Below are 119,512 nucleotides of genomic sequence, written 5' to 3'. Positions count from 1 at the left end.
GAATCCACCTGCAATGTGGGAGACCTGGGTTCAATCCCTGAATTGAGAAGATCCCCTGCATGGCAACCCACTCCAGTATTCTTGCCTGGAGAATCCCCATGGACAGAGGATCCTGACAGGCTACAGTTCATGGGGTTGCAAAGAATCGGACACAACTGAGCGACTAAGCGCAGCACAAGAAGTAGTTCATGACTATTTATTTGATTTATGAACAAAAAATATGTTTTTCTCTGGGTTTTTAGCCACCAGTTTTGGGCTATTTGTTACTTATTTCTTTAGTAACAATTACATTTTTGAGTTATTGATGATCCCTCTGGCTAGAAAATGACTTCCTTAAACTGAAAAGTCTGCCTTCCATTTGGTAAATATTTTAAGCTTAATTTTTTACTCTGGGAAACTGAAGAAGTTAATTTTTTGGTACGTGAATATGTGATCAAATTAACAGCAAAGTCAGGCTTTTGAGGGATTGATACTCTTAGCTACTATATACGAAAAGTATATTAAAATTAAATCTGACATTACCAATGGTGAACTTCTCTGTTAATATCCTGAGGAAAGTTCATTTCCCTTAGTTTGAAAGTATCTGCCAATGTTAAGGAATATTTTGTCTCTAATTTGATCAAAGCACCCATAACCTGTACAGCCAAGGAGTCAAAGAGAAGGCCAAGACTTTAAGAGTAATGGAACATACAATCAGAAGTATTCCAGTGGATTGTGAACAAATAAATCAGAGGGTAAGAATACTAACGTATGCTTTTCCTGAAAGAGTTACCTTTAGTGGGTACTGAGGTCCTCTTCAGTTCAGTTCAGTCACTCAGTCGTATCCGACTCTATGTGACCCCGTGAATTGCAGCACACCAGGCCTCCCTGTCCATCACTAACTCCCAGAGTTCGCCCAAACTCATGTCCATCGAGTCGGTGATGCCATCCAGCCATCTCATCCTCTGTCGTCGCCTTCTCCTCCTGCCCCCAATCCCTCCCAGCATCAGAGTCTTTTCCAATGAGTCAGCTCTTCGCATGAGGTGGCCAAAGTATTGGAGTTTCAGCTTCAGCATCAGTCCTTCCAAAGAACACCCAGGACAGATCTCCTTTAGAACGGACTGGTTGGATCTCCTTGCAGTCCAAGGGACTCTCAAGAGTCTTCTCCAACACCACAGTTCAAAAGCATCAATTCTTCGGCACTCAGCTTTCTTCACAGTTCAACTCTCACACCCATACATGACCACTGGAAAAGCCATAGCCTTGACTAGACGGATCTTTGTTGGCAAAGTAATGTCTCTACTTTTGAATATGCTATATAGATTGGTCATAACTTTTCTTCCAAGGAGTAAGCGTCTTTTAATTTCATGGCTGCAGTCACCATCTGCAGTAATTTTGGAGCCCCCAAAAATAAAGTCTGACACTATTTCCACTGTTTCTCCATCTATTTCCCATGAAGTGATGGGACCGGATGCCATGATCTTCGTTTTCTGAATGTTGAGCTTTAAGCCAACTTTTTCACTCTGTTTCACTTTCATCAAGAGGCTTTTTAGTTCTTCACTTTCTGCCATAAGGGTGGTGTCATCTGCATATCTGAGGTTATTGATATTTCTCCTGGCAATCTTGATTCCAGCTTGTGCTTCTTCCAGCCCAGCGTTTCTCATGATGTACTCTGCATAGAAGTTAAATAAGCAGGGTGACGATATACAGCCTTGACGTACTCCTTTTCCTATTTGGAACCAGTCTGTTATTCCATGTCCAGTTCTAACTGTTGCTTCCTGACCTGCACATAGGTTTCTCAAGAGGCAGGTCAGGTGGTCTACTATTCCCATCTCTCAGTAAGGTTTATTACAAAGTTCAGTATCTCACTAGTCACGGAGAAAGGAAACTAGATGTAAGGACCTGAATATGTGAGTTTAATTGGCCAGGCTTGTGCTTAGTCGGTCAGTTGAGTCCTACTCTCTTGCGCCAGGCTACGCAAACCAAAAGACCCTTCAGAACCAGGCCAGTACCCCAGGATTTAGTTCTCTTGTTGGGGAAGAATCTATGCCTATCTCAAAGGGTGGGTGAGCTGATAAAGTGACTCATAAATTCTGAAAACATCACAAAAGCATCTACAGACAACAGAGGGAAATTTTCTATAGATATTTAATTTATAAGCATTTTCCCTGCTATATGTTTTCTATTAACCTTTTATTATTGAGGATAGAACTGGGAACTAAAAGCTCTATCACTCAATGTAGTTACATTCTGGTGCTAACATTCTGTGGAGGAATAATGCAGAGTAAGGGAACAGATTATCAAGAATGATTTTTTTTTTAGTATGGAAATTGTTTCTGAGTTAGGGAAACACACACAAAGTTGTGAAAACTAGATGTAAGCTCACTGACTTAAAGGTTGCTTTTCAATTGACCTAATTCATGCATGCTCAAAAGGGGCAGGTATTATAAACTGCATCTGAACAAAAATCACATCTAGCCAGTTTTTGTGGGAGGGGAAGAGCACTGACTAATTTTGCTGAGCCATTTTGTCCTTTCATAAACAGGAAACTGTTCTAGATCTATTTCTTTGATCTCTACAATTGCTTAGGACTTATTTCAAATTCAGGATCACATTTCACTTACAAATTTTAAAATAGAGATGTAATTTATGTAACATAGAACTTACTATCTTAAAGTGCAGGATCATATTTCACTTAAAAATTTAAAAACAAATGTAATTTATGTAACATAAAATTTACTATCTTAAAGTACATAATTAAGTAATTTTTAGTATATTCACTATGTTGTGCATCCTTATTAATTCCAGAACATTTTCATCATGCCCAAAAGAAAGTGTCTCTGTTAGCAGTCAGCTCTAATCTCCGTTTTTCCCAATCCTGACGGGGGAAAGATTGAGGGCAGGAGAAGGGGGTGACGGAGGATGAGATGGTTGGATGGCATCACTGACTAAATGGACATGAGTTTGAGCTAACTCAGGGAGACAGTGAAGAATAGGGAAGCTTGATGTGCTGCAGTTCATGGGTCGCAGAGAGTCAGAGACGAATGAGCGACTGAACAACCACCATCCCCTGGCAACCACTAACCTCTTTCTCTCTGTGGAATTGCCTGTTTTTGACATTTCATGTATCCTTTAGCATATGACTTCTTTCCTTAGGTTGTTTTCAAGATTCATTCATGTAGCCTAAAACAGTATTTCATTCTTTTTTGTGACTGAGTAATAATCCACCGTGTGGATATATCACAACTATGTTTAGCCATTCATGTGTCAATGGACATTTGTAATGTTTCTTTTTGCTGTTATGAATAACTATGCTATGGAATGCTATAAACATCTGTGTACAAGTTTTTATGTGAGTATGTTTTCAGTTCTCTTGGTTATATGCTTAAGAATGGAATTTCTGATTCACGTGGTAATTCTATGTTTACCTTTTGAAGAGACTGAAAAACCATTTTCCACGGCCACTGCACCATTTTACATTCCCACCAGCAGTTACAGTGGGTTCCAGTTATTTCCATTTCCAACAACACTTGTTATTGTCTGTCTTCTTACTTTAGCCATCCTAGTGAATGTGAAGTGGTATCTCACTGTGGTTTTGAGTTACATTTTTCTAATGAATGATGATTTTTTTTCATGTGTCTATTGGACATTTATTTATGTTCTTTGGAGAAATGTCTGTTCAAACCCTTTGCCCATTTAAAATTGAGCTGTGTTTTCAGTGTTGTAAGAGCTCTTTATATATTCCAGATATAAGTCCCTTATTACATATATGACTTGAAAATATTTTCTCCAATTCTATGTTGCCTTTTTACTTCCTTGATGGTGTCCTTTGCATTGCTGAAGTTTTTTCTTCTGATGAAATTCTATTTATTTTCTTCTTTTGGTGGTTTGTGCTTTAGTTATTGTATCTAGGAAACCACTGCCTAATTCAATATCACACAGATTTATACCCATCTTTCCTTCTAAGAATTTTATTGTTTTAGTTATTACCTTTATGTCTTGGGTCCATTTTGAATTAATTTTGTACATGGTGTGAGGTACAGGTCCAACTTCATTCTTTTGCATGTGGATATCAAGTTATCTCAGCACCATTTGTTGAAAAAAACTATCTTTAATTTATTGAGTTATCTTAACACCCTTGTTAAAAACCAGTTGACCATAGAAGTTTGAGTTTGTTTATGGACTCTTGATTCTATTCCATTGGTTTGTATCCTTATGCCAAGACCACACTTGTTTACTGTAGCTTTGCAGTAAATTTTGAACTTGGAAAGCGTCAGTCTACCAGCTTTGTTCTTTTTCAATACTGTTTTGGCTACCAGGGGGGTCCCCCTTGAGTTTGAACATAAATTTAGGGACAGCTTATCCATTTCTGCAAAAAAGGCCTGTTGTAATTTTGATAGGAAGTACATTGAATTAGTTGCCGTATGTGGAAAGTATTGAGATCTTAACAAGTTTTCCAATCCATAAACATGGTCTGTCTTTCATTTATTTAGGTCTTCTTCAGTGTCTTTCAACCATGTTTTGTAGTTTTCAGTGTGCAAGTCTTACCCTTCTTTGGCTAAATTTATTCCTAAATATTTTATCCTTTTTGATGTTATTGTAAGTGAGCTTGTTTTCTTTATTTCAGTTTCAGAGTTTTCATTGATGGTGTGTAGAAATATGACTAATTTTATTATATTGATCACACTTTGTGGCGAATAGTAAATGTGGGTTAGAAACACATGAATCAAGGAACTTAGGTAATGTTCACCCATAAACTGACTTAATGAGCAGAAATCCAACTTGTTATTGTTGTTGATGATAACTTTTTAGCTGATTATTTTAAGATTATTCCTTCAAGTATTACTTCCGTTTTTCTTACTGCTAGGTGAGGAGCGAGTGGTAACAGCAAAGAGCACAGGCAGGTAATTTGGCATTTGCTGTCTGTAATCTCAGTTCTTTCACATGTATTTTTCCTATTTAAGTAAAACACCAAAGGAACGATCCTCAACACCTTGTCTCTCTGCATCATGAGGATACATTCTGTATCCTCAGTGCTGTATATTGTAAAGATTAAGGGTGATGCAGAGAAAGCTAATTTATTCAACTGATTTCTATGTTCTAGGTCTTATGCTAAGTGCTAAATGATAAAGAAAACTCAAGGATCAAACCTGAGTCTCCTGTGTCTCCTGCATTGCAAGCGGATTCTTTAACCACTGAGCCATTGGGGAAGCCCAAAGAAAACATAGTTTGATAAATCACAAATCCATCCACCAAGGAGCACATAGTCTGCTGAGTAAAGACAGTAATATTTTGATCATTTGAATGTGTAAAGGAGCATGACACTGTAGTGACATATAAGTGAGTTAAAGGCCAAGTTTCTATTTTAATGGGGCTCACAATCTAAAGGAGAATATAATAGCTCTGGTAAAAAAAATATATAGAGGGCACAATGGGAATATGGACAAAGGGCTTTTAACTTTCAAGGGTGACGGAAGGCGACCCTAAGAAGGTGCCTGTTGTGTGTGGACAAATTGGCTTTTAGAAGGTATAAGAACAAGAGGAATAGCATTTTAGACCAAGAAACCTTATTGCAAAGGCTAAGACATGATCGTATACTCAGGGAACTGTAAGTAGATAAGTAATTGTCCTAGTATATTGGAGACTCCAAATAAGGGTCTGCTGAGTGACTGAATTTAGCACTGGATGTAAGAGATGGCTGGAGCTGAGGATAGGAAGGTGGCTGAGATCACTAAAGGACCATACCAAAGAACTGAAAGGCTATGGAAAGCCTGTTGCATTTATTCTGTGCAATTTACACAGCAATTGGACTGGTTTAATTTGCTGCCCCAAATCTTTTTTCTTTAGACACAGTACAGATGATGTACAAAATACCAGAAGAGAGTTTAAAACCCATGTAGTTCAATTCAGTCACTTAGCCATGTCCGACTCTTTGTGACTCCATGAACCGCAGCATGCCAGGCCTCCCTGTCCATCACCAACTCCCGGAGACCACTCAAACCCATGTCCATTGTGTTGGTGATGCCATCCAACCATCTCATCCTCTGTCGTCCCCTTCTCCTCCTGCCCTCAAATTTTCCCAGCATCAGGGTCTTTTCCAATGAGTCAGCTCTCCACATCAGGTGGCCAAAGTATTGGAGTTTCAGCTTCAACATCAGTCCCTCCAATGAACACCTAGAACTGATTTCCTTTAGGATGGACTGGTTGTATCTCCTTGCAGTCCAAGGGACTCTCAAGAGTCTTCTCCAACACCACAGTTCAAAAGCATCAATTCCTTGGCACTCAGCTTTCTTTATAGTCCAACTTTCACATCCATCCATGACTACTGGAAAAATCATAGCCTTGACTAGACGGACCTTTGTTGGCGAAGTAATGTCTCTGCTTTTTAATATGCTATCTAGGTTGGTCATAACTTTCCCTCCAAGGAGCAAGTGTCTTTTAATTTCATGGCTGCAATCACCATCTGCAGTGAGTGTAGAACTAATTATTTGCAAATAACTAATAGGTGATATTTATGTCTATATTTATATATTACATTGATTTCAAGCAAAGCTCCTGAGGAAAATACTTTTTTGGGGGGGGTCTAGTGTGAGAGAGGGTATTTTAAAAATTATATGTGAAGTATAAAATAGCCTTTCATGACACAATTCCATATTCATGTAGGTCATTTTTCAAGTTAGTGACATTTGACTTCATATAAATAGTACACTATAAATAACACCACAGTAAGGGCAAGGGAAAAAGGTAGCTGAGTCAAAATACTATCAAAGCCATATTAACATTTCAGTTTTGTAGTGGGTAGTGTGAAGGTGGAATGAGAAAGTTTAGCCTTTAGTGCTTTGATTTATTTAATTCTCCTGGAAAAGGTATTTTTTAAAAGTATTAATCAGGAGTAGTTCTACTCACAATCTTAATGTTACTGTGGGATGATTCATGATCAGACAATTAAACTAGCTGAATTAAAAACAATAAAATGACAACCTTTCCCTCTTCTCGCTTGGCATTAATTTTTTCTTGAAGAAATGTAATTTTAATTTTTTCAATGTGATAGTGATATGGTTTGAGTCATATAATTACAAGGTTCATACAAGAAACAGAAGGCCCTGTTTCATTGGCCATCACTCTGATGCCCACTTCCCAAAGGAGACGGCTGTCCTGCTATTTCACTCCATGTTTCTGAAGAGCATCCTTCTACCGCCATGTCTTAGTTGTTCCAGCCAATGTTTTAGCCATTTTATGCCATTTCCTAATTTCCCCATGTACATATATTGCTCAGTGTTTACTGCATATATTTTAACCCCTTTTTATACATTGTCCACCGCATCCCATGTTCTATCAGTCAAGAGAGGTTAGTTATGCTGCATTAACAAATTACCACAAAAACCTCGGTGGCCTACAACAATAAAGGGTAACTTCTCATGTACCCTGCATGTCAGCAGCAGGCCAGCTGCAGTTCATGCTAGAGTGTCAGCACCTGGGACTCTGACTGCCAGAGACAGCCTCTAACAAGTGTCTACCTTGTGGCAGGCCTAAAGATGGGGCTCCAATGCTTCTGCCCAGAAGTGACACATTCACCTGTGACCCCATTTCCTTAGCCACCATGATTCACACTGCCAGGTCTGACATCAGTGGGCAGGGAAGTATAATTCTCCTCCAGGGAAGTAACATTAGGTATTTTCAAACAGTCATACAGTCCACCACACTTGTTTTGTTTTCCCTGGAATTTATAGTCCCTTCTTTCTTGGGTTGCTTAGTTTTCTCTAGATGTATCACCATTTCATCTATGTTCCACCAGAGTTGTGAAACGTAAGGTTCAAACCCATTAGGAAACTGATCATGTTGTGTGTGGGGTTTCGGTTGCCACTGCTTTGTTTTTTCTCTTGGAGACATCCCTCCTGGAGCCCTCCATTCTCTGTGTCAGAGCAGATGGTTTGCGCTCCAGGTCGGCTCCACAGTTGTCATCCTCGAACTTCCCTTCACCTTTATCTCAGGGATTCTCCCTACTTTCTCCTTTGTTGGTGCTTCTGGTTCAGAGGAAATCCAGGTAGGTTTTCTTGGTTTATACCCTTATTTTGATGAGGTACCTCTCTGTCGGGCTTCTCAGGTGGTGCCAGTGGTAAAGAACCCTACAGCCACTGCAGGGGACATAAGAGATGCGGGTTTGATCCTTGTGCTGGGAACATCCCTTAGAGGAGGGCAAGGCAACCCATTCCAATATTCTTGCCTGGAGAATCCCATGGACAGAGGAGTACAGTCCATAGGGTCACAAAGAGTGGGACATGACTAAAGCAACTTGGCACACACCTCTCTCTAGTAGATTCCTGAGCACACGCAACGGATATTTTTGCTTTGACATCTTTTCCTGCTCCCTGCATTGGTTCTATTTCCTTTCTTTTCTTTTTTCTTCTTTCCTTTTTTCTCTGCCTCTCTGCCTTTTTCTATTTTTCTTTCTTTCTCCTGTTTGTTCATTTCAGGCTCTTTCATGTAAAGAGGTGTCTTCAAATAGCTGGAGATCCTTGCTCCATCCATGTTTAAGAACGAGATGATTAAAAGTTGATGACAGTCTTTTCGGGTGGGACTAGGATTTGTCTGCTATCGGGCTTCACTGTAAAGAGGTGAACAGCCACATTCTCCATTCTCAATTATCAGTATTTGTGTGCCTTTTCTTGTGTCTTGTTGGTTTTCCACCCAGAGGAATCTTCTAATTCCCTGACAGGATCACAGCATGAATCTGAATTTGGAAAAGAAACTGGTGGGGGTAGGGTGATGGGAATATGTCTCCTAATTCAATATGCACAACTTCGTTTAATTCTGCTTTTCTAAGGAGTGAGTCACCCCTGCCCTCAGCTCTGCCTGTTATCCAGAGGAGCTCTGAGTCAAACCTTCCAGAAAGCAAACTTCCTGAATGCAGAGTTGAGGCAGCAGGGAGTGGAGATGGGGACTGGGGGTAAGAAGGATCCCACTGTTCTTCACAATAATACATAATACAAAACTTTCATAATACAGTCTCATTTTCAGGCCCAGTCTACTGCTTTCAGAGGTGGGGGCAGCTCTAGTTTCAGAGCCTTTCCAGGGTCTGGGATGTGAAAAGTTTCACCCTGGCTGGCTCAAACCCCTCCCAAAAGCTTAGGTACTAAATTTCTCAGTTTGGGTAAACTAGTTATCACTCATCTATCTCTTTCCATGTTCCTAAGTTTGTTGACATCCTTCTTCAGCAGGGATCTCTTTTCCTGTTTGCTATGTCTTTATGGGTTTATACCTTAAAAAAAAAATCCCTTCTCTTTCATTTTAATGAGAAAAGAAAAATGTGTAATAATGAACCACGTTTAACTGGAAGTCTCCTTACCATTAACATCATAGATGTAATGAACATCTTTTCTAAGTAAGAAAAGTCCAAGTATGACTATCAGTTCAGTTCAGTCGCTCAGTCGTGTCTGACTCTTTGTGACCCCATGAATTGCAGCACGCCAGGCCTCCCTGTCCATCACCAACTCCCGGAGTTCACTCAGACTCACATCCATTGAGTCAGTGATGCCATCCAGCCATCTCATCCTCTGTCGTCCCCTTCTCCTCCTGCCCCCAATCCCTCCCAGCATCAGAGTCTTTTCCAATGAGTCAACTCTTCTCATGAGGTGGCCAAAGTCCTGGAGTTTCAGCTTTAGCATCATTCCTTCGAAAGAAATCCCAGGGCTGATATCCTTCAGAATGGACTGGTTGTATCTCCTTGCAGTCCAAGGGACTCTCAAGAGTCTTCTCCAACACCACAGTTCAAAAGCATCAATTCTTTGGTGCTCAGCCTTGTTCACAGTCCAACTCTCACATCCATACATGACCACAGGAAAAACCATAGCCTTGACTAGATGGACCTTAGTTGGCAAAATAATGTCTCTGCTTTTGAATATGCTATCTAGGTTGCTCATAACTTTTCTTCCAAGGAGTAAGCGTCTTTTAATTTCATGGCTGCAGTCACCATCTGCAGTGATTTTGGAGCCCCCAAAAATAAAGTCTGACACTGTTTCCACTGTTTCCCCATCTATTTCCCATGAAGTGATGGGACCAGATGCCATGATCTTCATTTTCTGAATGTTGAGCTTTAAGCCAACTTTTTCGCTCTCCTCTTTCACTATTATCAAGAGGCTTTTTAGTGCCTCTTCACTTCCTGCCATAAGGGTGGTGTCATCTGCATATCTGAGGTTATTGATATTTCTCCTGGCAATCTTGATTCCAGCTTGTGTTTCTTCCAGTCCAGCGTTTCTCATGATGTACTCTGCATAGAAGTTAAATAAGCAGGGTGACAATGTACAGCCTTGACGTACTCCTGTTCCTATTTGGAACCAGTCTGTTGTTCCATGTCCAGTTCTAACTGTTGCTTTCTGACCTGCATACAGATTTCTCAAGAGGCAGGTCAGGTGGTCTGGTATTTCAGTATGACTATAGGCAGTTCTATAAAACTTAGATATAAGTATAATAATACACCTAAATTTTATTGAATGCTTAATATGTGCTAAATGGCCCTTTTTTAAAAAAAAAGTTTTGCCTGTGCTGTACAGCATGCAGGATCCTAGTTCCCTAATCAGGGATCACATCTGTGCCCCCTGCATTGGAAGCATGGAGTCTTAACCACTAGACCACCAGGGAAATCCCTAAACCATCTTTTAAATGCTTATTTGTAATATATATATATATATATATATATGTGTATGTATATATTTTATCTTCACAATAACCCTGAGATGGATTCTGTGATTCAACACCTAGCAGTCTGACTCCAGTGCACCTACGCTATACAATGTGGTGCATCATGTCTAAACTACAGGAAATCTTATTTTCAACTTGTCAGGTCTCTAGTCAATCCATACTTATTGGTAACTTAAGCTATAGCTGAGGTTTTTCTCACAGACGTTGAGTATTTACAGCATATTATTTGTTGTGGCCAGACTAGCATCACTTTTGAAGTGTCTATTTGAAGATATATGTTGGAGGTAGAAGAGAGTAATTTATGACAAATTCTAAAGCAGAGTCATTTAAACTGGGAATCCTGGCATGTGCTTGTTTTATAATACAGACAGATGGGCCTTTCCTATTAAAGAAAGCAGTTACCGTCTGTAATCTAAGGGGTCAAAGAGAAGCAATTACAAATCCCACATTAGTAACACAACACTAAAACACTTGGGTAAATGAAACATAACTGCCAGAGTTTAATATCTTAAAGCACTGATAGCCTTGAACACCCTAACTCAGAGAATTCAGCTCTTCAATCTTTGTAGATTTTAGGACAAGGTATATCTTTCAAATCCTTACTGCCTCTCAATTCCTTGACCTCTCTTGGAATGATCTTTGCCCTCTGCATCTCAGGTACCCACTCTTATGGTCATTCCCTATACCTTGTCATTACTTCTAATTTTAATTTCAAGCCAGCTACTCTCCAACCCATCTCTTCTTTTTTTCAGGTCGTTCTCTAAGGTACCTAAACTCCAGCAATTATTCAACACATTCCACTCACTCTCCCACCTTTTCACAGTTCCCCATGGCTCTCAGTTCTCCACCTTTCCGTCTCAAATCCTTCCTTCTTACCATGTCTGAAATCGGAATGGCTCCTTTGCATCTACCTTCAACTACCCTTTGCCCATTTCTCCCCATCATACTTGCCTGACCAAATCTCAGGCCTGGGTAATCAGATTGCCTACTCAGTGCCTGCACATGAGCAACCGAATCTGGCTGGAGAAAAATGTGCAATCATACTGACATATTTCATGACTGTAGCCCACCAGGCTCCTCTGTCCATGGAATTCTCCAGGCAAGAATACTGGATTGGTAGCCATTCCCTTCTCCAGGGTATCTTCCTGACCCAGGGATCAACCCTGGGTCTCCTGCACCATAGGCAGATTCTTTACTGTCTAAGTCACCTGGGAAGGTCTCGCTATACTGACTGATCTCATTACAAATTCATGTGGGCCCTTAGTAGTGCCTGAAACCTTACCATGCTTCTCTCAATTCCCTTCTTCTTCATCTCTACACCTTCTTTCTTACTGTCTGCCCAATCCCAGGGTCTTGTAGTCATTTGCATAATCTAGCTGGCAGGAAGGAAAAAAACAAATGAAGGAGGCATAGTGGCCTGGAAGTAGCCCACATCATCTCTGCTCACATTCCAGTAGCAATAACTTCACATTTGACCATACCCAACTGAGAGAAGGAAATGGCAACCTACTCCAGTATTCTTGCCTGGAGAACCCCATGGACGGGGGAGTCCACGGGGTCGCAAAGAGTCGGACACGACTGAGCGACTTCACTTCACTCACAACTGAAAGAAAGTCTGAGAAAAACGTCTCTGTGCCCAGGAAGAATGAGAGAATACACTGTGATGAACAAATGGCAGTCCCCTAAAATGATGTTGTTTCTTATTTCACTGAGAAAATAGAAGCAACTAGAAAAGAATGTCTGCTTTGTCCAGCTATCAGATCCACAAGCCTACTTCAGGATGTCCCATACATATGGAGACTGGAGGGATTATATTTCCAGGCTGTTCCCAAAGGGGCAGTGTCTAAGCTTTCAGTGAGAACAACATGGTCATAATGACTACATCACCTAATCACAAATTCAAACATACCTTCTTTCCTGGTGCTTTTTTGACCTCTGTGGTTTTGGATGTTGGGATCAACACTCCTTCCTAACCCTGTCTTTGTGAAACTCCAATGTATCTTGCTTTGGTGATTCTGTGTTACTCTGGTTCTCCTCCCACTTCCTCCTCTCTTTCTTCGTTGACTTCTCTATCTAGATGAAATCCCTTCTTTATTTGTTGGCTTTTCTCGTCTAGGTCTGAGCTTCTTAAACTTCAAGGTGATACAATCACTTGGGGTTCTTGTTAAATCAAAGACCCGATTCAGCAGGTCTGAGATTCCACCTTTCCAACAAACCTCCTGGTGATGCCAGTGCTGCTGGGCCATTGACCACAAGGTTCTAAAGATGATGTTCTCCAAGATTCTGTCCTTTGTTCTCTTCTCTCACAGTGTTATCACTGCTAGGCTGAACTTTCCAAACTATCTTCTAGTTCAACCCTCTTTCCCTTACTTCAAAAAATTACGTCCAACTTCTTAGTTGTCTACTTCTATTTGACTGACTCCACAACCTTTCAGACCTTTAAATGCCCAAGTCTAAACTGATCTCTCAAAAAGTAGTTCCTGTTCCTACTGATAATTGTCTTTTTTCTATCTTCTATAATTATCTCCAAACACAAACCCTCCAATATCTTTTATTTTTCTCTTCCTCCTTCATGCATGTTATGCTATCCCCTCTTACTGGAAAACCAATGAATCAATTGTCAAATTCTGTAGATTCTGTTCCACATTACCTTTTAGCCAAGCTCTTTTAAAATTTCTCCTGCCTTTACCTTTTAGTCCAGATTTATCAATACCTTTTACCTGGCCTATTGCAAGTTTATCTGACCATTTTCCCACCTCTAATTTCTGTATCCAGTTACAGAGAGGTGAAAGAAAAGCAAAGCTTTTAAACCTCCAATCTTTTATTATTTTGTATTGGGGTATAGCCGATTAACAATGTTGTGATACTTTCAGGTGAACAAGGAAGGGATTCAGCCATATATATGTACATGTATCCACTCTTTCCCAAACCCCGCTCCCCTCCAGGCTGTCACATAACATTAAGTAGAGTTTCATGTGCTACACAGTAGGTCCCTGCTGTAAACCTCCAATCTTTTAAACCACAAAAACTAAGTAATGTTTTAAAGACAAATTCTTACACTTAGCATTCCAGGCCCCATTCTCCTCGCTGTCTGCCACTTCTCAACATGCCCTAGAATGTTACCATTTGCTTTTTCTTAACATGACTTTCACTGATTCACCTTCACATATGTTCTCATGCTATCTCTTCTTGTTGTAAAACCATCCCTATCTCCTTCAAGGTCAATCCCAAATGCCTTTTCCTCCTTACTGCCTTTCTTTCCTCATTCCCAGAGAGGTCTGAGCAGTTCCCTGATATTCTGCAGTACTCTGTATTTTTCTCGTGGCACCTATCATGATTTATCTTTTAGTATAACTGTTTTATCCCTTATTCTGAAGGCAAGGATAACATCTTCAACTTCCCTCTGTAATTCTGCAGCGTCTTACCTATGGGGGCGTCTACTATTAGTTGAAATCAAAGTGATTTAGGAAGATAACGTGTGCCACGGTAAGCAGCAGAGAATACGAAGTCAGGACAGTTGGGTTCCTGCTATGCCATTTATTAGACGTGAGGCTTTGGCTAAGTCGCTTAACTTGGCTTGGACAACGGGAATCCTACTACTTGATGGAACACTAAGGGAGATAACTCTACAGAGAACTAACTAATCCATGTTCGTTATTTTCCTTGCAGAGAGCTGATGCAGCCTTTCTATTCAAATCTTGTTTGCAGGACCATCCCTACTTAACCGACCGGAGGTCGGGCCCCCGAAAGGCTGGGAATTCGGGCCCCCATGTTCCCCGGGCCTCCTTCCACGGCAGGGCTCTCAGTTCTCCGCGATGCAGGTGAAGCCGCCGACCTGCGGGGGAGCGGCCTGGAGTCCTATTCTCTCGGGAGACCTCCCTCCTTCCCACTCACTCCGGGAAAACTCTCCCCTTCCCGGTAACCCAGAAGACCGCGGCGCCGCCGCCTACGTGAGACGTTTGGACCCTGCCCGGCCCCCGTAGCTCCCCGTCTCCAGCAGGTGGTTCTGGTCCTTTCCCCCAACTCTGGGCGCTCACGTCACCGGAGAACCTCTACCCACGCGCCAGCGCCGCAACCAACCGAGAAAATAAACAAACCCCAGCGCGCGGCGGCGGGCGCGCCAGGCCCCTCCCCTGCTCCGCCCCGCGGCTCTCACGCCGCCCCCTCAGCCGGGACTTCCCTCCCGCCCTCGGCTCACGGCCGCGCTCTCTCCGCCCCTCACCGCGGCCCGCAGACGCGCTCCCTGCCGCCGTCCGCCCGGCGCGACGCCCCGGGGCCCGTTAGTGCTCGGCGCCCGCTCGCGGGGCCGCCGCGCGACCCCTGCTCGGTGCGAGCCCGCCCCTGCCCCCGACACTTGACCCAGCGCAGTCCCAACGCCCAGTGCGGCCGCCCCGGGAGCCGCGGAGCGGCGGTGGCGGCGGCGGGGGGAGGAGGGAGAGGAGGACCGGGCCGGCGGCGGGGGAGGCCCGGTGAGTACGCGAAGGGCGGGCCGCCTCACGGGGGGTCAGCTCCGGCGTCCCTGAGGCAGTGGTGGCGGCCCGGCCGCGCCGCTCCGGGCGCCTCGGCTCGGCAGTTGGGGACTCGGCTTGAGGCGACGGGCCCCGCTGGCCGGAGCCACTGGGCAGAGTGCGCGGGAGGGCCGCTCCTCAGGAAGGCCCTAGGCGCCCAGCTCGGGGGCGGCGGAGAGAGACCCGCGCCGACCCCAGGCCCGGGCGCACCGGCGGTGCCTGCGCCTCCCGAGACCCCGCGGGGGCCGGGCCAGGGGGCGACCGCGGTCGCGGGGCCGCCGAGTGACAGGTGCCGCCGCCCCCTCCCCGCCGCGGGCATCGCTCTCCCTCCCGGGAAGCCAGGCGCTCAGAAATTTCTGGAGCAACAACCCGACTCGCTGTTTTTCTCCGTTGCAGGTTTTGAAACCGCTTCTTTGCCAGAGTTCGGTCTCTCCCAGCCCTGTTTCTTTCTCGTTTGTACTTTGCGAGAGTAAGTTTGGGAACATCGGTTAACAGCCTATGGGTGAAATTTGGCTTTCGTTCATGCATGAGGTATAGTAAATTACTTCTTGAATAAAGTGCTCCTCCGTCTCCCGCTAGCTATTGAAAAAAGAGAAGAGTTTTGAATTTTTTTTTTTTTTTTTGCAGTTACTGTTTGTAATAAGCAGTCTTCCAGAAATTTTGTCATCTCTAACTCTTAGGGGTCTTGGTCGATATTGAACAGTAAATGGCTTATTAAATTGTGTTTTCTCTCCAACTTCTTTTAGATTTTTCATTTTTAACTTTACCTAGAGTCTCCAACTGAGTAAGTGCTATGGCTTTCCTTAGAAGCAGTAATGAGAAAAATCGTCTTTCCTCTACTGGACAGCCACGGAAATATTCTCTACACTTTTCATTATTGTCTGCTTCTTTACATAGTAAACGTGCTTGTAAGTGTAACCTGAATCGTCAGTTTAATAAATTCGACTTGCCAGCTATACGAATATTAAACTTCGTGGCAATTAAAAATATAAAAAATCTATAGAAATACAGAATTTTTTTTTTTCTCAAGAAGTTCATAACACATAAGCTCGCATTAGTCAGATCCTGATTTACGGAAGATGATGTCCTATTTGTTAACAACAAACTTAGCTGTAAGACATCAATCAGGTGGCTTCACTTTGTAAAGAGTGAAGAATTCAGAAGTTGAGCAGGAAGAGATCATTGGGACTAATGAAACTACGTGTGCTTTATTCATGGGAGAATCCCTTAGTTCCTCAGTACCTGCGTGGACTTTTTGCTTAGGTGTTTCAATCCACAGAAATTAGATGCTTAAGGTTAGAGATGGGAGACAGTATTGAACTATGAAGGAAAGAAATGTCTGTTTGTATTAAGTTCGTTGAAAGCATAGTTTGGGTATGTTCCTGGCACTTACTGGTCGTGAACCTTAGTTTATAAGACGCCAAAATGAAAGATATTGTGTAGTTGCCTTATTTGAGGAACAGAACATGAAAAAAATACAATAAAAAATTTTCACCAGATATTAAGTCACTCATACTCAGTGCCATTTCATTTTATGGCTTTTGTTTTTTAAAATCTAAGCTACTTTTCAATGAGACCACACTGTATTCATTTCTTTTTTCACCAGGCTTACTGGTTGGTTATGTTAGTGGAAGATCACTATCGTTTTTATAAAAAGGATATCTTTGGTTGTTCTTGATTGAGGAACGTATACATATATCAGTTTTGAAGTGCCCTAATTATGGTTCCCTGGACTGAAGGATGGCTACTGCTACCATCTTTCTTGACCCTAGAATGATCATAGTCAAGAAGAATAATATCATAGTGGCACTTCTCAGAACTTTGGTAGAGGAACCCAAGAGGCTCAGCCGTTTATAAAACCTGCTTCTTGAAGTTTAGGCTATTCATTTAAAAAACGTATTTACTTAAGCTCCTGGTGTATTCTAGTTCTTTTAAATTAATGCTTTAAAACCAGTTCTGTTTCCTGAATAAATATACCTTCTAAACAAAATTAGTTGTGATGATGAGTTAGTAGAATGGCACTTGCAACTTTGAACTGCTAATAACCACTATTAACTCACATTTGCATTTTGGGAATTGAGGATTATCTCTAGTGCACTTTGCATTTTGCTACATTCTATTTTAGAGCAGGTCTTTGAATGTGTAGATACCTGTGTACTTGGGGAATGTAAATATTTTTTAAAAAACCAAATTCAATAAACATATCTTTTGTGTGCCAGGTCCTGTGATTTTGTTGGGGATGGAAAGAAGAGGCCCTTGCCTTTCAGGATGTTGAAATCAGAATTATAAAGAGCTGGGCACAATAAACATAATTTTAATTAAATCTATCCAGTAATAAATGTAAATATAAAGTACAGAAATATTGCAGAGGAGGAAACGATTAAACAGGCAGGTTAGAAGAAGCATTTTAGAGATGCTAGCACCTGAGCAAGAGTTTGAGGAACAAATACTGGGTAGGCCAAAAAGTTCCTTTAGGTTTTTCTGTAAGATCTTATGGAAAAACCACAGAAAAAAACTTTGTGGCTAACCCAATACAGGTTGTAAGTGGAAGAGATATAGAACATTTTAGGCAAAATTCATAGCAAAAAGCTATAAACAAGTAAAATTAAATGTGTGGTCAGGAAGTTTTAAATAGTTTTGTTGTTGTTGTTTATTTATTTTTGGCTATGCTAGGTCTTCATTGTTGTGCACAGGCTTTCTCTGGTTTGGTGAGCGGGGGCTGCTCTCTAGTTGCAGTTCACAGGCTTCTCATTGTGGTGGCTTCTTTTGTCGTGGAGCAGGGGCTCTAGGTGCTCCAGCTCAGTAGTTGTGGTGCACTGGCTTAGCTGCTATATGGCATGTGCAGTCTTCCCAGACCAGGGATTGAACCCGTGTGTCCTGTGTTGGCAGACAGATTCTTATCTACTGTGCCACCAAGGAAGTCCTAAGTAATTGTTTTGGTGGAATACAATGTCTGAGGAAGGACAGTTGCTTTTGAAAATCCTAATTCTAGATAATCCTAATATTAGAATTTGAAAATTCTAATATTAATAATAAGTAATTTTTTTCTAGTACTGAGTATAAAGTGGAGACTTCCCTGTCATTTGATATTACTGCAATTTCAAGTATAGAGGAATAGTTTTTACTAATGGTGTTCATTAAGAAAGTATAAAATATTGCACTTCATGTGATGAGTTGCCTGCATGTTTATATTTGTAAACTTATTGTGCATTTGTTTTCAAGTTATCTTGTGAACTTTTGTCTTCCTTCAACTATTTAAATTAGCCTTGACATTATTTTTAAAAGAAAACTTAATAGGAAGAGGGATAAACAGAAAATGATATTATATTTCTGGACCAAAAAAACTGATTTGTGTAGTATTTTAGTAATGTGTAACTGTTTAACATAGAACACCAGCCATTACATTCATAGACTGACCAATGTAGGTAACTTAGTGCATGTGTACTGTATTTTTGTTTTGTGTACTTTAATTATCTCCATGTTATTTAAGTGTATGTATATAAATATCTGAGCATTTGATTACGTAGATTTTAAAGACCATGTGACAGAGAAAGAACGGGAAAATGGTGGAGGGAGAAGAGCTCCTTTTGCATCTGTTTACCTAAGTGTCTCTTTGATATGACTGTAGGTGGAGATGCAGACGTGTAGGACACAAGACCGCTAACCCTACCCTCACAAGAGTATTGACCCTAGCCCTTTCCCTGAAATAGTGTCTTTAAAAGTCTAATGTTTTTGTGGTCTGCTTATTTGTCTCTTTTTCTCTTTAAGATTTTTAAAAAGTAGTTTCAAATGAGTTCCTGGATTATATGACATGATTTTTTTTTTTTGTAAATTCAGAAAAATTTGTTAATGAAGGCAGTGTTCTCTTAAAAACATAATCAGTCTTTAACAATTGCTTTCTGTCATTTGTCTTCTCAGTCACTAACATAAGGGACCTGAGGCATGTCATTGTTAATTCTGACCTGTAGTTGCCCTTTCTAAGTTTTGACACAGGGCAGAAAAATCAATATTGCATTGATTATATTATGTTTTCCTGTTTGAATTTGGGTATAGATAGCCATTTTCCCTTTTCAAGATGAGATTTTTTTTTTTCTTATAGAAAGTCACTGTAGACTATTTGGGAAAATAATGAAAACTATAGAAAGGAAGATAGGCATCATGGGTAGCCCCATGCATCTCATGGCGCCCCACTCCAGTACTTTTGCCTGGAAAATCCCATGGACAGAGGAGCCTGGTAGGCTGCAGTCCATGGGGTCGCTAAGAGTTGGACACGACTGAGCGACTTCTCTTTCTCTTTTCACTTTCATGCATTGGAGAAGGAAATGGCAACCCACTCCAATGTTCTTGCCTGGATGATCCCAGGGACGGGGGAGCTTGGTGGGCTGCTGTCTGTGGGGTCGCACAGAGTCAGACATGACTGAAGTGACTTAGCAAACAACTAACATGTTTACAAACTGGGGATTATTTTTATTTCCTTCTTTCATTTAAAGTTTACATTTCACCCCTCTTCCCACTTGTGAAGTATTGGTTAGTGTATGTTATATACATTTTTGATATATGGATTCCTCTCATGACTAATGAGGGAGTTGATGTGTTGTCTGTTTATCACTTTTGTTTTTAAAGTAGAACATATGATACAGTTGATGAGCCCTTCCAGTTGTCCCGTCTCTCTACTCCTCAGCTGCTAAGTAGAGCTATTTTTTGTCTTTAATTTTACGATTATATAAAGTCTAGTACAGGTAGCTACCACTCTTCTCTTATCCCACCTGTAGCCCCTGACCAAACAAGGGATCATTGCAGGTGAACATTTCCCCCTTTCTATCTACCTTTCATTAGTTAAGCACATGGGTTGCTAAGGTGTAGCATAGGTAGCTGCCTAATCAGAATAAGTTATTTTGAGTGTTTATCACTGATTCTTAGTTAACACGATGTATTCTAATGCTTTCTTTTCACTTTTATTATTTCTTCTCATTTATTCAGGAAACATTTGTTGCTTGTCACGTGTGTCCACTATTTAAGACATAGTCACTACTGTGATTCTTGGGTTTCAGGTAGATTGGTGTTTTCCTCATGTAGTGTGTTAGATAAAATCTTTAGGTCTTTGACTCTTTTCAGTGGCTCAACCGCAAATTCCCAGGGCCAAAAACTTTTTTCTTTTCATTTCAAAGAAAAACAATTTCTGTGAGCTTGTAAGAGATGTTTAGAATGTCTGTGAACATTTCACTCATGCAGGACAATCCAGAAATGAAATTCAGTTTTGGTATCAGTCCTAAATTGAAGAGGAAGTGTACTTGTGTAAGCTATTAGTGATGATAAGGTTAGATAATATTGCAGTGACAACCTGAAAACCTCAGCAGCTTAAAGCAGCAAAGTTGCTTTCCTACTCAAGCTACATATCCATTACAGGTTAGTAAGGAGATTTTTTTTCACTGTAGTTTCAGACTCCATCAGACTTGACTGATGGAGACTTCATCTCAGCATATGCTTCTGCAGTAACAGAAGCAGAGAAAAAACATGGCTCACCATGCTCTGGCTTTTAAAGCTTACATTTCACTGGGAAGTCACATTGGCCATGTCTGCATTCAACATGAGAGTGATACATAATTCTTTTTCAGGGAGGGGCAGTGAATATTTTTGAATAGCTATCATATGCAATTTATAGTTGCAAGAGTTAAAATTAAATACGGTAGTTGTAGAACAACTGTGTAGGATTAGTGAACCTAAAATGGGTCAGAACTACTAAAACTTAACAGGATTTTAACATGGCATGTTGAAGTGGAAGCAGAATTAATGTTTTCTATAATATTTTTGAGTCTGAAAATTTCTTTTCATTTTGTAGTATTTTTCTCCCTTTTAATAACTTACAAAGCCTTAATTCTCATGTTTGTGGGAAAGAGTTAAGCCTAAAAATATGTCTTAATTTTGTTGGTGTAATGTCATCTCTGTATGTTGTGGTATTTTATCTTAATTCATTTATTTCTGGGCATAGGAACAATAGGTATTAACATGATATTATAATAAAAATACTTTGGTTTTGTAACTATTAGATGGCATCTTCAAATATCAGCTCTTCTTTTGATTTTCCCTTTTCTTTTGATTTTTTTGTTTAACAAAAAACTGAAAAATTTCTAAATAATTTCTCGATTGTTAGGTTAAGATAAAACATTGAATATATGCTTGTCATTTTTGTTTCCTCCTGGGGGGTGAAAACATGATAACCATAGTGTGTGGTTAGCTTTCAAAATGTACCTTAATGATCCTTACCTCCTGGTATTCACACTTTTAAACAGTCTCCTTCTGCAATGAATAAGTAGGATGTCCTGGGTAAGCAGTAGGATATTGTGGAAATAACAGTAGTCGTTTAGGTGTGAGCACTGTGGCTCAAGGCAGACATGATAAAACTATAAAGAATAAGGAATAAATAACACACAAATCAGGATAATAAATTATCTTTGAACAGGTTGGGTGTTAGGGGGATGCTATTGGGGAGACCCATATGGTAGGTTAACATTTCATTAATCTCAGTACTGGTTACTTGAAGTGTTCCTTTAGTTTTTTTAAACTTAATATTTTATTCAGTTATATATTCAATACATTTCAAAGTAAAACATTTATGAATTTCACAATTAAGAAAATCTGTTTATTTTGAACTGAGAGTACTTAAGCCTTCTAGTAGTTACAAGGCTTCTTAGAAATTTCAGAATGTAAGCAAATCTAATTTCTGGTCCTGACTTTGACAGTAAGTTGCAGAATGGCTTAACCAGTCTAAGTACCAGTTGTCTCATCTGTAAAGCCAAAGGATTTGGGTTAGATATTACTAGAGGACCTTTTTTAAAAAAAATTTTGTTGTCTAGTTGATTTACAGTGTTGTGTTTCTAGTGTAAATAAAATGACTCAATTTTATATATATATATATTCTTTTATTAGAGGACCTTTGATATCATAAGTTTAAAAATTTCTTTAAAAGCTGAAAGGTACCAATAAGGGATTAATTTCTAAAATACATAAAGAGCTAATACAGCTTGATATCAAAAAGGCAACCCAATCAGAAAATAGGCAGAAGACCTAAATGGACATTTCTTCAAAGACAACATACAGGTGGCCTACAGGCACATGAAAAGATGTGCCTAGTTATTAGGGAAATGCAGACCAAAACTGCAATGAGGTATCATTTCACACCAGTCAGAATGACTGTCATCTAAAAAAAAATCTACAAATAATAAATGCTGGAGAAGGTGTGGAGAAAAAGAACACTTTTATGCTGTTGGTGGGAATAGGAATTGGTGCAGCCACGGTGGAGAACAGTACGGAGGCTCCTTAAAAAACTAAAAACAGAGTTACTACTATATGATCCAGCAATCCCAACCTGGGCATTTATCCAGAGAAAACTTTAATTCAGAAAGATATGTGTACCCCAGTGTTAATTTGTTGTTGTGTTCAGTTGCTGAGTCATGTCTGATTGTTTGCAACCCCATGGACTGCAGCAATCCAGGCTCCTTTGTCTTCCACTGTCTCGCAGAGTTTGCTCAAACTCATGACCATTGGGTCAGTCCATTGATGCTAACTCATGTCCATTGCTGCTATCTAACCATATCATCCTCTGCTACCCCTTTCCTCTTTTGCCTTCAGTCTTTCCCAGCATCAGGGTCTTTCCAGTGAGTCAGCTCTTCACATCAGGTGGCCAGAGTATCGGAGTTTCAGGTTCAGCAGGAGTCCTTCAAAAGAATATTCAGGGGTGGCATCCTTTAGGATTGACTGATTTGATCTCCTTGCTGTCCAAGGGACTCTCAAGAGTCTTCTCCAACACCACAGTTCAAAAGCATCAATTCTTCGGCACTCAGCTTTCTTCACAGTCCAACTCTCACATCCATACATGACCACTGGAAAAACCATAGCCTTGACTAGACGGACCTTTGTTGGCAAAGTAATGTCTCTGCTTTTCAATATGCTATCTAGGTTGGTCATAACTTTTCTTCCAAGGAGTAAGTGTCTTTTAATTTCACACAGTTAAAGGCTTTAGTGTAGTCAGTGAAGCAAAAGCAGATGTTTTCCTGGAATTCTCTGGCATTTTCTATGATCCATCGGATGTTGGCAATTTGATCTCTGGTTCCTCTGCCTTTTCTAAATCCAGCTTGAACATCTGAAAGTTCATGGTTCACGTATTGCTAAAGCCTGGCTTGGAGAATTTTGAGCATTACTTTGCTAGCATATGAAATGAGTGCAATTGTGCGGTAGTTTGAACATTCTTTGGCACTGCCTTTCTTTGGGATTGGAATGAAAACTGACCTTTTCCAGTCCTGGCCACTGCTGAATTTTCCAAATTTGGTGGCGTAATTGAGTGCAGCACTTTCACAGCATCATCTTTTAGGATTTGAAAAAGCTCAGGTGGAATTCCAACACCTCCACTAGCTTTGTTCGTAGTGGTGCTTTCTAAGGCCCACTTGACTTCACACTCCAAAATGTCTGGCTCTGGGTGAGTGATCACACCGTTGTGGTTATCTGGCTTATGAAGATCTTTTTTGTATAGTTCTTCTGTGTATTCTTGCCACTTCTTTTTAATATCTTCTGTTTCTGGTAGGTCCATACTATTTCTGTCCTTTATTGTGGCCATCTTGGCATGAAATGTTCCCTTGGTATATTCAGTTTTCTGGAAGCGAAAGAAGGAATTTTCTTGATATCTCTAGTCTTTCCCTTCTATCGTTTTCCTCTGTTTCTTTGCATTGTTCACTTAGGAAGGCCTTCTTACCTTTCCTTGCTGTTCTCTGTAACTCTGCATTCATTTGGATATCTTCCCCTTCCTCCCTTGCTTTTTGCTTCTCTTCTTTCCTGAGTCATTTGTAAGGCCTCCTGAGACAACCACCCTGCCTTCTTACGCTTCTTTTTGTTTGGGATGGTTTTGGGTCACGGCCTACTGAACCTCTGTCCATTGTTCTTCAGTCACTGTCTCTACCAGATCTAATCCCTTAAATCTATTCATCACCTCCATTGTGTCGTTATAAGGGATTTGATTTAGGTCATACCTGAATGGCCTGGTGGTTTTCCCTACTTGCTTCATTTTAAGCCTGAAATTTGATCTGAGCCACAGCCAGCTCCAGGTCTTGTTTTCACTGACTGTATAGAGCTTCTCCATCTTTGGCTGCAAAGAAAACGTATTCAGTCTGTTTTCATTATTATCTATCTGATGATGTCCATGTGAAGAGAAATCCCTTGGGTTGGAAAAGGGGGGTTGCTGTGACCAGCATCTTCTCTTAACAAAACTCTGTTGGCCTTTGTCCTGCTTCATTTTGTACTCCAAGACCAAACTTGATTGTTATTCCGGATATCTGTTGACTTCCTACTTTTGTCTTCTGATCCCAATGATGAAAAGGACATCTTTCATCTTTTTTGGTATTAATTCTAGAAGATCTTATAGTCTTCATAGAACTGGTCAACTTCAACTTCTTTGGCATCAGTGGTTGGGGAATAGACTTGTATTACTGTAATGTTGATAGAATGGGTGAGGGGAAGGTTAAATTAGTTTGGGATTAACATATTAACACTTTGATATATAAAACAGGTAAACAACAAGCACCTACTGTAACTGGGTGGCTTCATGGATTACAGCTTTATCATGGCATACTGGCTTGCATAACTCAGTGAAGCTATAAGCCATGCTGTTTTCATAGCAGCGTTGTTTACAAGTTGAATATAATTCCCTCTGCTATACAGTAGGTGCTTGTTGTTTACCTGTTTTATATATCATAGGGTGAATATGTGTGGTTTGCCTTGGAAATGATTTGCGATCACTCTGTTGTTTATCAGGTTGCACCCAAGTACCGCATTTCAGATTCTTTTGTTGACGAGGGATACTCTTCCTCTTGAGAAACCCATATGCAGGTCAGGAAGCAACAATTAGAACTGGACATGGAACAACAGACTGGTTCCAAATAGGAAAAGGAGTACGTCAAGGCCGTATATTGTCACCCTGCTTATTTAATTTCTCTGCAGAGTACATCATGAGAAACGCTGGGCTGGAAGAAGCACAAGCTGGAATCAAGATTGCCAGGAGAAATCTCAATCACCTCAGATATGCAGATGACACCACCCTTATGGCAGAAAGAGAAGAGGAACTAAAAAGCCTCTTGATGAAAGTGAAAGAGGAGAGCAAAAAAGTTGGCTGAAAGCTCAACATTCAGAAAACGAAGATCATGGCATCTGGTCCCATCCCTTCATGGCAAATAGATGGAGAAACAGTGGAAACAGTGTCAGACTTTATTTTTCTGGGCTCCAAAATCACTGCAGATGGTGACTGCAGCCATGAAATTAAAAGATGCTTACTCCTTAGAAGGAAAGTTACGACCAACCTAGATAGCATATTCAAAAGCAGAGACATTACTTTGCCAACAAAGGTCTGTCTAGTCAAGGCTATGGTTTTTCCAGTGGTCGTGTATGGATGTGAGAGTTGGACTGTGAAGAAAGTTGAGTGCCGAAGAATTGATGCTTTTGAACTGTGGTGTTGGAGAAGACTCTTGAGAGTCCCTTGGACTGCAAGGAGATCAGCCCTGGGATTTCTTTGGAAGGAATGATGCTAAAGCTGAAACTCCAATACTTTGGCCACCTCATGCAAAAAGTTCTCATTGAAAAAGACTGATGCTGGGAGGGATTGGGGGCAGGAGGAGAAGGGGACGACAGAGGATGAGATGGCTGGTTGGCATCACCGACTCGATGGATGTGAGTTTGAATGAACTCTGGGATTTGGTGATGGACAGGGAGGCCTGGTGTACTGCGATTCATGGGGTCGCAAAGAGTCGGACACGACTGAGTGACTGAACTGAACTGAAGGGATTCTTGCCCACAGTAGTGGATGTAGTGGTTATCCGAATTTTATTTGCCCATTCCCGTCCATTTTAGTTCACTGATTTCCTAAGATGTCGATGTTCACTCTTGCCATCTCCTGCTTGACCATGCCCAATTTACCTTGATTCATGGACCTAACATTCCAGGTTCCTATGCAGTGTTGTTCTTTACAATGTCAGACTTTACTTTCATCACCAGATACATCCACACCTGAGCATTGTTTCCGCTTTGACCCAGCTGCTTCATTCTTTCTGGAGCTGTTAGTAATTGCCCTCCACTCTTCCCCAGTAGTGTACTGGGCACCTTCTGGCCTGCGGGGCTCATCTTCTGGTGTCATATATTTTTGCCTTTTCATACTGTTCATGGGCTTCTTGAATCAGTAATGATTTGCCATATCCTCTTCCAGTGGACCGCATTTTGTCAGAACTTTTCACTATGACCCTTCCATCTTGGGTAGCCCTGCACAGCATGGCTCATAGCTTCATTGAGTTATGCAAGCCACTACACCATGACAAAGCTGTAATCCATGAAGGCACCCAGTTTTCATAGCAGCATTGTTTACAGATTGAATATAGTTCCCTCTGCTATACAGTAGGTGCTTGTTGTTTACCTGTTTTATATATCATAGTGTGACAATGTTAATCCCAAACTAATTTAAACTTCCCCTCACCCCTTCTATCACCTGTGGTAAGAATGAGTTCGTTTTCTATGTCTGTGAGTCTATTTCTGTTTTGTAAAGAAATTCATTTGTATTATTTTTTTAGTTTCCAGATATAAGTGATATTATATGATAGTTGTCTTTGTCATATTTACTTCATGTAATGGGATCATATGTAGGTTCATGTTGTTACAGTGGCATTATTTCATTCTCTTTTATGGATGAGTATTATTCCATTGTGTTTGTATATCACAAACAGATGACTTGGATTACGGTGCAGAAGTTAAAGCGTCTGCCTGCAATGTGGGAGACCTGGGTTCGATCCCTGGGTCAGGAAGATCCTCTGGAGGAGGAAATAGCAACCCACTTCAGTATTCTTGCCTGGAGAATCCCATGGACAGAGGAGCTTGGTGGGCTACAGTCAACGGGTTGCAAAGAGTCGGACAGGACTGAGTGACTTCACCTTCACCACCATGCACACACATACATCTTCTTTATCCATTCATCTGTTGATGGACGTTTAGGTTGTTTCCATGTCTTGGCTATTGTTAATAGTGCTGCTGTGAACATTGGGCACTGTTTACAATATTTCCCAGGCAAGAAAACTGGAGTGGGTTGCCATTTCCTTCTCCAGGGGATCTTCCTGACATGGGGATTGGACCAGCATCTCCTGCATTGGCAGGTGGATTCTTTAGCACTGAGCCACTAGGAAGCTCCATAAATTTTATATATATATATATATTTATTTATTTATTTAAATAATTGAGCATAAATATATACATGTATATAAATAACTGAATCATTTCCCTGTATGCTTGAAACTAGCACAGCATTGTGAATTAGCTACAATCAAAGAAAAAAAACTGAAAGGGTGCACTGAGATTAGTTAACTAAAAGATAACGGTAGAAGGTGATTTTGAATAGTTTCCTTTGGTTGAGAGAATTTAAGTTCTCTTTTTTAAACTATTGAGAGAACACATTTTATTTTTGCATGTATAATTATAAAAATAATATATGCTATTATTTTTGTTATAATATGTTTTAATATATATAATTTATATATTTATATATTACATAGTTTTAATTTTACATATATAATTTATATATATATATAATAATTTTTGTTGTAATAGTCTTGCTTTAGGGACATTTACATAGAAGAAACTTTTATGAACTTAATCAGTGTAGTGACTATTTCCAGTATTATTCTGTCTATTGTGAAGAGCCACATTTCTGTCTGGGATGATTTTCGCTGTAACTTAGAGAACCTCCTTCAGTAATTCTTGATGTGTGGTTCTGTTGGTTATGAATATTTTCAGGCTTTGCATGTGTCGTGGTGCTGTTGGTTTAATTGCTAAGTAGTGTCTGACTGACTCTTGCCACCCGTGGACTGTAGCCTGCCAGGCTCCTCGGTCCATGGGATTTCCCAGGCAAGATACTGGAGTGGGTTGCCATTTCCTTTCTCCAGGGTAAGCTCTCTATTTTGCCGTCACTCTAGAATCAAACTTAAGGCAGAATTTTTATATGATAAGAATGTTCTTCCTTTCCTACTCCTTTTTCCCTGTGTTCGAAGTTGAGGATAAGCATGTAGTAGGACCAGTGGTGGGAGAAGGAAATGGCACCTCACTCCAGTACTCTTGCCGGAGAATCTTGTGGCTGGAGGAATGTGGTGGGCTGCAGTCCATGGGGTCGCTAAGGGTCTTACACAACTGGGCGACTTCACTTTCACTTTTCACTTTCATGCATTGGAGAAGGAAATGGCAACCCACTCCAGTGTCCTTTCCTGGAGAATCTCAGGGACAGGGGAGCCTGGTGGGCTGCCGTGTATGGGGTCGCACAGAGTCGGACACGACTGAAGCGATTTAGCAGCAGCAGCAGGACCAGTGATCTCTAGTGCAGTGAAAAATGATATACGTACTTTTTCATTGTATTAACAAACTGTATTGATTTAGGATGTTCTCCATAAATATATGTACGTATTATGGCAGACTTAGGATGTACTTCATAGATATATGGTGGCATATTTAAAAGAAAGAGGTAAGTCACTAATTTGGGGGAACTGTATGGAAAAATGAATATGAAGGTGGTAGCCTTGTAATAATTGTGAAATCTCAGTATATAATTTTTTGTTTTATATTATACAATTTTATGTTGTTAAGTTTAAAAAGTATGTTATTGCCAGTAGGACTGTGGGTATGAATCCAAATGTTACTAAATCTAGTATCAGGAGAAGTGTGTGTATATTTCTGTTTGTTCTGAAATCTAAAACAGATTTTACTGTGTTTACTCATCTACCTCCTTTCTCCCTTCCCACAGGAATTATTCTTGACAGAAGTATTTTGAAAGGAAATCTTTACAATGGCCTCAGCAGTACTTAGTTCTGTCCCCACTACTGCCTCTCGTTTTGCGTTGTTGCAAGTGGATAGTGGCAGTGGTTCTGATTCTGAGCCTGGAAAAGGCAAAGGTCGAAATACTGGAAAGTCTCAAACAAATAAATCAACTACAAATGAGAAAAAAAGAGAGAAAAGAAGAAAAAAGAAGGAACAGCAGCAGAGTGAAGCAAATGAGGTAGCAATTGTAATTATTTCATGTCTGCTTTCGCAGTAGATTGTAAGCATGAAGAGGACAGTTACTATCTTGTTAATCCATGTATCCACAGTTTCTGGTCCATAGGTACTTGGTAATTATTACTATAATGTATATATAAATATATGAATTTGTATGTATTTGAAGTCTAATGTAATGAACATATTGAACACCTTTTTTTTCCTGGTCTATGGAAGCTTATGTGCTCATTCCAGAAAGTTCCTGAAAAACACAGGAAGTCTTTAAATGAAACAAAGATCATTTGTGAATATAAAATAAAAAATATATAAAAAAACATCAATTGTGAATATAAAATAAAAATATTCTCTAGGGACTATAACTAGAGATATAACAAATTAATATTTTGGTATGTGTTTTCTGTACACATATATATGTTTTTTGGATATATAGACATGTACACACATATCTACATTCATATTTAACTTAAATGAAAATTAATTATATAATAGACTTTTATAACTGGCTTTTTAAAAATTAGCATGAACAGTTTTCCATGTGAGTAAATAAAAATCAACATTATTTTAAGTGAGTCCACATTATTTAAAAGTATGTGGCTTTGTCACAGTTTACTTAATCAGACTATTGTGATAAACATTTAGGTTTCCCCTTTTTTTTACTATTATAGATAATAATCCTATGACTAGCCTTGAAATGCATACATTTTTATGCGTTTGTCATCTGTTTCTTTTTTTTTTGTCATCTGTTTCTTAAGAGTAGTAAGTACATGGCAGATCCTTCTCCCCTAAATACTCCTAGCATGAGTTATATGACCAACATGTAATGTGCCCATTTATTTTTAAAAGTAATACTGAAAAACGACTCTAGCCTGTGTTTATCTTTTAATAGAGCCGAAGGTATGTAAGGACCTTTCTCTTATCACTGAATAAGAGAAGTAGTAAAAGTGTTTTTTTCCCTCTCTATATTCATTTTATAATATACCAAGACTGTGAAAAAGCCTTTTCAATTTGTTAATTTCCATCACCATTGCTTTCTGAGTACCTCTTTAAAATTTTGCCACACAGGGTCACTTTTTTAAAAGACATTTTTCTCACTATATAACCTTTCAGAAGTCCAGTCTTACAGAACTTTTGATTGCCTACCATTTTCTTTTTGGAATTAAAGATGATTTGGGGGAACAGAAAATAAGGTAATAGTGGGGTTTACATTGCATTACTGAGAATGAGCCTGAGGATCCTCCCTTCCCACTTGTGTAGCTATAGTTCTGTCAGTCTATTTTCAGTAATAAATCAGCACTGAACCTGCCATGGCTTCATCTCTAGCAGCATCTCCTCTACTCTGGCTTTCCCACAGCAGAAACCACCTGCTTAAAGCAGTATTTGTATCTCATCACTCCCTCCAGCAGATTAGTCTGTTGATTATCAGTCAAATTGTTGATCCTTGATTTAAAGTCTCTTTATTGGTTTCTTAGGACTTCTGTAACAAAATGCCACAAGCTGGGTGACTTAAAACAACAGAAATGTATTCTCTTAACAGTTCTAGAGGCTGGAAGTTCCAACCATGGTGTTAACAGGACCAGGCTCTTTCTGAGTAGAATCCTTCCTTTCCTCTCTCCTCTTCCTAGCTTCTTACGGTAGCTGTCATCCTCAGTGTTCCTTGGCTTCATATATCTTTGTACCTTTCATTCACTAGGGCCCAGCCTTAATTCAGTTTAACCTTAACGGGATTATATTTGCAAAGATCCTTTTTCTAAATGAGGTCATATTCATAGACAGCAAGAGTTAGGCCTACAACATATTTTTTGAGGGAATACAATTTAATCCATAATAGCCTCTTAGTACTTTTCTCCCTGTTTCAACCGCTCTGTCTCAGATGATTCTTACTGTTGGGAGTGGCTTGGCCAGTACAGTTTTAATTCATTATGTTACTTTGTGGGCTAGGCCCTGTATTTTTTGAAAAACTTATCCATTGCTTTTATTGGAAAAATCTAGCTTTCACAAAGCTATTAGATCACAAGTTTTGTTTTTGTTTTTTTCCCTTTTAGAGATACAGAGGAAACTGCTACAGTCTTTACAATATAAGCGGAACAAAATGAGCATCTGTTCTCACTGGAACTTTTTACCTTGCAAACATTGTTAGGGTAGACGCTAATGTCTGCTGCATTGGAAGCTCATTATTCTACATTAAATGTAAACAGCAGACATCTGTAATGAGATAATCATGGGGCATGAATGTTTGAACTGCTCTGTCTCTTGTCATATTTTTAAAGTTCCTCGAACTTAATAATGTAGAGCAATCTGTATCACCTAAGACAGACCTTTTTGGTTTGTCCTCTTTCCCCACTGGACTGTTGTAACCAATTAAAGTATTTTCCTAAGCATATATTGCTAGTTGTAGGCTCTGTATTTTTCAGGACTAGCAAAGTAGTTGCTAGAGTTCCTCAAGCTATCTTCTTTCACTGTTTAAACTTTTAATTTATAAGTCATTAAAGTTTAATCTTACTGAACTTTATTGTTTTGTATTTTAAGAGCACACTTGTTATCCTGTTCTCTATTCCTATAAACCCTTTAGTAAACCAGGATCATTAAATTGGTTCAAATGGTGGTATAAGAGTATAATCCATTTTTACTTACTAATCATTTCATCTAGAAATCCATCAAAATTTTCACAAATGCTGGTGAAATTCTACAAAGATTACAAAAGTTCACATAGTGACTTTGTGAGTTAGCATAATGAGTATTTAGAAGTATAAAAATATTTCTTAACTTCCAAAAAAATCATTAGTATCCCAGTATTGGTAAACTGAATTTAATATATATTTTTTGTTTTTTTCCATAGCTCAGGAATCTTGCTTTTAAGAAAATTCCGCAGAAATCCTCCCATGCCATTTGTAATGCTCAACATGAGCTTTCATTACCAAACCCAGTACAGAAGGATTCACGAGAAGAAAATTGGCAAGAGTGGAGACAAAGAGATGAGCAGGTACAGCTAAGTAAATTAAGTTGTTTTGCTTTAGTTTTCAGTGAATTTTTGCATTTTTTAGATAGCAGTGCATCCAACCGTGACACTACTGTTCTGAGGAGCATTTTATATTGGATTAACTCACATGTGTATGCTACTTTTAATAAGAGGTTCTGGTTTTTATCTAACTAGGAAAGCAGATAGACACATTTATTATTTTGTTAGTTTCAAACAGTTATTTTCTGAGTTTTTACTTCATCTGCCTTTTTACAAATGAGGTAGAGACAGGGAAGATAGAAAAACAGGATTAAATTATTTAAAGAAAATCATATTTGTACGACCAATACTAACTAGAAATACTCAGTGACAGTTTTGTTTAAAGAAGAAAGACTTTGAGGGGAAACTTTTCCTTTTCAGTCTTGTTGTAAAATAGTTTGTGACATTTCTTTTTTTAAACCTATTTATGCAGTGTTTTCTTCTTTTATGCCTCTATTAAATAAATGTCATTAATAAGCAAATCAAAGAGATAATTTAATAAAACCAATCAGCTTCTTTTTGTGTTTATGGTATTCAGGAAAATGACATACTAAATTTGGAATGTACTCTAGGAGATGCTGTATGTATGAAAAATGAACAGTTATTTTCTTATCTGTTAAACTGTCATTTGATCTGTTGGAAATAAATATTATTTTAGCAGATGTTTGGCTTAATGGAGTGGCTATACCTATTGTGCTTGAGTTTCAGTTTTAAAAGAATTAAACTATACTAAACCATGCTCTTAACATAAGCTATGTTAATTATAACATTTTCTATAGAAATTTGTAGTGCCTCAGGCTCATCATTACAAGCATTTGTTATTACACTGGAGCTGGGCAAAAATGATATTTCAAGGTACTGGTAAACTGGATAAATCGTCTTATTTTAGGGGGATTATTTGATTCTTTTTTTCCTTTTGCAGCATTCATTATGACATTTTATTCTGGTTTACAAGTATTATTAATGATACACTTGCTTAGATAGTAATAGAATTTGCCACTTCACCATAGAGAATTTCTCCCAGTGGCCCAAGGGGCACTGGGAAGTTAATAAAGGAAAACTGCTCAATTCTGCATCAAAATAAATTCCATGTAATATGGGAACTTAAGAACAGATATTTATTGACTTTTTTCCTGCCCCCATTGATTACCGCCAAAATGACCAGGTAATTAGGAGAAAGAAATAGTTAACTTGGCCCTAACCCTATCTAAAAATGTCATCCAAGGCTGAGGAACTTGGAGGAATTTCTACTAGATATACTATTGATGGGTCACTTAGGAAAACCTGGTACCTTATTTGGAAGTCTGACTTGTAGGAAAATAATCAAAGTTCTGGGAAGTAGCGTAGTTCTTGGGATAATTACACTGATAAGTAAAGAGATAAGGCAGGCTCTGGAACTGATAGACAGTATACCACTTGGAATCTATTTTACTATGTGGAATAATAGATTTTAAAAATAGGGACCAGACTGACTGTAGTAGGCAGAAGGCATGCAGTTGTGGTGGGTATTCTTCACACAGGGCAACAGCACTGTGAGAAACTCCATGTATGTCTTTACAACAAATGGTTTTGGGGAAACTGGATATCCACTGCCAAAAGAATGACATTTAAACTGAGCCGACTGAAAAGCTGGATATAGAAATCTTGTCTGTTATATGACTATTTATTTTAAATACAGAAGAGTAATACCAAGAAAAAGTTTCCTACTCTTAAATCGTCAAAGTGATAACATAAATTTACATCAACTAAGCCTCAGCATAAAATCTGAGAGCTGCATTAAACAGCAACAAGATAGACAGTAAAGAAGCATCCATTACATCTGCTTAGGAGCAAGCACTGAATCTTAGTTAATCTCATGTCAACAGAAGAAAAGTTTCTGCCACATAAAAGGAGAACATTGTATTTAATGTCCAAAGTGAAAGTGTAGTTTGAAAAAAATTAGTTACAGGGAACAGAAATTTATTTTAGACAGCACTTATTTTTTGTTTTAATAAAAACCAAGGAGCTAGAACATTTTACAAAAGTCAAGGTGGCAGTTAACGTTATGTGGATTACAGTCCATAGAGCCCCACAGTCTGACACGACTGAAGTGACTTAGCATACACAGTTCTGATTCCAGTGTTACCTTTTTAAAATTTTACATCATGGGTCAAAAATAATAGAAAAATCTCTTCTAATGGATGTTGAATGAAAAATAGATCAGATTCTGTGTATTTCTTTCTCCTGTTGTATTGATTCAGACCCCACATATCACTGGTTTTGTCCAACTCTGAAGTGAAATGTCTGCTAGCATGTGCATAGCTAATTTTTCTCACATTGTATCCTCTAGTCCACCTGATAAAGGCGTTTTGCCAATAGCTTGTTCTCTTTTTCGTTTGTGAGAGTGATATTTCTCATTAACCTTGTGGCTAGTAAAAGTCTCTTGGTGATAGTTTGACTTGCACCCGATTTCACTATAAAGAGTGCTCTTTGTGTGTTTTTTTTTTACTTTTTCTTTAGCAACAAAATTCATCACTTTTGTTCTCCAAAGCATTACTTGGTACTTGTTTTGGAAAAACTCATACAGGTCACTGCACTTTGAAAGTGAAATAAAAACTATATCTTTAGGTCACTGGTCTGACCATATTTTATAGCAGAAAACTAGGAACAGATAGACTGATGGTTCAGTAAATTGAAATGTCAAGTATTTGGTCTTTGTTGTCATTCAGTCACTAAGTTGTGTCTGACTCTTTGCAACCCCATGGACTTTAATATGCCAGGCTTCCCTGTCCTTCACTATCGCCCAGTTTGCACAAACTCATGTTCATCCACCGTCTCATCCTCTGTTGCCCTCTTCTCCTTATGCTGTCAGTCTTCCTCAGCATCAGGGTCTTTTCCAGTGAGTTGGCCTTTCACATCAGTGGCCAAAGCATTGGAGCTTCAGCTTCAGCATCTGTCCTTCCAGTGAATATTGAGGGTTGATTTCCTTTAGGATTGACTGGTTTGATCTCTGTGCTGACCAAGGGACTCTCAAGAGTCTTCTCCAGCAGCACAGTTCAAAAGCATCAATTCTTTGGTGCTCAGCCTTCTTTATGATCCAATTCTCACATCCATACATGACTACTAGAAAAACCATAGCTTTGACTATATGAACTTTTGTCGGGAAAGTGATGTCTCTCTTTTTAATATGCTGTCTAGGTTTGTCATAGCATTTCTTCCAAGGAGCAAATGTCTTTTCATTTCGTGGCTGCAGTCACCATCTGCAGTGATTTTGGCACTCAAGGAAATAAAATCTGTCACTGTTTCTATGTTTTACCTATCTGTTTGCCTTGAAGTGATGGGACTGGATGCCAGGGTCTTAGTTTTTTGAACGTTAAGTTTAAAGCCAGCCTTTTCACTCTTTCACCTTCATCAAGAGGCTCTTAATTTTGGTATTTTAATTTTCTATTATTTTCCTTTTTAGCTGCTTATATGATACCACTTTTGTCCTGACACATACAGATTTATATTCTGTATACACTGTATTAGAGTCCTGTTCATTTTTTAAATTAATGCTGTTTTTATAAGTTGTATTATTTACTACTTTCATTGCTACGTTTAATCCTTCCATGAATCAGTGAACTATTTTTATTACTTTGGTATATAATTAAAGCACTCAACTTAGTAAATGTAAACAGCACTCAGAAGATATGAAGGTGTGTTAGCTGACTTGAATGGAACATGATCATTAGTATGAACACATAGTTTTTGCAGAATATTGACAACTTTTAAAATTATAACATTCCTTATTTTTGACAAAGGAGGCAAGAATATACAATGGAGTAAAGACAATCTCTTTAACAAGTGGTGCTGGGAAAACTGGTCAACCACTTGTAAAAGAATGAAACTAGAACACTTTCTAACACCACACACAAAAATAAACTCAAAATGGATTAAAGATCTAAATGTAAGACCAGAAACTATAAAACTCCTAGAGGAGAACATAGGCAAAACAGAGGCAAAACTCTCTGACATAAATCACAGCAGGATCCTCTATGATCCACCCCCCAGAATTCTGGAAATAAAAGCAAAAATAAACAAATGGGATCTAATTAAAATTAAAAGCTTCTGCACAACAAAGGAAAATATAAGCAAGGTGAAAAGACAGCCTTCTGAATGGGAGAAAATAATAGCAAATGAAGCAACTGACAAACAACTAATCTCAAAAATATACAAGCAACTTATGCAGCTCAATTCCAGAAAAATAAATGACCCAATCAAAAAATGGGCCAAAGAACTAAATAGACATTTCTCCAAAGAAGACATATGGATGGCTAACAAACACATGAAGAGATGCTCAACATCACTCATTATTAGAGAAATGCAAATCAAAACCACAATGAGGTACCACTTCACACCAGTCAGAATGGCTGTGATCCAAAAATCTGCAAGCAATAAATGCTGGAGAGGGTGTGGAGAAAAGGGAACCCTCCTACACTGTTGGTGGGAATGCAAACTAGTACAGCCACTATAGAGAACAGTGTGGAGATTCCTTAAAAAATTGCAAATAGAACTGCCTTATGACCCAGCAATCCCACGGCTGGGCATACACACCGAGGAAACCAGAATTGAAAGAGACACATGTACCCCGATGTTCATCGCAGCACTGTTTATAATAGCTAGGACATGGAAACAAGCTAGATGTCCACCAGCAGATGAATGGATAAGAAAGCTGTGGTACATACACACAATGGAGTATTACTCAGCCATTAAAAAGAATACATTTGAATCAGTTCTAATGAGGTGGATGAAACTGGAGCCGATTATATAGAGTGAAGAAAGCCAGAAAGAAAAACACCAATACAGTATACTAACACATATATATGGAATTTAGAAAGATGGCAATGATCACCCTGTATGCAAGACAGCAAAAGAGACACAGATGTGTATAACGGACTTTTGGACTCAGAGGGAGAGGGAGAGGGTGGGATGATTTGGGAGAATGGCATTGAGACATGTATACTATCATGTAAGAAATGAATTGCCAGTCTGTGTCTGATGCAGGATACAGGATGCTTGGGGCTGGTGCACGGGGATGACCCAGAGAGATGTTATGGGGAGGGAGGTGGGAGGGGGTTCATGTTTGGGATCGCATGTACACCCGTGGTGGATTCATGTCAATCTATGACAAAACCAATACAGTATTGTAAAGTAAAGGAAAAATAAAAAATTTAAAAATAAATAAACATTAAAAAATAAAATCATAACGTTCAATAAGATTATTTGAAGTTTTCTGGGAAATAATTCTGCTTTCTACATTTTGAAAATCATTGAGTTAGAATAGCAGAGGGCACTACTGCTACTGTGGCTAAACACTTGGTTGCAAGTGTTAAATGTTCTCAGAATTATGTCCTGTGTTCTGCAATGACCCTGTTCCCATGATGCCTATGAGAACTGGAAATTAACTCTTCATTTGGGATTTGTTTTGCTTGGATTTAAAGTGGGTAAAATATTTATGGTACTTTGATTTGCAAATTTTTAAAAATGTCCTAAAATATTTACTGTCCTCATTTTTCATCAGTTTTTCATACTCTTTAACTGATCATAAACCCTTGAGCCTATAGGTTTATTTAAATTAAAAAAAAGTGTTTTACTACTGGATAGGGATAGGAGGCATGAAGGAAGCCAAGAGGAAGGGAGTCTGAAGTACTCCATCTTGGACACATGTAAGTATCTTCTCCAATCCTGTAGGCATTTTAGGGTCGTTTCCTCTTTTTCTTCCTTCCATCCTCTTCCCATGGGTACAAAGAAAATGATGAGCAGCTCTCAACTTGCAAACTTACATATAAGGTACTTTTTAAGAATCATCAGTATCTGTCTTTCAGGCCCAAACGTTTTTCCCCTCTCAGTTCTACCTCTACATGTACTGATAATTAATTACATTGAAGACTACATTTATAGCAGTCTTATGATTAATTCTCTGATTTAGACAACTTTAGGGAATTAGGAATCATGTTTTCTTTGTTTTTCCTGATATTGTAGCTTTGTGCTTCCTTTCTCCCTGTTATCAGTCCTTGTTCTAAAACTTGGTCACTCTTTGCTGAGAAATGGTGTTCTTTGTTTCCTGCATTGCTGTGGTCAGGTCCAGGTTTCCGTGTGCTGGGACTGCAGTAGTTTAGCCAGACCTGTTGATTCTAAGTTCTCATTCTCCTAATATGCCAGTTTATTTCTTTAAAATCACTTTTATCAGTGTTCCTCTTTCATCTGTCCCGAATCCCTAGTTTTTAGGGAGTGTCTGGAACCCAATTTTACCTACCTAAGCAATCTTATTTTCTACTGTTCTCCAGCATAGAGAAGAGGAATTCTAATTTACTGTGTGCAACTCTTGTGCAAGGTAGGCACTGTACTAGGTACTTTACATATATTATAGCTTTAAATTTTTAAAAGTACTCTGCAAGGTAGGTGTTTCAGTTTTCTTTTTATGTATAAATAAACTTGAGATTCCTGAGAAGGCAATGTCAGCCCTCTCCAGTACTCTTGCCTGGAAAATCCCATGGATGGAGGAGCCTGGTAGGCTGCAGTCCATGGGTCGCTAGGAGTCGGACACGACTGAGCGACTTCCCTTTCACTTTTCACTTTCATGCATTGGAGAAGGAAATGGCAACCCACTCCAGTGTTCTTGCCTGGAGAGTCCCAGGGACGAGGGAGCCTGGTGGGCTGCCATTTATGGGGTCGCACAGAATCAGACACTACTGAAGTGACTTAGCGGCAGCAGCACCAAACTTGAAATTCACAGAACGTAACTTGCCCCATGTCACAATTAGCATGGGTAGAAGAGAAATTTAAATCATCCACCTGTGTGATCTCTCAAAGCCTGTGTTTTTTCACATTCCTCTTGTATTTCATAGAATTCATCTTTTGTCATGTATCCCATGATGTGTCTGTTCTTAATATCATACTTTTGTTCACATGACTCTTTCCTCCTAAAATACTTTCATTCCTTTTCCACCTATCCAAATGATATCTATCCTTTAAGGACCAACTTAATAGTTTCTTTTGTGTATGCTTCTTTGTTCTTGTTTACCTTTTTTTCTCAACTTTTGTAGAACTTTTAATATCTTATTCTGTTCTCTGTGTGTCATATGCGTAAGTTTTCTGTTCCCAACTGGGGTAGAAATGCTTTGAGGGCAAAAGCCAAATTTATGTTTCTTTAAGGCCTACAGGCAAAGCATATAGAAGGTTCTCTATGAATCCTTATAAACTGATTGATCATATAGTGACATTTTATAAGTGTTTTGTAGTTTTCATAAAGCTAAGTTGAAATTTAAATGATTTTATCCTAATTGTATTTCCTTGTATACTAGTTTTTGTTAATACTTAAAAGGTAAATGTAAGCTCTAAACTTTGTTATATTTAGAATCAAATGTTGGGGAGAGCCATATTTTTTACTTTTAAAAGTTCCATTTCATTCATTTTTATCATGCTCTTAGAATCAGCTACCTATATACTCAAGTTATATGAGATAATATGAAAAAGAATAATGACATCTTGCAAGACTCCCACCTTCATCACCTCTTCTCTTGCCCAGGGATTTATTTTTGGAATATTAGTCAGAATATGTGACATATTGGAAATAATCTTAAATGCCTTTTCTGTAAATTTTAAATGTCATTAATACGGATTAATAGCATGGTGGTAAATTGAAACAACTTTGCTCAGAATAAGTTTAAATAGTTTTGTTACTTTTTCTATGGAGTTACTTTTGCTATGCTCTAATTATATTGAAATATTTTGTACTCTGTTTGCTTTGTGTTTTGGTGGAAAGATTGATATAAATTTCCTTTTTGTGTGTGATACTAACATGAATCCATGTCATTAACATGGAGGTAAGACTGCTAGGAGAAAAATCAACAACTTCAGATACGCAGGTGATACCACTCTAATGGCAGAAAGTGAAGAGGAAGTAAATAGCCTCTTGATGAAGGTGAAAGAGGAGAGTGAAAAATCTGGCTTAAAACTCAACATTCAAAAAACTAAGATCATAGCATCCAGTCCCATCACTTCATGACAAATAGAAGGGGGAAAAATGGAAACAGTGACAGGTTTTATTTTCTCGAGGTCCAAAATCACTGCCGACGGTGACTGCAGCCATGAAATGAAACGATACTTGCTCCTTGGAAGAAAAGCTATGACAAACCTAGACAGCACATTAAAAAGCAGAGACATCACTTTGCCGACAAAGGTCTGCATAATCAAAGCTATGGTTTTTCCAGTAGTCATGTAAGGGTGTGAGAGTTGGATCACAAAGAAGGCTGAGTGCCTAAGATTTGATGCTTTCAAACTGTAGTGCTGTAGAAGACGCTTTTGAGAATCCCTTGGACAGCACAGAGATCAAACCGGTCAATCTTAAAGGTAGTCAACCTTGAATATTCACTGAAGGACTGATACTGAAGCTGATGAAACTCCAGTAATTTGGCCACTGATGTGAAGAGCCAACTGCATTGGAAAAGACCCTGATGCTGGGAAAGACTGAAGGCAGGAGAAGAGGGCAACAGAATGAAATAGTTGGATGGCATCACCGACTCAATGAATATGAGTTTGAACAAACTCTGGGAAATGGTGAAGAACAAGGAAGCCTGGCATCCTGCAATTCATGGGGTCACAATGAGTTGGACATGGCTTAGTGACTGGACAACTGTAACAACAATATGAATCCAATTTCTTTTTACCTTTAAACTGTATATTCTTTAAATACACATTTATATAATAAAGTATAAAAAGTTAACCTTTAAGAAAGATTACTTTTTCCTGATCACTATTCATTTGGATTGAAGTAATTCTTCAGTTCTTTCAGTTATTCCTTAGAAAAGTATGTACAATTCACTTGGGAATTAACAAGAATTTCTGTATGCCCTTATTTATGATTTTAATTCTAATTGTACTTTTCTCTGAGTTAGATCAATTTTTTGTGATTAACCTAGTTTTCTCTCTCTTTTTGTTGTCTTAGTATAGGGTTGGATTTATGATTTATCAGGTCCTGATGTCCAGTGTTAACATTTTTCTAATTTTCAAGGCATCCCTTTGAAACAGATTACTCTTTTTAGAAACTGATTTCTGTTTTAGTTCAGTTTTTTTTAAATTGTTAAGCAGCAGAAACAATTCTGAGTAACTTTGGCAAAAAATAATTTGGTAAGTGATACTAATTAACAGATTTGAATTAAAAACTAAACAATGAGACCTTGGGAAAGAGGAAAACTAAGAAATTCTGGGGTGCTCTTAGGCATGAACTAGGAGAGCTAGTATACTCACTTTTAGAGGCTATAATCTGCTGATTGAACCCTGCTTACTTTGTGTTTGTTCTCAAAATTTAATTTCCAAGAGAACAAAAAATAGCTTGGTCCTTTGCTCCCATCCTGTTGGTGGTTGCAATGGCAGCTGGGGTGTTTGTGGGTATGCTAGCAAGTGGTATAAAGAATCAGGTGGTGACTGTCTTGCCAGAATCCTAGGACACTGGATTGAAGTGTTATTCAAAGGAATGAAGGAAGGTATTGTGGACAAGATTAAAAGCAATGCCCACTGAAGTTATGTTTTTATTATATGGTATGAATAAGTTGACACATACATGTAAACAAATCCAGGATAGTTTACTGTTGTCATATTGCAGCTATCCTATATTGAGCTGCATACTTTACTTCCAAAGGTAGACAACCCAAAGTCTTATTGAGCTACGGTACCAGTTCTGTTGGGCAGTTAGGAAAAGTAAGTCTTAAAGACTAATTTGATTGGAGGTGGCAGGAGCTGGATTGTCAGAGGTTAAGGTGAGACTGAGTGATGAGAGAGAGGAACCAAAAGATACAGATCACAAAGAATCATTTTACTGTAGTAGTATTAGATGACTTTAAAGGTAGACCAGTCATACAAAAGGAATAAAAAGAAAACAGTAAAAAGATGCACTGTAAATTTTCTGTAACATCAGGCATATGCCAAAACAATTGGTCACCTTATTTAAAGGTTCTGTACCTGCAAATTAGTCTAACTTAAGGATATGGTATGTTTTATAATGCTTATGGAGTTTTTAGTATTCTTATTTGTTTTTAGTAACATTATATTTTCTGTCTCCAAAACTAGATACTATCTTTGACATCTGTTATAGTGTCAATTTCTTTGTAGGATTTTTTTTATTAGAGTAAAAAGATTGTGTTATACAACAGATAATTGGCAGTGAGGAAGTAAAAATATCAAAATTGTAAGTTTTTGCTTTGGTATCATCTATAAAACATGGAGTTCTCTACTTTGGTATGGATAGATAACTTTGGAGAACCCAGCTGTTTTTTAAGTATTTGTTTTCTTATTCTGTATATATTATCATGGTTATTTCACTGGTGGCGTATAATGCTATATCTGTTTATTGTGAAACTTTTTACTTTTAGCTGACATCTGAAATGTTTGAAGCAGATCTTGAGAAGGCATTGTTGCTGAGTAAATTGGAATATGAAGAACACAAAAAGGTATTTACACATTTATTGATTTAGATATTTTAAGTCGTCAAAAGTTTGAACCAGCCTTCCTGAATTTTGTATAAAAGTTCTCCTTTAAAGTCTGTTGTAAAAATCCATCCTTGTATCAAAGTATTAACAAAGTTTTTATGAGATTCTCCTCAAGTTTTGAGATATACCACAAACATGTGGTGTCTGGTGATTTGGAATGTTTAGTTAAGAAATTTCTCCACCCACAATGAAAGGGAGAGAGGAAATGAATAGCAGATGATTTATTTTAACTTATTTTAAATGAACATAGAAAATAGTTAAGATTTAAAAATTTGAGTAACTGTATACAGGGGCATCCATTAAAAGACCCTCTACTGAAGATATACTGTAGTTAAAGTAAATGAGAGGACGTTTCTGATAATTTGACCTTGTGAATTTAGCATTTATCACTAAGCTTTAATATTAGGCTATGTGTTGAAATGCATTATATAGCTTGTAACTGTAGGGATATTTAAGCAAAAAGTAGCATTTGTTTCTATTTTCTGTATTTAAATTGAGCATTTATATTATCTTCATATTGTTTAACATTTTAGTCTTTTGCATACATTGGTAATTTTTTTTTGGTCTGTAAAATTTATTCAACTTGTGGTTACTTAGTGGTTGATCATAAATAGCCTTTGGGCTTAAGGGCCTTTAGACTATATCACTGTACAGTAACTCCTTCACTCAACGTGAAGGGTGTAGAGAAGTGAACATTTACAGTAGATGATTTTGCTATTTATTTGTAGCTCAAGGGAAGAGGATGAAAGTTGCCAATGGACTTGGTACACTGTATATGTTAGTTTCATTTTTCATGTCCCTATTTGTATTATCTGGAATAATCAAGAATAACTGTAATCCTTACTGTTATTTGTTCATTTAGACAGAAAGCTGGCAATTACAAAAGTGGATTCAGCTAGCTTTACTATGATTTAATCATTTAAATGAACTTTCAGATTACACTGGAAAAATCCTCCTGACTTGCTCGGTTCGAAGATAAAATTTATCAAATAGAATATTATCTTACAGTGATGATTTGTTGTTAAATATATATCTACATTCTGAAGCTAAAAGGATTAGCCATACCTTTAGAGGAGGAGTAGAGTAGATGGTATTGGTAAAATGTGCTCCCAGCCAGTTTTTTTGAGGCAGTCATAGGCTGGTACCTAAAAGCGCAGGTTATATCAGACTATAATGATTCTCAGAGAATGGTCAAACTCCTTTTCTATGTGATGGCTGCTGCTGCTGCTACTTCGTTGCTTCAGTTGTGTCCAGCTCTGTGCTGCCCTATGGACTACAGCCTGTGGACAGGCTTCTCTGTCCATGCGATTCTCTAGGAAAGAATACTGGAGTGGGTTGCCATACCTTCCTCCAGGGGATCTTCCTGACCCAGGGATCAAACCCGGGTCTCCTACATTGCTGGCACATTCTTTACTGCTGAGCCACGAGGGAAGCCCTATGCAGTGGCCACTGCTGCTGCTGCTGCTAAGTCGCTTCAGTCGTGTCCGACTCTGTGCGACCCCATAGATGGCAGCCCACCTAGTTTGATGTAATTACACTGATGTAGATATTAAGTCAGTATTCCAATAAAATAACTATGATTATTTTAGCCTAAAGGTTTTCGTAATAGCTAAAGTGTGGGATGGCATTTTCTATCCTGTCACTCACTCACCAAATATTTTTTTGAATAGTCAAAAATTGCTAGGCATGCAGTACAAAAATAGAGACATGGTCCAAGCTATTGAATTTAGTAGGAGTGAAGTGAGAGACATACATATAATTGTAGTTTATAGTATTGAGAGATTTTATGTTTTCATTGCAGTGGGAATTCAGTAAAATAGAACTTTCTGTGCTTTTGATGGGGGTGGATTTTAGGAAAGGATTCTTTTTTTGTTTGATAAATCTGAAGTGTTACAGTATGTAAATATGAGATGTATAGTGTGTTAGTTTGATATATTTGTATATTGTAGTATGATTACCAGTGAAGTGATATTTATCATATGATAGTGTTGTAATATATAGTATTATTGATTTTTATTCATTATACTGTGCATTGGATCTCTGTGGTTTATTTATTTATTTATTTTTAATCTTTAATTCTTACATGCGTTCCCAAACTGGGGGGTTCATGTGTGGTTTATTTATTACTCATTATAAGTTTGTATACTTAAACGCTGTTGGTCTCATCTTACCATCCCTTGGTAACTACTTTTACTCTTTTTTAATAGGTTTGACTTTATTTTTTTTTAAAAGATTCATCATATAAGTGATATCATTCAGTACTTCTCTTTGTCTAACTTATTTCACTGAGCATAATGTTATCAAGGTCTATCCATATTGTGACAGGATATCTTAGGATGGCAGGCTATCTTAGGAAAAGGTTTTTAAAGAGGAGTCTTACTTGATGTATTAAAAGTTCATCAGTAGGCAAGAGAAAGGCATTCTCAAGGAAGGAGAGGTGAGTATATATCTTGTATGTATACATGTGAAAGAGTAGCATTTTAAAAAACTGTAATTTAGTACCTAGAGTTGCTGGAGATACTGCCTCCAGAATAGACTATAAACATTGTATGCAGATGTAGGAGATTGACTTTTATACATTTGTTGGGAGAGAGCTGTTGAATATTTTTAACTTTTAGATTTCAGGTTTTCATTTTAGAAACTCATGCTATAACAGTGTAGAAGATGAGTGGTGGGGCTAAAATTAGAGAGTATTGTAATGTCGAGTTAAAGAAGGCAAGGGAAATGACAAAGTATGAAGTCCATGGGGTTGCAACGAGTCAGACATGACTGAGTGACTGAACTGAACTGAACTTCCCTGCTGGGGATGAATAAAAGAGAATCGATTTAAGAGCTCTTTAGGAGATAAGCTCAACAAGACCTAGTAACTAATTTGCACGTAAAACATAAAGGAAGAATAGGCAAGGATCACTGACGTTTCTAGCCTAGACAGTGTAATGATGGTAACATTAAATAAAGTACTCACTAGGAGTTCAACATGCTTAGTTTGCAGATGTTTATTGAACATTCCATGTGAGTTGTCTGTACATACACAAGTCATCAGATAGAACTTTAAATTTTGAATTTGAGGAACAACAGGTATAAAGGATATGAAGATAGATTAAGAATGGACTAATGGTGAACAGCAGCTGCATTTTAAAGAACATAGTTGGGAAAAGAGAAACCAGTGAAGGAGAAATAAGCATAGTCAGAAGTATATTGAGGAAACCAAGAGATGCTTTAAAAAAAAAGTCTTTGGATTTGGCTTTGAAAAAGAAAACTGAAAGTGTGAGTTGCTCAGTTGTGTCTGACTCTGCCACCCCATGGACAGACCCCATAGCCTCTGTCCATAGAATTCTCCAGGCAAGAATACTAGAGTGGATTGCCATTCCCTTCTCCAGGAGATCTTCCCAACCCAGAGATTGAACCTGAGTCTCCCGCATTGCAGGCAGATTCTTTACCATCTGAGCCACCAGCAGGCTGACTTTAATTTTAGTGTCAGAGACTAGCAGAAACCAGATTTCAGTTTGTTTGAGAAAGGAAATTGACCCTAGATTATTGTGTTAACTTTTGTCCTAAAATGAAGAAGAGGATTAGCAACTCAAGAGTTATAGATCAAGGTATAAGCTTTTAATTTTTATTTTAGTGTTTAATAGGCAAAAGATTAAGTATATCCGTAAACAGGTAACTTTTTATACAGTTTGGCTAGCCTCTGTTTTGATTTTTTTATTTGCCTCTTTAAAAATATGACTTTAAGAAACATATTGCATATTGGTGAATTGATTTTACTGGTGTAAACCAAGCTTAATTATTGTTGGTAATTTTTTTTAGGAATATGAAAATGCTGAAAATGCATCGACTCAGTCAAAGGTTATGAATAAAAAAGACAAAAGAAAGACTCATCAGGGAAAAGACAAACCTCTCACAATATCACTAAAAGAGTTTCAATCTGAAGGTAATATATGTACAAAATCTATTAAGCCAGAGAAACTATTCTGAGTCTTTGTATACTTAAGTTTAAGTACCTTTCTAATTTTTAAACTAAGATTGTTTCATTAATATGTTACTTAGAATGTAAAACATGTAAACCTGCTTGGAAATAAACTATTTGGGGGTTAAGGTGATTTAAAGACAGTCATTAAAACCTCATAAGGTTTCAGTAAGAATTTATCTTTCTGTATTTCTGAATTTGCCCCTTTTCTAAAATTCACTGAAAATAAAAATTGATATTTATAGTTTTGAGTCATCTTGAAACATATTATTGTCCTTACACATAAAATAATTTGACTTACACTAAACCAGAAATAGGAGGCTTCCCAGGTGGTGCAGTGGAAAAGAATCTGCCTGCCAGTGCAGGAGACATAGAAGACATGGGTTCGATCCCTGGGTTGGAAGGATCCTCTGGAGAAGGAAATGATAACCCACTCCTGTAATCTTGCCTAGAGAATCCCAGGGTCAGAAGAGCCTGATAAACTACAGTCCATGGGGTTGCAAAACAGTTAGACATGACTTAACAACTAAATAACAACAAGCCATGCTTACACCAATCAAAACAGTTGCTGAGCAGATAAACAGCAAGGTCCAACTGTATTGCAGGGAATTATATTCAAAGGAAAATAAGAGTAGTTGCTGACCAAATGAACAGCTGTTTGTTCATTGATCTTGAAGTCAATTTGCCTCTTATGAATTTAAACTTAATACACTGGTCATCCCTTGGACTGTAGCCCACCAGGCTCCTCTGTCCATGGAATTCTGCAGGCAGAGAATACTGGAGTGGCTTGCTATTCCCTTCTCCAAGGGATCTTCCCAACCTGGGGATCAAACCCAGATCTCCTGCATTAGAGGCAGATTCTTTACCATCTAAGCCACCAGGGAAACCATCAGTGAGGATTAGTAAGACCATAACAGTAATATATATAAAAAAAAAAACTTCACTGTTTTTAGAAACAAGCCTGTCTGTGAGTTCAGTTCAGTCGTGCAGTCGTGTCCAACTCTTGGCGACCACATGAACCGCAGCACACCAGGCCTCCCTGTGCATCACCAACTCCCGGAGTACACCCAAACCCATGTCCATCAAGTCGGTGATGCCATCCAACCATCTGATCCTCTGTCATCCCCTCCTCCTCCTGCCCTCAATCTTTCCCAGCATCAGGGTCTTTTCAAATGAGTCAGCTCTTCGCATCAGGTGGCCAAAGTATTGGAGTTTCAGCTTCATCAGTCCCTCCAGTGAATACCCAGGACTGATATCCTTTAGGTTGGACTGGTTAGATTTCCTTGTAGTCCGTGAAGTTAGAAATAAATTTAGAGGATTGCATTGTTTACATTTAAGGATGAGGAAAGTTTTTCCTGTAGCTGACTTTTCTGATTAAGTCACTTTGTTTTGGGGTTAAAAGAACAGATACATGTTAAATTTCCAATTTTAGTAAGAGTGATTTTATATAAGAGTTATGTCATTATAAACTAGGCAAAGATATGAAAAGAATGTTTTTAAAAACTTTATTTATCATATGTTTAAACACTATGTAAATTTATTAGGTGAGTTGAGAATGACGTTAGTATGATATTGTTAAAGGCTGGCTGCACAACTATTTCAAAACATGATAAACACTATCATCGTTCTTCCCTGGGTTTCTGGCTTCACGTTGAATACTAAGTAGAACATGCAAGAATGACTGAGTAGCCTATCAGGATTTGGTAGTTTGACCTGAAACACAATTTTGACATTTACTGGTTTTATGGACTCTATTCTGATCAGTGGATGCTTTAGAGAATTGGACCCAGCTTTTAGATTTGCAAATGGATTTCTCATAAGAAACTATGCTGTTAAATTATTTTTAGTCTTTGAGAATGGAAAGTTTCTACTGTGCCTGAGAAATATTGTTAAATATTAGATACCTTGATCATCTCCAATTTAAATAAGAACACTTGCTACCTATTAGTTTCAGCCTTTTGTCTATGTGGATTCCCTGTGTCTTCCTTGTAATCATTTCCCAGAAATACCATGTTGTCACTAAGTCAGTGGTTTGTTTAATTTTGATATAGTTGTGTCAACATAAATATACATTAATTTTTAGGATTTTTTTCATAGTATTATCACTATAATATGTGGTTTTAAAATTTAAAAAAAACCTAGCTAATAGTTTTACAGGACACAAATTACTATTCTACCTTTTATCCCACAAAGGCAGTGGTCTGTACAATCTTTACCTTGTGATTTGATTTTAGACATGTTTACCTCTCTTCACGTGCTCCCCCCAAAAATATAGTTATGTGAAACAACAAATCTAAAATATATGAAATTCAAATGTTTAGAATTTAATAATACCCCTTGGTATGGGTGGCATTTAGTGGGATATGAATCCTTAAGCTGAACAAATTAGTAATTATATGGTAAATTTTAACATCTTATCCCTAGAAAAGTAAATCTGATGTGAGTCCCAGACAACCCCCAAATGACTTCTGTAACTCTTATTGTTGTTGTTCAATCGCTAAGTTATATCCAACTCTTTTGCGACTCCATGGACTGTAGCCCACCAGGCTTCTCTGTCCATGGAATTTCCCAGGCAAAAATATTGGAGTGAGTTGCCATCTCCTTCTCAAGGGGATCTTCTTGATTCAGGGATGTAGGCGGATTCTTTACTGCTGAGCCACCAGGGAAGCCTGGTGTAACTCTTATAATTTTGAAATTCTTTTCAATAACTTAGTTTAAATATTTTGCACATATTGAAATATTTTATATGTTAATGTACTTCAGTGAAGTCTCACTATTTTTTTTTTGTTGTTTACAGATCACATTAGTAAAAAGACTGAGGTAAGTGTTATTGTAACCATCTTTATTCTAGAAAACATTTGTTGGTTTTAAGAGTAGTGCTTTAGTGTTTATAAGTTTTTTTGAGATATAGCCATTTAAAGGATAGCCCACGTTTGTCATGAATAATTAAACTCAATCCTTTGTCTTGCAGTTAAAATGATATAAAGTACAGTAGAATAAAAAATACTATTTGCATGAAATACAGTATCATTTGACTTTAGCATCCTAATTATTGTGTGTCTAAAGGTTACCACATGAAAAAAAAAATAAAGGTTACCACATGTAAGTTTAAAATTTTAGGGAAAAGTGGTATAATACTTGAAACTTTATTAAAAAAAAATCCTGAAACCATGACTCAGAATATTTTGGAGTTATAGAAATTGTGAGGTAAGCTGTGATTTTATTGTTTATACCTATGGATAAGATTAACCTGGTCATATATTTCTCTTATCATTTGCCATTAGAGGGTAGTGCAACCTACACATACTTTTCTAGTGTTACTGGTTACTTTTTCCTGTTAAGACTAATACAGTCTCTATAAACCTTTTAGCATTGGCAGATACTTCTATAAAATACCTTCTAATATTGAGGAAGATACTAATAAAATGTTAAGGGTTCTTTGGCTTCTTTAGGTAATAATCTAAGGTTTCATTATTTTTGTGTCATGTATGTTTTCTTGTTAGTAATTCCATTAATTGATTTTTTTAATAGTCAGATGTTCCTTGATTTCACTGTAGAATACATACATAGTTTTGACTATTTTTGTTTGTTTCAGATGTTTTCTTGACAGGTCAGGGAAATGAAATCCTTTCTAAGAAAACCATATCTATATAACTCTAACTATATTAGTAATATAATCCTCAGCTGTGTACTCAAACACAAAACTCATTTATCGTTAAAACAGATGATTGAAATTCTTTTAAAGTTGTTTACAAGCCACTATCACTGTTTTTAGATTAAAATTTAAATGACTGCAAATATAGACTGAATATTATATATTAGAAGATCCTGTGAAGAAGGGAATGGCTACCCACTCCAGAATTCTTGCTTGGAGAATTCCATGAACAGTGGGCTACAGTCCATGGGATCGCAAAGGGTCGGACACGACTGAGTGACTAACACACACACACACATTAATTATGTGTTTGAAAGTGGAAGATGTGTACTTTTGGACTGATTTTACTTTTTTTAATCCATTAATTTATTGGGAGGGTAGTTTTATGCAAATGATAAAGCAGATACATGTATTCTTCAGATAGTACTGGCAACTGTTAGTGGAGGGAAAGATAATTTTTATGAGCTATTTATGCTTGCTTTTTTTCTTCACTGACATGAAAGGAAAAAGAAAAGCAGACTGACAGGATCTATTTAATATATTTAACCCAAGTTGCATTTAAACAAACGTGTGACATAACATATGTTTTGTGTTTCATTCTGGTTCTAGGCCTGTATTTATCTATTTTAAAATAATTTGATATGTAATAAAATTCACTATGAGTAATCTTGATGATTAAGATGTTATAAACATTTGTAAATACAGTCATTATAATTTATTTCCTACATAAATATTTTAAGAAATTGGTCACAAAAATATGTATCACATTATTCTATGATATGTATTAAAAATATACCAAAGTTATGTTCTGCTACTGTTGAATGTATTACTGATTTTCTGGGGATTTGGATACTTAAACTGAAGAAATTGAAGAAAATAGGGATATTGAAGAAATTAGGGAAATTCTTAAATTGAAGAAAGTAGGGAAAACCACTAGACCATTCAGGTATGACCCAAATCAAATCCATTATGATTATATAGTGAAAGTGACAAATAGATTCAAGGGATTAGATTTCATAGCGTGCCTGAAGAACTGTGGATGGAGGTTCGTGACATTGAACAGGAGGCAGTGATCAAGACCATTCCTAAGAAAAAGAAATGCAAAAAGGCAAAATGTTGTCTGAGGAGGCCTTTCAAATAGCTGAGAAAAGAAGAGAAGCTAAAGGCAAAGGAGAAAAGGAAAGATAGTCCCATTTGAATGTACGGTTCCAAAGAAGAGCAAGGAGAGGTAAGAAAGCCTTCCTCGGTGATCAATGCAAAGAAATAGACGACAGCAATAGAATGGGAAAGACTAGAGATCTCTTCAAGAAAATTACAAATACCCAGGGAACATTTCATGCAATGATGGGCACAATAAAGGACAGAAATGGCATGGACCTAACAGAAACAGAAAATATTAAGAAGAGGTAGCAAGAATACACAGAAGAACTATACAAAAAAGATCTTCATAACCCAGATAACCACAATGGTGTGATCACTTACCTAGAGCCAGACATTCTGGAATGCAAAGTCAGGTGGGCCTTAGGAAGCATCACCGTGAACAAAGCTAGTGGAGGTGGTGGAATTCCAGCTGAACTATCTCAAATCCTAAAAGATGATGCTGTGAAAGTGCTGCATTCAGTATGCCAGCAAATTTGGAAAACTCAGCAGTGGCCACAGGACCACAGGACAAGGTCAGTGTTCATTCCAGTCCCAAAGAAAGGCAATGCCAAAGAATGTTCAAACAACTGCACAATTGCCCTCATCTCACACGCTAGTAAAGTAATGCTCAAAATTCTCCAAGCCAGGCTTCAGTGGTACGTGAACCGAGAACTTCCAGATGTTCAAGCTGGATTTAGAAAAGGCAGAGGAACCAGAGATCAAATTGCCAACATCCACTGGATCATAGAAAATGCAGGAGTAGGTGGGAGGGGAGTTCATGTTTGGCAACGCAAGTAAGAATTAAAGATTTTAAAATTAAAAAAATAAATAAAAAATTAAAAAAAAATGCAGGAGTATTACAGGAAAACATCTGCTTTTGTTTAACTCTCTCCACTTCCCTTGAGTGTGGGATGTATTTAATAACTTGCTTCCGAAGGTAGACTGTAGAAAGGGAGGGAAAGTAACTACACTGGAGAAACGTGGCAAACACAGCCTTGCCAGGTGATAAATGTTAATATTAGTGTTAAATCATGTTGGTAGTATGTGTCCTTGATGTGATGAGAACGGCCTAATCCTCTGTGGTTTTTTCCCCTAAAACACGTCTAGTTTTGAGAAAAACATCAAACAAATGCATATCCAGGACCAGTCTACATAATAACTACCATTCTACATAATTACATTGTAATACATTGTACATACTGTACAATGCAATGCATACATTGTACCTGTATGACGTGAAAATATAAAGGTCATCAAAAATGAAGTCTGAGAAAATGTCATGGCTCAGAGAAGGCTAAGGAGACAGGATAACTAAATGTAATATATCCTGGATGGGATCTTGGAACAGAAAAAGAACATTAGAGAAAACTAGTTCTAGGGAAATCCAGATAAAGTGTGAAGTCTAATTATAGTAATATGCCAGTAATGGTTCCTTAGTTGTAACAAGTGTACCACAATTATGTAAGAAGTTATCAACAAGGGATACTGGGTGAGAGATAGGTATGGAAATTCTCTCTTATCTGAAACTTTCCTGTAAATCTAAGACTTTTCCACATTTAAAAGTTTATTTTAAAAATTGATCAGTGGGTTCAAGTGTTGTGAGCCATTATAAAGTTAGGGTTAAGGCTAGTAGCTATTAATCATTATTTCCTTGATTCATTATTTCTTTAGAGCTGTTATTTAACTTTTTACTTCAGGAATACCTGCATATAATAATAATTGAATGGTAGAATTTATAAAATCAGTGGTATCTCAACTATTGTCATTCTCTTACTACATATTAAAATCCTCCTCATGTTTCAAGATTGACTCCGTGTCAAGCTGTACAGTGTACGTGCTATACTTTCTCATACTACCTTGCCTCCCATGTATTCTTTCCTTCCACCTTTCTCAGTGGTGTCTTGTCTATGAATAGTTGTTAGTTTTTATAAGAGTGTGAAATCAGGAACAACGTATGTCACCATCTTGGTGATGTCACACGCCTCCATCTTTCCTTATTTGGCTAACTATGCTTTAGAACTTGGCCAAAGAGTCACTTTTTTCCCTGGAAAAGTTACCTCATCGTGGTCTTATTTAGATACCCAAACATCCTGTGTATGCTTGATAGCACTCAACATCCTGCTTTATCACTGTTTTGCTTCTTCAATAAATTTGATTTTTTCGAAATCTGGGACCATATCTTACTGCTTTAATTTCTCTGGTAGTCCTAACTCCTTTCATTGTGTGTGTATGTGTGTTTGTGCACATGTGTGCGTGCATGCACTAACTCCTTTCGTAATGTGTGTTTTCACATGCACACATGCACTAACTCCTTTCATATGGTGTGTGTGTTCACATGTGTGCATGCACTAATTCCTTTCATACTGTGTGCGCGCACGTGCACTCCTTTCATTGTGTGTGTGTGTGTGCACGTGTGCACTACTTTCATACTGTGTGTATGTGTGTGTGCTTGCCTGCACATGCGTATGCTCAGTCGTGTCTTGACTCTTTGTGACCCCATGGATACATGAATGTTATTTGATGAATGAATGTTCTGCCTTCCTACTAAAACTTTCTCTAGCCTTTTTGGACTGCTTCTCCTGTGTATTTTTATCACACTGTAACAGAGAAACATGTTTTAATTGCTCTGCCAGTTCAAGCACATTGTTAGGGTCTTCATGGAGCTCAATATTAAGAATTCTGAGACTGCATCCTTGCTCAGCAAGAAAAAGTGCCACTATCAGTTAATTATGTTTGCCACTAATAAAAGAGGAAGAAGTGGCCTCATGCTTTACAGTTATTTTTCATCTCTGACATGTTCAGAACAGTGCTTAATTATTACATTTATTATTATTTTGTGGGATAGTTTAGTTCCAAAAGAGTAGCTAATATGTGGCATAGTGCTAATTGCATAGTAAAGGTTTAACAAATAATTATTTCAAGTCAGATTCAAAACGAGTCTGTCAGGGTCTGTTCTAGGGGAGAGAAGACAGGCTTATCCCATATATAATGAAATTTTTAATATGCTTAAAGAACATCATTATTTAGATTTCTTCTTGGAATAAATTCGGAGCACTCAAGTGTGGAAAAGAGAAATAACATACAGATGGAGCATTTTGACGTTTGCATGTTACTGTATATTAAGGTATCTTAAAACTTTACAACTAGGAGGTTGTTCTTCTAAAATGTGGCTTAGAGCCCTTAGAAATATGAAACAAATTGTCAACAAGTGCATTTGTATTTGTCAGTTTATAAATGATACATTCTTCAGATAGAAAACAGGTACTCAGTGGGAAACTACATTTGTTTTTAATTGAAGTATAATTTTCACACAGTAGAATGCACCAGTCTTAAGTATGCAGTTTTGACACATATGTAAAGTTATATGACCTACATTTCTATCAACATAAAGAACATTTTCATTACATCAAAAAATTCCCTTCTGTACCATCCCTGTCATTCCTCGTGCCCTGTCCTGCTTCCTACAGGCAGCCACTTTTGTGGTTTCTACTGTCATAGGTTAGTCTTAACTCTTTATTTAAAATAAAGCATACAGTATGTTATTCTATGGTCTCGACAAAATGTTTGAGGATTCATCCATGTTGTTGTGTATCACTAGTTCTTTTCCTTTCCATTGTTAAATTATGTTCTGTGGTATAAACATGTCACAATGAGCTTATTCATTCCCCTGTTGGTAAACATTTGGTTTGTTTCCATTTTTTGACAGTTATGAATGAGGCTGCTATGATATTTTAAAGAACAGCTTTATCAAGGTATAATTTACAGCTACTATAAACATCCATTTTAAATGTACCTTTTTTTTTCAAGTGTACTGTTCAGGTAATTTAATGTGACTATTTACAGAGTCGTACAGTCATTACCATGATCTAATTTTGGTAAACTACTGAAGAGTTTTCCAAAGTGGCTGTGCCATTTTATACTTGTGGAAGTATAGGTAGAAGTTTGTGAAATAAGGAAAGTTATTGTTGTATTCCCAGCAGGAAGGCTAAGAAAAGGTTTTCTAATGATGCTAACTTTAGTACTTGGACTCTGTTCAGTTCAATTCAGTCACTCAGTTGTGTCTGACTCTTCTCGACCACATGGACCATAGAACGCCAGGCTTCCCTGTTCATCACCAACTCCTGAAGCTTACGCAAGCTCAAGTCTGTCATTCAAGTCTGTGATGCCATCCAACCATTAGATCCTCTGTCGTCCACTTCTCCTCCCTCCTTCAATCTTTCCCAGCATTAGGGGCTTTTCCAGTGAGTCAGTTTTTCTTGTTCTTCTTGTCAGGTGGCAAAAGTGTTGGAGTTTCAGTGTCAGCATCAGGCCTTCCAGTGAATATCAGGACTGATTTCCTTTAGAATGGGTTGGTTGGATCTCTTTGCAGTCCAAGAGACTCTCAAGAGTCTTCCAGCACCACAGTTCAAAAGCATCAGTTCTTCAGTGCTCAGTTTTCTTTATGGTCCAGCTCTCATATGACTACTGGAAAAACCATAGTTTTGACTAGATAGACTTTTGTTGGCAAAATAATGTCTCTGCTTTTTAATATGCTGTCTAGGTTGGTCATAGCCTTTCTTCCAAGGAGCAGGCATCTTTTAATTTCCTGGCTGCAGTCGCCATCTGCGGTGATTTTGGAGCCCCAAAAAATAAAGTCTGTCACTGTTTCCATTGTTTCCCCATCTGTTTGCCATGAAGTGATGGGACCAGATGCCATGATCTTCGTTTTATGAATGTTGAGTTTTAACCCAACTTTTTCACTCTCCTCTTTGACTTTCATCAAGGGGCTCTTTAGTTCTTCACTTTCTGCCATAAGGGTTGTGTCATATGCATATCTGAGGTTCTTGATATTCCTCCTGGCAATCTTGATTCCAGCTTGTGCTTCTTCCAGCTCAGCGTTTCTCATGATGTACTCTGCATATAAGTTAAATAAGCAGGGTGACAATATACAGCCTTGACATACTCCTTTCCTATTTGAAACCAGTCTGTTGTTCCATGTCCAGTTCTAACTGTTGCTTCCTGACCTGCATACAGATTTCTCAGGAGGACAGTCAGGTTGTCTCATGTTCCTATCTCTTTCAGAATTTTCCAGTTTGTTATGATCCACACAGTCAAAGGCTTTGGTGCAATCAATAAAGCAGAAGTAGGTGTTTTTCTGGAACTCTCTTGCTTTTTCAATGATCCATCAGATGTTGGCAGTTTGATCTCTAGTTCCTCTGCCTTTTCTAAATCCAGCTTGAACATCTGGAAATTCTTGGTTCACATACCGTTGAAGCCTGGCTTGGAGAATTTTGAGCATTACTTTGCTGGTGTGTGAGATGAGTGCAATTGTGCAGTAGTTTGAATGTCCTTTGTCATTGCCTTTCTTTGGAATTGGAATGAACACTGAACTTTTCCAATCCTGTAGCCACTGCTGAGTTTTCCAAATTTGCTGGCATATTGAATGCACCACTTTCACAGCATCATCTTTTAGGATCTGAAAAAGCTCAGGTGGAATTCCATCACCTCCACTAGCTTTGTTACTGTGATGCTTCTTCCTAAAGCCCACTTGATTTTGCATTCCAGAATGTCTGGCTCTAGGTGAGTGATTACACCATCGTGGTTATCTGGGTCATGAAGATCTTTTTTGTATAATTCTGTGTATTCTTGCTACCTCTTCATAATATCTTCTGTTTCTGTTAGGTCCATGCCATTTCTGTCCTTTATTGTGCCCATCATTGCATGAAATGTTCCCTTGGTATCTGTAATTTTCTTGAAGAGATCTCTAGTCTTTCCCATTCTATTGTCCTCTATTTCTTTACATTGATCACTGAGAAAGGCTTTCTTATCTCTCCTTGCTCTTCTTTGGAACTGTACATTCAAATGGAAATATCTTTCCTTTTCTTCTTGCCTTTAACTTCTTTACTCAGCTATTTGAAAGGCCTCCTCAGACAACATTTACCTTTTGCATTTCTTTTTCTTAAGGATGGTCTTGCTCACTGCCTCTTGTATTACTGCCTCTTGATCACTGCCGTTAGTACAATGCACTCTTGAACTACACTTTAAATGAAGAAACATTTTCAATTTTTATTCGTATTCCTCTATGCCAGCAACATCACGAAGTGTAATTAAAAGCAAAATGCTTTTTAAAATAATAAGTTGTAATAATTCTTATAAATCTAATAAATGATGTATAAAACCTATATTGGGAAAACTATAGGAGACACTGTGTTCATGGATTGGCTTACTATAAAGGGGTCACTTTTCCTCAAATTAATGTGTAAAATCAATGTAATCTCAATCAAAATCACAGCTTAGTTGTTAAACTAAAAATGAAATCACTTCTAAAATTAATGTGTAAGTGCAAACAACCAAAAATAGCCAAAATGCTCTTGAGGAAGAAAAAGATAGGCAGATTTGAAAAATCAGATATCCAAGATTTTTTAAAAAACTAATACAGTAAGGATTTGACATAGTAAAGTAAGTAAGTAAAGTCACTCTGTCATGTCCGACTCCTTGCGACCCCATGGACTGTAGCCTACCAGACTCTGAGGAGCCTCCTAGTCCATGGAATTTTCCAGGCAAGAGTACTGGAGTGGGTTGCCATTTCCTTCTCCAGGGGATCTTCCCAACCCAGGGATCAAACCCAGGTCTCTCGCACTGCAGGCAGACTCTTTACCATCTGAGCCACCAGGGAAGCCTGGATTTGGCATAGTGATAGACAAATAGACCTTTAGAACAAAATGGCCCATAAACAGAATAGCCATGTATGTCTCTTGATTGTAGCAAAGTGATGTGAATATTACTGGAAAAAGGATTTACTTTTTAGAATAAGTGGGGGTTTGGAGACCAACCAAATATATGGGGTGGGGGGTGGGGGAAGATGGGATTATGACTTCACATCAGTTCAGTTCGGTCGCTCAGTCCTGTTGGACTTTTTGCAACCCCATGGACTGCAGCACACCAGGCTTCCCTGTCCATCATCAATGCCCAGAGTATACTCAAACTCATGTCCATTGAGTTGGTGATGCCATTCCACCATCTCATCCTCTGTCGTCCCCTTCTCCTCCTGCCTTCAGTCTTTCCCAGCATCAGGCTCTTTTCAAATCAGTCAGTTCTTTGCATCAGGTGGCCAGTGTACTGGAGTTTCAGCTTCAGCATCAGTCCTTCCAATGAATATTCAGGACTGATTTCCTTTAGGATGGAATGGTTGGATCTCCTTGCAGTCCAAGGGACTCTCAAGTCTTCTCCAACACCACAATTCAAAAGCATTAATTCTTCAGCGTTCAGCTTTCTTTATAGTCCAGTTCTCACATCCATACATGACTACTTGAAAAACCATAGCTCTTTTGGCTTAAAACTCAACATTACTTCACATCATACACAAAAATTCATCCACAGTGGATCAGAGGCCTAAAAGTCAAAGGCAATGTTCCAGATAATTCAGGTGCAAATGCAGAAATAATATGTTCATTATTTTAGGGTAAGAAAAACACAAAACCTACTAACTGTAAGTGTGTACACTGAATCAAGGACTTTTTCCCATTGAAGTATATTAGAAGAATGAAATAATGGTCTTCAGAGTAGGAAAATATTTTTTCCAAAAAACTCAATTGAAGAATGGATGGAAAAACAAGTACTCATGAAAGAGCATATTTACAAGTGCTTAAAACATACAAAAAGATGTCCAGCCTCTTTCCTAATCAGGGACATACAAATTAAAACCACAGTGAGAATAGTATTTACCTTCTGTGTTGGCAGAAATCAGAATCTGAAGATTTGAAGTGTTGCTGAGGATGTAGAATATGAACGTGTGTGCTAAGTCATTTCAGTCATGTCTGACTCTGCGACCATATGGACTGTAACCCTCCAGGCTCTTCTGTCCATGGGATTTTCTAAGCAAGAATACTGGAGTGGGTTGCCATGCCCTCCTCCAGAGGATCTTTGTGACCTAGGAATTGAACCCGTGTCTCTTGGCAGGCAGGTTCTTTACCACTGGTGCCACTTGAGAAGCCGCCAAGAATAAGGAATAGTACACTGCTTATGAAGAGGTAATCTGTTACAAACAGTTTGGTCCGACATAGTATTGGAAATCCTGATCAGGGCATTTAATTAGTCAAGAAGAAATAAAAGGCATCCAAATCGGAAAGGAATTAGTAAAACTATCACTGTTTACAGATTACTCTATTTGCATTTGACCCTTGACTAGTGCAGGGGTCAGGGGTGCCAACCCTCCATGTAGTCAAAAATCCATGTGTAATTTATAGTTGGCTATCTGTATAGCCAGTTCCTCTGTATTAAGAGGTTCCTCTGTGTTTGAAGTTTTGCATTCACGGATTCAGCCAACCATAGCTAGTGCAGTACTATAGTATCTACTATTGAAAAAATCTGTATATAAGTGGACCCATGTGGTTCAGACTCTTGATTGTTCAAAGGTCAGTTCTAACATAGAAAACTATAAAGACTTACCAAAAAACTATCATTATAACTAATAAGTGAACTTTGCAGAGTACAAAACCAGTATACAGAAATCTCTGTCATTTCTGTGTACTAACAGTGAACTATCAGAAAGAACAATTAGGAAAACAACCCCATTTGCAATTGTATCAGAAAAATAAAATACCTAGAAATAAATTTAACCAAGGAGGTGAACACTGAAAACTGGTGTACACTGAAAACTACAGGAATATCCTAGGAGATATTTCAGATACCCTAGGTTCAGTTCTGGACCACTGCAATAAAGCAAATACAGCAGTAGAATGAGTCACACAAATTTTTAGTTTCCCAGTGCATATGTTATATTTACAATATACTGTAGTCTATTAAGTGTACAATAGCATTATGTCCTTTAAAATGTTCATATAGTAGTTAAAATACTTTATTGATAGAAAATGCTAATCATATGACAACATAGGAGTGCTGTAAACCTTCAGTTTGTAAAAAACTCAGTAACTCTGAAGCACAGTAAAGCAGAGCATAATAAATCAGGGTATACCTGTGTTCTCATCCATTTATTCCTGTGGTCCATTTATTCCTGGTCCATTTATTCCTGTGCTAATACTGCAGTGTGGTCATCACATCATAATGTCTTATATATGAAAGAGTGAGGGGCAGTTGTTAGTCATATTAAGAAAATCAAATTGGATTTCTACCTTCCATCATACATTAAAATCTATTCCACATAGATTAAATAGTTATATATGAAAGAAATTATACCACCCTTAGAACTATAAAATACAGGAGAATATATTTCTCACTGAGGGATAGGGAAAAACTTATCAAAAACACTATAAAATGAAAGGTTGATAAATTGGATGCTGCTCAAAACAAGTAACCTGTTTTCCACAGAAATAATAAACAGAATTTTAAAAGACAAGGTACAAATTGAGAGAAGCTATTTTCAATACATAGAACTGATAGACAATTAGTGTCCACATACATAAAGAACTATCACATGGTTAAAGAAAGAGATTGTCTTATTTTTTTACTGGCTCATAGGATAAAAAGTTTTAAAAATAGATAAGAGACATCAAACATTTTACAAAACAGGGAAATATTAATAGCAAAAAACATGAAAAAATATCCAACTTTGCTACTGTTGGGAGAAATGCAAATGATGACCACACTGAGAACTTTTTTTCCCCACTCAATACATAGGCAAAAATTATGAAGTTTGGAAATACCAAGATTCAGAGGTTATAAGTCAAAGGAGTTATGGATTGGTTTACATTGGTGGAAATGTAAATTAGTACAAATATTTTGCATAAGTTTGGTGTTCTTGGAAATAGATTATAACCCAGGAGTCAGTAAACTTCTATAAAGGAATAGGCAGCAGATATTTTAGGGACACATCAAAATCTCTTTCACAAGTACTGAACTGTGCCACTATAATATAAAAACAGCCATAGGCAATACATAAATGAGCATGGATGTGTTCCAGTAACATTTTATTTACAGAAAACTGCAATAGGCCCCTTTGGGGCTGTAGTTTGCTGATCCCTGATACGACCTGTCAGTTCTCATACAGATGTATGTGCCTAGAGAAACTTCCCCATGTATCCTGTAAACTGTGTGCTTGAATGTTTATAAATGTGTAACAGCCCAGCAAAACAGAAAAATCTAAATGTAAATATTCAGTAGAATGGATAAATTTTAATTATAATCACACAATGGTTTATGCAGTAGTGAAAATTAGTGTATAAATCCTGGCAACAAAATAGATGAATCCAAAAGGGAATGTTAGGTGGAAAAATCTTAGAACCATATCAAAGTGATACTAATTTTTAAAAACAGAAAATCAAGCAAAACTGAATTCTCTTTCCAAAAATGTTTAAGCTACATATAGATCAGGTCTTAAGGTTTTTGGGGCTTCCCTGATAGCTCAGTTGGTAAAGAATCTGCCTGCAATGCTGGAGACCCTGATTCGATTCCTGTGTTGGGAAGATCCGCTGGAGAAGGACTTTCATGGAGGACAATCCATGGACTGTATAGTTTATGGGGTCGCAAAGAGTCGGACACGACTGAGCAGCTTTCACTAAGGTCTGACTTCCATTTTACAGGATAAATAGGGATTAGAAGCACAAGTTAAATTATACCTAATGGAATCAATGAGGCAAATCTAGAAGATGGACACTTTGTAGGACAGTTGGCCTGGTCTCTTCAGCAAAGTGTTATGGAGAAGGAAAGGTGGAGTGTGGAGAGGGGATGTTCTGGATTAAAGGAGATGTGAGAAATGATCAGTAAAAGACAGTTTTGTACAATTGAAGAAATTTAAATATGAGTAGGTATTATAATGTTTTGTTAGGTGTGATGATGTTATAGTTAAATTATAAAATTGTTTTTTTATAGCTTCCTCCATGTGAAGTTTGAGATGAAATGTCATGTTAATACCATAAAATAGCTAAGTGAAAAAGGGGATGGGATAAATTGTTAAGAAATTATAATGACTGTTAAAGTAGTTGTAGAGTATACAGGTGAAATTTTTCATAATAAAAAGTAAAACAAGCAAAATGAAAATATATTGTTTTCTGATGCATCTATAAAAGTAAAAGATGAAAATGATAAACACTAAATTTGTTACTCTTGTGGAGGGCACATAGTATAGTAAGTAGTCTAGTTTTTTAAGTAAAATAGTAGAATCATGGGTGTCCTTTTTTAAAAAAAGCTTTATTCAGTTATAGTTTACATAGTGTAACATTCACCTATTGTAAGGATATAATCCAATAATTTATAATAAATTTAAAGAACTATGCAACCATAATCATAGTTTAAGACATTTCTGTCATCCCCCAAAGTTCCCTTATATTCATTTGTAGTCAGTCTCAACTCCATCTTCAGCCCCTGGCAAATTCTGATTTGCTTTGTGTTCCTATAGATTTGCATTTTCTGGTAATCTAATGTGAATGGCTTCCCAGGTGGCGCTAGTTAAATAATCTACCAGCCAATGCAGGAGACACAAGAAATGTGGGTTCGATGGTTGGGTTGGGAAGATCCCCTGGAGAAGGAAATGGCAGCCCACTCTAGTATTCTTGCCTGGGAAATCCCATGGACAGAGGAGCCTGCTACAGTCCATGGGGTTGCAAAAAGAGTCAGACACAACTGAGTGCATGCATGCGTGTGCGCACCACACACACACACACACACACACACACACACAATGTGAATGGACTCATAATATGTATTCTTTTACATCTGACTTCTTTCACTTAACAAAATGTTCATTTTGTTTGTTTGCTAGGCTGTGCCACATGGCATGTGGGATTTTAATTCCCCAAATAGGGATTCATCTCACATCCTCTGTATTGGAAACCTAAAGTCTTAAAACACTGAACTGCCAGGGAAGTCCCTAGCATAATGTTTTTGACGTTTTTCTGTGTTGTAGTATGTGTCAATAATTCATCTTACTTTATTGTTGAGTAGCAGTCCATTGCATACATGTTGTTTATTCCCTAGTTGATGGACATTTGCTATGAACATTTGATGCATGTCTTTGTGTGGAGGTGTTTTCATTTCTCTTAGGTGGATACTTAGGAGTGAAATTGCTGGGTTGTATGGAAATTTATGTTTGACTTTTATTTAAGTGTCTTGTCAAGCTGTTTTCCAAAGTGACTGTACTGTTTATCATTCCCACCAGCAACATAAGAGGGTCCCAGTTTCTTCACATCCCTGTCAACACTTGATATTGTCTCTTGTTTTGATTATAGCCAGTGGCTATATGAGTGGCTATATAATTTTAACTTGCATTTCCCTAATGACTAGTGATTTTGAACATCTTTTTATTTACTCATCGGCTATTCTTGCATCTTATTTGAGGAAATATTTATTCATATCTTCTGCCCATTTTAAAGTGTGTTGTCTTATTGTTTTCTAAAGTCTCTTTAGAAAGGCCTTAGAAAGCATCACTACGAGCAAAGCTAGTGGAGGTGATGGAATTCCTATTGAGCTATTTCAAATCCTGAAAGATGATGCTGTGAAAGTGCTGCACTCAGTATGCCAGCAAATTTGGAAAACTCAGCAGTGGCCACAGGTCTGGAAAAGGTCAGTTTTCATTCCAGTCCCAAAGAAAGGCAATGCCAAAAATGCTCAAACTACCGCACAATTGCACTCATCTCACATGCTAGTAAAGTAATGCTCAAAATTCTCCAAGCCAGGCTTCAACAATACATGAACCGTGAACTTCCAGGTGTTTAAGCTGGTTTTAGAAAAGGCAGAGGAACCAGAGATCAAATTGCCAACATCCACTGGATCATAGAAAAAGCAAGAGAGTTCCAGAAAAACATCTATTTCTGCTTTGTTGACTATGCCAAAGCCTTTGACTGTCTGGATCACAATAAACTGTGGAAAATTCTTCAAGAGATGGGAATACCAGAGCACCTGACCTGCCTCTTGAGAAATCTGTGCAGGTCGGGAAGCAACAGTTAGAACTGGATATGGAACAACAGACTGGTTTCAAATAGGAAAAGGAATACGTCAAGGCTGTATATTGTCACCCTGCTTGTTTAACTTCTATGCAGAGTACATCATGAGAAACTCTGGGCTGGAAGAAGCACAAGCTGGAATCAAGATTGCCAGGAGAAATCTCAATAACCTCAGATATGCAGATGACACCACCCTTATGGCAGAAAGTGAAGAGGAACTAAAAAGCCTTTTGATAAAAGTGAAAGTGGAGAGTGAAAAAGTTGGCTTAAAGCCCAACATTCAGAAAACGAAGATCATGGCATCCGGTCCCATCACTTCATGGGAAATAGATGGGGAAACAGTGCCAGACTTTATTTTTTGGGGCTCCAAAATCACTGCAGATGGTGACTGCAGCCATGAAATTAAAAGATGCTTACTCCTTGGAAGAAAAGTTATGACCAACCTAGATAGCACATTCAAAAGCAGAGACATTACTTTGCCGACTAAGGTCCATCTAGTTAAGGCTATGGTTTTTCCTGTGGTCATGTATGGATGTGAGAGTTGGACTGTAAAGAAGGCTGAGCGCCGAAGAATTGATGCGTTTGAACTGTGGTGTTGGAGAAGACTCTTGCAAGTCCCTTTGACTGCAGGGAGATCCAACCAGTCCATTCTGAAGGAGATCAGCCCTGGGATTTCTTTGGAAGGACTGATGCTAAAGCTGAAACTCCAGTACTTTGGCCACCTCCTGCGAAGAGTTGGCTCATTGGAAAAGACTCTGATGCTGGGAGGGATTGGGGGCAGGAGCAGAAGGGGACGACAGAGGGTGAGATGGTTGAATGGCATCACTGACTTGATGGACGTGAGTCTGAGTGAACTGCGGGAGTTGGTGATGGACAGGGAGGCCTGACGCACTGCGATTCATGGGGTCGCAAAGAGTCGGACACGACTGAGTGACTGAACTGAAAGTTCCTTTAGATATTCTTGTTACAGAATCTTTATTAAATATATGATTTGCAAATGTTCTCTTCTAGACCATGACTTGCCTTATGTTCTTAACGTTCTTTTGAAAAACAGAGAATATTGCAGTCTAGTTTATTGATTTTTTTCTAAGTCATGCTTTTGGTGTTCATTTAATAACTCTTTACCTAAGCCAAGGCCACAATGATTTATTTTATGGTTTTGATTCTTCCTTGAAAGTCTATGATCCATTTTTTTCATTGTAGTGAAATACACATAAAATTTACCATTTTAGCCATTTTAAAGTATCCAGTTTAGTGGTATTATGTTCATGTTGTTGTGTGCCCATCACCACCATTCGTCCCCATAGCTCTGTTCATCTTAAAAAACTTAAAATCTGTACCTATTAAATAACAACTCCTCATTTTCCCTCGCCAACACTGGCAGCTACCATTCTACTTTCTGACTTTAACTAGTCTATGTAGCCAATAGAAGTGGAATCATACATAAATATTTGTCTTATTGTGACTGACTTATTTCACTTACTGTAATATCCTCACGTTTTCATCTGTGTTATAGCATATTGCAGAATTTCCCTTGTTTTTAAGGTTAATAGTCCAGTTTATGTATATACCACATTTTGTTTATTCACTTGGTGCCAGTCACTTGGGTTGCTTCCATGTTTTAGCTGTTGGCAATAATGCTGCTGTGAACATGGCTGTACAAATACTCTTTGATACTCTGCCTTCAGTGCCTTTGGGAATATGCCCTGAAGTAGAATTTCTGCATCATATGGTAATTCTTTTTAATTTTTTGAGGTACTTACTGCTTTTGTACAGCAGCGATACTACCAACAGTGTGTAAGGGTTCCAGTTTCTCCACTTCATTGCGAACACTTGTCTTATTTTTTTCTGGCAGTACCCATCCTAATGGGTCTGAGGTAGTATCTCATTGTGATTTTGATTTGCACTTCCCTAATGAAGTGATGTTGAGGATCTTTTCTTGTGCTTATTGGCCATTCATTTATCTTCTTTGGGAAACTGTCTGTTGTAGTCATTTGTCCATTTTTAAAATTTAGTTGTTTGGTTGTTGTCACTGAGTTTTAGAAGTTCTCTGTATATTCTGGATATTAATCACTTATCAGATACATGATTTGAAGACATTTTCCCCCATTCTGTGGGTTGACTTGTATTCTTGTATTCAAGCAGTATATGGGATACTGCTGAATCCTGTTTCCTGGTATCTTGTTGAGGATTTTTGCTTGATGTTTCATAAGGGATATTAGTCTGTAGTTTTCTTTTCATGTAGTGTCTTTATCTGACTTCAATATCAAGGTTATGCTGGCCTCATGAAATGATTAGGAAGTGTTATCTTCTCTTCAGATTTTTGGGAAAATTTTGAGAAGGATTGATTTAGTTCTTATTTTTATTTTTCTCTTTTAATTGGTAGAAAATTGCCTTACAATGTTGCGTTGGTTTCTGCTGTACAACAGTGTGAATCAGTCATTATTTTTTATATGTATATATATATATATGGATATATATCCCCTTTCTCTTGATCCCCCTCCCTCCCCCCATCCCACTCCTGATTTAGTTATTTAAATGGTAGAATCACCAGTGACACCATCTTGTTCAGGGCTTTTCTTTGCTGGGAGATTTTTGATTACTGATTCAGGCTCTTTACTGTAATAGTTATAGGTCTGTTCCAATTTCTGTTGTTTGTGATTTAGTCTTGAAAGGTTTTGTGTGTCTAGGAATTTTTCCACTTCATCTAGGTTATCCAGTTTATTTCACATATATGTGTTCATAATACTCTCTTATAATCATTTCTATGTAATGAGTAGTAATGTCCCCATTTTTATTTCTGATTTTAGTAATTTGAGTCTTCTCTCTTTTCTTTCTAAGCCCATCTAGCTGAAGATTTGTCAATTTAAAAAATTTTTTTGAAGAACCAACTCTTGGTTTCATTAATTTTTTTTCCTCTCTATTTTTCTTTTCTCTACTTTGTGCTAATCTTCATAGTTTCCCTCTGTTGATGAAAAAAGATGCACAGTGTGGGCATTGTGAGTTAAGTTTTCTTCCAGGGAAAATGACTGTAGTCTGGGAGACAGCACCTCAGATAGCTCTGAGAAACTGCTTCAGAGAGGAAGTGGAGGAAGGTCAACATATAAGATTGTGGTGAAAAGGGAGTTCAGTGCAATCAGGTACTTATTTTACAAAAGGTTTTCTGCTAGTCACAAGGAGCTGATGTCATCTTGAAGGAATTTAGTGCTTTTCTAGATAGGAGGAGATGCAAGGATTGGGATAATGAAATCAGTTCCTGAAAATATCTGTCTAAAACCCTGCTCCACCAGTTTCCCTGGAGCACAGAGTGCCTCACTCTCCACCCTGAATTCCGCTCAGGGCATGTCAGAGGTCAACAGCTACAGCAGCACAGGGTTCAAACTCTGCAGAGGCAGATGGCAAATGCCCTTGGCAAGTGCCAATTTGTAGTTGACAAGGGCCCATCATGGTTATAAATTTGACCATATTGGGAGCTGTGAGGGAAGCCCCAAGAAACTTAGTGTCCTTAAAATTCAATTAAATTTTACATTAACATAACAGCAAAGAACTATTCAGGAAATGAGTCTTGTAGATATAGACCTCCATTAACAAGGTCTTCCCTGATAGCTCTTTTGGTAAAGAATCATCTGCCTGCAATGCAGGAGACCCAGGTTCAATTCCTGGGGCAGGAAGATGCCCTGAAGAAGGGATAGGCTACACACTCCAGTATTCTTGGGCTTCCCTTGTGGCTTAGCTGGTAAAGAATCTGTCTGTAGTGGGGAGACCTGGGATCAATCCCTGGGTTGGGAAGACCCCCTGAAGAAGGGAAAGGCTACCCACTCCAGTGTTTTGGCCTGGAGAATTCCATGGGCTGTTTAGTCCATGAGTCGCAAAGAGTTGGACTCGACTGAGCGACTTTCACTTTCTGTTAACAAACCAGCATTTAATATTCATTGAAACATTTTTCTTCCCAAAATTACCCTCATTTTTACCAGATATAACCAAATTAAGACTAGTTTCTTCACAGAATAAGTCTGGTTACAATAAACTTGGCCTGACAACCTATATAACCATAATTGATCTTAGACTTTTTAGCTTTGCTGAAACTTTTATGAAGAGTTTTGGACTGAACTTCTCAGGGCTAGGAGAATCATGCAAAAAGCTTATCACAGGTTTCACCTAACATCTACGTGAATTCCTCCCTTGTTAAGGTCTCCAAAATTTCTTGAGATAGCCTTCCTAAATTATCTGATAAAGCTACTGGAAACATGAGAGTTTCCACTCTTTGGAGGGATCAGATAGAAAAAGTAAATGTTTCAGCTTTGCTTACAAAAGTATAATTTATCAAATTACTGTAAATAATTACTCATTAGTTTGAGGGGAAAGGTTTTCTTACACCTGGAAAACACAGGCTCAAACCAGTAGTTTTTCAGATAGAAACCATGTAAGTTATTAGCATATTCACCAGTTCTTTCAGTCCTTTTGTTAATCTTGGTAAAGCCATCAGGCTTCTCATTAGAATCCTTTCATTCCTTACCTAGTTCAGCATTATGGTCTGAAAATAAGAAACTTGTATTTATCCAAAAGTCCTTTCTGTAAATCTTGTTGAAGAGGAAGCATTTTTGCAAAAGCATCAGAATAAAACCATAACTGTCTGTAACAGTAAAAGACTTAAAAAGGCGCTTTTAAAATCTGATTACAGTGCAGTTAACAAAGGAACTCGGTTATGGCTGTGACAACACTTTAAGGTAACTGATAACATTTATCAGAATTTTAGGCACTCCATTTTATTTCTGGGATATCTGTATTAGTAACATTTACCATACTGTATAACCTAAGGAGATTACTTATTCAACAATACCTCCCATGCAATTCAACATACCAAATGAACCTTATTAGTTCAATATCTCTCTCTAGGATGTTTGAGAAGCCTCCTAAAGCATCCCAAAGTTAGCTACTGGTCAAAAGTGCTTCATTAGAATTTGATTTAGGAAGTTTTGTCAATAAATATCAAAGAGATTTAGGGCATTCAGAAAGGACCATAAGTCACTGTGAAACAGTAGTTACTTAGCCAAAGTAACAAATACTTCAGGGGCAAATGTAGAACAGATCATTTAAGAGGTAAAGAAACTTGAAAATCAGTTATCAAAGGTAATTTAACATCTTCAGAAAACTTGTCTCTTTTTTAACAGAAAAGCCAAATTTAAGTTTTATACCAGCGTACTTTTAAAGTTCATTTACTCAACTAAATTTACCACCTAATTTATTTTAGCACAGTTTTAACTTTCAAGTTGTTGAATATCTGGAGAGACCCTAAAATATAATCATTTCTGAAAGTTCACCTAAAGCTCTTTATCTCATTTGTATTTTGTTTCCTTAAAACTTTTTCCATATTGAGTTAGTTTTCTTGTCAACACATTTGTAACAGATAGAATAAGGTCTTATTTGACCTCTAGTAAACCTAGGTACAGGGCTTCCCTGGTGGCTCAGATGGTAAAGAGCCTGCCTGCAATGTAGGAGACCCAGGTTTGACCCCTGGGTTGGGACGATCCCCTGGAGAAGGGAATGGGCAAGCCACTCCATTATTCTTGCCTGGAGAATTCCATGCACAGAGGAGCTTGGTGGGCTACAGTCCATGGAGTCACAAAGAGTCTGACATGACTAAACAGCTATCACACACACAAACCTAGGTACAACAGGAATATTATACTTAACATTGATAAGCCTAGACATATCTATATTAATCAAACCAACAAGCTTAAGCCACCTTCAATAATAGTACTGAATATTTCCCAGATTATGAATCCTAAAATTTATCTTGGCCAGTTTTTTATATATTTAGATTTAATTTGTAAGCTCTTACTTTCAAATCACCGGAGAAGGCAATGGCAACCTACTCCAGTACTCTTGCCTGGAAAATCCTATGGATGGAGCAGCCTGGTAGGCTGCAGTCCATTGGGTTGCTAGGAGTCAGACACGACTGAGCGACTTCACTTTAACTTTTTACTTTTATGCCTTAGAGAAGGAAACGGCACCCCACTCCAGTGTTCTTGCCTGGAGAATCCCAGGGACGGAGGAGCCTAGTGGGCTGCCATCTATGGGGTTGCACAGAGTCCGACATGACTGAAGCTACTTAGCAGCAGCAGCAGCAGCATCCAGTCTATCAGAAAAGACAATGGCACCCCACTCCAGTACTCTTGCCTGGAAAATCCCATGGACGGAGGAGCCTGGTAGGCTGCAGTCCATGGGGTCGCTAAGAGTCGGACATGACTGAGCGACTTCACTTTCACTTAACTTTCAAATCAACTAAAATAATTCATTTACAAGTTAACTTTTACACAGAGATCGAACCAGAAATCTCAGTTTTTTTCCACTTGAGTTCAAAAGGCTTTTCCCCCACTCCCCACTTTTTTTTTTTCCTGAGGGCCTGGCCACAGGAGACTGTGTCCCCACTCAGTTGTTGGGCATGAAGCATCTCAACACTGTAGCCTGCAGGTAAGGTCTTGGAGCTAGTGAGCCCAGATGTCAGCTACCACATCAGCAGTATTCACATCACTGAATTTTCCCCAGTATGTCTGTCACCAGTGTGTGTCCCCAGGGTAAACCGCAACTACCCCTCAACCTTTGCAGGAAACTCTGAGATGAGCAGATAGATATAGTTAAGGTTTCTATCAAATTACTGCTTTTTCCCTTGGCCTTGGTGTGTGTGTGAGGTTTTGTGTTCAGCCTTTAAGAGTGAGATCTCTATTTCCCCCAGTCCTGTGGGGCTCCTGCAATTAAGTAAGCCTCACTAACCTTCAAAGCCACATGCTCTGGGGGCTCATCTGCACCTGTGGGTTAAGGGGCCTGACTTGGGGCTCAGAACTCTCATTCCTCTGGGAGAACCTCTGAAATATAATTACTCTCCAATTTGTGGGTCACACACCTGGGGAGTTTGGGATTTGACTATATCACAAGTCCACCCCTTCCACTCATCTCATTGTTTTTTTTCTTTTAGGTCTTTAGTTGTAGAAAATCTTTCCTGATAGGTTCTAGTTTTCTTCATAGTTTTGTTTGTTTTTGTTTTTTTAAACATATTAGTCTCTTAAATCATGTAGAAAACAAAAAGTATAGTCGCATGTCATTGTTAACAATAATACTGGCTTTTATAATTACCCATTTATTATAATGTTTGTTTCCCCATGTGGCGTTGAGTTACTGTCTAATGTTCTTTATACCTTCCCAGCACTGTCTTGAGCACTTCTGGCAGGTCTGGTGGTCACTAACTCCTTTGGATTTTGTTTTTCTGGGAATGTCTTGATTTTAGATTCTTGGTTGAAAGTTTTCTTTAATCTTTAGTATTTTTAATATTTCAGCCCATCATCTTCTGGCCTTCAAGTTTCTGCTCATGATTTTATTGAGGATCCTTGTATATGATGACTTGCTTCTTCTTGCTGCTTTTATGATTTTCTCTTTGTCATTGTCTTTTGAAAATTTATAATGTGGCTTGCTGTAAGTCTTTCTTGAGTCCATCTTACTTGGAGTTCTTTAAGCTTCTTGAATGTTTATAGTCATATCTTTCGTCAGATTTGGGAAGTTTTTAGTTACTATTTCCTCATATAGTCTGGCACTTCCTCTTACTTTTCTCCTCCTAAGACTCCTACAATGTGTCTGTTGTCCTGCTTGACGGTGTCCCCCAGGTCCCTTAGGCTCTGTTTGCATTTCTTTAATCTTTTTCTTTCTGTTTCTCAGCCTAGATAATTTCTGTTTTCCTGTCTTTAAGTTTATTGAGTCCTCCTTCTGCATGCACATCTCTGCCTTTCAGTCTCTCTAATGAATGTGGTGTTTCAGCTATTGTACTTTTTAGCTCCAGAATTTCTTTTTGGTATCTTTTAAGTTTTTTAATCTCTATTTATATTTCCATTTTGTTCACACATTGCTTAAAAGTCTTTGTCGAATATAACTGCCATAAATAAGTCTTTTCCAGGAATAGTTTATATTAATTTTTTTTTCCTTTCAATGGTTTATACATTCCTGTTTCTTTTATGCCTTGTGATTTTTTTGTGGAATATGAATCTAGTACTGAGTCTAACATTTGAGTGTAGTAATGTGATAACTTTGGAAATCAGATTCTCCACCTTCCGGGGATTGGTGTTTTCTTATTACTATTTTGTTTTGTTTTGTTTTGTTTTTTTGTTATCAGGTGTCTGTTTCACAGAACAACATAACATGTAAGCTTAATGTCTTAGATATTTAATGAGCCTTTCCTTAGGTATTTGTAGTCACTTTCTAATTTTCCCCTTATAGGCAGTTGTTTTTTAGTGGCTTGTTTTTTAATGTCTGGTTCTCAAAATTGGAAAAGCAAAAACTGAAGTGGGTGTGGGGAGAGGACTAGCCTTTTAAATCCACTGGAAGTCACTTCAGCTGGAGGGGGAGGGTCTTACAACAATGAGGGGGAAGTACAGCAACAATGGCTGCCTATCTGTCCTTCTCTTGGTCTGCATCTCTGTGATGAGAAACAATAATTAGTGACCAGAGTACAGATCCCCATTATTTGGAGGAGAAGTTCCTTTCTGCCCATCCTGGCTCCCATAAGTTGTGTCCAAGCTACTCCAGGAATATGCACACAGCTCTCTGCCACATCACTAAGGGTGGTGGATGGGTAGTTGCTACTGTACTGAGATATAAAATTGACCAAACTTTACTGCAATATACCACCCAAGTGTTCCCCTGAAATTTGCAAGCCTTCAACAGACTTCACAGTTCCAAAATAGTTGTGTCAAAATCAGACAGATTCTGCCAGTGCAATTATTGTCTATGTGAGGACTCAGGGTTCTGGTGCTTCCTACTCTGCCATCTTCACAGAATCTTCTCCATGATCTAATTTTGAGTTAATTTTTATGTGTAATGTGAACAGTTCACATTCAGTTTTTGCATGTCTGTATCCAGTTTTCCTAGAATCATTTGTTTAAAACAATTTTATTTCTTTAATGAAGTGCCTTGATGTTTTCGTGAAAAATTAACCATAAATGTGAAGGTTTATGTCCTGTCTGTCAATTTTGTTCCAATGATCTATACAGCTATAACTTGAACAAATACCATACTGTCTTTTTAATTATATTCTTGACACATAATAGGTGCTCAAAATTTTAGTTAAATTGTAATTGACTCTGCCAGGAAAATGTTGTGGGGAAGAGAACACTTACTCTGCTGCAGTGGATGAATCACTGGAGTTACCTGGTAGCACTGAGGGTAGCTACCTGAGGCTCCTCATGGGCTGTGTGGCAATCGTAAGTGTGGATGACAGAAGACATATGTATATATACTTATGTGTATAGATACAGGGATGTGTTATATGTGTATATACATATTAAAGGTTCTGACATCCCTTTACATTTTTGATTCCATCTAAAATTTCTTTTAACCAAAAGAATTAAATTTCAACTGATTCCTCAAGGGAAAGAGAAGGACCCCAAAGGGAGGAAATTACTTTTACCATATGTATATCACAAACAAACCAAAATATAACACTCTCATTTTATTCTAAATGCTTGTGTCATATCACTCTGAAACTATTCTAAACATTTTGTGGAAATTACCAGCGTTTATGCTTTTAACCTTAATTTCTGGATTCTAGCCTATACGTAAGTCTTTGTTGGGGAGGAGTAACTTTGACAATATGACTTTTAAATTTGCATATTCTGAGGTAAATCATGCAGTTTCTACTCCAAAATAACTTTTTCAGAGGTTTTGAGCTTAAGGGCAGTTATTCTCTTATTTTTTCTGTTTCTCGTACATACATAACTTAGTTATCTTCTGTGGCTGGAATAGATGTTTTCGTATTTTGTGTTTGCCAGTCTTTTTCTCTTCTGACTTGCTATTAGTGTTTAATAATTGGAGGCTTATAAAATTAAATGAAAAGTTCTAATTTTGGTTATTTGGACAGAAAATTGACATTGAATTGTCTAGGCTTATTAAAGAATATGTGTTCTTACACTTGCTGCATTTTTTTTTTTTTTTGAGGTGTGCATGTTGTGAGAGGTGGGGTGGTATGTGTTTATTTATTTTTGTTTCATTTCTCTAGTTTCCTATCAAGGTGTCTTTTGAGAACTTCTGTCCTTAGGCTGAAAAGAAAGTTTATGCCTCACTAAAAAAAAAAATCAAGGACAAAATTTGGGATAGGCATGCTGGTAATGGTTTGGTTCAGTTCAGTTCAGTTCAGTCACTCAGTCGTGTCTGACTCTGCGACCCCATGAATCGCAGCACACCAGGCCTCCCTGTCCATCACCAACTCCCGGAGTTCACCCAAACTCATGTGCATCAAGTTGGTGATGCAGTCCAGCCATCTTATCCTCTCTTGTCCCCTTCTCCTCCTGCCCCCAACCCCTCCCAGCCTCAGAGTCTCTTCAAATGAGTCAACTCTTCACATAAGGTGGCCAAAGTATTGGAGTCCTTCCAAAGAACACCCAGGAATGATCTCCTTTAGAATGGACTGGTTGGATCTCCTTGCAGTCAAAGGGACTTGCAAGAGTCTTTTCCAACACCACAGTTCAAAAGCATCAATTCTTTGGCACTCAGCCTTCTTCACAGTCCAACTCTCACATTCATGCATGACTACTGGAAAAACCATAGCCTTGACTAGACAGACCTTGTTGGCAAAGTAATGTCTCTGCTTTTTAATATGCTGTCTAGATTGGTCATAACTTTCCTTCCAAGGAGTAAGCGTCTTTTAATTTCATGGCTGCAGTCACCATCTGCAGTGATTTTGAGCCCCCCAAAATAAAGTCTGACACTGTTTCCCCATCTGTTTGCCATGAAGTGATGGGACCAGATGCCATAATCTTCGTTTTCTAAATGTTAAGCTTTAAGCCAACTTTTTCACTCTCCACTTTCACTTTCATCAAGAGGCTTTTTAGTTCCTCTTCACTTTCTGCCATAAGGGTGGTGTCATCTGCATATCTGAGGTTATTGAGATTTCTCCTGGCAATCTTGATTCCAGCTTGTGCTTCTTCCAGCCCAGCATTTCTCATGATGTACTGCTTCCCTGGTGGCTCAGAGGTTAAAGCGTCTGCCTGCAATGCGGGAGACCTGGGTTCGATCCCTGGGTCGGGAAGATTCCCCTGGAGAAGGAAATGGCAATCCACTCCAGTATTCTTGCCTGGAGAATCCCATGGACAGAGGAGCCTGGTGGGCTACAGTCCACGGGGTCGCAAAGAGTCGGACATGACTGAGCGACTTCACTTTCACTTTCACTTTCACTTTGCATATAAGTTAAACAAGCAGGGTGACAATATACAGCCTTGACATACTCCTTTTCCTATTTGGAACCAGTCTGTTGTTTCATGTCCAGTTCTAACTGTTGCTTCCTGACCTGCATATAGATTTCTCAAGAGGCAGGTCAGGTGGTCTGGTATTCCCATCTCTTTCAGAATTTTCCACAGTTTATTGTGATCCAGACAGTCAAAGGCTTTGGCATGGTCAGTAAAGCACAAATAGATGTTTTTCTGGACTCTCTAGTTTTTTTGATGATCCAGTGGATGTTGGCAGTTTGATCTCTGGTTTCTCTGCCTTTTCTAAAACCAACTTGAACATCTGGAAGTTCATGGTTCACGTATTGCTGAAGCCTGGCTTGAAGAATTTTGAGCGTTACTTTACTAGCATATGAGATGAGTGCAATTGTGCGGTAGTTTGAGCATTCTTTGGCATTGCCTTTCTTTGGGATTGGAATGAAAACTGACCTTTTCCAGACCTGTGGCCACTGCTGAGTTTTCCAAATTTGCTGGCATACTGAGTGCAGCACTTTCACAGCATCATCTCTCAGGATTTGAAGTAGCTGAGCTGGAATTCCATCACCTCCGCTAGCTTTATTCGTAGTGATGCTTTCTAAGGCCCACTTGACTTCACGTTCCAGGATGTCTGGTTCTAGGTGAGTGATCACACCATCGTGATTATCTGGGTTGTGACAATCTTTTTTGTACAGTTCTTCTGTGTATTCTTGCCACCTCTTCTTAATCAGTAGCTATCAAAAAATACAGGACAAAAAGATTGGCGCTGCAGTCTTTAAAGTAGTGAAATCCAGAGGCTGATTAGTTACCATCATTATGCTATACCTGACTTTCCCAGTGGCTCAGCAGTAAAGAATCTACTTGCAGTGTGGGAGAGGCAGTTTGATTCCTGGGTCAGGAAGATCCCCTGAAGTAGGAAATGGCAACTCACTCCAGTATTCTTATCTGAAAATCCCATGGACAGAGGAGCCTGGCATGCTAAAGTCCTTGGGGTCACAAAAAAGTTAGACACAACTTAGCAAATAAACAACAACAACAAAGGCAAGAATACTGGAGTGGGCTGCCATTTCCTTCTCCAGGGGCTCTTCCCAACCCAGGGATCAAACCTGGGTCTCCTGCATTGCAGACAGACGCTTTAGCATCTGAGCCACTAGGGAAGCCCGCATGGAAGCTCAACAGTGTTTTAAGCATTGTTGTATTCATTGCTTTAAAATGAAACGTTATCAGAATATACTGGAAGTATTTTATGAAGCAGATTTAGAGTTCTGTCTATACCACTTAGCAGGAGAATCACTAGTGGGTAAGTTAAACTTCTTGTGACCATTATTATTTTCTGGGGAAATTATTCTTGCTCTATCAGTTTCTTAATGATGTTAATGAGATTCAAATAAAGGGATGTTTCTGTAAGTGTTTTGAAATATAAAGTACTCTACAAGCATTTTGTATTCCCTGGTGGCTCAGAGGTTAAAGCATCTGCCTCCAGTGTAGAAGACCTGGATTCAATTCTTGGGTTGGGAAGATCCCCTGGAGAAGAAAATGGCAACCCACTCCAGTATTCTTTCCTGGAGAATCCCCTGGACGGAGGAGCCTGGTAGGCTACAGTCCATGGGGTCGCAAAGAGTTGGACACGACTCAGCGACTTCACCTTCACCTTCACCTACAAGCATTTTAAATATCATTTGTATATATTAAGCACTGATAATTAAGTTTTTTTTCTTTCAAACTCTTTTTAAAAGATAATGTAAAAGGAAGAGGATGGACAGTCATTGAACTGTTGGGTTATTTGCTCACAAATATAATTGAAATGGGTACAATAGGGAATATTAAAGCTCAAGAATGTGGGACATAGGGAAAACCTATAAGAGAGAAAGGAGCATTTTCTTCAGTCTGTCTTATGACAGGAAAGGAAATGATACTTTTCTTAGAGAAATATAAAATCTGTAATTTTACATAGTTGAGTAGATTGTGATAAAATCATCTCTTTATCATTCATGTGTAAAATATATGTAAAAATTGTTTTCAAATAGTAATACAAGGCTAGAGTAGTTAAGGCAGTGTGGTATGGCATAAGGGTAGACATGTAGGTTGACAGAGTAAAGTTGAGTCTAGAAAGAAGCTTTAATATTTATGTTGAATTAATTTTGAACAAGAATGTCAAGACAAGTTCAATGGGAAAATAATAATCTTCTTAACAAATAATACTAGGTAGCTACATGCAAAAGCTCTTAGAAGAAAATGTAGAAGTAAATCTTGGTGACCCTGAGTTGGGCAGTGATTTCTTGGATAAATTGGACTTTGTCAAAAGTAAAACTTCTGTGATACCAAGGATACTTTTCATATCAAGAATGTGAAAAGACAAGGCACAGAATGGGAGAAAGTATGTGCAAGTCATGTTGTTTTTAGAATATATAAAGAACTCCTGCAACTCAGAAATAAAAAGTAACCCAATTAAAACTTGGGCAAAATATCTGAATAAATATTTTTCCAAAAAGATATACCAATGTCCAGTAAGCACATGAAAAGATACTTAGCACAATTAGCCATCAGAGAAGTACAATTCAGAACCACAATGAATCTCATTCACACACACTTCACACTCACTGAAGTCTTTATAATATAAAGAGATGCATAATAACAAGTGTTGGTGAGAATGTGGTGAAATTAGAACCCTCATACACTAGTACACTGATAGGCTGTAAAATAGTACAGTCACTTTGGAAAACTATTTGGCAGTTTTTCAAATGGTTACACAGAGCTACCATACATCCCAGAAAATCTACTTACAGATATATACCTGAATATATAAGAGATCTGAAAACATGTCCACACAAAAACCTGCATGAATGTTTATAGCAGCAATATTCACAGTACCCAAAAGAAGGAACAATTCAAATGTCCATCAACTGATGAATGGAGAAATAAAATATGGTCTATCCATTAATGGGATATTATTTGGCAGTAAGGAATGAAGTGCTGATAGATGCTATAATATGGATGAACCTTGAAAACATTTTGCTAAGTGAAAGAAGTCAGTCACAAAAGACCTTATACTATATGATTCCATTTATATCAGATATCCAGAATAGCCGAATCTATACAAACAGAAAGTAGATCAGTGTTGCCTAGAGAACAACTGAGGGGTCAGGAATTAGGAGAGAATGGGAGATGATGCTAGTAAGTTGTGGGTTTCTTTTTGGGCTGATGAAACTTTTTGAGTGGGTTATGGCTATACAACTCTATGAGTATATTAAAACATAATTGTGCTAATTAATTAAATGGATAAATTGTATGGTACATGTATAAAAATAATTTAAAAATAAAGCAATTACCCAACTCAAAAAATGTAAAGAAAAGGACATTTGCATATGTGTTTCTGCTGATTATCACCTGAAGATAGAGAAGAATCAGATGGTTGATTTGTCTCTTAATTATAATTTTTCTTTCATTTTCCATGCTTCTAGTGGCCAACTAGGTTTATTAAATGTGTGCACTTTTGTGTTGATAGTGAATCTTGATTCATTTTTGACAGGAATTGAGTTCTTCTCAGACTTTGTCACATGATGGAGGATTCTTCAATAGACTGGAAGATGATGTTCATAAAATTCTTACTAGAGAAAAAAGAAGAGAACAGCTTACAGAATATAATGGAACAGATAATTACACAGCTCATGAACACAACCAGGCATGTAAAATAGAAAATTCTCTGAAAATCACAGTGAAATTATTTTTCATTTTTTAAAGATGTAAACAGTGGAATTCAATTATGATTGTATAAAACTATAGTTTTAGTGTATTATCTTAGTCATTATTACACATAGATATTTATATTAAAAAGTGTGAGGTACTTCATTAATTGGTTAATATTTATTGAGCATGTGCTATAGTGCTCAGTATTGTTAGGCATCTGTATCGGGGAGTGGGAATATCAAGATGGTTAAGACCATCCTTGACTTAGACACTCAGGGTAGTTGGGGATAGGAGGAAGTAGACTGTAAAGAGAATATCACTCAGCATGATGAAGGATTTAAGAGGGAGAGGAAAAATTAAAAAAAAAAGTTTTTAAATAGAAAAGATAATAGACCACTCCTTGGGTAGTTGGGAAAGGTATATAAAGAAGTGACATTTGCAATGGATTTGAATGCAAATAACTGTATAAACTGAGAAATAGAGAAAAACCTAAGGGAACTGCAAGAGCAATGGCCCAGAGCAATGAAAAGCCTTTAGACTGAATATTCAGGAAACTGAAAAATTATGCATCTAAGAAGTAAAGACTTAAGTGAGTGTAGGATAACATGATTAGAGAAATGAATTGGAATTAGGTTATAAATGTCTTTTGATGTGAAAATAAGAAGTTAGAATTTTGTCCTGCAAACCAGGGGTTACAAACTATAGTTGGTCTGCAGTCTGATTTTGTAAGGCTCACAAGCTAAGAATGGTACTCACATTTTAAGATACTGTTCGGAAAAATACAGAAAAAAAACCCAAAAGATATCAAATAGAGACCTCTGAGTTTGCATTTATTTTTCCCACCATAATCCACCAGTCTTCTATTTTACTTCCTTTTAAACTATGAATCTGTTTTTTACCTTCTTTTGCCCTCTAGTCTATCAGTAACTATCTTCTCAGCCTAGAGCTTGTAGTAAATAATTTCAGTCATGTCCCCATGAACGCTTTCCATTACTTCCTTGATTTTCTGGCATTCCCTTCATGTCAGTATGCAGCATTTGCTTTCACAGTCCTGTCTGCCTTCTCTATTACAATTTAATTTCTCCCTAACCAGGTATTGCTGGACAATACTCTTTCCCATTTATATTCTCTTCTGTAAATCAGTGCTGTGTAACTTTTGCCATATCCTCATTTCTAGTTAATGGTGGTTTGATTCATTTTTTTCTGACTTTAGTAAATTCCTTCCAGTGGCTATTTCACATTGAAAAGCCCATTTTCCATCCTTGTACTGTCTTCAGTGGACGTTCGTTTTTTGTTTCCTCTGATAAATTCAGTCATTCAACAAATTAAACGCTTAAACTGTGTTGTTATATAGGACACACAGATGGAGCCAGACTCTTAAGAATTTTTTATTCCAATGCAGCAGTAATATCACTTTATAAAAACACTGTATGACATGAAAATTTATTTTCAGCTTAGTATGGGACATTCTTGCCTGCCCTCAGGTACTTGTGAGCTTTGTCCTTTCTAGCACTGAATTAAATTTGGTGTTTTCCTGAGTAGCCTTGACTGTCAAATTTCGTGTACAATGCAAGCAACCATGTTATCATTTATAGGTAGTGTATTTGTTTCCTCTTTTTACGTTGATTTTGATTTTTCCCTTTGTGGTTTATATCTTATTCTTTAAGCCATCTCACATCATTGTAAGAATGATATTAATATACTTGAGCAAGTAATTAGGTGTTTCACATCTTTTGTAGAGCAAAATTTACACATAAGTTAAATTATTAATCAATGTTAATGATATTTTTAAGTCAAAGTGACAGTCAGTGTAGTAGAAAGAGAATATAGTCTCTGAAATCAAAGAAGCCTAATAACACAAAATACAGCACTGCAGCTTGTCAGCTCTGTTATGTTGGAATGAAATTACCTGCCTTTCATGCACTGTTGTTATGAAAGTTAGCAATCATGGTATAAAATATTAGAGCATTTGTACACAGCATGTGCTTGATAAAGATCATTGTTTTTATACAAGGTAGGAAAAGTGGAAAGTTAAAAAAAGGTAATTCATAGGAATAGAGATGAGAGATGGCTTTCTTAGGAGAAAATAATTTTTGAATTGGAATATAAAGGACAGTAGAATTTGAACATGCAGAGGTGAGGGAGGAGAAGCTGGAATGCTGTGAATAAAAGGATTGAGGCAATAAAGTATAAACCAGTTTAAGACAAGATTCATTGAGGAGTGTAGTTTAAGTTTGGCACAGTGGGTTTGGAAGGATTACTTAAAAGCCTGATTTATGATTTAGTCAGGAGATAAAAAAGAATTTTTTAAAGTTTTTGAGCAGAAGACAAAGTTCTACATGGTAATAATAATTTCACTGCAGTGCCTAGGAATAACTGAAGGAAGGTGAAGACTAGTGATGGGAATCAGACAATAGGCAGTATGGTGAGGATGTAGAAGAGCAAGAACAGATTACTAGTAGTACTTTCACTTGGTGTAGCCATTTTGGAGAACAATGTGGCATCAACTTTTACAGTTGAAGATGATGGGTAGACTGTGTGTTCTAGAAATTCTGCCTTAGATTATACCCTGGAGACATGTTCAAGAAGAATGATTCAAGCTCAGTTGTTTGTGACAACAAAGTCAGTAGAAGAAATGAATGAATTATAGCAATACATAACAACATGAATGAATATCAAAAACATAATCTTTAATGAAATAAGCAAGTTACCAAATAGTAATAGTTTGATACAGTTTATATAAATTTCAAAAAATAGAAAGTTTAACTGATTGCTCAGGGATACATCTGTATGTTGTAAAAGACTATTAATAATGAAGAGAGTGACAAACACAAATTCATAATAGAGGATAGTCTCAGCAATGGGGGAAAGGATACGATTGGGGAGAGAAATGTGGGGGATGCCAAAATATTGGTAATGTTTATATAATCTGCATATTAGTTTGTTTTTCTTTTTACTTGCCATGTCAATTTATATATTCTTTGGCACATGTAAAATTTTTCATAAGTAAAAAAGTTGAGTATTTTGTCATGTCATTGAGTATAGTGGGGGAAAAAGGAATATTTGAGGCCGTTTAAAAATACTCTTTTTTTATCTACCTCCTTCCTCTCCTCCTCACACTCCTTTTTCAGGGAAACCCTTTTTGCAAACATTAAAATCATTTTAAACTGTGTATTAGTGTACCAGAAATTTTTAAAGGTGAAAAATACATCCACGCTAATTCAATCAGTCTTTAACATTTGGTTTCATTTTTGTATAGTACTTTTCCAGTACTATACATTTTGTATAGTACTTTTAAAACACTACATGCATAGGTATTTTTAAAATAACTAACAGTAAGGAATATAGTTTTTGTATCCCCTTTTCTAAACTGAAGTTATATTCTGTCAAGTCAACATTCTGTAATTGTTCATTACTATTTTTTTAAACTATTTTCTGTAAGTTTTTTTTAAGGTTTATTGTTTTATTTATTTTGGCTCTGTGGGTCTTTGTTACCGCACAAATGGGCTTTCTCTAGTTGCAATGAGCAGGGGTCACTGTTTGTAACACTATGGTGCGCAGGCTTCTCATTGTGGTGGCTTTTCTTCTGCAGGGCACAGGCTTTAGGTACTTGGGCTTAGTAATTATACCAGGGACCTAGGGCACAGGCTCAATAGTTATGGCACACTGGTTTAGTTGTTCCAAGGCATTTGAGATCTTCCCAGACCAGGGATCAAACCCATGTCATCTGCATTGGCAGGCAGATTCTTAATCACTGGACCACCAGGGAAGCCCTATTACCCTATTACTGAACACCTAGGTTGTTTGGTCACCTGGTATTCATTGAATATATTCATCTATTTACTTTTTTGATGAATTTGTCCTTGGAATAAATACATTCTTAAAAATAGTAGTTGCATCAAAGCATGTAAACACCTGTATTGCTCTTGATATGTATCAACATTGTCTTCTGGCAGCAGGATATGAAGTTACTAACTTCGCCACAGCTTCATTGTGTTGTGTGTGCGTGTGTATGCGTGCTGAGTCACTTCAGTCATGTCCAACTTTGCGACCCCATGGACTCTGTAGCCCATCAGGCTCCTCTGTCCATGGGATTCTCCAGGCAAAAATACTGAAGTAGGTAGCCAATCCCTTCTCCAGGGGATCTCCCTGACCCAGGGGTTGAACCCAGGTCTCCTACATTGCAGGTGGGCTCTTTACCATCTGAGCCATCAGGGAAGCCCGCAGCTTCACTGGCATTCCCTCTAATGGCCTTTAGGGCTCTGTTTTATTAACTGCCTTTGTAGCGTATTTCACTCTGTTGTTCTGTGAATACCTTAGGCTCACTATGCTGAAACGTGAGGTCATCATTTACTTCCCAAACCAAGCATTCAACTTGACTTCATCATTTCTGTTTGGGGTTTTGTCATTTTATCCAGATATTCTGACTGTGAATCTCCCTTTTCACTTTTCTGTTTCTCAAAGTTTGGGAATTTTTAATCTCTGAAATAGTTCTCAGATATATCTTCTCTTCCACTTTACATTTCTCTTATTTAGAATCTCATTATCTCTTACTGGTATTATTTCAGTAACCTAATAAGACTTCCTGCCTCCTGCCTTCTAATTCTAGGTAATTTATCTTATACACTGTTAATAGATGACTTTTTAAAGAGTAAGACTTCCATCCTGCCACACCATGTACTTAAGCTTCAGTGGCTGTTAAATCATTTACTAAAGCCCTCAAGCTTTTCAAATGAAGAGTCCCAATCCATTTAACCAGTCCTAAAATAAATTTAGTAGGTTGCTACTAGCACTCTCAAAAAAAAGTCATCAGCATATATGACATCTTTTCATATTTTATGACATTTGTTCCAGTGTACATGTTTATGTACATAAATACAAATATATATACATACACTGACATGTTTATGTATTGAGTCATGATGTAAAACATTCCTTAACGTGGGTCACTGTCAAATAAGTTTGAAAGCATTGTTCTACAGTGTAGCTTCAGCCTAAATAACTTTAGTCATACTCTTTCCAGTTTTTTCTTCTAGCCAGATCAGAGCACTCCTGTCACAATGCTGAATCGTTCCCAGCTTTGCTCAAGGTTCATTTCACATGTCATCTACCCTGATGTTTTTTCTCATTTCCCTGTTCCAGCCCCAAACACAGAAAACCTGGATATGATCTTGCCTTTTTTCTCTATATCTTGTAGCATTTTGGTTTTCTTATGGCACATTTCACACAGCACATTTTTATTTGTTGTTTGTAGACTACAGATCCCTTGTGGACATAGATTTATATACCTTTTAATTTTCATTTTAGTATAATCTATTTAGAGGATAATTTTAAACTTTATTTAATGAAATATAACACTTCATAAAAAATGAGTGTACCTTATAACAGTAAGATTTTCTGTTTTAAAAAGTGCCATTTGTAAAAATTCTAGAAATAACTAAGTGAATAGCTTAGTTAGAAATAGCTAAGTGAAGAACTTATAATGCAAAAATAAATATTTGAGGGCTTAATATATATTTGCTAGATATTATATTAAGTACTTAAATTTATTATTTCATCTAATTCTCACAGTTAACTGTGAAGATAACAGGTATATTTATGATCTCCAGTTTGCAGATACAGTGGGAGAAAAACTGACCCTAATCTCATTCACCTGAAGAAAACTATCATTGATACTTTGTTGTGCTTCCACTTTTCTATATGGGTTTATACTATCTCCCCAATAATGTAGAAATTTAACATGAACCACTTTTCAGTTACATACAGAGATGGTGAACATTTCAGATCATTAAGTAATACATTGACCCTTGAACAGCGCAGGTTTGAACTGCTTGTGTTTATTTACACACTGATTTTTTTTTTCTGTTGAGGTTGGTTAAATCTGCAGATGCAGAGGGACCACGTATACAGAGGGCCGATGCTAAATGACCATATCTGTGGACTTTAGATTTCACAGAGGGTTCACATCCCTAACCCCAGTGTTGTCCAAGGGTCAGCTGTAATGTTTTTGCATGAAATAATTATGTTTATAGCTAAATTGTTTTCAGTTATCCACACTGAGAAAAAAATTTTAATGTACCAGTTTTATGTAATATTGCTTACTACTGAGATTGTACACTTTTTTGTTTTTAATTGGTCCTATGCCTGTCATGTGACTGTGATCATTTTTTCTAGTTTTTCCATTTACCTTTTGATTTGTTTCAGTTTTTTTGGAGATTTTTCATCAAGTTAAATATCAGTCTTTTCCTTTTTGTTTTCTCTCTTTATATTATGTTCAGAAGGACTTTCTTTTTTTTAATAAATTTATTTTTTAATTAATTGATTTTAATTGGAGGCTAATTACAATGTTGTAGTGGTTTTTGCCACACATTGACATGAATCAGCCATGGATGTACATGCGTCCCCCTTCCTGAAGCCCCCTCCTATCTCCCTCCCAATCTCATCCCTCAGGGTTGTCCCAGTGCACCTGGCCTGAGCGCCCTGTCTCATGGATCGAACCTGGATTGGTGATCTATTTCACATATGGTAATATACATGTTTCATTGCTGTTCTGTCAAATCATCCCACCCTTGCCTTCTCCCACAGAGTCCAAAAGTCTGTTCTTTACATCTGTGTCTCTTTTGCTGTTTTGCACATAGGATCATTGTTACCATCTTTATAAATTCCATGTATATGCGTTAATATACTGTATTGGTGTTTTTCTTTCTGGCTTACTTCACTCTGTATAATAGGCTCCAGTTTCACCCACCTCATTAGAACTGATTCAAATGTATTTTTTTAAATAGCTGAGTAATATTCCGTTGTGTATATGTACCACAGTTTTCTTATCCATTCGTCTGCTGATGGACATCTAGGTTGCTTCCATGTCCTGGCTATTGTAAACAGTGCTGCGATGAACATTTGAGTACACATGTCTCCTTCAATTCTGGTTTCCTTGGTGTGTATGCGCAGCAGTGGCATTGCTGGGTCATATAGCAGTTCTATTTCCAGTTTTTTAAGGAATATCCACAGTGTTCTCTGCAGTGGCTGTACTAGTTTGCATTCCCACCAACAGTGTAAGAGGGTGCCCTTTTCTCCACACCCTCTCCAGCATTTATTGTTTATAATCTTTTTGATAGCAGCCATCCTGACCGGCATGGGATGGTACCTCATTGTGGTTTTGCATTTCTCTGATAATGAGTGATTCTGAGCATCTTTTCGTGTGCCTGTTAGCCATCTGTATGTCTTCTTTGGAGAAATGTCTGTTTAGTTCTTTGGCCCATTTTTTTTTTTCTTTTTCTTTTTCTTTTTTGCCAGTCTTTTTATTTTATTTTCCCCAGGGTTTCTTCTTTTTTTTTTTTAATTTTATTTTTTAAATTTTAAAATCTTTAATTCTTACATGATGCGTTCCCAAACATGAACCCCCCTCCCACCTCCCTCCCCATAACATCTCTCTGGGTCATCCCCATGCACCAGCCCCAAGCATGCTGTATCCTGAATCAGACATAGACTGGCGATTCAATTCTTACATGATAGTATACATGTTAGAATGTCATTCTCCCAAATCATCCCACCTTCTCCCTCCCTCTGAGTCCAAAAGTCCATTATACACATCTGTGTCTCTTTCCCTGTCTTGCATACAGGGTCGTCATTGCCATCTTCCTAAATTCCATATATATGTGTTAGTATACTGTATTGGTGTTTTTCTTTCTGGCTTTCTTCACTCTGTATAATCGGCTCCAGTTTCATCCATCTCATCAGAACTGATTCAAATGAATTCTTTTTTACAGCTGAGTAATACTCCATTGTGTATATGTACCACAGCTTTCTTATCCATTCATCTGCTGATGGACATCTAGGTTGTTTCCATGTCCTAGCTATTATAAACAGTGCTGCGATGAACATTGGGGTACATGTGTCTCTTTCAATTCTGGTTTCCTCGGTGTGTATGCCCAGCAGTGGGATTGCTGGGTCATAAGGTAGTTCTATTTGCAATTTTTTAAGGAATCTCCACACTGTTCTCCATAGTGGCTGTACTAGTTTGCATTCCCACCAACAGTGTAGGAGGGTTCCCTTTTCTCCACACCCTCTCCAGCATGTATTGCTTGCAGATTTTTGGATCGCAGCCATTCTGACTGGTGTGAAGTGGTACCTCATTGTGGTTTTGATTTGCATTTCTCTAATAATGAGTGATGTTGAGCATCTTTTCATGTGTTTGTTAGCCATCCGTATGTCTTCTTTGGAGAAATGTCTATTTAGTTCTTTGGCCCATTTTTTGATTGGGTCATTTATTTTTCTGGAATTGAGCTGCAGATGTTGTTTGTATATTTTTGAGATTAGTTGTTTGTCAGTTGCTTCATTTGCTATTATTTTCTCCCATTCAGAAGGCTGTCTTTTCACCTTGCTTATATTTTCCTTTGTTGTGCAGAAGCTTTTAATTTTAATTAGATCCCATTTGTTTATTTTTGCTTTTATTTCCAGAATTCTGGGAGGTGGATCATAGAGGATCCTGCTGTGATTTATGTCAGAGAGTGTTTTGCCTATGTTCTCCTCTAGGAGTTTTATAGTTTCTGGTCTTACATTTAGATCTTTAATCCATTTTGAGTTTATTTTTGTGTGTGGTGTTAGAAAGTGATCTAGTTTCATTCTTTTACAAGTGGTTGACCAGTTTTCCCAGCACCACTTGTTAAAGAGATTGTCTTTACTCCATTGTATATTCTTGCCTCCTTTGTCAAAGATAAGGTGTCCATATGTGTGTGGATTTATCTCTGGGCTCTCTATTTTGTTCCATTGATCTATATGTCTGTCTTTGTGCCAGTACCATGCTGTCTTGATGACTGTGGCTTTGTAGTAGAGCCTGAAGTCAGGCAAGTTGATTCCTCCAGTTCCATTCTTCTTTCTCAAGATTGCTTTGGCTATTCGAGGTTTTTTGTATTTCCATACAAATCTTGAAATTATCTGTTCTAGTTCTGTGAAAAATGTTGCTGGTAGCTTGATAGGGATTGCATTGAATTTGTAAATTGCTTTGGGTAGTATACTCATTTTCACTATATTGATTCTTCCTATCCATGAACATGGTATATTTCTCCATCTATTAGTGTCCTCTTTGATTTCTTTCATCAGTGTTTTATAGTTTTCTGTATATAGGTCTTTAGTTTCTTTAGGTAGATATATTCCTAAGTATTTTATTCTTTTCATTGCAATGGTGAATGGAATTGTTTCCTTAATTTCTTTTTCTACTTTCTCATTATTCGTGTATAGGAATGCAAGGGATTTCTGTGTGTTGATTTTATATCCTGCAACTTTACTATATTCATTGATGAGCTCTAGTAATTTTCTGGTGGAGTCCTCAGGGTTTTCCATGTAGAGGATCATGTCATCTGCAAACAGTGAGAGTTTTACTTCTTCTTTTCCAATTTGGATTCCTTTTATTTCTTTTTCTGCTCTAATTGCTGTAGCCAAAACTTCCAGAACTATGTTGAATAGTAGCGGTGAAAGTGGACTCCCTTGTCTTGTTCCTGACTTTAGCGGAAATGCTTTCAATTTTTCACCATTGAGGATAATGTTTGCTGTGGGTTTGTCATATGTAGCTTTTATTATGTTGAGGTATGTTCCTTCTATTCCTGCTTTCTGGAGAGTTTTTATCATAAATGGATGTTGAATTTTGTCAAAGGCCTTCTCTGCATCTATTGAGATAATCATATGGTTTTTATTTTTCAATTTGTTAATGTGGTGAATTACATTGATTGATTTGCGGATATTGAAGAATCCTTGCATCCCTGGGATACAGCCCACTTGGTCATGGTGTATGATCTTTTTAATGTGTTGTTGGATTCTGATTGCTAGAATTTTGTTGAGGATTTTTGCATCTATGTTCAAATTGGCCTGTAGTTTTCTTTTTTTGTGACATCTTTGTCAGGTTTTGGTATTAGGGTGATGGTGGCCTCATAGAATGAGTTTGGAAGTTTACCTTCCTCTGCAATTTTCTGGAAGAGTTTGAGGAGGATAGGTGTTAGCTCTTCTTGAAATTTTTGGTAGATTTCAGCTGTGAAGCCGTCTGGACCTGGGCTTTTGTTTGCTGGAAGATTTCTGATTACAGTTTCAATTTCCGTGCTTGTGATGGGTCTGTTAAGATTTTCTATTTCTTCCTGGTTCAGTTTTGGAAAATTGTACTTTTCTAAGAATTTGTCCGTTTCTTCCAAGTTGTCCATTTTATTGGCATACAATTGCTGATAGTAGTCTCTTATGATCCTTTGTATTTCTGTGTTGTCTGTTGTGATCTCTCCATTTTCATTTCTAATTTTATTGATTTGATTTTTCTCTCTTTGCTTCTTGATGAGTCTGGCTAATGGTTTGTCAATTTTATTTATCCTTTCAAAGAACCAGCTTTTGGCTTTGTTGATTTTTGCTATGGTCTCTTTTGTTTCTTTTGCATTTATTTCTGCCCTAATTTTTAAGATTTCTTTCCTTCTACTAACTCTGGGGTTCTCCAACTCTTCCTTTTCTAGTTGCTTTAGTTGTAGAGTTAGGTTATTTATTTGACTTTTTTCTTGTTTCTTGAGGTATGCCTGTATTGCTATGAACTTTCCTCTTAGCACTGCTTTTATAGTGTCCCACAGGTTTGGGGTTGTTGTGTTTTCATTTTCATTAGTTTCTATGCATATTTTGATTTCTTTTTTGATTTCTTCTGTGATTTGTTGGTTATTCAGAAGTGTGTTGTTCAACCTCCATATGTTGGAATTTTTAATAGTTTTTCTCCTGTAATTGAGATCTAATCTTAATGCATTATGGTCAGAAAAGATGCTTGGAATGATTTCGATTTTTTTGAATTTATCAAGTTTAGATTTATGGCCCAGGATGTGATCTATCCTGGAGAAGGTTCCATGAGCACTTGAAAAAAAGGTGAAATTCATTGTTTTGGGGTGAAATGTCCTATAGATATCAATTAGGTCTAACTGATCTAATGTATCATTTAAAGTTTGCATTTCTTTGTTAATTTTCTGTTTAGTTGATCTGTCCATAGGTGTGAGTGGGGTATTAAAGTCTCCCACTATTATTGTGTTATTGTTGATTTCCCCTTTCATACTTGTTAGCATTTCTCTTACGTATTGCAGTGCTCCTATATTGGGTGCATATATATTTATAATTGTTATATCTTCTTCTTGGATTGTTCCTTTGATCATTATGTAGTGGCCTTCTTTGTCTCTTTTCACAGCCTTTGTTTTAAAGTCTATTTTATCGGATATGAGTATTGCCACTCCTGCTTTCTTTTGGTCTCTATTTGCATGGTATATCTTTTTCCAGCCCTTCACTTTCAGTCTGTATGTGTCCCTTGTTTTGAGGTGGGTCTCTTGTAAGCAGCATATAGAGGGGTCTTGTTTTTGTATCCATTCGGCCAGTCTTTGTCTTTTGGTTGGGGCATTCAACCCATTTACGTTTAAGGTGATTATTGATAAGTATGATCCCGTTACCATTTACTTTATTGTTTTGGGTTCGGGTTTATACACCCTTTTCGTGTTTCCTGTCTAGAGGATATCCTTTAGAATTTGTTGGAGAGCTGGTTTGGTGGTGCTGAATTCTCTCAGCTTTTGCTTGTCTGTAAAGCTTTTGATTTCTCCTTCGTATTTGAATGAGATCCTTGCTGGATACAGTAATCTGGGCTGTAGGTTATTGTCTTTCATCACTTTAAGTATGTCTTGCCATTCCCTCCTGGCCTGAAGAGTTTCTATTGAAAGATCAGCTGTTATCCTTATGGGAATCCCCTTGTGTGTTATTTGTTGTTTTTCCCTTGCTGCTTTTAATATTTGTTCTTTGTGTTTGATCTTTGTTAATTTGATTAATATGTGTCTTGGGGTGTTTCGCCTTGGGTTTATCCTATTTGGAACTCTCTGTGTTTCTTGGACTTGGGTGATTATTTCCTTCCCCATTTTAGGGAAGTTTTCAACTATTATCTCCTCAAGGATTTTCTCATGATCTTTCTTTCTGTCTTCTTCTTCTGGGACTCCTATAATTCGAATGTTGGAGCGTTTCATATTGTCCTGGAGGTCTCTGAGATTGTCCTCGTTTCTTTTAATTCGTTTTTCTTGTTTCCTCTCTGATTCATTTATTTCTACCATTCTATCTTCTATTTCACTAATCCTATCTTCTGCCTCCATTATTCTACTATTTGTTGCCTCCAGAGTGTTTCTGATCTCATTTATTGTGTTATTCATTATATTTTGACTCTTTTTTATTTCTTCTAGGTCCTTGTTAAACCTTTCTTGCATCTTCTCAATCCTTGTCTCTAGGCTATTTATCTGTGTTTCCATTTTGATTTCAAGATTTTGGATCATTTTCACTATCAATATTCGGAATTCCTTCTCCGGTAGATTCCCTACTTCTTCCTCTTTTGTTTGGTTTGGTGGGCAACTCTCCTGTTCCTTTACCTGCTGAGTATTCCTCTGTCTCTTCATCTTGGTTATATTGCTGCGTTTGGGGTGGCCTTTTTATATTCTGGTAATTTGTGGAGTTCTCTTTATTATGGAGCTTCCTCACTTTGGGTGGGGTTCTGTCAGTGGCTTGTCAAGGTTTCCTGGTTAGGGAGGCTTGTGTTGGAGTTTTGGTGGGTGGAGCTGGGTTTCTTCTCTCTGGAGTGCAGTGGAGTGACCCGTAATGGGTTATGAGACATCAAAGGTTTTGGGATAATTTTGAGCTGCCTGTATATTGAAGCTCAGGGGAGTGTTCCTGTGTTGCTGGAGAATTTGCGTGGTACGTCTTGTTTTGGAACTTGTTGGCCCTTGGGTGGAGCTTGGTTTCGGTGTAGGTATGAAGGCATTTGATGAGCTCCTATTGCTTAATGTTCCCTGAATTCAAGAGTTCTCTAATGTTTTCAGGCTTTGGATTTAAGCTTCCTGCTTCTGGTTTTCAGTTTTATTTTTACAGTAGCCTCTAGACTTCTCCATCTATACAGCACTGATGATAAAACATCTAGGTTAAAGATGAAAAGTTTCTCCACATTGAGGGACACTCAGAGAGGTTCACTGAGTTACAAGGAGAAGAGAAGATGGAGGGGGTAGTTAGAGGTAACTGGAATGAGATGCGGTGAGATCAAGAGAGGAGAGAGCAAGCTAGTCAGTAGTCACTTCCTTATGTGCGCTCTATAGTCTGGACCACTCAGAGGTATTTACAGAGTTATACGGGGAAGAGGAGAGGGAGGAAGTAGACAGAGGTGACCAGGAGGATAAGAGAGAGGAATGAGTAGGAGAGAGACAAATCCTGCCAGTAACCAGTTCCTTAGGTGTTCTCTACCGTCTGGAACACACAGAGATTCACAGAGTTGGATAGAGAAGAGATGGGGGAGAAAAGAGACAGAGGCCACCTGGTGGAGAAAAAGGAGAGTCCAGAGGAGGAGAGAGTGGTCAAGCCAGTAATCTCGTTCTCAGGTAAACTTGCGTAGTGAAGTTTGGGTTTTTAAATGTACAAAATTGACAACAAAAACCTAAGAGCAAAGATTAAAAATCTAGAGTAGAGGTTGGATTTTCAAAGATACAATATTAAAGAAAAGCAGAAGGAAAAAGGAAGAAAGAAAAAAAAATTATTAAAAAACAAACAAACAAAAGAAAAAAAACACACCAACAACCATCCAAAGAGTATATATGGTGTTTGCCTTTAAAAAAAAAAAGTAATAATAGGTTATAGAAATAAAAATTAGAGGAGAAATAGAAGACTTAACAATTTAAAAAAAGCTAGAAAAAAAAGAAAAAAAAATAAAAAAGCAAAAAGCAAAAAAAAAAAAAAGGAATGATTTTTAAAATATTAAAAATATACCTGGCCCTTCTCTGTTGTTATGGGCCGTGTGGGCTCACTTCCAAGGTGGTTCCCTCTGTTTAACTTCTTCTGTTTGCTGGTTTTTTAGGCTCACTAGTTCAGTCACGCTGTGGGGAGGGGGGATGCTGCAAACAAACAGCACTGTCATGTGCACACCGCATCTCAGCCCCACTTGACCTGTCCTTTCTCGCGGCGCACAAACCGCTCAGCTCTACGATGCTCAGCCGGGAACCGTCTGGGGCCGGCTCTAGGCTGCGTGCACTTCCCCGGTCCAAGCCGCTCAGGTTCGGCGCTCAGGCAGCCCTCAGAGGCACAGATTCGGCTGGGACTGCGCTTTGTGCCCTTCCCAGGTCCGAGTAGCTCAGGAGTTTGGTGAACACGATCGCCGCAGCTTGTCACCTTTTCCGCCGCTGCCGCTCAGCTCTCTGAGTGGACCGCTGGCGCACCCCGTGAGGCAGACTGTGACTGTCCAGCACCCCCAGAAGTCTTAGCAAAGGAGCCTGCTTGCAGTTAGGTACGAAAGTCTCTCCGGGTCTGCAGTTGCCCCTTTCCAGTCCTTACGGCTCTGGCTGCCTGTCCCCGGCGGGGAATGGTCTGCAGCCGGCTTTTTCCGTTCCGTCCTTTGTTCTGTGCTCGGTCATGGCGGTGTCTTATGTTCGAGTTTTTCGAGTGGTAGCTATCCCACAATCTGGTTTGCTAGCCCAAGTAAGATAGTTCTGGTTGCACGTGGGGCGTTCCTGCCTGATTCTTACAAAGCACTGCAGCCCGCGCCTCCTGCGCCTCCCTGCCCTGCCCCCACTTCCCGGATGCAGGCGTCTGTGCTGCTTTTCCACTGGGGGAGTTACTGTTGGGCTTGTAATCTGTTGGTTTTAATTATTTATCTGTTTTTCCTTCCTGTTATGTTGCCCTCTGTGTTTCCAAGGCTCGCCACAGACTCAGCAGGGAGAGTGTTTCCTGGTGTTTGGAAACCTCTCTTCTTAAAATTCCCTTCCCTGGACGGGCTTCCCTTCCCGGGACGGAGCTCCCTCCCCACCTCCTTTGTCTCCTTTTTCATCTTTTATATTTTTCCCCTACCTGTTTTTGAAGACAATGGTCTGCTTTTCTGGTTGCCTGATGTCCTCTGCCAGCCTACAGAAGTTGTTTTGTGGAGTTTTCTCGGCGTTGAAATGTTCTTTTGAGGAATTTGTGAGGGAGAAAGTGATCTTCCCGTCCTATTCCTCCGCCATCTTTCCCTCTCTCTCCCTCTTTGGCCCATTTTTTTGATTGGATCATTTATTTTTCTGGAATTGAGCTGCATGAGCTGCTTGTATATTTTTGAGATTAATTGTCAGTTGCCTCATTTTCTATTATTTTCTCCCATTCTGAAGGCTGTCTTTTCACCTTGCTTATAAATTTCCTTCGTTGTGCAAAAGCTTTTAATTTTAATTAGATCCTATTTGTTTATTTTTGCTTTTATTTTCATTACTCTGGGGGGTGGATCATAGAGGATCCTGCTTTGATTTATGTCAGAGAGTGTTTTGCCTATGTTTTCCTCTAGGAGTTTTATAGTTTCTGGTCTTACATTTAGATGTTTAATCCATTTTGAGTTCATTTTTGTGTATGGTATTAGAAAATGTTGTAGTTACATACATTCTTTTACAAGTAGTTGAACAGTTTTCCCAGAACTTATTTGTTAAAGAGATTGTCTTTTCTCCATATTCTTGCCTCCTTTGTCAAAGATAAGGTATCCATAGGTATGTGGATTTATCTCTCGGCTTTCTTATTTCTGGGCTTTGTTCCATTGATCTATATTTCTGTCTTTGTGCCAGTATATACTGTCTTAATGACAGTAGCTTTGTGATATAGTCTGAAGTCAGGCAGGTTAATTCCTCTGGTTCCATTCTTCTTTCTCAATATTGCTTTGGCTATTTGAGGTTTTTTTGTATTTCCATACAAATTGTGAAATTATTTGTTCTAGTTCTCTGAAAAATACTGTTGCTAGCTTGATAGGGATTGCATTGAATCTATAGATTGCTTTGGGTAGTATACTTATTTTCACTTTATTGATTCTTCTGAGCATGAACATAGTATATTTCTTCATCTATTTGTGTCATCTTTGATTTCTTTCATCAGTGTTTTATAGTTTTCTATATATAGGTCTTTTGTTTCTTTCACTTTAGTTCAGTTCTGTCGCTTAGTTATGTCCAACTATTTGCGATCCTGTGGACCGCAGCACGCCAGGCCTCCCTGTCCATCACCAATTCCTGGAGTTCACCCAAACCCATGTCCATTGAGTCGGTGATGCCATCCAACCATCTCATCCTCTGTTGTCCCCTTCTCCTCCTGCCTTCAGTCTTTCCCAGCATCAGGGTCTTTTCAAATAAATCAGCTCTTCACATCAGGTGGTCAAAGTATTGGCATTTCAGCTTCAACATTAGTCCTTCCAATGAACACTCAGGATTGATCTCCTTTAGGATGGACTGGTTGGATCTCCTTGCAGTCCAAGGGACTCTCAAGAGTCTTCTCCAACACCACAATTCAAAAGCATCAATTCTTTGGTGCTCAGCTTTCTTTATAATCCAGTTCTCACATCCAGCATGACTACGGAAAAACCATAGCCTTAACTAGACGGACTTTGTTGGCAAAGTAATGTCTGCTTTTTAATATGCTGTCTCAGTTCAGTTCAGTCGCTTAGTCATGTCCGACTCTTTGCAACCCCGTGAATCGCAGCACGTCTAGGTTGGTCATAATTTCCTTCCAAGGAGTAAGCGTCTTTTAATTTCATGGCTGCAATCACAATCTACAGTGATTTGTAGCCCCCCCCCCAATAAAGTCAGTCACTGTTTCCACTGTTTCCCCATCTATTTCCCATGAAGTGATGGGACCAGATGCCATAATCTTAGTTTTCTGCATGTTGAGCTTTAAGCCAACTCTTTCACTCTCCTCTTTTACTTTCATCAAGAGGCTCTTTAGTTCCTCTTCACTTTCTGCCCTAAGGGTGGTGTCATCTGCATATCTGAGGTTATTGATATTTCTCCTGGCATTCTTGATTCCAGCTTGTGCTTCATCCAGCCCAGCATTTCTAATGATGTACTCTGCATGTAAGTTAAATAAGCACAGTAACAATATACAGCCTTGATGTACTTCTTTCCCTATTTGGAACCCGTTGGTTGTTCAATGACCAGTTCTAACTGTTGCTTCTGGACCTCCATACAGATTTCTTAAGAGGCAGGTCAGGTGGTCTGGTATTCCTATCTCTTTCAAAAACTTCCATAGTTATATTGTGATCTACACAGTCAAAGGTTTTGGCATATTCAATAAAGCAGAAGTAGATGTTTTTCTGGAACTCTCTTCTTTCTTGATTATCCAGTGGATGTTGCCAATTTCATCTCTGGTTCCTCTGCCTTTTCTAAAACAGCTTGAACATCTCGAAGTTCACAGTTCACATACTATTGAAACCTGGCATGGAGAATTTTGAGCATTACTTTGCTAGCATGTGAGATGAGTGCAATTGTACAGTAGTTTGAACATTCTTTGGCATTGCCTTTCTTTGGGATTAGAATGAACACTGACCTTTTACAGTCCTGTGGCCACTGCTGAGTCTTCCAAATTTGCTGGCATATTGAGTGCAGCACTTTAACAGCGTCATCTTTTAGGATTTGAAATAGCTCAACTGGAATTCCATCACCTATACTGGCTTTGTTCATAGTGATGCTTCCCAAGGCCCATTTGACTTCACATTCCAGGATATCTGGCTCTAGGTGAGTGATCACACCATCGTGGTTATCTGGGTCATGAAGATCTTTTTTGTATAGTTCTTCTGTGTATTCTTGCCACCTCTTCTTAATATCTTCTGTTTCTGTTAGCTCCATACCATTTTTGTCCTTCATCGAGCCTATCTTTGCATGAAATGTTCCCTTGGTATCTCTAATTTTCTTGAAGAGATCTCTAGTCTTTCCCATTCTATTGTTTTCCTCTATTTCTTTGCACTGATCACTGAGGAAGGCTTTCTTATCTCTCCTTGCTTTTCTTTGGAACTCTGCATTCAAATGGGTATACCTTTCCTTTTCTCCTTTGCTTTTTGCTTCTCTTCTTTTCACAGCTATTTGTAACGCCTCCTCTGACAGCCATTTTGCTTTTTTGCATTTTTTTTCTTGGGGATGGTCTAGATCCCTGTCTCCTGTACAGTGTCATGAACTCCGTCCATAGTTCATCAGGCACTCTGGCTATCAGAACTAGACCCTTAAATCTATTTCTCACTTCCACTGTATAATCATAAGGGACTTGATTTAGGTCATACCTGAATGGTCTAGTGGTTTTCCCTACTTTCTTCAATTTCTGTCTGAATTTGGCAAGAAGGAGTTTCTGGTCTGAGCCACAGTCAGCTCCCATTCTTGTTTTTGCTGACTGTATAGAGCTTCTCCATCTTTGGCTGCAAACAATATAATCAATCTGATTTCAGTGTTGGCCAGCTGGTGATGTCCATTTGTAGAGTCTTCTCTTATGTTGTTGGAAGAAGGGGTTTGTTATGACCAGTGCGTTCTCTTGGCAAAACTCTTATTAGCCTTTGCCCTGCTTCATTCTGTACTCCAAGGCCAAATTTGCCGGTAACTTCAGGTGTTTCTTGACTTCGTGCTTTTGCATGCCAGTCCCCTATAATGAAAAGGGCATCTTTTTTGGGGTGTTAGTTCGAAAAGGTCTTGTAGGTCTTCATAGAACCATTCAACTTCAGCTTCTTCAGCGTTACTGTTTGGGGCATAGACTTGTATTACCATGATATTGAATGATTTGCCTTGGAAACGAACAGATATCATTCTGTCATTTTTGAGATTGCATCCAACTACTGCATTTCGGACTCTTGTTGACTATGATGGATACTCTATTTCTTCTAAGGGGTTCTTGCCAACAGTGGTAGATACAATGGTCATCTGCATTAAATTCACCCATTCCAGTCCATTTTAAGTTGCTTATTCCTAAAATGTCAACGTTCACTCTTGCCATCTCCTGTTTGACCACTTCCAATTTGCCTGGATTCATGGACCTAACATTCCAGGTTCCTGTGATATTGCTCTTTACATCATCAGACCTTGCTTCTATCACCAGTCACATCCACAACTGGGTGTTGCTTTTGCTTTGGCTTCATCCCTTCATTCTTTCTGGAGTTATTTCTCCACTGATCTCCAGTAGCATACTGGGCACCTATCGACCTGGGGAGTTCATCTTTGAGTGTCCTATCTTTTTGCCTTTTCATACTGTTCATGGGGTTCTCAAGGCAAGAATACTGAAGTGGTTTGCCATTCCCTTCTCCAGTGGACCACATTTTCTCAGAACTCTCCACCATGACCTGTCTGTCTTGGGTGGCCCTACACAGCATGGCTCATAGTTTCATTGAATTAGATAAGGCTGTGGTCCATGTGATTAGATTGATTAGTTTTCTGTGATTGTGGTTTCACTGTCTGCCCTCTGATGCTGTCTGTCACCACCTACTGTCTTACTGGGGTTTCTCTTACCTTGGATGTGGGGTGTCTCCTCACAGCCGCAGCTACTGACTTAGGACGTAGGGTATCTCCTCTCATCCGCTTGCCTGGTAGATTTATTCCTAAGTATTTTATTCTTTTCATTGCAATGGTAAATGGAATTGTTTCCTTAATTTCTCTGTTTTCTCATTGTTATTGTATAGGAATGCAAGGGATTTCTGTGTGTTAATTTTATAGTCTGCAACTTTACTATATGCATTGATTAGGTCTAGTAATTTTCTGGTGGTGACTTTAGGGTTTTCTACGTAAAGGATCATGCCATTTGCAAACAGTGAGAGTTTTACTATGTCTTTCCAATCTGGATTCCTTTTATTTCTTTTTCTGCTCTGATTGCTGTGGCTAAAAGTTCCAAAACTATGTTGAATAGTAGTGGTAAGAGTGGGCACCCTTGTCTTGTTCCTGACTTTAGGGGAAATGTTTTCAATTTTTCACCATTGAGGATAATGTTTGCTGTGAGTTTGTCATATATAGCTTTTATTATGTTGAGGTATGTTCCCTCTATTTTCCTGCTTTCTGGAGAGTTTTTATCATAAATGGATGTTGAATTTTGTCAAAGGCTTTCTCTGCATCTATTGAGATAATCATATGGCTTTTATTTTTCAATTTGTTAATGTGGTATATTATATTCATTTATTTGCGGATATTGAAGAATCCTTGCATCCCTGGGATAAAGCCCACTTGGTCATGGTATATGATCTTTTTAATATGTTGTTGGATTCTGATTGCCAGAATTTTGTTAAGGATTTTTGCATCTATGTTCATCAAGATATTGGCCTGTAGTTTTCTTTTTTTGTGGCATCTTTGTCTGGTTTTGGTATTAGGGTGATGGTGGCCTCATAGAATGAGTTTGGCAGTTTACCTTCCTCTGCAATTTTTGGAAGAGTTTGAATAGGATAGGTGTTAGCACTTCTTTAAATTTTTGGTAGAATTCACTTGTAAAGCAGAAGGGCTTTTTTATTCAAAGATTATAGCTATTCATATTATATAGAAACTGAAAGTGAAGTTGCTCAGTCGTGTCCGACTCTTTGCAACCCCATGGACTGTAGCATACCAGGCTCCTCTGTCCGTGGGATTTTCCAGGCAAGAATACTGGGGTGGGTTGCCATTTCCTTCTCCAGGAGATCTTCCCGACCCAGGGATTGAACCCTGGTCTCCTGCATTGTAGGCAGACACTTTGCCGTCTGAGCCACTGAGTCCCATATTGTATAGATTTCATGTTAATACTTCAGTGGTTTCATTTTTTTAATTAAAATAGTATTTTATATTATTCAATGATTATATACTTAGTATAAAACAATTTTGATGAATGGAAATTTTTAAACAGTAAAGTGAAATCTTGCATAATCTCACATTCTAAGAGAGTGTTAAAAGTGTTGTTGTATATCCTTCTAGGATTTTTTCTTTGCATGTAGTAGTATAATTTGGGGGTCAGGGGCCATATTTTATGATTCTGTATCATCATTTTTGGGCTTCCCTGGTGGCTCAGCCTTTGACTGTGTGGATCACAATAAACTGTGGAACATTCTGAAAGAGATGGGAATACCAGACCACCTGACCTGTCTCTTGAGAAACCTGTATGCAAGTCAGGAAGCAACAGTTAAAACTGGACATGGAACAACAGACTGGTTCCAAATAGGAAAAGGAGTACATCAAGGCTGTATATTGTCACCCTGCTTATTTAACTTATATGCAGAGTACATCCTGAGAAACCCTGGGCTGGCTGAAGCACCAGCCAGAGTCCAGATTGCCAGGAGAAGTATCAATAACCTCAGATATGTAGATGACACCACCCTTATGACAGAAAGTGAAGAAGAACTAAAGGGCCTCTTGATGAAAATGAAAGAGGAGAGTGAAAGAGTTGGCTTAAAGGTCAACATTCAGAAAACTAAGATCATGGCATCCAGTCCCATCACTTCATGGCAAACAGATGGGGAAACAATGGCTGATTTTATTTTTCTGGGCTCCAAAATCACTGCAGATGGTGATTGCAGCCATGAAATTATAAGACACTTACTCCTTGTAAGGAAAGTTATGACCAACCTAGACAGCATATTGAAAAGCAGAGACATTACTTTGTTAACAAAGGTCCATCTAGTCAAGGCTATGGTTTTTCCAGTGGTCATGTATGGATGTGAGAGTTGTACTGTAAAGAAAACTGAATGCCAAAGAATTGATGCTTTTGAACTGTGGTGTTGGAGAAGACTCTTGAGAGTCCCTTGGACTGCAAGGAGATCCAACCAGTCCATCCTAAAGGAAACCAGTCCTGGGTGTTCATTGGAAGGACTGATGTTGAAGCTGAAACACCAATACTTTGGTCACCTCATGCGAAGAGCTGACTCATTTGAGAAGACCCTGATGCTGGGAGGGATTGGGGGCAGGAGGAGAAGGGGATGACAAAGAATGAGATGATTGGATGGCATCACTGACTCAACGGACATGGGTTTGGGTGAACTCTGGGAGTTGGTGATGGACAGGGAGGCCTGGTATGCCGCGGTTCATGGGATCACAAAGAGTCAGACATGACTGAGCGACTGGACTGAACTGGTGGCCCAGTGGTAAAGAATCCACCTGTAATGCAGATAACATGGGTTCAGTCCCTGAGTCAGGAAGATACCTTGGAGAAGAAAGTAACAACGCAAACCAGTATTCTTGCCTGGGAAATCCATGGACAGAGGTGCCTGGTGGGTACAGTTCATGGGTTCACAAAAGAGTAGGACACAGCTTGACAACTAAATAACAAAACATCATAATTTTTGGTGATTTCCATTCTTACTGTTGGGCATTTAAATTGATTTCCAATTTTTTGTGGTAATCTTCTGTGAACACTTTCATAGATACTCCCCCCTCACTTATCTATTTAGATGAATTCCTAGAAGTAGATTCCTAGGCCTTGCATATCTATTTAGATAAATTCCTATTAATGAGTTTCCTGGGCCATTATAATAGTATGTATATTGCTAATTTTGATCCAAATTTTTTTTCCAAAATCATATTATACTGTCATGTTTTTCTCTAGGCTTCAACCATGCTTGCCTCTTTACTAGCCTTCAAACACTCTAGCTCTTTTCTGCCTCAGGGCCTTTATATTAATACATGCTCTTCTTTCTACCTGGAAGGCTCTTACCTTCCTCCACTTTTTACTTAGGCAGTTCCAACCCAGTCACTCAAGGTTCATCTTTAAAGTGTCAGGACCTCAGAGAAAGCTTCTCTGATGCACTAGGGAATAACCCACATTATTCCCTTTATAGCACTGTGTTTCTTTTATTCATTGCTTAAACCCAATTTCTAATTTCAGCATTTCATAATGCAATATCTGCCTTCTCCACCAGACAAATCCCATGAGGGCAAGAATCTTTTCAGTTCTGTTCACTGTTGTATACCCAGCACCTAGCAGCTAGGTGCTCAATGAGCATTTTGTTTTATTTATTTTTAAATTGAAGGATAATTGCTTTACAGAATCAGTGAGTATTTTTGGAATAAAATTATGTTGCCATGTTACTCATTAGATAAAGAGAACCAATATATATTATTACAAAATACGACTTTTGGTTGTTTTTTTTGCATTTAAATTAGGATGGCAGGGATTTAACCTGATTTTTCCCAGTTAGCCATTTGTCCCATATCCTACCATTATTCTGTAATTCAGTCTTTTCTGACTTTAAAATATTACAGTTGGTTATAATAAATTCTCAAACCTCTTTCTGGACTTCCTTTTCGGGTATATTGCTTTGTCAACCTAGGTACCATGACATGCTATTTTAATCATTTTTGCTGTATAGTATGTAATTACTTGATAGGCAGATTCTACTGCATTAACTTTTGTTTCTATCCTGTATTCTCTCAGATAAAATTTTGACTATCTTGCTAAGTTCCAAAGAAGATAACTCTATTGAAATTTTATTGAATGTGCAAAGTAATATTTAGTACTGTCATCAACAAACATTCTTTGTTGTATCCTTTTCAATATTTTATCATTCATTGATCCTGAAAATTACTAAATTTTATTCTTAGGGATTTTTTTTTTATTGCTGTCAGGATAAAATGTTTTTTCTTACTATATCTTATATGTGTTAATTGATGATATAGTAAAAAAACTAATTTGGGGTTTTGTATTATTATTTGTTTTGTACTTTTCTCATAAGTTTTTAGTTCTTTTAGGTTTTTAAGATAAACTAATAACAACTTGTCACAAACCACTTTTAGTATGTTTACTCCAGGATGGAAATATTTCAAAGCTCTCATATTGTTCTAGATTACATTTGTAGTTTGAGATTGGGCATAAATATCTTATTTGCTTGTACTGTCCACAGTTACAGTTGTAAAATTGAGTACAAGTGGAAATGTAGTTAACAGTTTAGGTTGCTTTAGAAAATGAATTAAAATTGTGATTTTTTTCCTGTTAAACCTTTCGTAAAGGATATTGTAAATCAGACTTGACAAAACTGTCTTAGTTCTAAAATGTTGTTTTCCCTGTTTAGGAAGTAGTTCTAAAAGATGGAAGAATTGAAAGATTAAAGTTGGAACTTGAAAGAAAAGATGCTGAAATCCAGAAGCTGAAAAATGTGATTGCTCAGTGGGAGGTTTGTATATATTTAATGTTATAAACTAAAAAATTCTATAAATGTGTACATTTTCTGTTTTTATTATATGCAAATATGTTTAATATTTGATAGAAATACTATCTGCTATTTAGGTTTTTAGCTCATTGATTATATATAATCTGAATGATAATGTATTTTTATCATAGTAAAATAGGTATAACATTAAAATCGCCATTTTGACCATTTTTAAGCATATAATTCAGTGGCACTAAGTGTTGTATAACCATCACCACTATCTGTTTCCAGAACATTTTCATCATCCCAAACAGAAACTCTGTACCCATTGAACTCCCTATTTTTCCTTGTACTGCAGTCCTTGACCTCTAATCTCTGTGAAGTTGCCTGTTCTAGGTACTTCATATAAGTGGAATCATATGATATTTGTCCTTTTGTGGTCTGTCTTACTTCACTTGCCATACTGTTTTCAACATGTATATCCATGTTATACTATATATCAGAACTTCATTCATTTTTCTGGCTGAATAATACTTCACTGTGTGTTTATACCACTGTTTTTTATTCATCTGTTGATGGACACTCATATTGTTTCCACCTTTTGGCTATTGTGAATAATAGAGCCATGAACACTGATGTTAAGTATCTGAGTCCTTGCTTTCCTTTCTTTTGGTATATAGAATTGTTAAATCATATGGTAATTCTGTGTTTAACTTTTTAAAAAATCTTAAATGATTTTAATTGGATTATAATTGCTTTACAATGTTGTGTTAGTTTCTGCTGTGCAACAGTGTGAATCAGCTATATGTATACATACATACCCTCCCTCTTGAGCATGCCTCCATCCCACCCTTCTTGGTCATCACAGAGCACCACACTGTGCTCTCTACGCTAAGTAACCGCTTCCCACTAGCTATCTGTTTTACACAAGATAGTGTATATGATGTCAGTGCTACTCTCTCAATTCATGTGGTAATTCTGTTTAACTTTTTAAGGAACCATCAGACTTTGCCCTAGCAGTTGCACCATGTTACTTTTCCCCCAGCAATGCATAAGGTTACAGTTTCTTCATACCCTCACCAACACATGTTATTTATACAGTTTATTTTAACCGCAGAACTATTACTCTTCTCCTTTTTTAGGCTTTAAAAAAAAATCTTTTATTCATCTCAAGTAGCAGTCTTTTTTTGAACTAATATTTCTTCACTCAGCAATTATTTGTTGAATGCCTGTAATATGCCAGGTGCTTTTCTGGGCCTTGTATGAAGAAAAAAATGTCAGGTTCCAGCTCTGACGGTTCTTACATTTCCCTTCCTCTTGTACTCGTGCCTTTAAGAATCATTCCTGTTAAAAACCCTCCTGAACTTCACCCACTTCTCCCTTTTCTTATCATTTATATTTTATTTTGCTTTTGTTGAGCACTTACCATGAGTTAGACACAGTGAATGCAAAGGTGAATTAGTAAGAAGCTCATAGTCTAATGGAGAAGATAAATCATGTAAATAATTGCAGTACAATGCAGAATTTGTGACAGATTTGACAGAGTGTTCTAGAAACAGGAATGAATCTGTTGCTGCTATTGAAAATTGCTAAGGATTTCACCCAAAAAAGAGATAGTTTTCCCACATTGAACAGTGCATAAAAAGGAAAGAGAATGGGAGGAAATGCATTGTTGCTGACATTTAGAGAAATGGGAAGTTGTAGGAGAGATTAGAGATGTTAGTTGAGGTGGGAATATGAAGGTATTTGCATTTGAGACAAGGAGAGGGCAGTAAAGGTTTTAGAAGGAAAGTGACCTGAGAGTTGTTTTGTGGAAGGCAATGAACATAGGTGAGGCCTGGAATAAACACAAATCTGGTAACATAATTAATAGGTATTGAGTGTTGAGAGGAAGAACACATTTTTAACTGGTTTGGGAAATGGGAACTAACAGATTGTGTTTAGACATATTGAGTTTGAAATGGCTGTGGATGTGGGCATAGATGTTCAAGATGTTGAACATCTGTGTTGGACACTGTGGAGTCACAACATATGTGTATTTACTTTGTGTTCTCTTTTTCGTGAACTTAAAAGTACTAATGAGGACACTATATTCCATATGTTCTTTGTTATAAATTGCATAGTACTAGGATTTTATACTTTTAGGTTTTCACAGATATTAATATATTTCCTGTTCAGGATTATATTTGTAAAACTATGTTATTTTTATGAGCAGTATAAAGAATTTTCATGGATTATTTTGATCATTTACAATCTTTCCTTTATGAACTGGCTTTAGACCTTGAAGAGTAACTAAAGATATGCCTCCCTATATACACTGATCTGAACCTTGGACAAAGGCTTGAGCTCAAAAAACAGTTTGATAAGATATTAACATTGATTGAAGCCCTGAGAGGGAGAATTTCATAATGGATACAGTTCTATATTCCCAGTAGATGTATTTCTATATTCATAATGAGTATAGTAGTAATTGACTGTATATGTTTTCCCCTTCATATTTTTGTGTTTCCAGTGGACTTATCTCCCGCCTTCATTTCCTAGCTTCTCAAAAGTCCAAAAGTCCTACTACCTTTTATGTTCACTATGCTTGCTTCTTCCATTCAGTGTACTGTCTGCAGTATCGCTGAATAACATTATTGCTTTATCCTCACCAATTTACTGGACATAATATTTAGTAAAAGTCATGTGCTGGACTTAATTTAAAATACATCAAATTTGTTCTGTAAGGAAGATTTTTGAATCTGGTAACTTCTGTACATATCTGTGTACATGTTGAGAGAAGAAATGACAAGTTTCTTATATTAATCTATTTTGTTTGACCTCTATTTCTATAATTATTACATATATTGTTTTCTCTAATGTGTTTATTAAATATTTATAAATAGTTCAGTTTGTGCTATATGTTGAATAAAGGTACTATAGGGGGAAGATTCTCTGGAGTCTTGATGTTAATGTGGGAATACAATTCCTAAATTGTTTATAATGTATAACTGTGTCATTTGTGTAGTTTGAAAAGAAATTAAGCCATTTTTTAAAAGTTGAAAATAACTGAGAGATATTTCAGTAGATCACTCATTTCAGCCCAAAATTATTTTAACAGTTATTAGTTAATGAAATAACAAAAGATTAGTAAAGCCTTAACTGATCAAATATAGAACTGTACTGTATAGTAACCACTACACGAGATATAAAATTAATATGCTACATGAATTTTAAATAAAAATAAAATTTTTAATTTGTATAAGTAAAGGTTAAATAAATTAAAAATTTAATAAAACTAAAAACAATTAAAAGTCATTTCAGTAACACTGGCTACGTTTCTAGTAGTTAGTAGTCACATATTGAACAGTGGAAGTTATAGAAAAGAACAGAGAGTTCTAGTATAGTACTGTATAGAACTGTGCATCATTTTTCTTTTTGTTTTCATGTAATTATTTTGAATTGTATAAGGATTTTATTCAAGGAAGAAAAATGACTCTTCAGAAAAATTTAGTTTTATTCTCTTTTCTCCACGTTTATCTTACTCTATTTATTCAGTCACCTATAATATTGATATATATATTATTATACTGGGGATTTAAATAATATTTCTGAATACATTTTCCTTCATCTTGGTTCTTTCAGAAGTAATTTATGTCTTTGAGCAAGTCTAGAATTCATAGCTCCATAAATTGGTAATAAGGCATTTATCACATCATATACTTTTTAAAAAATTAAATCTTTTTATTTGATTATTAGGCAAAGTATAAAGAAGTAAAGGCAAGAAATGCACAGTTATTGAAAATGCTTCAGGAAGGTGAAAGTAAGTGATTTCTGTTTTTAGAATTAATCTTAAAAATATTTGAAGATAACTTTCCAAGATGTATGATTTATTAACTCAACAAAATAAAAAGGTTTCCCAAAGTGGTACAAACTGGATTGTTCTTGATAATTTTATGATTACAAGTCTCTCTTACAGCACTTTAGTATTATACAAGTTTACAACTACTGAGGTAAGAAACTCTTGAAATTTCAGTTCTTATAAATTATTGGACTACATTTAGAGGGAAAACAGGAATAACATTTTCTTAAGATTCTATTTATTAATAGAGGAGAAGGCCTATCATCATTTCAGCTTTTCCTTCTCCCCTGTCTCCCTGTCCCCACTCTTCATACTTTTGTGGCCACTCTAAACTTTTGCCTATAGATCACCAGTAGGAAGCCAAGGAACTCAATCAAAAATGACTAGAGATAATAACATTAGTAAAGTTGATGTTATATGAAACTCCCCAAATCAGCTGCATTTCTGAATATGTATACCAAATAGCATTGATCTTGAAAGCTCTGTGAAAAATTTACATTAAGAATAAGTGTGTATTAAATTTGTAAAAGAAAATGGTGAACCATATAAGACATAAAGACATGAATAGATGAGAAAATGTTTTATGTAGATGAAATTAAGTATAACAATTTCCCTTGTTTACAAATGTTAATGAAATCCCAAATATAGCTCCTGTGAGTACTGTATAGCACTTAAGAAATTAAGAATTTATGAAGCACACCTTAAAAGATAAACAAGATACCTAAAATTGTTTCAGATATGAAGATATTGGGAGTGGAATTGTCCAACCAAAATTTAAACTGTATTAAATAGCAGTTATTAAAACAATATGAGTAACAACCAGAAATCCTGTCCAATTGAATAGAATAATAGTCTTAAAGTAGAGTCAAACATTTTTTATAATTTTACTGTTTTTATAATGTAACTTAACTGTTACACAGCTTAACTGTGATAAAATAGAAGTTAAATAATAATGGGAAATGACATTTTTTGAACAGTTAGATATCAACATCCTGAGATGAATTTAGATTTATGCATATCACTGAGCTCCATGTGGATCATTTAATGAATAACGTTATGAAAAAAATGTTTACAAGATACATTTCTAATTGAAATTAAGGATATCATTGAATACTGGATGTATGATTTTTAAATATGTAAAAATAAAGTAATATTTCTTAGGGAAACAGTTGTAAAAGTGACAAAGTTAACTGATAAAAACTTACTCTCAAAAATAGACTAAAATCGCTACCATAAGTAATATCGGTGTCCATACTCCATACTATAAGTTGTCCAAGTAGAATAATTTTATATAGAACTATCACATGAAAAATACAGTACGTTAGAGTATACAGACATTAGCATTTATAATATAAATGTAAATATAGTCAGTTCTATTATAATACAATATATGTTCCTAAAAATCACTAACCTTTACAAAATCATACAGTTAAAGACCACAAAATTTATAGAGAAAATGGAATTAGCATACAACATTTAAAGGTTTCATCGATGATAACGTGAAAAAAATTTGGAACTTAATTAAAAAGGTAACAGTTTTATTCATGTTAAAATGGTTAAACACATAAATACTATAATAAATATGGCACTTTACTTTGAAGACAACCTAAAGTTTGCTGTAGAAGTTGGTTTCAGAAGGGTTGCAGCTTGTGTTTGTTACTATTAAGTGATGGAATGATGGAAAGTAGTGTGGTTCTTGACATAGTGAACTGAAATAGCTGATAATTAATTTCAGGTGTGTGCATGGCTACAGTTTTCTGTGTTCATGAAATTATGCTTAAAACAAGTATACAGGTCATATTATGTTCAAATTGTTCTCTGTATCAGTCTCTTTGAAACACAAAAAAGCATTACAGAAAAACTGTAGTTAAAATATGACATAATTGTTAAAAATCACTTATTTCTCAATGAGTGTGCTTAATTCTGAGGATGAAGGAGTAGAAAGTATAATTTGTAAAAAGTTCCCAGTTTGAGTCTTGAGAGACTGTGATTTGTTTCTTGATACAGCATCTCACCTTAGTGCATATCAAACTGGAAAAAATTTGAATGACAGTGTTACATTGGAAGAGCTGTGGTGATAGAGATTTCTTGCTTTCTTAAAGAGGGAAAAACCTTTAGACAAGTGAATAGTTCTGAAACTAAAGATGTTACATGTTTAACTGTGCTCATATGAGCTACATTTATTTGATAGTGCTTTCATGGTATGAATTGGGCTTCCTGGGTGGCTCAGAGGTTAAAGCGTCTGCCTGCAATGAGGGAGACCCAGGTTCAATCCCTGGGTTAGGAAGATCCCCTGGAGAAGGAAATGGCAACCCACTCCAGTATTCTTGCCTGGAGAATCCCGTGGATGGAGGAGCCTGGTAGGCTACAGTCCACGGGGTTGCAAAGAGTTGGACGCAACTGAGCGACTTCACTCACTTCACTTTAATGGTATGAAAAGTCAGATGAAGACAATTTTTGTGGGCCTTAGAGTATGCACAATTGACAATTTTAACAACAACAAAAAAACACAGTATGTTTTTCAAATCTTTGACTAGTCTAGGTATTTAAAGTTTTTTTCCCTATGTGAAATGTTTTATTTACTCTGTCCTTATCCTTTTTAGTATAGATGGAAAAAATTAATCTTTTATCATAGCTGTAATATTTTACCACCACAGAAAATGTAAATTTTCCAATGAAAACTGCTGTGGTGATGATAATGATCAGAATTTACCAGTGGAAATAAAGAGGTATATATAGGTTCAGGAATACAGTCATTAAGTATGAGGACAATTTAATCTTTGCCTGACTGCACTGCTGCCTTGGTTCACCAAAAGTATTATTAAAGTATCTGAGTGATTGAAAAGATTATACTGCTGTTTTTCCTTTTTTGTCAGTGAAAGATAAAGCAGAAATACTTCTTCAAGTTGATGAATCACAAAGTATCAAGAATGAGCTAACAATACAGGTAAGGAAAACTATTTATTCTTTTGTCCTGAATTAGGAAACTTGACTGAACAAAAAGACAGCCCTTCAGTACTGCAAAAAAATGTTTTAAAATATACTTCATTATCACTGTGCCATGGTGTAGCAAATGAATGAAGATTCTGTTTACTGTGCTAAGAGAGGTATATATGTCCTAAAGAATAGGGGAAGATAAGGTTCTATTTTAGTTGATGTGGACTATGAATATAGAGACAGAAAGGGCAGATAGAATTTACCATGTTCATGTACTTGATTTTCTCCCCTTCTCAGCCTTATCCTGTGGTCTTGTCTTAGAACAGTGAACTTGTCCTGCCTATCTTTACAACTATACAACAGTTATCTATACAACTGAGCAAAATGCCTAATTGAAATTTTATGTGGGGAGAGAGGTTCTCTTCTGATGCTCCTTAATCTAGTAGTCAAAAATCATCATTGCGAATAAGTGTTAAGAAATAAAGAGTATTGATCAAAAAAGTCTCTTTTAATTGAATATTTGGTTATAGGTAACTTCACTTCATGCTGCATTAGAACAAGAAAGATCTAAAGTGAAAGTGTTACAAGCAGAATTAGCCAAATATCAGGTATGCTTTTATAAGTGTTTTCATCACAAATAATACATTTAGAATAGATACATACATGTGAGGATAAATGTACTGTTTTATTCTTAGGCTACCGTTTACTCACCAAATTTGTTATTGGTTATATAGTTTACATATTAGAAAACGTAATTCTAGATATTGGTATATACAGCAATAACTAAAGTAATTCAGCATGGTCTTTGGTGCTACATAGATAATGTGGTGTATGTGCCAGTGCATCCTATTGAGGGAAGGTATATAATAATGTTCATCCCATTACATTGTAAGTTTGATCATGCGGGTACAGCAATATCTTTTAGATATCTTATGATAAAGGTATCTTCCCCCTTTGTAATCAATAAATAATATGTGATATTATAGTTTGAGATTGTGTGAATATTCTTTTCTTTTTACTCAATGGTTTTAGCATTCATTGATGATATTTGTAACAGTTATTATTTTGGTAGTTACAAAAGAGTGATTTTTCTGATTCTATCATTTCTTCTGCATTTACAAGCTGGCATTGAGTATTTTTTTCTGGATGAAGCCATAAATAATGTCATGGCTTTCTTTCAGTATATGTGTACATGTGTGAATCAATACAAACACATATATTAGTGTATACATATGTATGTGTGTCTATGTCATGATATAAAATGAGTTAATTAGTGTGGAGTCATAGTCAGAAAAGTTTGAAAGTCACTCCTGGTGGACTAGAGAACATACAAGTTGGTTAGCTCCAGCTTTTGACATCTCATCAGTCCAGGAAGGAAGATTCCCTTTGTCTGGGAAGCTCTGAAAAGGATTGTTGAATTATTATTATTTTTTAAAAAACTCTTGTTTAGAAGCAAAGTAAGAGTTTTAAGCTGTATAACATTGGTAAATATGTATAGTGAGTATCTACCTTGTAGAAAGGTTTTTAGTGACTTTATTTTTTATTTCCCTCCTGTCAGGAAATAAATCTTGTTTTTAATACCTGTCATTATACATCTCAAGTTTTATATAACCTCTTCAGATATTTTTCCTCTGGATAAATCTTTTCAAAACTTTTATTTGTTCAGGAGTGAATAATAGCATTCTTTATTTGATTTTTTTTTTTAAAGAAAGTTGGTATAGATATGTTTTTGAACTCTGAGAGGGAAGTTATAGGCAGAAAAAGGATGGAACAAAGAGAAGCTGCCAACATTATTAAATGAGTCTGGGTTCCTTGTGCCCCTCATATAACCATCACTCTGAGAAATGTACTTTCACAGGCAAGCCATTCCCAAATTTGGCTGATCATCAGAATCTCTTGGGAACTTTTTGAATTACAGATTGTTCAGCCCACTCCTAATTATCATAAATAAATAGGTTGGGACAAAGTCTGGGCATCAGAATTTTAAAAATATTACTACTTAGGTGATTCTAGTGATTTTAGTTTAGGTACCTTTGCCATAGTTTATAAAAATGAAAAATTATTAAATTATTATAAATACCTTATACCATTAGTGTTAGTCACTCAGTCATGTCTGATTCTTTGTGAGCCTATGGACTGTAGCTTGCCAGGCTCCTCTGTCCATGGAATTCTCCAGGCAAGAATACTAGAGTGGGTAGCCATTCCCTTCTCTAGGGGGTCTTCCCAACCCAGGGATCAAACCCAGATCTCCCACATTCAGGCTGATTCCTTACCAACTGAGCCACCAGGGACGCCCCCATCAAACCATTATTTATGGTTAAAATGGAGGGTAGAATAGTTATAGATGATTAAATTTTCTTTTTTGTATTTTTGTGCTTTTCATATTTTTAAAATAAGTATTTGCTTTTTGAATCAGAGTAAGGCAGAAAATGTTACATTAAAAGTAATTAATGAAAAATTACTTTCTGTCTTTTAAGCTAGAACAAAATCAGATTTCTAATGCTGTCTTATATGAACAGAACTATACAACACTTGAATTGGAAACTGAATTACCCGAAGGGATAAGGATGCAATTCCCCAAATTTTCTGATCATATGGAGCAAATTGTTTATTTTAGCATTGATCAAAATTTTTATTTTTTAAAAAGATTTGGGACAGTGCAGATGAACTCTAAAAAATAAAACACTGGTAATCATAGTAAATCCAGACTAATTCAAATAGATAGCTGTTTTCTACAACCATTGATAAAAGCCATGTAAAAATAATTTAGTTGTATGTTAATTCAAATTTGCAACAAACTCAAAAAGAAGTTCCTTCCTTTTCATACTCAAAAATGCCTTTGATCTCATTTATTCTTAAAAGGAAAATTCCCTCCAAAATGTTACTTTCTAAATAATTTACCCTATTTCTTTTTGCAGGGTGGCAGAAAAGGGAAAAGAAACTCTGAATCCGACCAGTGTAGGTGATTCCATTAGCCTTTGAGGTCAACACAAAAGGAAAACTTTCAGGGTTTTGCAAAAATGTATATATTTAATGCTGTGCAACTGCTGAACTATGCAGTTTTTGTTGAAGAAATTTAAAATGATTAGCTCACTAACAGTCTATAATTTTATGTCCTTTTGGCTTAAAGTGAAAAGAATAAAAATAGAATTCCAGGAGAACTCACTGATTATTGTATACTATTCATACTTCTTATCACTTTAGTTTTTCATCAGTCAATAAAACTAATTTACTCTTCCATTAATATGTTTGGTTTTTTAAATTTCAGGAACAATGTGAAAGTATGGTTTTTGTTCATAGCACAATCAGTTACTTGGATTTCAGCTCACTGAATATTTACTTAGCACTTTGTCCATCCTGAACCTTATAGGACATACAGTATATTGCCAAATGACCTATGTTCAGGCAAAACAGAAGATGGGGGTAGGAATGATTACCAAAAATAATTACCATACATATTAGAGTGTGATTTCACATTGTTTGGAAATTGAGAAAACTTGCATGAGATGGTTTTTGGAGGGTGGATACCTTTTCTGTAAATTTTTTGAGAAGCATCCCAGGCAGAAGCAGCAAAATCTGGGCAGAAATATTAGTAAAGAATAGTCTGACTTGACCAAAATGTGACACACTGAGAATAGGAAGGGTGTTGACTAGGGAGAAGTGAAGATAGACTTTTCATTGGTATAATCAATTAGTAGTTATGGGATTGAATTTTTTTTAGTGTAGTCAGTGAAATACAAATACGATTCATTAAAATACAGAGAGTTTTTTTGTTTTATAACAAAGATAAACATGTAAATACTGGTACTGGCCTCCAAAACCAGCATTGTAAGAAAGACTCCCTTCATGACAGTCTTCAGGAAAAATACTTTATGTCATCATTACTTATATGTCTGGCTTCTTCCATCAGGTTACATGAACCTTGCAAAGAACTGTGACTTACTATTCTCAATGTTTAGTTCTCTATGTGGCACAAAGTAGATGTTAAATAATTATTTGTTTAATTGATAAAGTAGTAAAGATTTTAAAGATAATTTCCCTCTAATTTACCTTTGATTAAGAGTAGGTACCATCAGAACCTAATTAAGTAATTATATTTGGTAATCCATGATACCATACTTTTCTACCCAGTGATGAACAAAATCAAATTTCTCATGTTGACTTGAATAAACAAGCTATTCAGTAGAACTTGAATAATTTTGATTATAATTGAATTACCAGCGCCCATCATATTATCATCTGCTTTTGATTATCTACCTGTACACTATCCGTTTGGTACATTATCTAACATCTAGCACAGTGCCTGGCACATATTTCAATAAATATGCCGTTTTCTACTAGTGGGAATATCAGGCTTCACCGGTGGCTCAACAGTAAAGAATCCACCTGCAACACAAGAGATGCAGGTTCAGTCCCTGGGTTAGGAAGATGCCCTGGAGAAAGAAATGGCAACCCACTCCAGTATTCTTACCTGGAAGATTCCATGGTCAGAGGAACCTGGCTACCATCCATGGATTTGGAAAGAGTCGGACATGACTTGGTGACTAAATGATGACAACTAGTATGTATATAGTTTAAAATCACCTAGGCACATAGAAAATTGCATTGATTATTCCTTTTGCCTTGAATATTCTCAGGAGTACTGCATTCATGACTTTGTTTTTTCCCCTGAATTTTTTTTTCCTTGATTTATGTATCCACTCCTATGGATAATCTATTACTTCCAGGCCAATGTCTCAACAGAGAAAGCTTTATCTAGTAAGAGATAGAAAAGACAGTCAGTGATCGGCTAATGAATTCTGTTTGATTTCTCAGGCATTCTGTGTTATTAAATACCATTCCTAAGATTCTTTTCCGTTTCTTGAATGTTCAGTGAAATTATTGATAGCTTATTATGTGCTAGGCACTGTGCCAAGTACTAGAAATGTAAATATGTCCACAATGAATTGGAAGAAAATAGAAATACAGAGAAATATTCATGAAGTATTCCAGTAAATAATGATATATTCAAATTTCTATTGGGGTACAGAAGAAAATACATGTTATTATTTTAAATATTTTAGATACCTTCTATGGGATTTTTTACATTTTCTATAGTATGTTAGTAATAGCCAACAGTCATGAACTACAGCTGTGTTCAAGTCCCTATATAGCTGTATGGCCTTGGCTCATACTAAATATGCATGGAATTGCAGCATGAAATTTGGTATCTAATGAGAATAGCTAGTGAAAGTATTGGGTAAAAAACTGTGTAAGATGTCATTTTTACCTTCAAATTATTTTCTGTCTAATTTGAATAAAAGCATAGCACATAAGTAACTAAAATTCAAGATAGAATACAGTAGATTCCATAACAATTATATGGAAGTAAGAGTATATTTGTTCAGTGTATTTTTTATTCTTATTAAAACAATAATGTTTTAATTGGTTAATAGGTAGCTTTCCCAAAGAGTTTTAAAGGGCAGAGGTTGTTTGATGAGAAAGGAAAATTTAAAAAGTCGGGTAAAGGAAAAGCAATGTATGTGTTCAGGGAATAGAAAGATGGCAAGGCATGTGTTGAGAAAATTGAGTGTCTTCATTTTCCCTGGAGCATAGGAAAGTAATGAGATAGCCAGAAAGGTTATTTGGGGATAGCTACCCTTCATCTGAAATTTTAGATTAAGAAATCTATGCATAATTTGGTAGGCATATGGAAACCATTAAAAGTTTATATACAGAGAAGTGATGTAATCAAAGTTGTCCTTTAAGAAGATTGAAAAGGCAGTGATGTAATAGGAATTATTGAAGAATAAATTTGGAAATATCAAGGAAGTTTTTACAGTAGTAGAAACAGGAGGTAAAGAGGTGGCAGTGGGATTCAGAAAATGAGATGAAAAAAAATTCTGAGGGTGGAATCAAACAAACTGGGGTAGAGGAAAAGAACAAGGGCATCAGAGATGAAAACAAGATCTCAAGCCTAAATGAGAGTAAGTGTGAGAGTGCCATTAGTAGGGTACAGTGAAGGAGGAATTGACTTTTGATTTTTTAAGCTGGGTTTGCCTACAGAGTATCTAAAAGTAGAGTCCAAGAAGTTGGAAATACAGATCTGGTCCTTTGAAGGAAGGCTGGAGTTACAGATTTGGGATCCATCTACAATTAAGTTGTATAAATAGTTGATATACCTAAAGGAAAAAGGTTTTGAAGAGAAATATTGCTGAGAGCAGACTGGAAATGGTAGGAAACAGGAGAGAAAGGTGGGAGATGTGGTAATGAATGTTGCATAGAGGTCTCAAGTTATGTCTGAGAATAACTATTCAATTTAACAACTAAGGAATATGACCTTCAGAACAGCTTTTTCAGTGGCACAGAGCAAGGCATTGAGGAAAAAACTCTTAACACTTTTTTGGCAGTTACAAGACAGGGGCTCCAAGGTGCTTCAAGGGACTACAGAATTGAGTGAGGGTTGGTCAGTTTAAATTTAAGACTTCTGTGAAAATATGTTCATGAACCAAAATGAGCCAGTTAAGAAAAGAATGAGACTAGGGGAATGGTTGGAGAAGGCAATGGCAACCCAGTCCAGTACTCTTGCCTGGAAAATCCCATGGGTGGAGGAGACTGGTAGGCTGCAGTCCATGGGGTTGTGAAGAGTTGGACTTGACTGAGCGACTTCACTTTCACTTTTCACTTTCATGCATTGGAGAAGGAAATGGCAACCCACTCCAGTGTTCTTGCCTGGAGAATCTCAGGGACGGGGGAGCCTGGTGGGCTGCTGTCTGTGGGGGTCTCACAGTCAGACACAACTGAAGCGACTCAGTAGCAGCAACAGCAGCAGCAGCAGAGGAATGGTGGGCTTGCTTCAGAGCTCATCAATTAAGTATTTACTTTGTTGTTTAGTCACTAAGTCTTGTCTGACTCTTTTGTATCCCCATACCCTGTAACCTGCCAGGCTCCTCTATCTATGAGATTTCCCAGGAAAGAATACTGGAGTGGGTTGCCATCTTCTTCTCCAGGGGATCTTCCTAACCCAAGGATACAACCCATGTCTCCTGCACTACAGGGGGATTCCTTACTGCTGAGCCACCAGAGAAGCCCTAAAATCACCTGGGAGATTTATAAAAGAAAAAGTACCAACACGTATGCCTCATCCAATACTAATTCGTCAGAATCGGTGAAAAGTGGGGCCCAGAAATAAATATTTCTTACACTTCCAAGTGGATTAGTTGGATGCTAATTGTGTAGCATCCAACTTGGATACCAACTACCACTTGAACAGAGAAACTCAATACATATGTCAAACAAATGCATTTTGGTTGTTTTGAGTGGGACATTTTATAAGGTACATGGCAGTTTGTCTTAAGACTTAACATTCTGCCAAAATTTTTGCAGAATTTCTATCAGTTATGGAGATCATTAAATTTATCACAAGTGATAATGTATGGAGATCATTAAATTTATCACAAGTGATAGTGTATACTTCTGTACTATTTTACAGTAAATGTATTATTTTTATAACTTTTAATAAAAGATAAAAACATTCAGTAATTACATTTTATAAGATAAATTTGCATTGCAGGCAGATTCTTTATCACTAAGCCACTTGGGAAGCTCTAGGTATTTATTTGCCCTTGTGTAATTTGATTTCCTTATCAACAGTTTGATTCATAGTTTAATTCTAAATTAAGCTGGTTTCTGTTAATGGAGTTATTGCCTTTTCCATATAACAGTTTAAGAATGTTTAAACAGAACTCAAGGGCTTAAAAAAGAAATATAAAATGGTTTTGTGATCAGACATTAGTAAACTTCAATGAAGAAATAATTCCTGAAGCAACAGACAGAAAGTGAATGATCCTCCAAAGTCTGTAAATTACTGAGGGATTGTCCTGGGGTAAATTTTTAATTGAATTTAAAATGTTATTTACTTAAAGTTAACACTCGCTTCTAGTATGGTTGTTATGAAGTAGATACCCATATGTACTACTAGCAACCTTGTACTTAGATTTCTGCCTTTTGGAAAAGTGCTATAGTAATACGTTTCAGGAGCCAGAAAAATGTTTATACCCACTGATGCCCAATACTGGATAATTTATCCTAAGAAAACTGTTTGAGAGAAGAATAAACTTTAAAAGATCTATACAGGTGTAACAGTAAGTATAACAGGAAACCATGGAGTAACCCAGATGTAGTTTCAGTGCCTAATATAAATACCCAACTCAAATGATAACATATCAATGGGATTACTATATAGCCTTTTAGAAAGGTATAACTGTAAAAACATTGAATATCTTGAACAAAGTTTAAGTACAAAGACAAAATAAAAATTTGTACACATTATAGCTAATGTGAAAAAATATATATGTATATGGATAAATTGGAATGTAGTAATTCCCAAATAAAACTGCTTATGTTGGGATGGGGGAATATGGAAAAGTATGGATGGGTTTTCCCCCTAAATTTTATCTAACATACCATTTTTTTGTAATTAAAAAAAGGGAAAAATACTGCTGCTTGGATTTGTGTTCAGTAATTTCCTGTTATGGAAGTAGGTTATAGTAACTTGTTTATTTTTTTGACATGCTCAACTGAATTGTGTTAATATACAACATCTCCTGGACATGGAGGTTTTGTTTTTTAATCTAGGACTCTTCACTATAATAGAACTGAACCAGGGAAGGCGGCTTTGTGAATCAAAATAACTGTGAGGCTGCAAGAAAACTTGTAAAATTATAGTCATTTTAATGATTTTTCCTTGCTTGATGATTTCCTTTTGATGATTTTCCTAGCTTGATGTTTCCCTTGTTATACTTCATTCAAAAAATTTCAGAACTTTTAGAAGTTTTATTAGTGACATCTATTCAAAAATTAGTTTTTTGATATGTGTATTACAACCTAAAATGTGAATTATTTTATTGTATAAATTATGGTATGCTCCCTACTCTGAACTGGTTAAAGAAGATGTAATTCTCTTCTTGATACCTCACTGTACATAATATGTAGTGATTATACCATTTTATATAAAATTAATTTTTATAACTTTATTGAGATACAATTAGCATACAACTGCACATGATATATGGAATAAGTAAACATAATCTGATTTTAGTACTTTGAAATTTGTTAAGATATGCTTCATGCACCAATGTATCATCTAACTAGTATATGTTATGTGTGGGCTCAAAAAGAATATGTATTATGCAGTTGTTGGGTGCAGTATTCTACAATGTACAAGTAGATTGAGTTTCTTTCAAATCTGCTATATCCTTAATTATTCTCTCTGCTTTTTCCTATCAGTTATTGAGACACATATGTTCAAATCTGACAGTGATTGTGGATTTGTCTACTTATTAAAACTGTTTGTCAGTTCTACTTTTGAGGTACATACAAATTTAAAATTGCTTTCTATTCTTGGTGATTTTATTTTTACAAAGTGACTGTCACTAATATGTTTCTTTGCCTTAAAAGTATTTCATCCAATATTATATCCACATTAGTTTTTAAATAGATGTTTTCTAAATAGCACAGTATGCTGTTTTTAAAAATCCCAGTCTGACAAACTTTATTTTGGATTAATTTTCTCATTTTCTT

At 37.3% G+C, this 119,512-nt stretch overlaps 1 protein-coding gene across 4 annotated transcripts; it reads left to right on the top strand.

The window, feature by feature from the left end:
• On the top strand, nucleotides 14,825–113,195 carry GKAP1 (G kinase anchoring protein 1). Of its 4 annotated transcripts, none has more exons than XM_018052412.1 (13): nucleotides 14,825–15,146; nucleotides 15,582–15,716; nucleotides 28,996–29,247; nucleotides 32,083–32,226; nucleotides 42,630–42,707; nucleotides 46,557–46,680; nucleotides 49,514–49,536; nucleotides 79,159–79,311; nucleotides 103,096–103,197; nucleotides 106,912–106,975; nucleotides 109,891–109,961; nucleotides 110,482–110,559; nucleotides 112,870–113,195. In XM_018052412.1, the coding sequence occupies exons 3-13, from the start codon at nucleotides 29,038–29,040 to the stop codon at nucleotides 112,915–112,917; spliced, it is 1,095 nt and encodes a 364-aa protein (XP_017907901.1). In that variant the 5' UTR covers nucleotides 14,825–15,146; nucleotides 15,582–15,716; nucleotides 28,996–29,037; the 3' UTR covers nucleotides 112,918–113,195. The 4 variants fall into 4 exon arrangements, with proteins under 4 accessions (XP_017907901.1, XP_017907904.1, XP_017907902.1 ...); XM_018052413.1 differs by having other exon boundaries at nucleotides 14,892–15,004; XM_018052414.1 differs by having other exon boundaries at nucleotides 14,920–15,004; nucleotides 15,582–15,654.

This window comes from Capra hircus, chromosome 8, assembly GCF_001704415.2.
Source record: "Capra hircus breed San Clemente chromosome 8, ASM170441v1, whole genome shotgun sequence".
NCBI lineage: Eukaryota > Metazoa > Chordata > Mammalia > Artiodactyla > Bovidae > Capra > Capra hircus.
This window is presented reverse-complemented; position numbering and strand designations above follow the sequence as displayed.

Excerpts from the sequence above, each read along its gene's own strand:
- GKAP1 (XM_018052412.1), top strand. The coding sequence starts at position 29,038 with ATGGCCTCAGCAGTACTTAGTTCTGTCCCCACTACTGCCTCTCGTTTT. Across the intron at positions 32,227-42,629 it reads GGAGACAAAGAGATGAGCAG|CTGACATCTGAAATGTTTGA; the intron begins GTACAGCTAAGT and ends TTTTACTTTTAG. Across the intron at positions 110,560-112,869 it reads CAGAATTAGCCAAATATCAG|GGTGGCAGAAAAGGGAAAAG; the intron begins GTATGCTTTTAT and ends TTCTTTTTGCAG.